Source organism: Myodes glareolus, chromosome 10 (assembly GCF_982192425.1).
Source record: "Myodes glareolus chromosome 10, mMyoGla1.1, whole genome shotgun sequence".
Classification (NCBI taxonomy): Eukaryota; Metazoa; Chordata; class Mammalia; order Rodentia; family Cricetidae; genus Myodes; species Myodes glareolus.
Window position 1 is genome coordinate 3,499,019 of NC_142035.1, and position 102,184 is coordinate 3,601,202.

General features: G+C 38.2%; 3 protein-coding genes across 4 annotated transcripts; 2 read left to right on the forward strand and 1 right to left on the reverse strand.

Annotated features, from left to right (window-relative positions):
* Positions 1-1,408: 1,408 nt before the first annotated feature.
* Positions 1,409-10,771, reverse strand: Fam217b (family with sequence similarity 217 member B). 2 transcript variants are annotated; one of them, XM_048441281.3, is made up of 4 exons: positions 10,664-10,771; positions 8,648-8,759; positions 7,859-7,944; positions 1,409-5,479 (listed from the first exon to the last, which is right to left on the reverse strand). In XM_048441281.3, exons 3-4 carry the CDS (start codon positions 7,882-7,884, stop codon positions 4,333-4,335), a joined length of 1,173 nt encoding a protein of 390 aa, XP_048297238.3. In that variant the 5' UTR covers positions 7,885-7,944; positions 8,648-8,759; positions 10,664-10,771; the 3' UTR covers positions 1,409-4,332. The 2 variants fall into 2 exon arrangements, with proteins under 2 accessions (XP_048297238.3, XP_087767043.1); XM_087910917.1 differs by having other exon boundaries at positions 10,646-10,769.
* Positions 10,772-10,846: 75 nt separating this feature from the next.
* On the forward strand, positions 10,847-14,088 carry Ppp1r3d (protein phosphatase 1 regulatory subunit 3D). Its single transcript, XM_085696924.2, has one exon. The coding sequence runs from the start codon at positions 11,152-11,154 to the stop codon at positions 11,989-11,991; it is 840 nt and encodes a 279-aa protein (XP_085553050.1). The 5' UTR covers positions 10,847-11,151; the 3' UTR covers positions 11,992-14,088.
* Positions 14,089-18,321: 4,233 nt separating this feature from the next.
* Sycp2 (synaptonemal complex protein 2) lies at positions 18,322-87,456 on the forward strand. Its single transcript, XM_085696925.2, has 44 exons — positions 18,322-18,449; positions 20,783-20,844; positions 21,614-21,757; positions 22,580-22,708; positions 23,413-23,517; positions 23,769-23,793; positions 26,512-26,597; positions 27,330-27,415; positions 27,666-27,700; positions 28,390-28,532; positions 28,615-28,667; positions 30,114-30,159; positions 30,711-30,806; positions 32,850-32,910; positions 46,747-46,895; positions 47,977-48,051; positions 48,512-48,658; positions 49,563-49,662; positions 50,375-50,529; positions 51,705-51,774; positions 52,249-52,306; positions 52,781-52,911; positions 53,015-53,433; positions 60,232-60,359; positions 61,109-61,145; positions 62,567-62,631; positions 62,717-62,774; positions 63,983-64,038; positions 64,451-64,508; positions 68,202-68,364; positions 73,820-73,857; positions 74,610-74,786; positions 77,122-77,308; positions 78,692-78,897; positions 81,111-81,284; positions 82,036-82,126; positions 82,559-82,711; positions 83,206-83,315; positions 84,582-84,676; positions 84,778-84,877; positions 85,270-85,328; positions 85,452-85,533; positions 85,641-85,697; positions 86,792-87,456. The coding sequence occupies exons 2-44, from the start codon at positions 20,821-20,823 to the stop codon at positions 86,849-86,851; spliced, it is 4,491 nt and encodes a 1,496-aa protein (XP_085553051.2). The 5' UTR covers positions 18,322-18,449; positions 20,783-20,820; the 3' UTR covers positions 86,852-87,456.
* Positions 87,457-102,184: the final 14,728 nt, after the last annotated feature.

The window sequence follows — 102,184 nt, forward strand, 5'->3', positions numbered from 1 at the left end:
ACAGTTTGGCACCCTCAGAGGCACGTTGTGGTGACATTTTGTTTGTGTTTTAACAAATAAAGCTTGCCTGAAGATCAGAGTGAAGAGCTAAGCAACTAGAGGCCAGGCAGTGGTGGCTCATGCCTTTAATACCAGCCCTCAGGAGAAAGATGCAAACGGATCTCTGTGAGTTCAAGGCCACCCTGGGATACTTGGAGATTGATCCAGCCTCCAAAGAGGAACAGAGCTCACACAAAGGTGATCTTAGCTCTTGGGATCCTACACATTTAAAGTCAGCACTGGGGAGGTGGAGACAGGAGTGATACGGCTGGGCAGATAGAGGAATACAAGGTGGGAGGAGACAGGAGCTCAGGGCAGTCTGAGGCAGCAATTGGAAGCAGTCATTCTGAGGATGTAGTCTGGGGAGGCAGTCTGAGGACAGAATTGCCCTTTGGGTCTGAGGATTTGGTATAGGTGAAAGGTCTCTCTAATGCTGGCTTCACCTCTTCTCCGATCACTCAGCTTTCACCCCCTACTATCTGACTTCAAGTTTTTATTAAGAACAATTAGAATTTGTTTTACAGAAAACACTTTACTGTCAGAAGTGAGCTTGGGAAGAGGTGCAAAGGCCTCTGGGAAGGTTTGCAGCAGGCCCTGTCCTCTCCCAGGACACCCCTCAAAGCCCCAACCACTTTCAGATGTGCCAGGTGAGGTGTGAGCTCACTGTGCCACACTGTTGCTACAATTCCTTCCTGAAGGAGACCTAAATTATATGTGTCTACCCCTCCTCCCAAAGTCCCACCGATAAACCAAGATAGGATTACCACCAGAGTTCACTCAGGGAACCAATGCGTTTATGAGGCTTCCTTATGGGGCAAGGGTGGACTGCAGGCAACGGTGTTGGTGGCCCTATAGCAGCTCCACTGGAAGATCTTCTCCATGCCATAGAAGGTGGCATAGACGGAGCCCCTTCCCTATTCCTTCTCAACCTATATCCTCTAGCTCCCCCCAAAAGCCAAGTACAATTGGGGCGGAATTGCACACACGTGGTTAGGATTGTCTAGATGCTCCAGCGAGAGACCAGTAACCTTCCTCACCCTCCTCCTAGGAGGGCAAGTTGAGCATCAACAAGCCCAGCTGTGGTGATCCTCTGCAAGTGGGCACAGCTGGATTCAGAAAGATGGCAGCAGGAGGCTCGTCCTGCACAAGACACAGAGAACCTGCAGTCCGCTCCTCACCTGCCTACCCCTCCACAATGATTCCCATCATCCCCAGCCATGCGTCTCTGATGCAGGGAGCAGTGCTCGTCACACTTACTCCTGGGCAGCGTCAGCAAGAAGGGCAAGGGAACAGAGTGCCACCCTCAGCAACTCTGGGGAAGAATCAGACAAACCAGAAAGACAACAGAAATCAAACCCAGCCAGAAAAATCCAGGTATATGTCCTGTTTAATCGGGCTGGAGGAAAACTTATACATGAGTTCTGTTTTGCCACATACAAAACCAAACAGTATTACAACAGTCAATGAACATGCTGCATATATTCAGGTCACACAATTAAACAATAAATACTGCTATTACGTTGGATGCACTACCACCAGGGTTTGGACTTCTACCTAACTCTTCAAGTATATGAATGAGAAACAAACGTGTAAGCCATGTAAGAAGCTCTTAGGTCTTTCTAGAACAGGAGCCCAAGAGGACAAAGGATCCAAACAAACTTTCCCTTTCCGTGAAGACCAAAGGTGTCGATCGTCTCTCCTGCAGTCTATAAGCTTCAAATCAGTTACGGATCTTCAGTCCGTTGGTCATCTGGGAAACAGTCCAAAGCCACGCCACCAGTGATGACCTACAGGGCTTTGTGGTCTTTCTCTACAAACAGGTGTCACTCAAGCCCCAGACACTGTTTTCCTCAAGGTCTTCTTGGGTTTGACTGGACTTGGGAGCTAAGTAAACATCTCCGAAATGAGAGGTGCTTCCGGAAGCACACCGATTTGCCCCTGTAGCAGGATACTCTGGCTTGGCCTTGAACTGAATGAGTTCACAGTCCAGTGTTCAATGCTGTCCACTTGCCTGTGTGGGATGTCTTTAGAGACCAAAGAAAAAGCTATGTCTGACCAGCTGCAGTCAATGTAACTGTAAAAAACTGCATTGTTCAGTAGCACCCTGTCCTATAACATAATACTGTTTAAAGTGGACACTCAGCTCAGGCAAAGAAGTAAACCAAGTCACCCCTTCAGGCCTCTAGGGCTGTCTAAAGAGAACATGAATTCTAGTCCCCAGCCCAGGAATCAACTTCCATTAAGTGCTGGGAACAAACACATGAGGCACCATCTCTACATTTTTTTTCCATTGTGAGTTTCAGTCCGGACATACACCCCCAGGGCCAGGGGAAAAGAAACTTGACTTTCACACGCCAGGGTCTCTAGGAACACCCACACGGTCGGTGACGGGAAAGGGAACCTGGTAGCACTACTCCAAGGAGCATCTAAGTACATGTGTGCATATAATGTCATGCTTCCGCTTACGGGACCTGCAGCTTCCTAAAGATCCACATAAAAATCTAAAGAATGAGAAAGGAGCCACTTGTGGTAAAAATCATCTGTGCTCCAAGGAGTAGGGAAGTGGACACACACAGCCTCACTCACTCACTCAGGGATGGGAAGAGGGTGAGGGGTGGCACTGTTCTCCCAAACTAAGACACACACCACGGGCAAATGTAGACAGTGCATCCGTGGGCTGCCAACAAAGTATACAGATTTTGGCCACAGAAAAAATCATGAGACAGCTGGTGGTAAATGCCTTTAATCCCAGAATGTGGGAGGCAGAGGCAGGAGATCTCTATGAGTTTGAGGCCAGCCTGGGCTACAGAGTGAGTTCCGGGACAGCCAGGGCTACACAGAGAAACCCTGTCTCAACCTTCCCCCAAACAACAACAACAAACAAACAAAAGGCATGAGAACTCCATGGAAGAACATGCTTTCTCCAGGAGAAAAGTGCAAAAAGAATCTGAAAATAAGGTCCTGGAAGAAAAAGGCTGGAGAAAAAAAAAAGTTCCTGTGTTGTTCAACATGGCTGACATCAGCCTTACGGAGAGAGCTTGAAGTCTGACTTCAGTAGCTGGTTTAAGGATAACCTTGTCTCACTCTTCAGCCTTTAGGCACCTGTGGCTGTGTGGAAGCTCCAACTGCAACAAACTACCTTTGTCCTTTTCCCCAAAGGTGAAAAACCAAACCAAAGCAAGCAAGCAAGCAAACAAACAAACAAACAAAAAAACCCGACAGAATCATGGGTGTCCAAGACAAGTCCAATAATGGTTTCACTGCCTGAGAAGCAGCAGCCAAAGAAAGGTTTGCAGAAACACAAGGATGGAAAGCTCCCGAGGAAGCAAGACTCAAAGGCAGCTGAGGGAGATGGCTGTGGGGAAGCCAGGAAGCCACAAGCAGATAAGAACACTCAGGATAGTGCACGCACACACAGAGCAAATGTGTGCTCCCTCCCCGGGCACGATTAGAAGACCCTGCTCCTGGGAACAGAAACAGACCATTGGTTTTCACCTAGAAGAGCAGGATATGGGTCCTTAGTCAGTAACCTGACAATTTACATTGGGGTATATTCCCACACACAGCGCATGGTTACCCAGAGGTCTAGGGTGCCAGGGCATTCTTTCTTGCCTCACCAGACAACAGCAGCCACAGTTGGGCCTGCTGACTTTTCTTCTGGAAAACGTACAAATGATTTTAACTTCAGGTAAGATAACTCAGACACGGGTTACAGCACTATCTCTGGACTTAAAATGCCTTTTAAAATGTACCAGAGACACACTCTAGATGCCTTTGCCTCTGGCAAGGAACTGGCTGGGAGATAAATGACACTCAAAATAGAAACTCATGTGACCCCTAACTGGAGTGGAACTAGGCTCAGAGGAGGGTGGGCAACAGATGAGAGAAAGACTCAACAAAAGAAACTCTGCTGAGGGTTTATGCAAAACCAAGAGGCAGTGATCCAGGAGGGCTTTTCTTCTGTGAGACACAGGGTTTCTCTCCTAGAAAGAACAGTACACACTGTTTCCCCGTACACCAGGGACAGGGACACTGGGCCGGCTCTACACCGGCTTCGTGGTACTGCTGTTGCAAACCTTGGTTTCATAGACACACCAGTTAATTTTTACCTATAGGTCCCTAAAGTGCTTAAGATTGTATACCAAGAGGCGAGGGCAGGGTGGGGGTGGGGTGACTGGAGAGCTAGCGGCGACTTGACTCAGTTATCACAAACGGATTTAAATCCACCATTACTTTGGGATGAACCCCCACTTTTAGGCATCTGCGGGTCTTTGCGAGTCTTTACCTCAGGGGTCACTTGAACTTATATGTGCTTTGCTTTGCTCCATTTGTTTTGAGCTTCTTCTCACTGGAAGAAGAGGCAGGACCACAGTTATTCGCACTTCCCTTCTTCTTCAGGTCCGAGTGTGCTTGTGTCCTGGAGGCCCTACAGGAGTCCGCTGGGTCCAGAAGCACTGCGGACTGCTTGGGAATTCGAATGTTACTGTTGGCCTCCATTGCAGGGCTGCCCTCCGCACAGGGTGAAGCGCGGAGGTGAAACTTGGGGCCCTTACCTGATTTCTTCTTTTTTTCCATCCTCAGTTCTGGGCCTTGTTTCTGAGAACACAGCCTGGGGCGAGCAGGCCCATCCACAGATCTAGATGAAGTCTCAAATGCGTAGTAGGACGGGTGGGCATCTTCATCCTGAAAACCTTTCTTTCGAGAAGGGCCGGGCTTTGGAATCCCTTCTGGGGACAGGAAAGGCTTGGACAGCGCACTGGTGGGGAGCTTACCCCGCCTAGGGCTTTTCAGCACCCCGGAAACCCCAGAGGACCTCGCCTTGGCAGCGCGGGCCTTCTCGGACTGCACAGTCTGCAGCTGCAGCCGCCCCAGCTGAAGAAGTCTGTCTATGTACTTCCCAAGGAAGCCCGTGGCCCGAGGTAGGGCCTCACTCCGGCTTTCTGTGTTCAGAACCACAGCCATATCCTGGAGGTCCCAGGAGCTGAAAGGGGGTGGAAGAAAGTCAGGGTAGTGTTCATGTTCTGCCTGGCTCGGGTCTGGGTGAAGACTGAAGGAAACCGGGTCGATCTCTTCCGCTCGAAGGTTGAGGTCAGGAGGCGTGAAGGGAGAAGGAGGAATGGCCACTCTTTCTGAGTCTGACAGGTCACTTGCGCTGTCCTCATCAGCGCCTTCCTTAATGATCTTCATGGACTGAAAGTCAAGGAACAGCCTGCTTCCAGAGGCCGCCTGATACCTGGAGCCAAGCGCAGTGTGCTCCTGCCTTCCCTCCGTGGAAATGGTTCCCATGAGTTTATCTGCTGCAGGCTGGGAGAGGCCAAGGAGGCTGCTCCCTCCCAGGTGGGAAGAGAGGTGGGGTCCTTGGGATCTACTCTTACTCTGCCTTCTTCCTGAAGAAGTCCTTGAATGTTGGGCTTGATTCCAAGAAGAGCCAGCATTCATACTGTTAAAAAACAAAAGCCACAACTGCAGTCTGATCATGGATGATAAGAGACACAGGAATCTCCTGTTACCAATATGAGGCCTCCGTGCGATTTATAGAAGCAGGGTTTGCAATCCAGTTTCCCCTCTGTACTCTAGCCAAAGGCCAGCAGAGAATACATGCCCCAAATGTGGACACACGTGTTCTATGTAACAACAAAGGTGAGCATTTAAAAACTTAACCGTTTCTCAATGTGCTTTGTCTTGTAATCTCAGAACAATTGTGTATACCTTCAAAAAAACCTCACTTTTAAAATATGTCACAGGACTCTTGGTCTGTTCTACCAGTGGTCAGCACTGTTTGAAAATATTCAGAAATGTAGTTGGGTTTGGAAGCACACACTGTTAATCCCCACACTACAGAGGCAGAGACAGAGACAAGCAGAACTCTGTGAATTTAAGGCCAGAGCTACTTTGTCTCAAAACAAAATAAAAGTCCTCTTGGGAAATATTGAGAAATAAACCCCTAAGCCCCCTTTTGTAGACATGTTTTAGGGGAAGTGCAGATACCATGTCAACTCAAGTTTTGCAGTTGGGATGCAGATCAGCGGTTGTCTGTCCTGCATGGGCAAAGCCCCAGGTTTAATCCCTGGCAATTAAAACACCTTGAAAGTGTCTCGCTGCTGTCTATTTTTTGTGGGTTTGTTGTTGTTGTTGTTGTTTTCTATGCATGGGTATATACATGTTTTTGTATGTGTGTGTGTTCATTGTGTGACTGTGAAGCCCAAAGCTGATATCATGAATCATTCTTGATCAATCCTCCACCTAATCATTGAGGCAGGGTCGCTCAATCAAATCCAAGATCATCTCTATGGATAGCCTTTCTTTAAATCTTTTTTTTTATTATTTTAAGCATGTGTATGGTGGGTGGGTGGTGATGTGCACAGTTTGTGACTGAAAGAGCCCGAGGAGGCCAAAGGCGTCAGATCCCTCTTAAACCAGAGTCACAGCAGATTGTGAGCTGCCTGACATAGATGTGGGGACCAAACTTACAAAATCATGCGTAATCATAACCACTGAGCCATCTCTCCAGCCAGACATGGCTAGTCCTGCCGGCCAGTTTGCTCTGGAGTTCCTGTTTCTACCTTCCAAGGCTGGAACTGTGGGCGGGCTGATACATCAACCTGGTGTTTACATGAGTTACCCAGAAAGCACTCACACCACTAAGCCCTTCCCAGCCTGGATTTCACTTAACCACCAGCTGGGAGAGACTGTGAAAGAACTACAATTTTAGTATGTAAGTTTTTCATCGTTCATGTAAACCTATACCAGGAGTCAAACATGTATTACTATCTTTTCAAGTTGGCAACACCAGGGAAAAGTTGTGTTTAAAAGGCTAGAAAGGCCGACTAGATGCCTCATCAGGTAAAACTTTGCCCCCAACCCCAGTGACCCAGGTTTGATCCCTGAGATCCACATGGTGAAGGAGAGAATCAACTCCTTTAACTTAGATTCTAAACACACATACACTGTGGTATGCATGCACAGGCACACATATATACACACAAAAGAGATAAAATGTAATAAGATTAGAAATAAAGTCATATGGTACCAAACGGACAGGATGAATGCTGTCTTGAGAAGAGCAGGCAAGAGAAGAGAACAAACACCTATTTTTGCTCTTTGGTAGTAGACCAGTGAGCTCCTAGAGTACTCTAAACTGGGGTGGGAACTCACGGGAAATGAAATACCTCCCCCACTTTCTTGATTTATTTCCCAACCACACATTATTTAACTAAAGTTAATAGCACTTCCTTATGATAGGAATTGGACGGGGCAGGAGAAGTGGGTAAATGTACTTTCTAGGAAGAGGAGAGGTCCGTCTGTGCTGTGTTCTCTAGACTTCTCAATAATTACCTGAAAAGGCATCACACGTACTTAACAAGCACAGACTATGTCAGATCAGTGCAAGCCGGCAACATAAACAAAGGAAGAGATGGCTGTCATTGGGAGTTCACAGCTGGAGAGATGGCTTGGCAGTTTAGACCACTCGCTGCTCTTGCAGAAGCCTCAGGCTCAGTCCCAGCACCCGCAGGGCAGCTCAGAGCCACTAACTCCAGTTGCAGGGGATCCAATGCCTTCTTCCGGCCTCCCAGGTACCAGGCATGGGGGTACATGTACACAAAATACTCATACACATAAATATAAACATCTTTAAAAAAAATCATTCACAACCAGCTGCCATCATACGTACCGGTTTTTAGCAGAAGGAAGCCAACTAACCATGCTTACGAGACTTGTGTACCCGTTTCTGCTACAGACAAAGCACAAATGAAGTGCAATCAGGAGAACCAAAGGATCTGCCTTTTGCAGGACGAGACAGGATCCGGAAACTAGTTACCTGCTTTTCTGACGAGAGTCACTCATCCTATTCCTTTTCGTGAACACGTCACAGGGCTGCTCATCGTCGAAAGTTTGATGGGTTGTCTAAAAAAAAAAATACAGATTTTTGATCAAAAAGTGCTGTGAATTTACATGCCTGTGCATGCATGAACATACACACGCGCACATGTGCATACGCGCACACACATACAGTAGCAGAGCCATCCTTGTGGCATGACGTGACTGCTACTCTCTTGAATCAGAACAGGAGACTTTGCAAGGTCAGGCCTGATAGTTTCCCTAGTAGAAAGAAGCACAGGACACCTTAAAAAGATAGGGACTATGGGCACTTCCTCACTAGAGGAGCTTGTCAGCCCTCACTTGAGAGCCCCTCCCCCTTGCCCAGAGCTTGCCATACCTACTTCCCTAACAGCACGTGGTCTCAGGAAGTGGCAGAGTAAGTCGGAGGTGGAAGATTAGTTGGGGTGGGGCTCCTGGGATGCTACTTGTTTGAGTTGTCCCTCATGCTGGAGTGGGGCTGTTGGTAACATGCTCTCTAAGTCACCCCTGTTCCTTTAAGTGACCCCAGAAAATTCATTGGTTCAACCAGAATGAACTTGAATGAAATTATTTATTTGGCATGTTGACGCCATCCCTAATATAATATTTATATTATACAAATAATATAAATAATGCAACAGGGCGTGCACACACACACACACACACACACACACACACACACACACGAAGCACATAACGAGAGAGCACCGAGACAAATCTAAGTACGATTTCCTCTCAGTTACATCACCTTCTCTGCAGTGCTCAGCACAGTCTTGCTCAACCTGCTGCCAGATGGTGACAGCTGGGGAGGTGGCTTCTTTATTCCCCTTATCTTTGGAAAGGGCGTCGAGCCACCGGAACTGGAAAGCACACAACAGTGACAGTAAGTACTGACTGCAATCGGCTGCCTTTCCACAGGTTTGTGATCTTTGTATTTGTACCACATCGAAACCTTGAAGCCATGACTGTGCAGTGGCTCAGAATTCTGCACTACGAGATGAGAAATGGGGGAGGATAGTGTTGTATGTTTACACTTGGATGGTTTTAATATTTATCATAAATTACATGTGTGTGGTAGGGGATGTGCATACGTCAGTGTGGACACCCTCAGAGGTTAAATGATGGCATCAGACTCCCTGGAACTAGAGTTAACAGGCAGTGTGAGTTGCCCAACATGACTGTTGGGAATGCTTACATGTTTTCCTCCACCGTGTCTGTGAAGTATAACACCACAGTATTATGAGAACTGGGAATGAATCCTGAACCCCCACCTACACACAAATGCACACACTTCTTGGAAATGGTGCCAATTAAATTCGCCAATTACCTTAAAGCCCCCATGTCCATTCATTCATCCCCTCATCCAGTAACACACGACAGTCTAAGACATGCAAAGACTGCTCAAGGCCCTCATCCCACAGAGACAAAACTTCTTCTAACTTCCCTGTCACCCCAATCCATTACAAGACAATCAGTGGGGGGCCTGGAGAGATGGCTCAAGACTCCAGAGGACCCCAGTGAAGCTTCCGGCACTATGTGGCTGGCTCACGAGGCCTGCAACTCCAGTTCCATGAGTCACCCTCCCTTGGCCTTTTCATGTATGTATACATATAAACGCAATTTTTTAAATGTAAATGATCATGAGTGTATTAACTTCCAATATGGGCTATACACTGCCTCACTATGAGGCGCAGGTCCCCACAACACACTCATAGTTCCTGGTTTTTTTTGAGGAGCCTGTTGAACAAGCAAGCCTTAGAAACTGAATATTACTCTCTCATAATACCCCAGCATCTATCAAATGGAAAAGAGGTGGACTCCTGGGAGAGATTTGGAACTACCACACTCATGTAAGACTTTTAGGTTTGGATCTGAATATCATAGCCTTTTATGGTTAATGACCCCACAATCAACAGGCTTGATTCCTTTTAAATATAGGAAATATTCATTGGCCACCCATTTTCTTTACCCTGTTCTTTATGTTGTAAAGTGGAAAAGAAACCAAGAAGGAATGTCTGACCCAGGTATCTTTAGAATGTGCAGTGACATCCTGACCCCTCATCTACCTAACAAACTCGACACATAGAAGATGTGTGTGTATGTGTGTGTGTGTGTGTGTGTGTGTGTGTGTGTACGCGCACGTGTGAAGTTCCTCAGAGAAATAATAGCTTGCGGTGAAGTCAGGATGCAGGGATGGGATGGGGGTGGACAGAAATACGGGGGGGGGGGGGAGCGGCAGAGAACGCATGTTTTCAGCTTGGATAGCAGCAAAACTAAAGCTCAAGAGATTCTGGCTACAAACATGCTCCTCAAGAGCCAGAAGCTAGATTCCTGCATCTGCACAATCCATCTTGGGCATTAGCCCCTGTTCCCAGTCTTCCTCTCTGGCTGCAAGCCCGGCAAACGGAAGCAACGTCCCCCATCTCCTCCCCAGGGAACTGTCTACCCGGCCAATAGGGAGGCACAGCATGGTGGGGAGGTGTGGGCAAGATGCTTCCCTCAGCAGCAAGCTAACCCCGGTCTGGCCACTGGTCCAGGTTGCTAGAGACAGGTGACCAGAGCTGGCTGGCTGGAAGCTCACCATAGTCCTAGGGCCAGCTCGTCTCCAGGCCAGCCCAGGTTGGGCTCTGTCCCGCCCCCACCCGGTACTCCTCCAGCCCAAGGCCCCGCAGCAAGCACCCAGCGCGTCTTCAGCTGCTGCAGAAACCATCGCTGATGGATGGGTGCAGCGAGCGGGCAAACGCACCAAGGAAGCCCAGCAGACCTGCTCTGCGGCCTGGGCGCACGTGACGAGGATCCCGGGGGGTGGCTGCGGAGCGCTGCGACAGGGCGGGTGCGGCCGGCGGGGCTGGCGCGGCCAGCGGGGTTCCGGCAGCGTGGGGCTACGCGGGGCGGCGGGGCAAGCTAGCGGGACGCGCCCGCAGGCAGGTGGCGTCACGAGGGGCGGGGCTCGGCGGGGGCGCGCCGGGAAGTTGCGCCTAGAGAAGTTGCGGGCTGCTGAGTCTCAGAGCCGCTGGGTTCCTCGGGCTTCCCGTAAGCGCCAGGAAGAGCAGGGAGAAGCAGACGCCACCCGGCAGGGCTCACTACTCCGGGCAGCAGCTCTGGAGAGTGAGGTCCGCCATAGCAGATCGCTAGCCGCTGAGACCGTAGCCAGGCCGCGAGCAGGGTGCGGCGTCTCGGGGCTCCCAAAGGCTGTGCTACTCGAACGCCCAGGGGCTAGGCTGGGACGCCCGCCCTGGCCCCGGCTGGGCCATGTCAAGAGGCCCGGGCTCTGCCTCGCTGCCCCCGGCCCCGGGGTTACGGAAACACGCTCCTCGGAGCTTCAGCTGTCTGTCGGATCTGGATCCGCGACCCTGCAGACCCCCGGGCTGCGACCCTCGGCTGCAGCCCATCATCCAGCGGCGCGCGCGCTCCCTGCCCAGCTCCCCCGAGCGACGTGCCAAGGCTGCGGGAGCTCCAGGCGCTACGTGCCGAGCCGGCTGCAACCGGCAGCTCCGTGTGCGCTTCGCTGACGCGCTGGGCCTGGAGCTGACGCAGGTCAAGGTGTTCAACGTAGGGGACGACCCGTCCGTGCCGCTGCACGTGTTGTCGCGCCTTGCCATCAACTCGGACCTGTGCTGCAGCAGCCAGGAGCTGGAGTTCAAGCTGCAGTGCCTGGTTCCCGACTTTCCCCCGCCGGTCGAAGCCCCAGGCTTTGGAGATCGCCTGGCAAGGCAGCTGGTGTGCCTAGAACGTGTCACCTGCTCGGACCTGGGCATCAGCGGCACAGTGCGCGTGCGCAACGTGGCCTTCGAGAAGCAGGTAGCAGTGCGCTACACTTACTCTGGCTGGCGCAGTGCGCATGAGGCAGTAGCTCGCTGGAGAGGGCCTGCGGGTACCGAGGGTACCGAGGACATCTTTGCCTTTGGCTTTCCCGTGCCACCCTTCCTGCTAGAGCTCGGCTCCCACGTACTCTTTGCACTGCGCTACCGTGTGGCTGGTGCTGAGTACTGGGACAACAACGATGGTCGCGACTATAGCCTTACTTGTCGCAGTCATGCCCTGCACATGCCACGCGGGGAGTGCGAAGAGAGCTGGATCCACTTCATCTGAGCTGTGAACCTGGAGCTTCTATGTCAGCAGAACTGCAGTCACTTCCTCTCGGGTACTGATCTCTGAGTGGCCACCTCTCACCCCACTCTTCCTTTCAGCAGTCTGCCAAGCTCTGTAGCGGTGGCCTGGCCTGTTTCCTAGTGAATTGTCTGGAGAGCCTGGTGGCCAGAGGACCAGGAGCCTGAGTAGGGCATTGGGGGGGGGGGTGTGGGAGGACAGACGCTTGGGGTTGTGATCCTTAATTTCAGGAGGACCCAGGTTGGTTGGTGTTTTGCAAGAAGGACCTTTTGCATGTCTCCTCTGTGTGTCTAAACACGAGTCGCTGTTATTTATTATTGTGAAATTAGCCTTGCACCCATAGTCGATGCCTTCTCAAGAATACTCCAGATTCAGTAAGCCTAAAGCAGGCCTGTTGTCTGTTTGTACCTACATAGTATGGCCTACATTGTGATCCCTCGAGGCATTTCTGCCCTGGGACGGTAAAAACCTGAGACCACGTCTGCTTGCCAGTGTCCGTAGCCTTCCAACAGTGAAAACTATTAATAGTCGAGAAACTTATAGCTCATCTGTCATCACACAGCCATTTCTGGGCTTCGAGGCCGCCCTGGTTAGGCGATTCCTGCCCCACCAGCAGCTGGGAAGGAGGGGACTGAAAGGCTTCCAGCAGTGCGGTGTGCTCCGAACAGTGCTTCATTGGGAAGGCCCGTTCATGTGCTTGTCCTCCTGTCTGGTGCTGGGTCTGCACGTTAACAGGCCATATTCTGTTTGTTTGAAACTACCTGAACCTTTGAAAAGAACTTGCCTTAAGTTACGTCCGTTTTCAAGTGGCCACAGGGATCCAGGCAGGAGTACCCTTCCCAGTGACCTTTTCCACGAAAGAGATGACTTTTTACTTCTAAGCATGGGAGGAGTCCAGCCTTATGTTTTGCAGGTCAACTTTTAAGTGAACCTGGAAGGTGTTTTCAGAAATAACCAGGGCACCGGAGGAAAAGCAATTCCCGGATTTTTATACACCTAACAGGTTTTAAATTGTGTTATACTATCGGGCTTCTCAGCCACCCACCACTTTATTCCCTGTGCCTTCAGTTAGGAAAGTTGCTAACTTTTTTATGGGCTTATTTCCCAGTTTTAAAATGTTAAATGCTTTCAAAACAACAACCAAAAACCTCCAACTTGGTTCGGACCACTCACTGTTCCTTGCAGGATATCCCTGCTGCTTCAAACCCCCATGGAGGGGCTGGCAAATCTTCTTGGTGCTGAGCTGTGGCCTCTCTGATAGCAGGTGCTAGAATTGAGGCAAACCATCTGAGGTGGGCAAGAGCTCCCCAGATGTGACTGGGGAAGCCCTGTGACGGACGCGGCGACTCCTGTCACCGGTTCGTTGTTGATGTTTGTTTAACCAGCATGGAAAAGATGCATTTTTACCCTTTAACCTGTTTGGTTTTGATACTTGAAACTTCTGCCTTTTAAAATTCCAAGAACAGTGTTGGCTTTCTCTGGTACTTTCTGGTCTCAGACGAGTTTTGAATGAAAACGCCAGTATCAACTCTGTTCTGCATTGACACTGGAGAGCAGAAGAGCCCAGAGGCTTTTCCTGCTGCTTAACGAACTGTCCAATTAGGTCAGAAAACCCCAAGGGGTCAAGGCTGCTCTGTTCTTGGCTTCTGTCCAGAATGCAAGATAATGGTCCAGGCTCTTCAGGTAAAAGTTAGAACTGTCGGCGTACTGTTGCTTCAAAGCAGTAGAGAGTTTCACAGTGCATGAGAAAGCCAATCATTTGTCCAAAGGGTCTGGTTACAGAAAAGTAAATGATATATCATCAGAGTCCAGAGAACCTCAAGGTGCCTTTTAAGACTACCAACAATTTGAAATCTAAAGCTTAAAGACAATTATGCTTGATTGAAAAATAAATAAGTAAAAGCTGTGTAAGACAATTCAGAGTGAACTTCCTGACCCTAAGACACACTTAGACTGCTGAGATGTTAAAACTGTGTGGATCGTGCACTTGTAGGGCTGTCTGCCCAAATGTATTTAACTGCCTGTCACTTAAAATTATTTTATCCAAGCCTAAATATTAAAGTATACGTGCAAAAAATGTCCCTTTGTTAAACTGGTGTGTGTCATTCCGAAGACAACATTTTGGAGCATCTTGTTGTTTGGATAATTTCACACGGACGGCTCATCCTTTCCTAGACATGGATGAGTACTGGACCATCTTGCATCCGTAACAGAGTTGTATATGTGTTGCTAAAATGCCTTCCCTGGGGAGACTTAAAATCCACCCCTCCTCCTACCTCAATAAAAAGGCAAGGTACAATTTTACCAGAGTTTATTCTGGGGAGTCAATGAGTCCACAGGGCTTATTTTGGAGCAATGGGTAAAGGCTATGGCAGGAGCAGGGTGACCTTAAAACAACCCTACTGGGACATCCAGCAGTGATGAAGATGCCCCCAAGTCTATGCAGATAGAGTGCTCTCCCATAATCCTTCCCCACCCTTACCCTCTAGCCCAGTGATTCCTAATGCTGCAACCCTTTAATAGAGTTCCTCATGTGGTAAACCCAGCCATAAAACTATCTCATTTCTACTTCGTAACTGTAATTTTGCTACTGTTATGAATCATAGTGTAAATAACTGATATGCAGGATATCCGATGTGTGACCTCTGTGGGGGTCACGACCACAGATCAAGAACTGCTTCCCTAGCCCCTGCCAGAGACACAGAGGCCATTGCAATTGGGGCAGAATTGCACACAGCTGGTTGGGAGGGCTGGCTGGCTGTATTCAGGTGAGGCTCCTATCACCCTTCCTGCCCCCCCCCCAAGAAAAGTGGTCAACAGTCAACAATCCCAGCTGTGGTCACTGTTGGCAAGCAGGCCCAGCCAACCTCGAGAATGGCAGCCATTTGGCTTGGGGGATACTTCTGCACAACAGTGTGTGTTATAAAACCAAAACCTCTTCCCCCTACTGGGCCAGAGTTCAGGGGCTGTGATAATTGTGCTTTCCTTATATTTCCCTGTGACTCCTATGGATCCTGGCCTGCACTAGGACTTACAGCTAAGTACAAAGTCTTACGTACATTAAGGAGGGGAGAAAAAACAACCTGGCATTCGGCATGCCTTGTCTCATTTTCTCGGCCAAGACGCCAGATTCTTGGTGTGTGCTTAGAATGAATCAGTCATGCTGTCTGGCTGACAGCCTCCATTTTCCTAGCTGAAAAAGAGGCTCAGAGAGGTGAATTTCAACTTTCCCACAGCCAGTCGGCCTCAGAGTCGGCAACCCATCGACTATCCAGCCCCATGCCGCTCCTGCCGGGAGAACCTCATCTGGCCCACAACTTGTTTCTGATAAGAGCTTGTTACACTTAAAAGGGCTAGGAAATGCTCTTAGCTCTGCTGACACATGAGGCCAGAGGTCTAACCTCTGGCACGGCAGAGAACATATGTGACCAGAAACCAAATTTTGATAATGATCAATAAGGTTTTCTTTCAAACATCACAGTTTAAAACCTTTCAATAAAACCCAGTTTGGGTAAGAGTAAATGAGTTGTCTTACTTTTCTATTACTGTGATAAAATGTCATGGCCAAAAGACACTCCAGGAGGACAAGGGGTATTTCCTTTTGGACTCCTGCATCTAAGTCCATCACTGAAGAAAGTCAGGACACGAAGTCAAGGCAGGAACTGAAGCAAAGGCCATGGGATGACGTGGGATTCCCCTCTGTATGCTGTGAATACCATTGGTCAATAAAGAAACTGTTTTGGGCTTGCACAGGGAATAGAGGTAGGTAGGAAAAATTAAACTGAATACTGGGAAACAGAAGGAAGAGTTAGAAGCCATGTAGCCACACCAGAGATAGATGCCAGAACTTTAGATGGTAAACCACTGCCACATGGTGATACACAAATTAATGGAGATGGGTTAAATAATATGTTAGAGTTAGCCAATAAGAAGCTAGAGCTAAGGGGCCAAGCAGTGATTTAATTAATATATTTCCTGTGTGATTATTTGGGGGCTGAGCATCCGGGTACTAACTAGCGGCCTCCTTACAACAATGGGAGAGTACTGCTTACTGGCTTGTTCCCTGTGGCTTGCTGAGCCTGCTTATATACCCCAGGACTATCTGTTCTGGGCTGGTACTACCCACAGTGACCTCCCACATCAATTGTTATTTTGGACAATAGCTCACAGACTGGCCTACAGGACAATCTTATGAAGGCATTTTCTCAACTGAGATTCCGTCTTCCCAGATGTCTAGATTTGTGATGAGTTGACGAAAACCTCGGAAGAGGAGTGATAAGCTCTGTTCCCTCATGCCACTGTTTAAAGACACACTTGTGCCTCTACTCACAAGCTGCTGGTTGGGAAACCACTAGATTGCATCATGGAAGATGGTAAGTCTATTACAAGAAAGCAGAGTGTGACGGTCATGGTGCAAGGCTCAGGTCATGAGGCTGGCACACTCCCATCTTACATTTTGTATGATATACTCTTAGTACTTACATGTGTAACTAATTCAAAAAAGCATTGGAAACTAAATGTCTAGATTTGCCCAATAAAAGCCAGCCAACTGCATATGTTGCTTTAATTTTTTTTTTAATTGGAATCTCCCTGGACCTGTACTTCCAGCCATTTGGGAAGCTGGGACATGAGGATCTCAAGTTCAAGCTGCATACCTGGGCAACTTAAAAGCTGTGTCAGAACGTACAAAGAGGGCTGGAAGTGTAAATCAATGTTAGATCACTTTTCTGGCGTGCGTGAAGCCCTGGGTTCCAGGAGGAACTTGCTCAAAATTCAATTTAACAATGCACAAAGTTGTAACAATGTCTGTGATTCTCGTTAAGCTAAAGTTAGAAACACGGCAGTTCATATTCTGTGTGATTTGCGCTGTTTCTGTCCTCAGGGGTTTAGATGTTGTTGTTGTTGTGTGTGTTTATTTTCCAAGGGCTTCCCAAAGCACACTTAAGTCAGAATCATGTGTTCCGGCCTATTGTTGTGGAAGGCTACCCTCTGAGCAACACAGCCATCACTTTCATGAGAGTAACTTTCTTGGTAAGACTCTAGAAAGATTGACCTGTTGGCTCCTGGCATTCCTTCATAGAATTGGGTACAGTGGATCACAGGGCTCCCACCTGAGATTCCAGCCATGCCCTTCTCCAGCTGTGTGCAGTTCGGCTCTAATTGCGCGTGGCTTTGTGGGCTTGGGTGGCACTAGAGTTTATAAGGGTGGGGGCTTATCGCAAGAAGTGCTTCTCTGGTGGTGCAACTATGGGGAAGTCGTCATTAATCGTCCATGCTAGGCTTAGGCTGCTTGGTGATCCTGCTGCTTCGAGATCGCTTGCATCCTGTAAGTAAGCCCAGTAAGTTCTGCTATCTAAGCTAGATGAGGGTGGAACCCAATGTTTGGTCTGTCATTGGAGCCCTATCTGGGGAGAGTAGACATGCAATCTCATCCCCCAGGACAAGTTAAGAAAACACCACTGAAACCTGGGTCTGTTGCACACTGACCACGGCTGAACTTAACCCTAGCCTAATCATCTGCTTTAAAAAAAAAAAAACAAAACAAGGGACTGGAGAGATGGCTCAGTGGTTAAGAGCATTGCCTGCTCTTCCAAAGGTACTGAGTTCAATTCCCAGCAACCACATGGTGGCTCACAGCCATCTGTAATGAGGTCTGGTGCCCTCTTCTGGCCTGCAGGCATACACGCAATCAGAATATTGAATACATAATAAATAAATATTTAAAAATAAATAAATAAATAAATAAAAACCAAAAATCAAAAAAACCAAGTATTGCTTTTTTAGATAGCAAGTCACACTGTTACTGAAAATGTCATTTTAAACTCTGATTTGGTACCATCCACTTTTAACTCTCCTTATGCGAAGCCTCTATGGCTTTAACTGGGGCACAGGCTAACCCAAGGGTTGACTAAAGCCCTTTTGTCTGTCCTGGGGATCAATGCAAAGCCAAAGCGGGCAGCGGCATGCATGCCCGTGCACCTTGTCAAAAGGACGGGGCCACCATACATTTAGAGCACAGAGAAAACGGAGGAGCCACAGCACTGCCCCTATGGTTGGAACGTAGAGGCATAAGGATGGCTTCGTGGAGGAGTGGTGGAGCCCGCATGGCTTGCAGGTCTTCTCTCCTAACGGCCTGTGTTTTCTCACCAGGCTGGACAGGCCAGCGCCCCCTGCGGGCGGGCGGCCCCGCAGCACCATCACTTCCGGGTACCTGTAGCAGCCAGGTCAGAGGTCATCTGGGATGGAAAGCACACAGCTCCTCCAGGAAACACCATGCGGATAAGGGGCGTGGCCAGGTTGGGTGGCGCTTATTGGACGAGCGGTTCCCGCTTTCCGTTGGCGCTGAGGAGGCTGAGGAGGAACGCGGCCGGTCACACTCGACGTCCGTGCATCTGTCTGGAGCCCACGGAGGAGTCTGTGGAGGCCACCGCCAGGCTGGGGTGCGCTGGGGCCCAGGGGGTCGGCGGGCGGGCGGGCGGGCGGAGCGATGGGGGCGGCGGGGGGTGGCCACGGTACACGGGGAGCCGCTGAGACGCGAGGCCCGCGCGGGCCATGACCGGGCCAGGAGTGGGAGGCCCCAGCATGCGCCATGGCGGGGCTTGGGCTGGGGCCTCTGCCGCCCCCGCGGGCCCTGGCGGGGCCTCTGGTGTGGAGGGGTCCCCGTGACTCCTGTGGGCCTTCCACGGCCTCGGCCGGCCACGCTGGGTCCTCACAGAGGGCACGGGCACCACCCGCGCGTGGCCGCCACATGCTCAAGTGCGGCCTTGTCTGTCAGGTCCGCTTGGGCCCCAGTGGAGTGCCTGCCCTGCTGGGGGACCCCACCCTCCGGGCTTACACACGGGCTCCTAAATAAACGTTTGCCGCTCTGGCAGAAAAGCTGAGTATTTTTTTAGCTTCCCTTTGACACGCAAACGGTTGGCTTGCTTGACCGTGTAACTCTGCTGCCCTCAGCATTCTTTCAATGATGCTGTGAGTGTATCTGGGTTATTTTTCCTTCTTAAAACAAAACGAAAATCCACCAATGTAGACACTAATTAAAATTTCCTTGGTTGGCTTCTTTTCAAAAACCAAGGCTAGAAAATAGAAGTCTGACTAGCATCATATGTCTTCTCGACCTAGTTCTGTGCCGTGTGTGTCCTGGCTTAGTGCGCTTTTGGGAAACCGCACTACTTCAATTGTTTGTGAGACGTGACCCGGCTGCTAACAGCTGCTGGCCCTCAGGAAGCAGAGTTCACCAGATCGCTACAATATATTTTAAATAATAGTTTTCAGTCACATTTTCAAGGTGTAAATGAAATGTTTCAGTCTTGAATTTATTTTAACAGTAAAATGGAAAGGGGGATGTAATGGTATTTTTATAACTATTGGCAAAATACCTGCTCTAACTGAATGTATTCATTATGGATATTTTATAGTGGGCTAGTGATTTTTGGATAAGTAATAAAAACTTACTTAATTTATAAATTAGTACATTTTATATATTCTCATTTTCTAACAATCACTGTCGTAACCCCTTTTTGACAATCATTAGGATTGAAACAATAGTTATGTTCAAAATACATTTAATGTTTCATAAAAACATGTATTTTAAAATATTTTCTTGTATATTGAATTTTTCTTAGAATTCACTATTGACCTTATATATTAGCCTTCAAATGTCTTAGTAACTGACATTTTTGAGTACATATTACACTTTTATAGTAATGAGAAATATTCTAGTAGTTGCTTGCTAGCTAACTGCTACCAACAAAAATTTTTGATGGAAGTAATTTAAGATAAAAGAGACTTCATTAAAAATAAAAATCTTATGATCTCGGATAAGGGAGCTTGAGAATAAAATTAATATGTCTTTTCAGGAACAAAGAGAAGAGGCTGGCTCGTCTGTCCTTCCCAAAACCCTTTTTAGTCTTTGTTTTGTTGGTTTTATCCAGATTCCTTCTTGTTTCTCACTATTGGTATAAATAGCCCACATCCATAGACCCAGCATTTGAATCCTTCCACCATTTTTATTTTTAACACATACACAGATGTTCTTCACAGAATATAGCTTGCTCTTGTGTGTAGTTTAAAATTTTCACAGACACCTCTAGAGAGATCATATATGTCTCATTTGACTTCTGTTTTTTACCCTGTTTTGAGATGGGCCTCATTCTGAGATAAGACAAGTTGTTTAAACTACACATCTAAGTGTTGAGTTGCATCCTGTGCACTTTACATTTATTTGCCCGCTTTCTCCCCACCACACCAACAAAGGCAGCGTTCCTGCTGTTAGAGGCAGTAGTGCAATAAAAATTCAGTACTGTTTAGACCTCTATGTTTCTATAAAGCCAGACATGGGACTGCACGTTATGAAACACAGACAATTTTTTTTCTGTTTGCACTTTGAGAAAAGTCGAGATATTATTGATACCCATCATTTCCTGTTTTCTACCTTATTAGGCTTTTTAGTTTTTGCCAGCCCTGCGAGTGTTGCTGTTGGTTATCTTTTAATTAGAAATTCTGTTATAGAGGTAACATCTTTTTCTTAGTCACTTGGAGTTTTGAGTTTCTCATTTTCTGAATGAACTGTTCTTAATCTTTTCTACTTTCATGTTAATTTCCTCATTGATTCATCAGTTATTCAAAATTATTTTAATCTATGTCTTAGAAATAAAACTAAACACATTTGTGCAAGATATATAATTTAAAGTCTATGACAAATATCCAGAAAGGACTTGTAAGAAACTGTTCTATGTGGTAGACAATAAGGTACATAAGATGTTCTCTTTCATAGGTGTCTGTCTTCTCCTGCTGTTCTTAAATGAAGTAAAAATGCCTGTGAGACCAGACCTCCAAGTATGTAGTCCCTAGACAACAAGCAATCACTTTAATCACTAAAATAACTTTGTGTACTTACATCTGTCTGTTGCTGTATCTTTAGTAATGACAAACTCAATGTTTTATGACATATTGAAGACTAATTTAAATATTGTATCTTTTTAAAAAATACTTTAAAGTGTAGTAATAGCATAAAATACAAAAAGTATTGATTTTTATGTACTTTCAGTATTAAAAATATCATTCACTGATTAATGTATTATAACTAGACAGATCAAAGTTTTAAATTGTGTGATTCTTACATTTATATACATGTATCTTATCAATAAGTCTGTTTAGGGAACAGAATGCAGTCTGAATGCTGGACTGTAATAGTGGGGATAGTGGGTTTGATAAAAGTTGGATTATGGTAGGTTGAATTAATGGATATAAATTTTAGAAGGGTAAATTCATCTTGATGCAGTTTTATTTTTAAATATTACAAAGTTTGTACTAAGGTATGCTAAGATGTTTCCTGTTAAGTATAGTTGCTATAGTGTTAATTTGATTTTTTGTTTGCTATTTGAGTCAGTGAAGATGTAAATATAAATTGGAAAGTTTAATATTTTCTTTCTGAAATTGTTACTAAAGAACATTTCTAATTCAGTTACTCTGAATAGTAATAGGCTTTTTTAAAAAGCTATTTTATGAGCTGATTAATTTCATTCAAAAACCATCTTTGGTGACTCAGTTGCATGAAGAGACTAAATTTGTTGGAATGTCTGTGCTGTTAACTCTTTCTCTCCAGCAGCTGGAGAAGTGTATTGATGATGCCTTGAGAAAAAATGACTTCAAACCTTTGATGTTACTTGTACAAATTGATATTTATGAAGATGTGAAGATTAAATGTAGCAAACAATTCCTCCACAAGTTGGATGACTTAATATGCAGGGTAAACACTCATTCTTGTTTAATGGCTCTTAAAATTACTACATATGATTTTAGTTTCTAGGAAGTACTTCATTTAGAAATATAGAACAGAGAAAAACCTTGGACAAGTTTGCTTACAGTTACTTAGATGTTGTTTTCTCTCACCATTTGTTTATTATTTGGGGCATATCAACATGCTGAAATTGTTTCTAAAGTAAAATTTATAAGAATCTATGTTCTATTATTAATCTGAAGGGAAAGGTTACAAAGACCTGTTGGCATATTTCTGGTGATATGCAGTGCTTGGTAATTTAAAAAATAAAGCGAACACAAAATAGTCCAAGACCTTATATTTGATTTAACATTTCTGAAATTTATTTAGATTAAGAAAAGGTAACTACAAATTGGTTCCAAGTATCTTAAGATTGGTGATGAATCATTGGTTGAATAAGAATTTCTAACCTGTTTATGGTAGCTCATGCCTGTAATCTAGCGCGTGGGATGCTGAGGCAGGAGGAATGCCACAAGTTTCAGGCCTGTCTCAGCTATAGAGTAAGACCTTGTCTCAAAGTCAGTCAGTCTTGAGTTTCATTCTTTAAAATAGGAGGGACAGGTGCTTCCACAGAGTGTTAGAGTCTGCAGAGGAGTGCTCACCTTTTGCCCTTAGTGGTGTAGTTTGGGACAAGTTGCTTTATGAAGCCAGTCTCCTCCTCATTTCTACTGTAAAGATAAGAATGGCTCCCTTTTAGAATTGAGGATTGTAAACTGATGCTATTCCAGGAACAGTGTCTGTCCCATACTACTTTGTATTTAAACTGCTGCACTTAAATACTTTTTGTTTTAGGAACTTAACAAAAAGAATATTCCAACTGTTTCAAACATCTTGGTATCTGTTGGGAGATGCAGCAAGAATATCTTTATATTGGGACAAGCTGGACTTCTAACCATGATAAAGCAAGGATTAGTACAAAAGATAAGTACATAGTCATAGAAGGAAATCTGATAATGATAAAGGTACTGTTTTTAAAAAGTAGTCCAAACTGCTGAAAGTAAAATTAGGAACTTTAAATAGAACTGTTGAGAATAAATATTTTTATGATGTGGATATATGTTATCAGGATAAAGTTCAGAACGAAACTGCACAGGTTTCTTGACACCTATGTGAATTTGATGCCAATGGACCTTTATTTGTATCATTTTCTGTTAACTAAGTCATTTAGGTTAACTGTTTGACCCCCACACTAAAATATAAGACACTAATATGTGTATTTTCACTGACATATAACAGCACATTGATTAGTACCTCTGACATGTTATGTACTCATATCTGAATCAAATAAGGTAAACTGATTTTAAAAATACACAAATAATATAAACTGTCTTGATAGTTTTAGCTGATTACAACAAGTGTATCTGTATTAAAAAGTTAAAGAGAGAAGTGTAAGGGTCGTTGTAATGGAATTAATATTAACTTCATTCCTGTTTTAAACAGAGAGGAAATAGAGTAAGTTAAAAAAAAATGCAAGACATTTTAAAATGTAAAATTTCTTTGATTCAATACTGGAGTTTTTATTTTTAATGTCATTTTATTCTTAGGTTTATCGACTAAACAAATACAAGGACATAAAATTTGTTAAAATGGAATTCAAAATAACTAATATGTGTATTCATCTTTACATGGTTTCCTGGTTTGAAAAGTCCAAGGAGGTTATTCTGAGCCAAGGACAATCAAAAGATGAAGCTGTTACGAATATGATAGAAGACTTATTTGATCTTTTGATGGTAAAAGTGACATTGATTGTTAAAGATCATGAATTTATTAGGAAGCTATTTGTTTTGATTTAAGAATCATTAGTAGATTGGCTAGTGACTTGTACTAACTAATCTGTCTAGAGTGTATAAAGCATTTAAACTGACTAGTATTAAATAATTTATTAATAAATGAAAGTTAAATAGTTATGCTGTGAATTAAAATTTTTATTTTAATAGCTTTTATAATAGTAAATTATAAATTAAATATTTACTTTTTTTAGGTTGTATATGACATCAACGATGAAGGTAAAATATCTTATTTCCATAAAAACAACTTACTGGGAACTTTTAGTATAATTATTTTAATACCCATACACTGTCCTAGGAACTTATGATCTAATTAAAGAATTGAATGTTTTCTGTAAAGGACCAGGTACTAAAATTTTAGACTTTGTAGCCAAGAGAAAAAAAGTGCAGACATTAGGTAGGTATTTCATATAAGAAAACAAATTCCAAAATTTATTTATGGATACAATTGAGAATGTTTTTGTATTATGGATTTGCTAATGAGGCAGAAAACAATATTTTGCAATTTAGGGATCAAAGATTTTGTTTTAAAAATTGATATGTCTATAATGAAATTATATATATATATATATCTTATAGAAAAGACCTGTATTTGACCTTATCTTCAAGAAAATCTATCAGTTAAGGAATATTTTAATTAAAAATCATCACATGAAGTATTAATTGAATTCTGATACTTGCTGCAGTGTCTGCTCTTTAGAATGTCTGCATTATAATAGAGTCATTACTTTCACTGAAGGTGATGTAGAATCTCCTCAGCCACAATAAATGGATTTGGAATATAGCAACTGTACTTTGTACTAAAATCAATGTCTAAAATTATTGCTGGACTGTAATTTGGAACTTGAATAAAATGCCCGCTACGTATTTGTGTAGAAATGGATATATGTATGTATGTATGTATGTACACACACACACACACACATTTTTTGAGACAGGATCTCATATAGCCCAGGTCACTCCTTATGTAGCTGAGAGATTTGAGACCCTGATCTCTTGCTGCCACCTAATGAATGCTGGGATTACAGGCATGTGCTCAAAATGTCTGACTTAGGGATTTTCATGTGTTCACTATATCAGAAACATTGACAAACATAATGTCTTTCCTATGTGTCAGATTTTATGGATAGTCATAAGTTCATTAGAGTATAAGTGAAAGAATCATACCCTTTCTTCAGTCTACCTTGGCCACTAAGTTCTCAGGCCTGGTTTTCCTGATAGGATTTTAATGCACCTATATACTTCTACAGTCTCAATTTATTTGAATAAATTTATAGAGTGCCACTCTTTATGCTTTGGGGAATAAGTTGTATGTACCTTATGGGTGTCACTGGAAGGATGGTGGTGTTTCTCTGTCCACCAGGTGTAGATTCATCCTTGACCTCAAAGTGGAATCCAGTGCTGCTAACTGCTAGTAAACCAGTCTCACAGGGCACGATATGTTGTTGAGCATGGATAACTTAGGTTATAATTGGAAGTTAAATTCATTAACCAACATTTTCAATTCTAACAAAAGTTGGTAATAAGGTTGAAGATGGCTCTTGTTGAGAATAATTTTTAGTTTGGTTTTTAGTATGAAAACGATAGTTTGCCAGTGCTGGGCCATTTATCTGCTGTGTGGTTGGCAAGTAGAAATCTCAGGTGCTATTGTGATAAAAATACTCATAACTAATAGACCAAGTTCAGAGTGAGTGAAGCTTACGTTTGGTGGCGCTGTTCCAGTCTATGGGATAGATGCAGATATTTTTCAGAGAGAACTGCTGAAAGTTAGTTCTGCCTTACAAAATAAGCAGAGTTGGATTTGTAAGCTATAGTTTGTCAGCTTTTTTTTTTTTTAACTCGGGCAACGAAAGTTATTTTAATCTTTAAAACTTTTTTAAATGTTTTTTTCATTTATTTTACATAGTTTGTCAGCTTTTGTTCTAATGAAATAAAATTTTCAGTGATAAAAGAATGAAGAATATGTTACAGCTTGCCAACTTTTATTTATAGATCATAAGTATATTGTCCTAAGTGACCAGGTCCAGGTTACTTATTATTTCTTGTCCCTGGAGACTTCCTCATGATTGGTAACTAAGGCTGGTGAATCACTTACACACATAGTTATTTATTATTCTCAGAGGCAAAATATGTTAAGCAAATTAATGGTTCAAATAATAGTTAATGCTACTTTTCCATTGATTGTGTTTTTTAATTAGCATAACAATTTAAATTATGAAAAGAATGGTCCTGAGAGTGCTAGCATTGTAAACTGAGCCCCACTCATATTGTAAAGAAAATCATATTGCTTTTCATTTGAGTTGTTTGAGTATGGTTACGTGGAAAAGCTGTAATTTTGATTTTGCGGTATTCCCATTCCTAAAACTTTTCAAATATGTTATAAAGTGGCATTAGCAAACTCCTCTGAATATGTTTAGTATTACTAACCTATTTTCAAAAAATGGTTTTAAATTGTTTAAAATTATTTTTCATATACTATATCTCAATGTTTTCCCATCCATCAACTCCTCCCAGATCCTCCCCACTTCCCTGTCCACTCAATTTTATTCATTTCTTTCTCTTTCTTTTCTCTCTTTCTCTCCATCCTTCCTCCCTCAAGAAAAAAACAAACAAAAAAATGAAAATCAAAGTAATGATAGAAAACAAAATGTGCCTCCTCAACAGAATAAAACATGAGGTCCATTTTATGTTGGACACCTACTCCTGGTCTTAGGACCTGTCAGCAAATAACTAAAAGTTGAGGGTTTAACAACAACCACAAATCCCAAACCCTCAAGTCACTTAGAGATTCTTGAGAGATAAACGTTGATTTCTTTTATAAAATGCTTGCAGTATGACTGAAAATTGAGTCAGTTTTTCATAAACACTTCAGATAGAGAGTGACTGTTAAATTGATTTAAGATTAACATCTGTCAATAATTTATCATTTTTATTCAGGTAAAAAACAAATATTGGAAAGTTTCATAGTTCGCATCTGTGCCCTTGTTATTGATTCAAGAGTGAATATTTGCGTTCAGCAGGAGGTAACTGTCCTTTAATACCTAAAAATGAGAAAGTAAATGATAAAATGAAATAGCAGCTTGGACTAAGTTTCTTAAATTTATTTCATTGGGTTTATTTCTATTGTCTGAATAATTCATTGCCTGATAATTGTATATTCTAAATATTCATTAAAAATCCATAACTGGAATTATATATGTGTATCATTAACACCTAAAGTTTAGTATGTAAATGCCAGAGTAGCATGTAGTTCTGTATGTGTGCATACATATGCATAACCATAAGAACAGCTTTTCCACATAACCATACTCAAACAACTCAAATGAAAAGCTATATGATTTTCTTTACAATATGAGTGGGACTCAGTTTACAATGTTAGCACTCTTAGGACCATTCTTTTCATAATTTAAATTGTTAATGCTAATTTAAAAAACACAATCAATGGAAAGGTAGCATTAACTATTATTTAAACCATTAATTTGCTTAACATATTTTGCCTCTGAGAATAATAAATAACTATGTGTGTAAGTGATTCACCAGCCTTAAATCTTAGAATAGTGAATGTGTTATTTCACAGTGGATGTGAAAGCTTCAGTAAGGGAGTCAGCCTGCACTAGACTAGATGTCCTTTCCTTCCCTCACCTACATGCATATTCCCTATTTAGACAATTAAAAGAAAACCTAGACTTTTGAGTACGTATACCTATTTCTCCAAATGCTTCTTGAAAAACAAAGTTACTTTTTTTCTCTTCTAGGCTTTAAAGAAAATGAATTTGATGCTTGACAGAATACCTCAAGATGCCAACAAAATACTTTCTAATCAAGAAATACTAACTCTCATGTAATAATTTTTTAATTACTTGTTTTGATCAATTGTTCAATTTAACAATTGTAAGAAACATGATAACCACGAGTTTTAATTAGATAATCAACTGACAATTTTATAATTTTTGGTTTAATATAGCACTTTAAGTTTCCTCCTAAAGTCAGTTATACTATTCTAGTCTAGATTTTAAATGTTTTTCCCCAAAACATAATAGGCTTACTATCTAATATTACTTCAGTATATAATTTCTTATTTTAATTCATAGGAGTAATATGGGAGAGAGGATTTTATATGTAGGAGGTAAGTATCTCTTTCCAAAATTTGAAATCACTTCAAATTTATGAATGTTAAATACCTTTGAAGATGTTATTAGCTTTCATGTTACTAGAATAATACACCAAAATAATTATAATCTGTTTATGTAAATCAAAGGAAAAATATTAGATTAGTAAAAATAAAGACATGTCTTGGAACAAATAATTTATCATGACAACAAAAATTAAATAAATATAATTGTGCCTAGTTTTAGTTATGACCAATTTATTAGAATTACTTGTGCTAAAAACTTTTCTAAATGACATATATTGAAATCATAATGTCCAATATTTTTGTAGTTGATAGGCAGTTTTTAAACAATATATTTACTTCAAAGAACTTAAGTTTTCATTAGGTTCCTGTGAGTAAATTTTGATTTAGTGATTAAATGTAAAGTATAGCTTTAATATGTACTCTGGGATAAGTGTAAACATAACAAGAATTTTGTATGTTGTATGAATTGTTTTTCAATTTATAATTATAATGACATGGTAGCCTTAGAAGATTTAGGGGTTTCTTTGACTTTTAAAAATTAACTTTTATTTATAAAAATGAATAATTTAATTTAGTAAATTAAATATTTTTTCTTTTGGTTTTTGTGCCTTGCGAAATCAAGTTTCATAAGCTCAACTTTCAGAGTTTTGACCTCTACATTAACTAACAACCTTTTTAAGATTATGAATTACAGGTAGGCATTGTGGAAGCTTTGTGTAGAATGACTACAGAAAAAAGGAGACAAGAACTGGCGTGTCAGTGGTTTTCAATGGATTTTATTGCTAATGCATTTAAAGGAATTAGAGACTGTGAATTCGAAACAGTAAGTAGCATAAAGTAGCAAGTTTAGTAAAGATTTGTGTAATTTTGATTTTTAAAACCATTCTTCATTTTTTGAAAACTAGGATTGCAGGATATTTCTCAACTTGGTAAATGGCATGCTTGGTGATAAAAGAAGGTAAGCTGGATGCAGCTCATAGCCATTTGTTCGTAAGGAATTAGAGCTGAGCCCAATTATGAATGTTATAAATATAATTTTTATTGCACTGTGAATATTTATTCAAGACAGTATAAAACATACAGTAAGTCAGCACACTGCTAACCTGAAATGTTCTTCTGAAGGCTTTATTTGGCTTTGTGTTTGGAAGGAAAAATACATTTTATAAATCATATTAATAACTGAGTGTCCAAATTTGGTTTACTCTACTTCAGAATTGTATGTATATTATTATTTGGTTTTTGAGGAATGATAAAAATCTGACTATACATCTACACCCTAGAGTGAAAATGTGTAGAAAACAAATCCTCGAACTGTAAAAGTAACATAAGTAGACGTTTTAGTATTTAATACCAGAAGCAAGAATGAACTGATAAAATATAAATTTTACCATTAAAATTTATTTGTATGGTTGCATGTATGTCTGTGCTCCGTGTATATACAGTCCTGAAACAGCCAGAAGAGAAAATAGGATCACCTGGAACTGGTGTTAACAGAAGGTTGTAAGAAGCCATGTGGCTGTTGGGAACTGAACTCTGGTGCCCTGGAAGGAACAGCAAGTGCTCTTAACTGCTGAGCCCTCGCTCCAGCCCAGAGCAATGCCATTGCAATACTTGGCCTGGGGATGATGTTCCTGATAAATCTTGTTTGCTTTATTTATAAGGAAGTGAGAGATAGGGTTAAATTCAATGAGTCATATCTGTATTTGAATCATAAATTCCCATCTGTTCTCTTTTTGTTCGTTATTTAACCTTACCGTCTTCATTTTCCTTAGCTACATCATAAGAATACTAGTAATACTTATTGCTTCTGTTTGTTATGGAGACTGACAGAACACACTGACATACTTAAAATAGTATTTTGCCATAAAAATGTTCTAAGGATTTGTTCTAAGGATTTAACCACTTTTATGGTCAATGACTCATATCTACCTTTTACCCGTCCAAGTCCTGTGGGATCTTGTATTAATGCCTATTGAATTTAGAAACACTTGTTCATGTTTGAAAGGATATACTTTTAAAATTGGTATAATTCCTTTAGTCAAAATGATAAGTAAATAGCATATTTAAAGTAATAATGCTTTTCTTTACCTAAACAAATTCCAATAAATATTTGCTGAAAATAGTAATGGCCTGGCTTGGTGAGTTTTCACCTCAGCTAATTGCTGCAAGTTTGCAGCAGGGGTATCAAACTTGAGGCCAGCCCAGATAACAGTGAGACCCTATCTCAAAAATTGCATTAAAGACATTATTTTATTTAAAATTTTAAAATCAATTTCTGATTTCTCTTTGATTCGAGACATCATTTTTTATGACTGAACAAGTTAGAGAAATTGTATATTTATGACTGACAAGTTATTTCTGGGAAGGTAGATATATTTTTTAACCAAAATGTTTTGTGTTTTAGGGTTTTTACATTTCCTTGCTTGTCAGCATTTCTTGATAAATATGAGGTGAGTTTTAAATTTATCCAAACTTGAGTTATTAGATAATTTTTATGTAAAAACTAAATGGATTATGGGTTATGTAATGATTTAAAACACTAAAAGTACTAGGATTTAGATGGTTTAGCAGACTGATCCTGTACATTATAGTGACACCAGGAAAAAATATGAGCCCACTCACCTGAGCCAAGAAGGAAAATAGCAGATTGTAGTTCTCCACATTTTCTCCTCTCCTTAAAGGCATTGCTGATTATCATTCATAAATATATTCAAACTATTTTCAATCTCTATTAGTACTTAAAATAATATCTGTGGAAAGTATTTAAGTAGCATTTTCTTGTGTCAAACCATCTTAAATATTAATGCATTTAGATGGGTTGCTGTCTTCATCTACTTAACACTTTATCTCTTAAAGTACTCAGGGACTATTCTACTTTATAAGTGTTGCTAGAGTCTAGAATCTAAAGAACTTCAAATAATTCAGTCATGGCTATAATCTAATGGCAATTTTCCAAGTTTTGTAAGCAGAGTATATATATTATTTTTATGTATTATATTAGCTGCAGATCCCATCAGATGAAAAACTTGAGGAATTTTGGATTGATTTTAATCTTGGAAGCCAGACTTTGTCATTCTACACTGCTGCAGATGATGATGTAAGCTCTTACTCCTTTATGTTACTCTCTATGCACGGGAAGAACATTCTTGAAATTTACTTTTCAGAATGCATGTTTGTATACAGTTTTAGCCATTTTTGATTGACATCAACATTAGCTTTTTATTATTTTAAAGTTGTATAATCTATCAAGCTATTTTAAATGAAAATTATTTGATCTTTTATGATAGCAAAATGAGAGTTAAATTTTAATATTAATTAATATTAATATTTTTAACAAAACCTTTCAGAAATGAATATTAACAATACTTAATTTTTTGGTCACATGAAAAAAATGAATCAACGTTAGAAAAGACAGCATGGAGTCTACTCAGTGATACAGTGCTTAGTAGGCAGAAAGCCTTGGGCCACTCAGACACTCCATGGGAACATTGGCAGGTGACAACAATTGGTCTTACTCAGTCTTGAAACCTCCTGGGAAGAAGTAAGGGAATTTCTATGTACAGTGGCATGTAGAAGTGAATTTTAGTTCTGGGTTGTGTCTTAGCCATGTGTAGGCTTTGGAAGTAGACTATTTCTTGTTCTGTTTGTTACCTGGGGAAAGGTATTAGAGTTATTGTTTCCTAGCTGTCACTTGGTATGTTTGGTACAGTAGCTCAAACGGTGTAGCCTCTCCCAAATTCTGACAGTTGATCAGCATAGCCTAGTCTGGTAGTGACTGCTGATATAAGGAGACTCTGAACTTTTTATTTTTATATTTCTACTTCCTTCACACAGAACATTTTTATAAGTGAATATTAGCCAGTGCTTTTACATTTTCATATACTTTTTAGAATATCTTCATAGAATGCTCATTTTCAGCAACTATTAGAGTATAGTCATTGTAGTTACTGATGTTGTCCTCATGATTCAGTTTAGCCTACTAAATGTAGGAAAAAAGATAAGCAATAATACTGTAGTATACATAATAGGGAATGTATAAGTCCATCTATAAATTGTTCAAAATACTGATTAAGATGTTTGAGACATTCTTTCCAGAATTACATTTTTAATTCTCTTTTCTCTCAGTCTCTGTAGTAGTATGTTCTTCCTGAGCTGTTACTTTCCTAAAACTGTTATCCATATAGTGACCACTTAAACCCCTTCTCTGTCTCTCTAATGCAGTGTAGAAGACTTTTACAGCTTTGGCAGCTGGATATCTCTGAGATACAGCATTCTCCTTGTTCAAACTACTGGATTTCAAACCTTACAGGCTGTTTTTACCCTAGGGAACCCTCTTGCAGGTCCTTGAAACCTAGTTTCTGTGATACTGTCAACTTGACACAGCCTAAAATTAGTTGGAAAGAGAGTTTTAATGAGAAACTATCTAGATTATGTCAGCCTGTGGTCATGTCTCAAGAGGGGAAAGTTGTTTGATTGTTAACTGATGTTGGAAGACCCACCCATCAGGCACTATTCCCTGGGCAGGGGTTAAGCAGAGTACAGTACAAACAAGAATCCAAGAGTTGATTTTCTCTGTTCTTGAATGTGGGTGTGATGCTTCAAGCTCTTGCCTTGACTTCTCACAGTTATGAACTGTAACCTAGAACTGTAAGTCAAATAAACTCTTCCTTCAAATAAACTCTTCCTTCCTTGTATTTTGTCGAGATATTTTATCACACCAACAAAATTTCTGCTAGGACAGTGCCTTCCAGTTTAGGGTTTGGTAAAAATACTGTCTGCTTAAAAATGGGTTCTCTGGTCATTAAGTATAAAGTAGCCTAGCTGTCAAGTTTTGTATCACATTATCCAATGTTTTTTCTTTATAGTAATTACTAAAATAATTCTGTTTTCCTATTTCATAAAAGATCAAGATTTGATTTTTTTTGTTTATAGCTGGTATAAGGTATAGGGCATTAGGACCTGTTAATTTTAGAATCAATAAATGAAGTATTGAAGGACCAGAAAGATGAATGTTTAGTGATAGAAGGTACAGGAGATATGAGAAGGCTAAGTCACATATAGTTTAACTTAAATTGATATTGAAAAAAAGTTTTAAATCAGGAGTAAATATATATGTAAGATTTTTTTTTCTAAATTTAAGGATCATCAATGGGAAGCAGTCACTGTGCCTGAAGAAAAAGTTCAGATGTACAACATTGAAGGTACTAAACCTGAAGCTTGTTTTTTTTTTATAATTCTCTACTTGGTTCCTATCATAAGGCATACAAACTATAAGTTAATATGGCAGATTATGAAAACTCTGTAGATACACACATCCATAAAGCCATCACATTCTTCACCCCAGTTTTTTTCATCTAAAACCACAATATTTGGTCTGACCAGTATCATGACCATGTTTTCAAGGTTCTTACATTCCTATCCCATTTGTTTTAGTAAATCCAAACACCTTGTTTCTCAATCCTGTAAGAAGAGTTAGATAGCACTGCAGAACAAATAAGTGAAATCTAGCAGACTGATAAAAGGCCGTATTAAGTTAGGGCACATATTTGTCATTTTAAATATGTATAAATATTACCATAGTATTAATTTGCATTTTTCTAATGAACAGTAATAGTGAGTACCTTTTATACATGAGCTCTCTGGCTGTTTGTGTGCTTTCCCCTGTAGAGCATCTGCTTAAACACTCTGTCTTTTGCTGAGCTGTCTGTTTATTCAATTTTGAAGTTATTGTGTATCCTAGAATACCAGTCCTTTGACAGATACATTTTGTGAACATAGTCTGTATTGTGCTTTTATTTAAGGGTAGGTTGTACAGGAAAGAAGGTTTTTAAATTTGAAATCTAGTTGATCAGGTTTGTTTTGTTTTTCCATGTATAATTGTTGCTTTCTATGACCTAAGAAATCTTTGTCTATTCCTTATTCACAGATTTTCTGTTTGACTTTGGCTTTAGCTTTTGTGTTTTAGTATGGTGAACTAAATCAAATTCATTTTTGTTTCAGTTGTCAGAAATTGTAGGTGATTTTGTGAATTTATAGCTATTCTAGGATTATTTGCTAAAATGACTTTAATTTCTTTGACTTTCTTTGTTTCCATGGTCACATGGTGTACCATTGACTATTACCCTCTGTGATTCCTCTGTTAAGTCATCTGGCTCTGTAAGAGTAGTCTTGTTTCTTGCTGATTTTGTATTTCTTAGATCTGTTTACATATTATGACCAGTACCACAGTGTTTTAAGCATTTTATGGTCATGCTTAACAGAAACAGCTAATTTATTTTCTGAAATTGAGTTTTCAGAACCATGGCTTTTGGATTATCTATATGCATTCAAAGAGGTTTTGTGAAATCATTACAGAAAACTTCCTAGAATTGTGACTGTGGATAGAGTGAAGTACTAGAACTAGAGTTCAGACCATAGAGACACAGTTCTTTATTTGGGTCCTGGACTTCTCTAAACAATGTTTGATATTTTCAATATATGCTTTATAGATATTTTGATTAATTTATTTGATGGCAGAAGATACAAAATAATCCCACACTAGTTCAGAATTGTATATAATAAATTTATTTATTTATTTATTTATTTATTTAGGGAAGACTCACAGATCACTGTCTTAGATCACAGTTCTCTGCACTAACAGGGAACAGGAAGAGTCTAGCAGCCAGAAGCAAAAGAGTGTGTTCATGCTTTACAGCTACACTTATAGTATAAGAGACCATGCCCAAGTGGGCTGGTATCGTAAAGGGTATTGGCTAAAGGGGCTCCCACAGCACCTCCCCCTTTTGTTTAAATAAGAGAGTTCCAAACCCAATAGAAAACTACGTATACTAGGAACGGATATCAAATATAAAGTTAGAATTACAACCAGCATAAATAATATTTAAGCAAGGAACATATCCTAATGTTTTAACAATCATAAACTATTCTAAATAGTCTAAGTCTTGTATTGGAAATGACTTCACTAGATCATAGGAGGACGGTAACTACGACTATCTAATCTTCAACCCCATCGAAGGCCTGAGAAGGGAGATAATATTACTTGAGTAGGCAGGAAGTACAATCAAGCAGCTTCCAAAATGTGCAGTAGATGACAGAGACAACTGGCTGCCTAAGCAATCACCCAAAGTCTCATTTGCAATGTTTAAGCAACCAACTTTGGCTAAGGTCTAGAGTAACTGACAGACCGTTTTCAGAGACAGAAATTTTTTCAAAACTATCTTACCCTGTCCTGGCAAAATTTAACAGTCTTTTTTCTTGTATCCTGCTTGGTCAGTCCAGATATCTTGCACTTTGTCAGTGGTAGAGGCATGGGCAGTTTCTTGCAGAAAGGCCAGTTGTGCCAAGAAGAAAACAAACTCCCAAATGGAGTGTCTTTGGTGCTCAACACTCTCATGGGAATAGATGGGTGCTGCTGGGAGCAGTTGTGTCTCACTTCAACAGAACCCTAAGTTCTTTAAATACCATATACTACAGATCTTTGAAGTGATTGAAGGTTACCTATGTATGCAGAATACAATCTCTGTGTATCTAAAGAACCTAATTAGTCTGACTAATAAAGTATGACAAACATGAATGACTATTGACCTATAATACTTAATACCTATATAACTTAAAGATTAAGGCTTCATATCAGAATATTAAATAATCTTTAAACAACTGTGCTGTAAAGGAGGACAATGACCTCAAAATGTAAACCATATATAAATATCTTGATCAGAAGTAGAAATATATAATGCAATATGATAAATATATCCTAAAATTGTATCAATATAAAAAATGTCTTAAACAGAATTAGAAACATGCATATACAATGTCATACAATATGACAAATAACTTTGCATAGGTGTACAAATATTATAAACAGAAATAGGAGCATATTCAATATAACAAATATAATTTGAACTTGTATCAATATACAAAAATCTATACCAGTGTAAATTATCCATAAATAATAGCTTACAAATATTCACTCTATTACTCACTATTATTATTATTGTGAGTAAGTTCACACTAAATTACCTATTATCCCATTCAGTTTTCCCTCTTTTTTTTTTTGCGATCTCTGAGCCTCCATAATTTCTACCCCAATCCCTAGCCCTATACGAGCAATAATCAACCCCTAAATGGTTTCCCTAACTGTGAGGACAAACTTTGTTGGGAGAGGGGATGTCATCTTCTAGAATTGCTTTCAGCTCTCTTGGGGGTGATGTTCTTTTTATGGGATCCTGTAAAAGTAAAATGATGATTAATTTTTAAGATTGCTGTTTTGTATAATTGTAAATGGCCTCTGAGTAGTCGATAGGTTTTTGGGTTTTTTGTTTGTTTGTTTGTTTTGGTCCTTATTTGGAGTTCTGACCAGAATGTTGTAAAAATGTGCACTATTTCCACAGCTGGTACCCAAAAACCAGTCTCATAGTAGCGCTGTCAGCATCATGACATCATATCAACCAGGTGGAAGTTGTTGTTGTAAGGCCTCATCTTCCTTGAGCTTCAAAGATTACTATGGGAAAATCTACTGTTCTTTGTTGAAAACGTAAACATCATTCCTATAGACATATATTCAACTAAAGATACAATATAGACAAAATGGGCACGGAGGAAAGTAAAATATTTCCTTAAAAATCTATCATCTTTCTAGCCCATACCTGATGGCTTCTGACATGAGACAGAAATTCTGAATTTTTTAATAACATGCTTGGATTTAGGAAGTATAGCCATTGTCCAACTCCAAAGCTAGCTCTTATTTTTAAATAGAGATGTATATGTGTCCAAATAATCAAATTTTACTATGCAGATAATACAGCATTTCCTGATTTATTTGCATCTGTATAAAATGTACGGCTCCAGTTATTGGTGAATCAAGTACAATTCAGGGAAGAATCCAAGTAGTTCTCTTTATAATGTTAATTCTGTCACTTTTGATATAATTGCCATTAATTTCTCCCCAGAAATTAGCACAAACTCTTTGCCATAGTTCATTGTCTTCCCATATTTTTTTAATTGTGTCAACAGTAAAAGGAACTATAATCTCTGCTGGGTCTATACCTGCCAGTTAACAAAGTCTCAATTTTCCTTTTATAATTAATTTAGAGACTTTTTCCACATAAGTTTTTAATTTTTTACTTGGTTTATGTGGTAAAAAGATCCATACTAAGATAGTATCTTCCCTCTGCATTAAAATTCCTGTAGGGGAAATTATGGAAAGCAATATGAGTAGAATACAATTAAGATTTGAATTCACTCTATCTCCATGTGCCTTCTGTAATTTCTTTTCAATGATCTTCAGTTCTTTTTCCACTTCAACTGTTAATTCTCTGGGACTATTCAAGTCTTTGTCACCATCAAAGGTTTTATTTAAATGAACTATTAAGTCAGGTGTTATCCCAGTAGTTGGTAGTAGATTGGAAATATCTCCTAACTATCTTTGAAAGTCATTTAGAGTTCACAATCAGTCTCTCCTGATTTGTGCCTTTTGTGTTCTGATTTTCTGTAAACCTAGTTTGTAACCTTGGTAATTGACAGAAGCTCCTCTTTGTAGTTTTTCAGGAGTAATTTGTAATCCCCATTTAGGCAAAACTTTCTTTACTTCTTCAAACATTATTCCTGCATTTGAGTTTGATAACAAATTGTTATCCATGTAATACTAAATTATAGACTTAGGAAATAGGCTTACATATTATTTCCAATGGCTGATTTACAAAGTATTGGCTCAGGAGGGAACTATTGAGCCTTCCCTGTGGGAGGACAGTCCACTGGTATCTCCTAGTAGGATGAACATTATTATAAGTAGGCACTGTGAAGGCAAATTTTTCTCTATCCTTTTCTTGTAAAGGTATAGTGAAGAAATAATCCTTTAAATCAGTAACTATAAGAGGCTATCCTTTTGGTAATAGAGAAGACAGAGGAATTCCAGATTATAGAGGGACCCATAGGTTGAATTACCTTGTTGACAACTCTTAGATCTCCATTCTCCATATTTCATATTTCTTTTTATAATATTTTATAATATCCTTCTTAGAAGATGAATTTTTGACAGTGCAGAAATGTTAACCTGGGTTTTTGATTGCTGCAATAGGTTATGGCACCATAAATTCATTCAATATCAGCTACATACAGCCTCAGCTATCCTTTCTGTCCTTCTGGCCCTGTGTATTCAGCCCACCTAGTGCTTTGTTTTACTTGAGATTGGGTTCCAGTTCCTAGGAATTGAATATCTGCCTCTTGAAGAGGCCAATCTGGATGCCAAGATTCTGGAGTAATGATATTCACATCCAAACCTGTCTAGTGATCCCTCAATTACAATTTTATTTATATGCACTCTTAACTTTGGTCTTTGATCATTTATAGAAGTCTGCCAAAATATATGTTTCCTGTTTCCTACTGGAGTTTTTTAACTCATTTTCCAGGTGTATTCCATCATCCAGAACAGTATGTTTTTTTTTTTAACAGTAGGCACTGTAATGTTTGATTTTCCTGGTGAGACATGTTCTCCACAGTGACTGGGAATGACTGGACCTTGTTTGACATCAGGTCCTGTGAGAGGCCCCTCAAGGAGTTTCCCGGTGGTATCAGCTTGCCTTGTCTCTTGTTGACCTACATTCATTAGTCCAATGTCGCCCTTTGCCACACCTCCTACATATACCAGAAGGCTGAGTCCTCTTATTCTTGCCATTTTTAGAGGAGATATTATTCCCAGGAATTCCTTGTCTACAGTTTTTTCTTAGATGTCCTATTCTTCCACAATTAAAACATTTGGCATTTTGGTGTCTCCTCATACCATTGGAAATCGCTTCTCCTACCCAAGCTTCTGTACTATAGTCAAATGTTTCAACATTCATTGTATGCAAGATCCATTCATCTATGGGTGCTGATCTAACCTTTAAAGGCCTGAGGATATGCTTGCATTCTAAGTTGGCATTTTCAAAAGACAAGCATTCAATTAATACACATCTAACTTTAGGGTCTGTCACTCCTAATTGTACAGACTTTGTTAATCTTTGTAAGGAGTCAGTAAAGGGTTCTCTCTGGACCTGTTTAACCCTAATAGTTCCTAGTTCCTGAATCCTATCCCAAGCATTTAAAGCTGCTATGCTACATAGGGACAAGATGCGTTTGTCATAGCAAGCTTGTTCCTGAGGATCAGAGTAATGACTTTTGCCAAGAATTTGATGTTGGGAAGTCTCAAATCCTTTTGCTTTCCCCTGGTGCTCTAAAAAAATCTGCCTCTTCTCTCAAATAACACTTCCAAAGCAGCTGAGGTCCTTTTTCTAGGACCACTGTGATTAATTGAAGCCAATCATGTGGGATAGCTTTAGTGCTTGAAGCCCACATTTTCACCATTTCCCTGACAAATGGTCAATGTTGCCCATAAGAAACTATTGCTTGTTTTATTTCTTTTAGATTGCTCATATGTATTGGTTTCAATGCACATTCTTTGACTACCTTAGGGTTCTTTGTGCCAGATGGTCTTTCTGAGGAAATTACTAGATATGTAGTTGAAACTCTGTGTAAGTCATCCCAGGGTCTGGCATGTACTGATGAGTCCTGTCCTTATACCTTCTGTCCCTATTTATCAATTTCAATAAATTCCTCAATCTTTTCAATTTTTTCTACTACTGCCTTTTTAAAAGTCTGAACCTCCCATCCAGTGTTCTGTCTAATGTCCTCACTGAGGATTGCAAGGTATGAAATTTGTCCAGTAAAGATAATGTCTCATCCTTGGACATATCATAACTTTTCAACAGATTCTGACAGTTAAATTCAACAGCACAAATTCTTTCAGATAATTTTTGTCAATTTTATGCTATCCCTTTCTGTAGTATTGAACCATTTTTTAATGAGATAATATTGAAAACAAAGCTAATTCCTAGAATCAACTAAAGGGATGTAGAAGTAAAATCTTGTAAGCTTTGCATAATGCTTCCATAGTATAAGAAAAATAATTAGTGAACTCCTGGATGTTATCAGTCATTTTATTTTTTTGTAGTTTTTCAGATTTTACCTGTCATAAGGCAATTACAATGAATTGGAGTAGGTGTAATAATCGTTATCGGCCAGCAGGTGTCACAGTTGCAGCCACATGGCCAAGAGACTAGCAGCATTGAACAGCATGTATTGCTTACTTGGGTACTGAAAAATATACTTTGTTTAACAAATTAAGAATAGTTATTATGGCGATCAAACAATTCCAAGTATTGGGACCCAGGATAAAGAGAAAAGCCAAAGTTCTCCATCAGTGTGAGTTATGGACTATGTGCACCACAGGTATTGCAGGCAGGAGTATGTGGGCTGACGTGTAATGCACAGAGAAGGCAGCATGTGGCTCGTGGGCCAGGGAAAGCTGAGCAGCAGCCTGCTGTATCTGAGGGCTGGTTAGAGCTGTGAGCAGGAGAGTCAGTGCCCAATGTACTACGCGGCTGGCAAACTGATGCCAAAAAGTGTGGACTAGTCCCCATGTTTGGGCACCAGTTGATAACAGAAGATACAAAATAATCCCACACTAGCTCAGAATTATGTGTAATAAAGGGTTATGTATTTAGGGGAGACTCAACAGATCACTGTCCTAGATCACAGTCCTCTACACTAACGGGGAACAGGAACAGAGTCTAGCATCTGGAACTAAGAGCTGGAAGCAAGGAAGCGAGCACACACTTTACAGCTGCATTTATAGTATAAAAGATCATGCCTAAGTGGGCTGATATCATAAAGGCTATTGGCCAAAGGAGCTTCCACAGCACAACTACTCAATTTTGCTTTTTTTGATGATAAACATAATCTTTAATTTCACCTTTGCCAGGGACCAGCCTCAAAAAAAATACCTCTCGCCAGGGTAAGGGCTGAGGATTTTGAAATATAGTAAAGATTATGAAGACATAAATGAAGTAATGAAACGGAGAAATATGTATGATAGTATCAGAGTACTGAATACTATCAGGTACATGAATAGTTTCATGGGTACTGAAAATTCGCCCAAGTTTAATTTCCAACTGCTTAAAATACCCCTACCCCAAAATATAGGAGTAAGACAAAAGACTGCATTAACATGATACAAGGAAATAAACAGACCAATTGAAAGTCACAGGCTACATTCATAGTTAAACATTCTGTTGCCAGAACAACACAAGTTCTGCTCACACCCTAGATCAAAACTTTCTGTAGGCAAACCACTCCCTGGGTGGAATCCAAAGTTATCTCCTTAAGGGAACTGGAATTTAGTTGGATTCTTAGACTAAACAATTCTGTTTTGTCATTTCAAACTTTTGTTTTGGCTACAGTGTTGTGGCAATATATCAGTAGTTTCTCTTTATTGCTGAATAGTATTCCACTGAATGACTATACCTCAATTTATTAATCCATGCCCAGTGAACTTTTGGGATTTGCAGTGTTTCAGTTTTTACCTCCTATGAATATTATTGCTGTTGAATTAGTTGCTGTGAATATTAATAATGTAATCTCTATATTTACAATTTTTTCTATTGGGCTAATTGCTAAGGAATACAGTGCTTGTATCATACCAGAGGTATATGGTTATCTATTCAAGTTTAGATACTTCCAAAGTGTTGGTTAAAGTAATCTTACCAGATTAGGTTTTTAATCCATGTGTAAGAGATTCAGTTTCTAGGCCAGCAAGATGGTTTTGTGGCTAAAGGCACTTGGCTGCCACGTTAGTTTGATTCCCCAGGACCTAACATGATGGAAAGAGAAAACAAAGGGAATTATTATTTGACGTCTGTATGCATGCTGTGCATTTGTGCCTACATAACCCACACGTATATTCACATACTTGCATGTGCCCACATACACAGACTAAAATCTAATAACTTTAAGAAAATAATACCTATTTGTCAAGTCCTTCTCTTGCCTTACTTTTGTAGCAATAAGAGCTATATCATTTTTTACATTGTTAGTAGAAATTCTGAAAATAAGCATTTTGCCTTATTTCTGGTGTTAGCAGAGTGGCAAAAGCATATTTTTTTATTTTACATGATCTTGGTCTGTTTTCTATTGCTACAACAAAATAACAATGACTGAATATAATAAATAACTTAAGAAAAGTTAATTTTGCTGATAGTAGTGGATGATGGGAATCTCATGATCAAGTGTGGCAGTACCTGTTTAATTCCTGCAAAGGACTTCATGGTGGCAAGAGTAATTTGAAAAATCTGAACTCATCCTTATATAACCACATGTAGTAACTCCATAAAAGTTGAGAAGACATTAATCTATTCATGAGCCAAAAATCTGCCACTGGGTTACTCAGACTTTTCTTTCCCATATACCAGTTCACAAGTAACCACACAGAGGTTTAATGTTAATTATTAATGTTTAGCCAACAACTCAGGCTTGTTACTAGCTAACTTTTACATTTTAAGTCAAACCCATATTTCTTGTTTACACTACCATGTTGCAATACCTTTATTAGCAGGGCATGTTCACTTCCTGCTCCCCCTGCAACTGGCATATGCTCACTCTGCTCCCCTCCTTCCCAGCATTCTCAGTTTGACTTTCCTGTGCTATGGGAGAATGCTCTCATACACTATAATGATTTGTCACTCATATTGGTTTAATAAAACACTAATTGTCCAATAGCCAGGCATGAAGTATAGGCAGAGAAACCAGATTAGGAAAATTCTGGAAAGAGGAAAGGAGGAGAGATGCAGTCATTATCCAGAAACTGAGGAAGCAAAATGAGAATACCTCACTGATAAAAGGTACCAAGCCATGTGGCTAAACATAGATAAGAATTATGGGTGAATTTAAGTTATAGTTAGTAATAAACGTGAGCAATAGGCCAAACATTTTATAATTAATATAAGCCTCTGTGTGTTTCTTTGGAATTGAATGGCTATGGGACTGGGTGGAACAAAAACTTCTGTCTAGATTCCTGCCTAGCTTTATCCTGTTCAGCTATTGGTCAATCAGCTTCTTTATTAAATCAATCGCAGTAACAAATCTTCACATTGTACTAAAGGACTATTCCACAACACACTGGGTGCCATCTGTTAGCATTGCCAGAATGAGGAATGTTTTAAATGAGTTGCTGACAGTGAATCAAATTCATACCATAGAGCATTTTGGCAGTTTTCCTTTTATATCTTAAATATTTCACAGAATTATATCCTGAAATTATCTTTTTTAACTTTAAACACCTATTAAGCTATAGTATCTTAATTATCTTTGGTCTTTTCTAAAGTTTTTGTTTCTTTAGTACCAGTAATATACTGGTACTTATTTCCTGTCAAGTCACTTTATGATTGACATTGTATTTATAACAGTAGAAAATTTTAGTTCAGCTCACCAGCCATTCAGTTCAGACTCTTTGCATATATCGTAAGTGGGGAAACTTACTATATGTATTTAAGGCTGACCTGTTTCAGGAAGAATTTTTCCATCTAAGCCAGTGAGGCAGTTAGAGAATTAACTCTATTTTTAAATAATTTAGATGATGATTAATAATTGTACATAATCAATTTCTGCATATTTCTGCATATGTGCATTTAGGAAAGTCCTAGCCAGAGAAATTGGGCACAAAATGCTTACCAGGGTTCAATAGCCACTTTTGTGTCTCCTTGTACTGCCCAGAAAATAGTCTAGTTCATTTTCAAGTCCATGTTTTTATTTCTTAACTCTGCATCTTACAGATAACTTTATTTTATGTCTTATTCTAGCAATTTCTCTTCCTAAGCCCTCAAACAGAATAACAGGATGTCTCTAGGGAACCTAGGCTGGAGACCATGTATCAGAACTCTGATACTTTTTGATATAGAGATTTAAAAATTCTTTTGATTTAGTTAGATATTTTGTCCTGAAACAAAATACTGCATCTTATCCAGAGGTGAGCATTTCTGACTTAAGACTCTGGCCTACCTGCTATAGATAATATTCTCCATGTCTGTAGCTAGAACATTGAACTTGGGGTTTGGAGCTTCTGCAGAAAGTATTTCACTGTTGGAGCTATCTCTCTAGCTGTTTATTATTCTCAGTGGTAGCTATGTTAGTCTTTATAACTGTTTTCAGGATTGTTTTTCTCTTTTATATATTATTACATAATAATTCATAAAAACAAATTTTCAGCCCAGATTGGTTGCAAATTTCAGCTTTTTACACCACCTTTATCTCCAAATATATTTTCACCATTTTCTATTTTTGGCTATGTCTCCTCTGGTATCTGGGTTCATCTTTCATGTTCTCCATAAATTACTCTATTATAAATTCATATATTCTCTTAATATCTCTTTTCTCAGATTATAAATAAGGTCATAAAATGTCAGTTTGAATTAATCCTATTGTTTTCTTCTAGTTCTTTCTCTGTTTATAGCCAATTTTGAAAAATAACTATATTTTTTCTTTCCCTTATTAATTTCTGTTCTGTTATATTCTGTTGTACATCTCTAAAGATTTTACTGTCAAGTGTGTGTGTGTGTGTGTGTGTGTGTGTGTGTGTGTGTATGTGTATACACACATGTATCCTTATATTGACTTCCCCGTATTTGACGTTGGTGATCGCAATTTATTTATGTAATTTTAAAAGTTTCTCAGCTGAGCTCCAAATGTAGTAAGCACTTGCTGTTCTCATAATCTTATCCTAAAGAGCTTCTTCTTCATTTCCTAACAAATGGTGTATGATAAAAAAACTGTTTTGTTAACCCCAAATAAAGAATCTGTTCTTTGATTTAAAACTTGGAAATCTCTTTGGGGAAATTTATTGCATGTTTAAAAGTAAGAGAAGGCCAGGAGGGGGCATGTGTCATTGTCTTGGTACACATGGAAGTCAGAGGACAACTTTTGGGAGTTGGTTCTCTTTTTCACTATGTGAGTTTCAGGGTTTGGCAGCAAGCATCTGATCTATCTTTTCAGCCCTAAAAGCCATTCACTGTTTCCTCCCCACTAACTTACCCTTTCCTCCTATTCTCAGTTCTATTACTTATGTATTTTGTATATGTCCCCTTTCTTTGTTCCTTGTTTGATTATCATGACATGGTGATTAATGAGAAAATTGAATATTAGTTTATTTAAATATGGATTTAAAAGGCATTTTAAATGATTTTGCATATAAATAACATTGTTAAATTCATAATGGAATCATCTAATAACATCTTGATATGTTACATAGACAATCGTATTGGTATTTGAGCAAGAAATTAAACAAGAAGTTTCTTTAATCTTAATAGGGTTACTAATTTTTAAAAGCAAAGTAAATTATGATGTAGTTCAAGACATCATAGCAAATGTGAGAAATCTCAACAAATTAATAAAGTAAAACAAACATAGTTGTATTACTATGTAGATGGTCACAGCTCATATAGATGAATATTTGTACAAAGAGTTATTCAAAAATACAATTATGTTTATAGTAGAGGAAAGTACTATATTTAATAGATGCTCAAAGCCCAGAGGAAAAAAGTTAAATGAAGATCAAAAGTATAAAGCAATTATTAGTAAAGCCCCAAGAAGATTATGAATGCATTGATATTTTCATCAAAACATGAAATACCTTTAGAGCCACATCACTTTTTACCTCTGAGACATGAAAATTTAAGGTTGGGCCCACATGACTTTTTAAAACTCTTAGTTTGTATTATTGTAGTAAGAAATACAGCAGGACTTTGTGTAGGGAGAGGCCTCTTATTTATTTCTGACTGCTTAGACCTGAAATAATCATTCAGAAACTATATCATTTGAATCACTGCTTGGCCAATAGCTTAAGCATATTTTTAGCTACCTCTTCTATCCTGAACTAACCCATCTCCTTTAATCTGTGTATCACTACATAGCTGTGGCTTATCAGGTAAAGTTCTGTCTAGCATCCTGTGTTGTCTCTGGTGAGGGCTACATGGTTTCTCACTGACTCTGCCTTCTTCCTCCCAGCATCCAGTTCACCTTTCCCTACCTAGCTCTATTCTGTTCCATCACAGGCCAAAGCAATTTCTTTATTCATTAACCAATAAAAGCAACACATATACAGAAGGACTTTCCACACCATTTCCCCTTTTCTGTTCTAATACAATGCCTTAATCAAGAGCAAAAATATGCATATAAAAAATTGACCTAAAATTTGCATCAATAGACCAAGATCCATACCAATGCAAAATATTCATATCTATAGCATATCCCCTTTAAATGTAAACAAACATTTATAAACAATATTTGGAATTTGGGCATAGTTTTCTCCAAACTACTTCCTGCTGTTTATTGGGTGAAGTAATTTTTGGAATGTTCACAGAGATCTTTCAGGTGATCTTGTCCCATCAAACCACATTAATCTAGAAGACATCCACAGGTTCTCATCCTCTTTGGGAACAAAAGCAGAACCTAAGAGCACAGAATCATCTACATTATTATAGAATAAGACTCATTGCTTTTAGTGGTCTCTTTTGCCAGGTGTGGAGACTTTTCAGTCAATAGTAGGAACATCACAGAGGTAAGCAGGAGCATAGTGCCTTCTATAGTGCGAATTAGTTGCTATAATTCCGTGGAGTATCAAGTGTGGACACCTCATATAACTGGGACTTAAAGTATGATGTTTTTTATTGGGTTGAAAAGTTGCTTGAGGATAAGGACTATATCCTTCTCCATAATACTAAGGAAATTTTATCAAAATGTTATTAGCAGTCAATATGTTGATTTACCAGAGATCTTTGTTTGTATATATGTGATATACTATGTGTGTGTATGTATGTATATGTATGTATGTATATGTATATACATATATGTGCTGATAGCTAGAAATAATGTAATTATGAACTCAATTTTCTTTAAGAAAGCAGCTTTTTCAGAGACATTCATGGAATATTTTAAGAATTGGTTAGGGTTTCCAAGGACCTATCTCAATGTTGAGGGCATTGTGATATAATTTATAGATGAGGACACTGAAAGTGAAATATAAGTTGACTGATTTGTTTGTGTAGTTAGAGTTGGGTAAACAATATCCAATTTAAGATGTTTGTATTTTGATTCAATTTGCTGCATATTTCATTTATAACATAGACTGGTATCATAGACATTAATATATTATCATTAATGTTTTCTATATACAGTAAGAGAATCAAAGAAGCTACTGACTATAACTCTGAAAAATATAGTAAGAATTAGTAGAAAAGAAGGGAAGGAGTTACTCTTGTATTTTGATGCATCATTAGAAATCACCAATGTGACTAAAAAGATTTTTGGTGGAAATAAGTACAAGGTAAGATTTTAAAATCTTCCTTCAACAAATAGTATTATCATGTTTTTACAGACTGTTTGGGACTGTTAAGTTACATTGCTTTTTCCATTATCAGAATCTTAAAATGGCATAGATTTTTAGCTCTTTAAAATTATACTGTGAATGGCTTGCAAGATGCCTCAGTGGATAAAGGTACTTTGCTACCAAACCTGAAGACCAAAGTCTGTTCCCCAGTTTCCATCTTTGTTGGAATGAGAGAACTGGTTTCGCAAGTTGTCCTCTGACTCCTACATGTGCACTATGGCACATGTACATGAACACACAGCAAATAACATGATTTTAAGCAGTTCTGTAGTGTGCTTATTGGCTCATTAAGTCATATCCTTGAGATGTCTTTATGAACTGTCACAGGTGACAGAATCATCTGGCAGTAGCTGGTGAGATCATTTGATGAGTCACTGCTATGTCTTTGAAGACTAAAATGAAACATTTTTAAAACATTAAACATTTTGAGAATTAGTAGAAATGATAGAACTAAACAATTGACCTATGGAAAAATTATATAAACTAGAGAATGTCCATTGAGAGTCATAGTGCAAAGCATGATTATGGAGATGGGACTTGAAATAGCCTATGGAGGAATAATAATATGAAAGACGATGTATAAGCCAGCACTCTTTAACTGAAAATATAAGGTGACAGTTTATGGGACATTTTAGGGAGATACTCTCTTAACAATTTTGATAATGTAAAAGATGTATGTTCAGGCCAGGCTTGGTGGTACACACCAGTATTCAGAAGGTAGAGGACAGTTGGGCCATTGTGTCATTGTGAGTTAAAGACCAGCCTGAACTACCTATCAAGATCCTGTCTCAAAAAAATATGTCAAAAATATATATTCATAAGGGACCCTTATATAGGCAGTAAAATAGAAAACTTAAGACTGAATAGTGCTAAGTAATGGATGTGTTCTTAAGTTAGACCATGTATGTATGTATAGTACTGATTTGGGGATAATTGGCAGTTGTGGGAGAAAATGGGTAGGAAATAAATGCATGAAATAGGAAGAAAATGGCATCACTTTGAATTCATTGAATTTTAGGAATTTACCAGAAAACAAGGTGTTTCAGTTGCCAAAACATCTATTCATATTCTTTTTGATGCAGTTGGATCACAGGTATGTCTCTGAATAACTTGATTTTTTAACAATAAATAAAATTACAGTGGTAAAGTTTATTTTAGAGGGTAATTATATGGAAAGCAAATGGTCTAAATATAAATAATTCTGTAATAAAACATTTTAGTTAGTTATAATTTCATTATAGAAGTAAAGAATTATTGAAAACTAATTTATTAATTTTAAAAATGAGAACTGTAAGTGATAGAGCTTATTTGCAAAGGTGACTGTTTTGTTGGGTCATTTTGTGAAACTTAGAAAATGCCTGGTAAGGGAAGATAGTTTGAATGTGAGAGGGAATACAGGGGACACAAGTTTCAGAGAATGCCACATAAATAAGATGGCTCAAAATACAAAAAAAAAATAATAACCTTTGCCAAAGTACAGTGGTTTTTGAGAGATGTATTTGTTTTGTAGTTTCTTTTTTAAGGTAGAATTTTCTGCATTTTCAATTCAACAGATTCTAGTGCCAGAAAGTCAACCATCTCCAGTCAAAGAAGACCTTGTTCATCTAAAAGAGAAACCTAACCTTCAGAAGAGACTAGAAAATCCTCCAAAACAGGACAACAGCGGCAAGCAGGAAGACAGAACAAGCAGCCAGGATGAGGTAAATATGGTGTTGAGTGAGTTACTTTACTAAACTCCACTGCTGAAGGATACAGAGTACCTAGAGTAGATACAGTGTTGCCTTGACTTAGCATTTCAATTTTTGTCCCATATTTTACAAATGCAAACAGAAGCAAATATTTTATTTACAAAGTCATGTTTGTTATATTGTACACTTGGACATTCTAAATTGGAGATATATAGAATAGTTACATTTTCCCCACTTATGCTTTTTTCTGTCATATCTTTGCTTTAGTTCTAACATAAAATACAACCTTAAACAGTCCTAAGGTTTGTGTTTTTTTTGTTTTATTTTGTTTTGTTTTACTTTGAGCCATCTTATTTATGTGGCAGTCTCTGAAGCTGTGTCCCCTGTATTCCCTACTTCTACTTACCAATTTCTGTTACTTTCAGTGATGTGGGGTAATTCAAACCTTTATTATAATTGGGAGCTCTGAATTCCTGTTACTTTAAATGATAGTAGATGAAGAAAAATACTGGAAAATGCTTAACATTTTGAAAGCATTCAGAGTAGTTTTAAATACCTATACGTGCAAACATTATCTTCATGAAATGTTGGAAATCACAAGTTATTCATTAATAAATATCTATAAAATATTTTTAACTTACAAAGGTACTATATTATGTAAGCCCAGTGACCTATAAATATTCTAAAACAGTATTTTTGTTCGTCATTACCAAACATGAAGCTAAAACCATTTAAGTAAGTTAGCTTAAAGCAAAGAAATTTGTGGGACATTGTAATTACTTAAAAATACTTCACATGTAGTATACTTCAAAAATGCTTTTGCATGTAGTCAAGCAAAACCCTGTGAATAAAATTGCAGGATAGTTAATGTTTAAACAGAATATATTTTTATTGTGGCTTTTTCTTATGGTTTAAGATAACTACACCTTGCAGAAAGAAAATGTCTGAAGCATCAATGATAGTTCCTGATGCAGATAGATACACAGTGAGAAGTCCAATACTTTTAATCAACACATGTAAGTGTAAAACACTCTTAAAAGATTGTAGCAAGTATTTTAGGGGAGGAATTTTTATTCAGGGAAGTTCTGGATATAAAATTGATAAAAATATAAATCACGGTATCTTAGAAGAAAAGGTATTGACTTAAACAAGTATTAATATTCTGTTAATAATTTATCATAATTTAAGCAGAAGTCATTAAAACATAGTGATTAGAACCAGTGTTGGAGTCATCAGGTTTCTTGGACGTTGTTCTTTACTACCGGCTTTGTACTTGACACACAGTATCCTCTAACTAAATTCAGAATCGATTTATTTTCCAACCCGTGGAGCCAAAATACCTCATCAGTTTGGGTACAGGATTACATAAAAACCATTCATACAACAAATAATGTTGTAAAATATTGACATAGTACCTGGCATATTCTAGTAGTAGTTGTTCTGATGACAACTTAATAATAATCTTCAAGTACAAAAAAAAAATCTTGTTGCCCTCTTAGTAACAGCCCCTGTGCATGACAGATTTCTCAGATGAGTAGTTTATGATTTGATAATTCTTTGTATCTTTCCTGATGTTTTTTTTCTCCTTGTATTAAATGGCATAGTGTCCACTTAGTTGTTTAAGCCAGAAACTTGGGAATGTCCTGAGAACTTCCATCTCTTACCTTTCTCACCTGAAAGTCACCTCTGTAACAGCAGGAAAAATAGCTATTATCTTTGTTCTTTTAGCAACACCCCAAAGAAGAAGTAGGGCACCACTGCAAGCAATAAATTCTGCCGAAAAAGCTGATGTTTCTAAAACATCAGAAAAAGAAGTGGATTGTGCTGTGTCACTCAAATCTAGACAATCTGATGGAAGAAACAGAAGGAATATTAGAGACAAAGTAAGGATACTTTGTGTTAAAATAAATTTTAACAAGTTATTTTAGAAATTTATATTGAGCTGCGTTCTTTTCCAAGTATAATATTTGGAAAATGACATGTTTTTCTAAATACCAGTAATATTTGAAAGGGTTCTTCTGGCATGTGACCCACTGTGCTTTCATTAAAATTCTGAAGTGCCTGTCTCACTGAACCTGAAACTTCACACATTACTAGGAGAAAGGAAGTTTCTGTCATTCTTTTATTATACAGACTTATGTCTGCTGTGAGAAGGCTAATACAGAATGTGAGATCATAGTGGAGTATGTCTTTAAGTGTCTGAAAGTCTAGCATGGGGTTAGATGGATTAATACGATTGCCTTACGGTTAAAGCATAAGCATCCTCAGATGCACACATAGGATGCAGTAAGAACCCAGTGAAGAAACAGGAGCATAGCTCCAAAGATGAAAGCTATTAAATTAGTGTGTGCAGAAAGATGAATGGCGTAAGAGTTGAATACATTACAAGCTATTGTCAAAGTAATGGTTTAAATAGTGTAGTATAAGTGTTTGTTAATAAAGTCACTATTTTTATAATTTTGTGGCATAGTTCTGAGTATTGTATGATGACTGGCATCCCAAAGAGGACATTTAAGGGCAAGGTAAAATATCTGTAGCTAGGCAATGTACTTTGCTAATAGTGATGGCAGGGTTTTGCTTATTGGATTGTTTTTAATCTTGATCTAGGATAAATCTGTGGCTATAGGAAGAAATATTGATTTGGGAAAAGAATTACCTGGAAAGTGCTCAAAAATTTTTAATGACTTAATACATCATAAGTTTCAACTCTTTGTACTTTAGTAAAAGAGAATAAGGTATAAAGTCAACAGCAACAAGAGAGATAAATGCGGGGTTTTCAGAAATCATCATTAGTCTTAAGTGTAGTAACTCTGAGATGAGATTAGAAAATTTGTGGGCTCTTATGTCTTTGTGTTTACAGTGAAAGTTGGGTTTTGGTACATTTCAAGATCAGGCAATGATGGTCTTAGAATGTGTGCTTAATGTTCATGAAATGTGTATACCACCTAATTTTCATACAGAGGCAACCTTACATTTTTCCAAACCTTAATGGTCTTTGAAAAGCTAATTCATATAATATCTTAATGTATATTTACGTATATGTTTCCTCTGTTGATAGCATGACAAAACTACTAAAGTTGTAGAAAACAAAGAAAATGAAGACAAGGAATCCCTGGACCAAAATTTCAGTAAGTACTTTTGTGGATTAATTTAAGATTAATTTTAGTCACTGTGAGTGCAGCTGCAAAAGTGTGTTCGTGCACATAAGTGTGTGTGTAGTATACACATGTACATGTGTAAATATGCAAGTGTGTGTGCATGCAATTGTGTATGTATACATGTGTGCATGTATGACCATGCAGATGGGTGGATGGGTAGGAGTGAAAAAGAACAAGTGAGCCCTTTTTAGTCTTCTTAGCCCCAGTGGCTTTCATTAATTTGGGAATAAGTTTATAATGACTGCTGGCATTATATAAAGAAATGTCAGTGTGATGAGAAAATAGACTATATAACCTCTGCTTCTGGGAAGTTTGAGTCGGAGAGGAAGGAGGGCATAATCAATTTATTCTTACCTCAAATATCCTCTTATATAGGATTATATTCTCACTTCATTCTTCTAACTGCATGAAAAAGTGACTATATTATGGTTTTGTTTTATTTAGATGAAATTGAGGACAATATTTCTGATGTATGTGCAATGAGAAAAGCAGATGAGTCTGCGTGAGTATGAGAGAATCTATCAGACCCCTTAGCATGTATTCATATTATTTTGGGTGAATTAAATTTAACAGATTTGAAAGAAAGGCCTTTCTATTATTAGAATGCAATGTCATAACATTTACAGTCATTTGATAGCTAAAATGGAACAATAAGAAAGAGGCTGTCTTTTTTCTTTCCATATGAAGGAGCTGTAAGATCTTTGCAGTACTAGTGTGGAAAGTTTACCTTAGTTTAAATTCACAATAAGATAGATTAGGATGTGAAAGATGTATTTAGGAATATGGCAATGTAGTGACATCATGATACTTTTCTAGTATTTTTAATCTTATCAATTATATAATTTTCACATGTTATAAAAATTTTACCACATTTAACAATGTTCTCAAAAAACATTGACTGTATATAAACATCATTTCTTAAAAAGAGTCATGGACTCGTATTTGATAATATATTGAACAAATACTATTTTTTTAGATTACCTGGTGTTATGGACATTTCTAAAAATACAGCACACTCCAAATGGGCATGTTGGACACCTGTAACAACCATCAAACTCTGCACTAACCCAAGAGCCCGTACTTTACCAGGACACACTTTTACCCAAGGTGAAAATAGTCTTATCTGTTAATGCAATAGTGTTCAGGGAAACACAATAAAGTTTAGATGTTACCAATAAACTCATTCTAAAAGACTTTCTTATTCTTCCAGTAGATACTGATGTCAACAAAAAATGCACTAAACAAAAATCAGTTGATGATGATTCTGAAGAAATACATAGGGTAAAATACAATAAAGATGTATTCAAGTGTAACAATTCAGATGAAGCAGAAGTTTGTGAAAGAAACAATCAAGAACAAAATCATTCTAAATATTCACGAAAGAAAAATACTGAAAACACTAAGCAGAGTGATTGGCATATTGAATCTGAAACTACTTATAAATCAGTACTCCTAAATAAGAAAACGGAAGAATCACTCATCTATAAGAAGACATGTGTATTGTCAAAAGATGTGGATGCTACTCTTTGTGATAAAAGCCCTTCTAGAAAAAGCATGAGGAGAAGTACAAAATCGAAGAAAGAACTGACTTCTGAACTTAACTCATGTGCACTAAAAGAAATGCCAGTGGTGAGTATTGTCTGTATTCATTTCTTACACACCCATAGAGTGCTTACTGTTAAGAGAGTCTTAACATATTGCTATAGACTTGACGTGGATAATTCAGTTCCTAGATGCTTCCTTAATCTCCTCATTTACCTCCTAACAGAGCCCCTTGGAACAAGCATGTAAGTGTGTGTGAATAAATCAACCTTTGATTTCTTTCTTCTCTATCCCTCTGAAAGTGTAAATTGAATTAGTGTTTCATAATGCTGCTTTTCTATGAATGGCTGTGATTTTCAGCCTCACCTCATGTCTAAAGTGACAAGGCCAAAGGGACTGTGAACTACAGTCTCTGAAATCATGAGGAAAAAACATAACTTTAAATTTAAGTTCTCTCAAGTATTTATCATAATGTCAAAAATGTAACATAACATCTTTTCTAAGTTAGGTTTCTTTAAATCAACTTACTATTTTTTCTCCTAATAGCGCTCTTTCCTGTGTCATTACACAGCATTTCCTGCCCTTTCTGTGGTGGATCAGTCTCCTATAGTCATCTGTCTGACTGCCTTCTGTTTATTAGATCCACACAGAACAATCACACCTCTGTAATTCAGTAAGACTCAAGGCTCTCCTGTTGTTCTGGAAGATCTGAAGTCATACACTGTTTTCCGGGAGATTCATTTTTGTCACATTTTATTAGGCTGGTAACACATTTTCTGTCAAGAAGGGATAGTGATAACTTCCTTTATTTATAAAACACAGACTTTAAAATGATTAACATACTACTTTTTGTTAGTTTTTAAATACATATACTTGAACCCAGGAAGAAATGCAAAATGAACAGACCTTAGCTATTTAAGTATTGTTAGAATTTTTAAAACTAACTTATCTTCACAACTGTTCAGTCCCATGGAGGCTCCACAGCTGCTGTTAGAGTTCATGAGTTTTCTCCATCATAATCTTGACCTCCCTTGCTCGTATTTTCCCTCTTCCCTCTCTTTGACTGGATTCCCAAAGTTTGTTCTGGTACTTGGCTGTGGATCTCAGCATCGGTTCCATCAGTTACTGGATGAAAGCTCTGTGAGGACAGTTGAGATATTCACAACTGATTGCTGGAGAAGGCCAGTTCAGGCTCACTCTCCACTATTGCTAGGAGTCTTAACTGGCATCGTCTTGTAAATTCTTGGGAATTTCCTAGCACCAGTTTTCTTCCTAACCCCATAGTGGCTCTCTATCAAGATATCTCTTTTATTGCTCTTCCACTTCATCCCTCCCCTCCTCGACTATTGCATTCACTCGTATTATCATCCCTCATTCCCTCCCCTCTACTGCCCTCCTTCACCCCCAGTTTACCCAGGAAATTTCATAAAATTCTCTTCCCAGAGTGATCCATGTGTCCCTCTTAGGGTCCTCCTTGTGACCTAGCCTTTCTGGATCTGTGGATTGTAGCCTAGTTATCCTTTCCTTTTCATCTAATACCCACTTATGAGTGAGTTCATACCATGTTTGTCTTTCTGAGTATGGGTTACACTCATTCAGGATGGTTTTTTTCTAGTTCCATTCATTTGCCTGAAAATTTCATAATGTCATTGTTTTTTACAGCTGAGTAATAACTCCATTGTGTCAATGTACCATATTTTTTTTTATCCATTCTTAAGTTGAGCGACATCCAGGTTGTTTCCAGGTGGCCCAGTCAGTAGGACCAAGCTCTATCCCTGGTGCTTGAGCTAGCTCATTGTAGCTCATTCCCTATGGTGGGATGCCTTGCTCAGCCTTAATGCAGGGGAGAGGGCCTTAGTTCTGCCCCAACTTAATGTGCCAGACTCCCCCTGGGAGCTCTTACCCTTTGGGAGGAGTGAAAGGGGAGTGGGTTGGGGGAAGCCAATGGAGGCAGGTGGAGGGATAGGAGGGAGAACTGTGGTTAGAATGTGAAATGAAATTTTTAAAAAAATAAGTTTTCTCAAATACAGTGGTGATAATTCTTTGTAGTCCTTTAATTTTTCAGCAATTTTCCTAGATACTTATTTAGGAAAAGTTTTATGGTTACAGTGAATGAGTAAGAGAGATTTCTCATAGACTCTTGTTTCCATTTCCCTTTAATAACATCTTAAATGGTGCACTTTATAGAGATGTGACATTATTAAAACATAATAATTCATGTCTGTAGTTTATATTAAGGTTTGCATTATACATTATTGTGCTTTTATACCATCAAGAGATTGAATTTTTTCCATTGTTGAAGAATTTTTGTTTTCTACCTGTTCCTGATGACTGGATCACATTGTTTGCATATTTAAAGGTTGTCAAAAAAAAGTCTTCTAAAGCAATAGTATTATTTTGCATCTGCATCAGCAATGAGAATTATGCTACATGCTTGCCAGTACTTAGTGCTGTCAGGGATTTTTGTTTTATTTTTTTTTCTTCTTCTTTTTTTTTTTTTAGTAAATTTTATTAAATTATAAAAGTTTCCATTTCTGCCCCCCCTCCCAACACCCTCCCACTCCCCCCACTCCCCCCCTCCTTCCCCACCGTCCCCCAGGGCAGTCAGGGTTTCCTGCCCTGTGGGAAGCTCCAGCTCCCTCCCCCTCCCTCCAGGTCCAGGAAGGCGAGCGTCCAAACAGACTGGATCCCCAAAATCCAGCATATGCAGAGGAAACAGGTCCCAGTGTCATAGTCAATGGCTTTTCAGAAAGACCCCGGGCCAGCCACAGTCAGAGAATCCGGCCAAATTCCGAGAATCTGGCTAGATCACGTCCTCGTTCAGTCCCAGTCCGACTGGCCCTGGTAAATTCTCATCAGATCCGTTCCCTTGTATCAGTGGGTGATAGCATCCCTCGCAGTACTGATTTCGTCTTTCATGTTCCTCCTCCTTCCGCTCCCCCTCCGGACCTCGGGGGGCTCAATCCGTTGCTCCAAAGTGGGCCTCCGACTGCATAGCCGTCCTTCGCCAGACGAAGGATCTATGGTGATAAGCAAAATATACATCAGTATGGTCATGGGCCACGGCCGATTCAGGCACCCTCTCCTCTGTCCAGAGAGCAATCTGGGGGATTTCTCCTTGGACCTGGGATCCCATATATAATCAAGTCTCCTGTAAACCCTAAAATGGCTCCCTTAGTTGAAATATATTGTTCCCTGATCCCATATTCATCCTACCTCCCTCCCCCCCCCCCATCCCCGGCCACCAAGCTTTCCCCGTTCCTCCTCTACTCCCTTCTCTCTAGCCCTCTCCCCCTCCATCGACCCTCCCACCCCCCCATGCACCCGAGGTTACCTGGGACTCTTGTCTATTTCCTACCTCCTGGTGGATAGCTAAATAATCTTCATCAGGTTCATCTTCTTATTTAGCTTCTCTAGGATCACGAATAATAGGCTCAAAGACCTTTAATTATGGTTAGAATCCACTTATGAGTGAATACATACCGTGTTCCTCTTTTTGGGTCTGGCTTACCTCACTCAGTAAAGCGTTTTCTATTTCCATCCATTTGCATGCAAAATTCAAGATGTCATTGTTTTTAACCGCCGAGTAAAACTCTAATGTATATATGTTCCACACCTTTTTTAACCATTCTTCTATTGAGGGGCACCTAGGTTGTTTCCATGTTCTGGCTATTACAAATAGTGCAGCTATGAACATAGTTGAACAAATGCTTTTGTAGTATGTTAGGGAATCTTTAGGGTATATTCCCAAGAGTGGTATTGCTGGGTCCTGAGGGAGGTTGACTCCCAGTTTCCTGAGAAATCGCCACACTGATTTCCACAGTGGCTGCACGAGTTTGCAAACCACAGAACAATAAAAGACACCATGTAAAATAATCTACATGAATTGTGTTTGGCGGTACCTCTTCATATAGAATCTTAACAACATGCCAAACACATGGAATGGCAAAAAAAACAATGAAAGCTCCTCTCAATCATGATTTTAAGAAATTGCAACTGAAAACACCACTCCATACTAAAACAAAAATCCATCACCCCTGGGTCAAGGTTTAGTATGGAGTGGTGTTTTCAGTTGCAATTTCTTAAAATCATGATTGAGAGGAGCTTTCATTGTTTTTTTGCCATTCCATGTGTTTGGCATGTTGTTAAGATTCTATATGAAAAGGTACCGCCAAACACAATTCATGTAGATTATTTTACATGGTGTCTTTTATTGTTCTGTGGTTTACAATTAGGTCTGTGATCTGTTTTAAACTGTTTGTGAAAAGCAAAGGTCTGTTTACTATATGCTTGTTCAGTGTATTCTAGCATGATATTATACAGTAAGGACAAGACTGTGACTGCTCCAAGGTATGGTTGAGGGGAAGGTTTTATTGTTGATACAAGGGAGAGTACAGCCAGAGACATCTGGAAGTCCAGAGCAGGAAGAGAAAGGGGTAGAACAAACATGGCTTTGAGAAGGGGAAGAGGGTGAGAGAAGAAGAAAAAGAGTAGACTAAAAAGAGCAAAGAGAGTGGACCAAGGGTGTATGGCCTAAAGGTCAGCAGTGTTTTAGGGTAGAGGCTTGGGTGAGAAGAGCTAAGAAAAGACACAAGTACTGACTGAATGAACCTGGAGGCCACCATGGTCTTTGGTATGATAATAGGCACCACAGTTAGCCAGTTTCTTTTGGTTCTGACACTAGTGAAAAGACTGTCTAATTTTCTGTTGAACTGGGTTTTTTTTTTTGGTCTTTTTTAACCCCCACTCTATTGGTGTGTTCAGGAGAATCTAATTATAGGTTCTTGATGCTGTGGTATTGATCTTTTGTGTGTGTTGGCATTTCAGTCCTGTCTTGACTGCAACTTTTAATAGTCTGCAAATAAAGCAGTATGGAAATAAAGAAATGTTTGTTCTTCCTGTTGCCTATTGTCTATCATTAGCTTTTAAGGTTGAGTTTATTTCTAATACAAAATAGCTTGCTGGGATTACATTAAAGCCATGAAGTTAAGTCTCAACTTTGACAATACTCTATAAAATGTATATGGAATATCTTATGGATTTTCTTGTTTTTTTTATCAGAGTCATGTAGTATTTCTCTTGTATAAGTGATTGACTTTAATTTTGCATCTTGCCACTTTACTGTTTGTTAGTTTTTATGAGTTTTATTGTATATTTTTAGGAGTTTTGTAAATATTAAGATTATCTATGAAATTTTAATTCTTTCCTTGATTCTTGTTGAGTTATCTAGGCTTCCATTATGATTTTTAAAAACAAGCGATGAAATGCAAAATCTTCTCATATTAAAAACGATCTAGCTTCTCACCATTAAGTCTGATGATAGCTATAACTTGTTTTGTAATTTTGAAGTTTTCAAAAACATGTGTTTAAGTGTTTTGCCTGCATGTATGTATATGACCACATACATGCACTGTCCTTGAAGGTCAGAAAAAGGTGTGTAATCCCTGGAACTAGGCTTATACATGGTTGTGAGGTGCCATGTGCTTGATCTGAACTGAACCCAGGTTCTCAGAAAGAGCAACTAGTGCTCTTAACTGCTGATTCATGTCTCAGCTTCCATAATTATTTTAAATAGATGTTAATTTTTCTATCATTGTGATCCAAATACCTGAGGGAAAGACTTATAGAGGCTTATCTTCCTTCATAGTTTAAAAGACTCAGTCTGTGGTCTCTTAGCAGGGAACACATGGTATTACACAGCTGTTTACCTCATCATAGTGGCCAAGAAGGAGAATGAAAAGTAGGGACAGGAGGAGGAAGAGGCTGAGGACAAGTTATACCCATCAAAGGTTTATCCCTAGGTGATTTACTTTTTACATCAAGGCATCCCCTACCTCCTAACCCATTCAACTATGAACTTATCAATAAAGTAATTTATTGATGAGGTTAACACCTCTCTCAGGAGTGTCACTAGCTGAGGCCAAGCCTTCAACACATGAGCCTTTCAGGAGGGTGTTTCATGTGTACACTACAGTATGTGTGTCTTGTCTAGATGTGCAAATCCCCTTCTGTTCTTAATTTGCTGAGGTCATTTATTTATTTATTTAAGTTTTAAATCATCCTAAGATGCTTCATGTGTATCTGTTGATAGAACTTTTCTCCCTCAGGCTATCTGAGGTGAGAGATGATAGGTACTGAGTTTTAAAAGTTGACACAGTCTTGCATACCAGGAGTAAGTACTACTTGTTTCTGGTGTGCAGTTCTTTTCTGACATTATTGAATTTGATTTGGTAGCTACTGACTAGTTTTCCTGTTTTTGTGATGTTTTGTTCTGTCCCTTCTAGGATATATTAGGGAGAAATTTATATAATTTCTTTCTTAAATGACCTCACTAGTAAACCCACCTGGGTCTGGTGCCTTTTGTTTTGTAAGGTTAACCATTGATTGGATCCATAAATATAGGTGGTTTCAAATATCCCATTTTTCTTTGCCTGAGTTTTTAAAATTTACATCATTCAAGGAACTATTCCATCTTGTTTGTTACCAGTGTTATGGACATAGAGCTCAATAATTATCTTAATGTGCTTGTGATTTAAAGTGATGGCCTCTTCATTACTGGTGTTAGCAATTTGCATCCTTTTGTTTTAATCCTTAGTTAACTTTGCTGGAAGGTTGCCAGTTTACTGATCTTTTCAAAGAACTGTCTTTTTCCCCTTAAGTATTTTATTTTCATGTAATAACTTTTAAAAATATGTAAGAAGCATTCAACATAGCTCTCTGTATGTGGAATGATTTTGTTTGCTGTATAAAGTCTAGACTTAATAATTTCTGACCACTCATTATTTTGTAGGTCTCTGTAGAATCAGATTTCCTAAACATTCTTTCAGCATTTATTTTCCCTTAAAAGTTAGATAATAGTTTTAAAGTAACTTATAATTGTTTCAGAGAGAAAAGTCAAAAGGGAAAGGATTTACTGATGCAGCAGAATCCTTGATAAGTCAAATTAATAAGAGATACAACCCAAGTGATGGCATGAAGTCTACAAGAAAATTAAAGGAGTCTCTGAATGGCAGGTATATTCATAAATTGAGACATAAGTATTTTTGGCAGATACAACTAAATTGGCTTTCAAACTATGGGAAATATTTTATGGACATGTTTGAATAATGTAACTTTCTAGTAGAAAATAATTGCTAATAGCTTTTATCAATGGTAGCTATTTAAATTATATAACATAGAGCATTCCAGTACTGTATTATACTATATAAAGTGTCATACATTATGAAACAGTACAGTGTGGCATTCAGAGAGAAATCTGCAAGATATAAACATCTTAGGATTTTTATTTATGGAACCTAGTAATGACTAAAGCTAAGTGTGCTAAAAATGCATTGCTTAATGAAGTACAGGGTGTGTTAGTGAGCTAAAATAACTGTGTTAACTAATAATTCTTGTTTGTAATGTTTTTAAAAGCTGATTCTTAAAATATCAGTTTATGAGCTGTGAAACTGTTCATTCACATTTCAATTCACTCTAATCCTATACAATAATAAAGTATTTTCCTGCATAACTGTACCTTTTACAGTGTTTAGCACTTCCTTTTATATTATTGATACAACTTAGATTTTACTGTAATAGTTACAATTTACTGTGAGATTGTAAAACTATCAGACTGATTAGAGATTTCATTTTAGTTTTGTGTTGGTAGCCATTTTTTGGCATAGTTAATTTAGTGGTCCAAATATGTTTTAGTATATATGATAGTATTTATGAAGAATATTTTGCTGTTAAGTGCTCCTTAAATACTGTATCTTTTTTATAGTGATTTTTCAAAGAAATCTGACCTACAGTTCAATAAGGTATGTGCTACTTAACCAAACTCTACATAGTCATACTTAATATTTGATTGCAAGCACTAAAATATTAATAAAAATGTTATTAGATTTAAAGTTACAGAATACTGCTAACTGGATTGTAACACCAACATATAACACTGACAAATTTAGTCACAAGTTACTTAGTTCTTTCTGTTTTTCAAAGAAAATGTTCTTTTTAAGCTGGGCCACATGGTGCACTCCTGTAATTTCAGTTACCCAGAAATCTCAGGCAGGGGGATTGCAAGTACAGAACCTGCCTAGGTGACTTTTACTGAGACCTTGTCTCAAAAGTTGGCAACTAAGGTTATCACCTCAGTAGTGGCTAGCACTTGCCTACTGTTCCTGAGACACTAGGTGCATCCCCTAAGCCATGAAAATAGTTTCAAATATGGATCTTGTACATTTGCCTTTGGGTCCATGATTTAGTTTAGTCTACATTCAGTCTATCACAGCCTCTTGTCTGTGGATGTGGTTCTGTCTTCCTAGCTGATTCTATCTGTCCTGACAAATCCTAAAATTTTGATTTTGTTAAAATATTTACTGTTTACGCAGGCTTAAAATACAAATTTCTTTGATTTACCATTCATAATTTGTTTTGGTTTGTGTTGTTTACATGTTTAATTAATTTGTCAAATATCAAGTATCTGATTTCTGATTCTTATCTTATTGTTATGCTACTCTGGTGTAATTTTTTCTGCCTTATAGGATGTTTGTGTTAATCCCTTCATTACATTTAAATACTAGCTTGTGTACTTTCCAAAATATACATGTTCTGTTCTTGTTCTAAGACCTGCTTCAGTCTCTGCTAAGTAGAGACATAAAATGACTTGCTAGTTTCTTCTAAAAAGAATTCTTTGGTGTGTAGTACTCCATTGTGTAAATGTACCACATTTTCCTTATCCATTAAGTCAGTTATCACGTATACTCACTTATAAGTGGTTTTTAAACATAAAGCAAAGAAAATAAGCCCACAAATCACAATCACAGAGAACCTAGACAACAATGAGGACCCTAAAAGAAATATACATAGATCTAATCTACATGGGAAGTAGAAAAAGACAAGATCTCCTGAGTAAATTGGGAGCATGGGGACCTTGGGAGAGGGTTGAAGGGAGAAGGGGAGAGGAAAGGCAGAGAGGGGAGCAGAGAAAAATGTAGAGCTCAATAAAAATCAATAAAAAAATAACAAAAAATTCTTTGGAAGACAGTGGTTTTCTTGAGAAATTTTTATTCAGTTGACTCATTTTTATTGAGAAAAATGTTAGAAGTGCTAGATTTATATTACTGAGAGCACAACTAGAAAATGTGTCACTATTTAAAACTTTTACGCTTGTGACCTGTCTGATGCAGTTAGTAATCTCATATCTAAATGTTTTTATGTGAACTTTTGTATTTTTGAAAAGGTTCAGAGAAAAAGTTACAGAAAACTGAAGACAACTTTTGTTAATGTTACTTCCAAATGTCCACTGTGAGTAAGTTTTCTTAAGTGTTTATTTGAAGAAACAGAATTTCTTTATGTAGTGATGCTAACAGTAGCCTTTTGTTTTCCCCAGGAATGATGTATATAATTTCAGCTTGAATGGCACTGATGAACCTGTCATAAAACTTGGCGTAAGTTAGAAATCACTGACTTAGTACTTAGTTCTTCCATAGTCACTTTACAGCTATATGCAGTTATATTTGAGATGCCGTCTTGAGATAGAGATACTTTACAATATTTAAAATATTAAATGGTTTATTGGTATAGCAAGCATAGGTATATCTAGGTAGTGTTCCCCCTGATTTTTTTTTTAAAAAACATAAAACAAATGAATAACTGAGGCATTGTACTCCTTTAGACTTGTTCTTTAAAGAAAACTGTGATCTGTTTGAATGCATTAATAAGAAACTCTAGATCACCAATAATGTGGTGTTCCATTAACAAAAAAAACCAAAGTGCTCAATTTGAGTTCTTTGCTTTGTTCTCCCTATGTATTCCGTCTCCCTCTGTCCTTTGTATGAGTATGAATCCTTTCCTGCTTGAAGGTTGTCTTGTGAATCTGTCCCTGTCTTTGTCTCTCTGTGTGTCTATGTGTCCCTAACACAAGGCTTTTGTCTGTATATATTGAATAGCACAGAAAGCTTCATATGGGGAAGGAATGAGGGATAATCTGTAAGAGAGTTTGACAAGGGGTTCAGTTACTGAATTCAACTGACCTCCAAAACATCATTGTTAACAAGATGTTATGTTCAGTGTTTGTGGTGGATATTCATTTTATGATATTGCTTTCAACCTGTATTTTTGCTGTCTTCACCAAATATTTATTAGAGTATTCATGCATTATTCTTGGTTAGGGTCATGGCAGGGTACATAAGTTAAGATTACAGCTATGCCTTAGTTAGGTTGGAGAAGTTGGTTACATGGGAAATCTAAGGCAATAAGGTTGGTTATTACATTATTCTCTTAAAGGCTGGTTAAAAAAAAACATATTGAGTAGGCTGTAGGTTAACAGTCCTGAGTGACATCAGTGTATATTAATTGTAACAGTGAGGTCTAGCAAGTGTTCTAGTTTCTTAGAATGTATGAGATTTTTACCATAATGTATTGTCACAGAAATGCACTGGTCCTCACTGTGATAATACATTCTCATTTCTTTTACTATCAGTCTGCTTTTATGTATTTGGTTTAGCTTTAATCAATACTATGGAAAGTCGATTTTAATAACAATTCTTGTTCTCTGAAGTAGGAGAAACTAGATTTTGACATGTTCATTTTTCTTTACCTTTGCCTTATTTTGACATATTATATTTCTTTCTTCTTCCTGTTTATTTCCATATAGATCCAGGAATTTCAAGCCACAGCTAGAGAAGCCAGTGTGGAGAATTCAGTAAAGTTGTACGTTTCTTTAAGACTATAAATCAGTAGGTCACATTGACATTTGCTGCCTTTAAATAAAAATCTCTCTTAATCTGAGTTTTTGATGTATAAAAGGAATGGATTAAAATTCTACAGTCATGATTACTCTAGCTGTGATTATTACTCCAGCACTTATTTATAAATTCAACATGGAAAAATCGGTAATTTGAATATTATGACTTTGATCATAGAATTGAAAAATATGTTTATTCAAACTTAATTTTTAAAAAATGGATCAGAAAGAATAATCTGGCATAATTACACAGCCAGTGATATACTTAGTAAAAGAGTTAAATTTGAAAACTTAGAAGTAATTTCCCAGTGAGCTCCGTCTAAAGAAAACAGTTGTGATACAGTTTTTAAATTAATGCATATTTTTGTTTCTCTCCAGGCTAGGTGTAAGGGATCATGATGAACATGACTCTCCTTTCAAAACAAAAAATAAAAGAGTAAGTTATATATTTGATATATGCCAATATAAACCAGTGTTTCTTGGACTAGAGAGGAAGTTCAGCTCAGTGATTAAGAGTGCTTGGCACTCTTCAGAGGACCTCAGTATGGTTCTCAGCTTTCATATTGGGAAGTTCATAAACCCTCTGTGTCTCCATTTCCATAGGGTCTGACACCCTCTTCTGGCCTCTGCAGACATCTGCCACGTGTGGCTTAACACACACATAGGTACACAGACATCACATACATAAAAATACAACTTTAAAAGAGTATTTCTTTTAATAATATTTTAATGATGGAGGTAATTGAAATAGAAAATAAAATACATGTTGGTGTTTAAAAATAATACTCAAAGGCTGGAGGGATGGCTCAAAGGTTGAGAAATGTACTGGCTATTCTTCCAGAGGACCCAAGTTTCATTCCTAGCACCTATAAAAGGAGCTTACAACTATCTGTAATTCTAGTTTCACTTACATGTGTTCAGGCAAAATAGTTCACGTTCAGAGTGAAATTTTGTTACTGTGTTTGACTCATAGATTATTTCATCTGAAGTAGGTAAGTACAGTATTACATGTACATGGAATAATGAAGAAAGCTTTGCCCTTCAATCCAAGGAACATGGCTAATTCTGGAGATAGCCATATGACAACTTTAAAACAGAAATATGGGTAGCTTTGTCAAATTGTTATGGATTAAGGATCTTTATTGTATATTATCTTGGGTGGATACAAAATAAAAACCTAAAACTGAAATAGAAGGTTTAAAGCCTAGCTATGCATCGCTGTTGTTGGAATTAGGGCTTGTTGTGAAGTGAGACAGCCTAAAACTGTTGTACAATATGACCCTGCTCCATCTGCTTAACTTTCTTATTCCACTGTCAAAAAAAGTTGTCATTGAATTTTGAGAAACAACCTGAAATTTTTGTGGACATAAAAGCATGATATGAATTATTAGCTCTTCAAATGGCTTTGATTCTAGTATTGAAAGCACTAGTGGAGGTAATTATATGAGAGGTCAACAATTGAATTAGTGTACGTGTGAGGGGAAATGATACTGAAAAATTGAGTAGAATAGTATGATACATTCAGAATATCATAAAAATTATTCCATTCAAGAAAAAGCCCAAGGAATCTATAGGAGGAAAAAGCATACCCAAAAAACTGGAGGAAATAACAGTATGAATTTGAGGCTATAAGGATTTTTCACCTTCAAATCATGAAGATGAGTGAGGAATAAATCATAACTTACCTTTAGATGTATATGTTTGAGAATTTCTTCCAGACCCTGAATCCAGAGCACAGAGGATGGCGACCATTAAAGTAATGCTGAAAGGTTTAAGGAGTCTGGAGCAGGAAACCTCTGGTCATAGCTGTTAAGATTGAGCAAGTCCAAGTGTTAATAAAATCTGTCTCACTCTCTTTACTCCACCTTCACAACCTACATGGTAGAAAAGCCAAACTGTACAAAATAAAGTCAGACTTCTTTTTCTTCTAAGTCTGCATCTGATATTGACAACTTTATGCTTTTAAAGTCAACTGCCAAGAATATTGAGCCCATTGACAAATACAGTGAAAGGATGTATCGTTCAAATTTGTCGTCACTTGTTGACAACCTGACCAAACTAGTGTGGATACGCTAAAGGGACAGATTAGAAGAGGAACCTGAAGGTAGACATGCTGTCCCAAAGAAAGGTGACATGTAATTTGCATAAAAACAAAAACGATACAAAGAAAAACAGATAAATGGAATTACTAAGAGAGTAGCAATGCCTTGATGATTTTCCAAAAGATCATTCAGTCTCCAGCCTTCCCACAAACTGATGTTTATAGTTCGCCTAATGCAGAATATAGATTATTAAGGATGTATACTGACACTTGTGCTCCCTTAGCAGGGGATGAAATGAGAAAATTTCAAGTTATTTAATAGTTACAAAAGTGTTCTAAACTATTTTGGAAAATGGCCTGATCTGTAACTTCAAGTTTAAGACCTGGGAAATAGCATTTTGAAAACCATGATTGAGAAGGATGACACAATCTTATGACAACTCTGTGTGGAGGCTTTCTGAGAGTTTTAAATTTTTTCTTATAATATTTCTCATGCAGTTTATATGAGTGTAAAGTGAAAAAGGTCATTTATGTTACTAAATATATACCCCACTAGAAAATGACTTAGAGATGGTGAAAACTAAGACTGCTTTATCGTACTGTGCTGAGCAATGTCTTTGTGTGAAAGAATGGTGGAAATGGGGACTCTGATTAATTCAGTATTGACTTTGTTCACTGCATCATTTCTCTGACTAATCAAGGACAGTATGAGAAATAAAATTGCATTTATTGACAAATCGTGGAATACTTTTTAAAAATTATATTCAAGGATTGTAGTCTGGTTATCCTTTGCTTTACATCTAGTATCCGTTTATGAGTGAATACATGCTGTGTTTATCTTTGAGTCTAGGTTAACTCGGAATAATTTTTTTTCTACTTCCATCCATTTGCCTGCATACTTAATGATATCATTCTTTTTACTGCTCAGTAATGCTCCATTGTGTAAATATACCACATTTCTTTATCCATTCTTCAGTTTAGGGGCATCCAGGTTGTTTCTGGATTCAGACTCTTACAAATAATGCTGCTATGAACATAGTTGAGCAGGTGTCCTTGTGGTATGATTTAAGCATCCTTTGGGTATATGCCCAAGAGTAGTATCACTGGGTCTTGAGGAAGATTGATTCCAAGTTTTCTGAGAAGTGCTGTACTGATTTCCAAAGTGGCTGTACAAGTTTACAGTCCCACCAGCAGTGGAGGAGTGTTCCCCTTACTCCACATTCTTTCCAGCATAAGCTGTTCTTAGTATCTTTTTGATCCTAGCCATTCTGACAGGTGGAAGATGGTATCTCAGAATCATTTTGATTTGCATTTCCCTGATGATTAAGGATGTTGAGCAGTTCCTTAAATGTCTTTCAGCCATTTGAGATTCTTCTGTTGAGAATTCTCTGTTTAGATCTGTACCCCATTCTCTTGGAATCCAGTCAGAGAGAGGGAGGAGGGATTATATGTCCTAGGGAGATCAAGATCATGACAGGGAAAAATCTACAGAGACGACTGAACCAGACTCCTCGTGGGAACTCATGAACTTTAGACTGGACAGCTGTAGAGCCACATGGAACAGAACCTAGGGCCTTTGTATGTAGGAGACAGTTGTATAGCTTGGTCTATCTGAAAGGCCCCTGTCAGTGGGACCAGGATCTATTCCTGGTACATGAGCTAGCTTGTTGAATCTATTCCCTATGGTGGGATGCCATGCTCAACCTTGAGGTAGGGGAGAGGGGCTTGGCCCTGCCTCAATTTAATGTGCCAGGCTTTGTTGACTTCCCATGGGAGGCCTTACTCTTTGGGAGGAATGGATAGGGGTTGTTTTGTGGGGTGATAGGCAAGGGCAGCAGGAGGAGGGGTGGGAAGGAGAACTGTGGTTGGAATGTAAAAGGAATAAAAAAATATGTCCAAGGATGTACCAAATGATACAACTTTTACCTGGCATATGAAACACCCTAAGTTTGAACCCTTACCAGTGCTAAAAAAGCAAACTATAGAAAAATTGGCAAAGCCACCAGCATTTAGTTTATTGTTTGGATATTTGTGTATTACGTTACTGTTTAACATGTACTAAGGCATGTTTGTTGGTTTTCTCTCTAGATATCAGCAAGTCATGAGAAAACATTCTTTAGTGACACTGAAACAGAATGTGGGTGTGATGACAGCAAGACTGACATTAGCTGGCTAAGAGAACCAAAATCAAAAAGACTAATGGATTACAGTAGAAATAAAAATGCGAAGAAATACAAAAGTAGAAAATCAAGTAAGAAATTAATTTTTAGAGAAATATTGTAAAAATTATATTCAGTTATATAAAATATTCTTGAAATGCATGATAACTTGATAATCCTAAGTCTATTGATATTCATAGTAACTTGATAATCATAAGTTTCTTGCAGATTCTTGCTTGTTTATTCCTTTTTTATCATTTATACTTTTATTATTAACAGGCTCTTATAAGTAGGACAAAAATATACTAATTGTTTCATTGTTTTGCTAATATGATTATATTTGTATGGGTGAGCAAGAGAGAAAGAAGGTAGGATGGAGGAAAGGCACAGGAAGAACTGCCAGAGGTTGATGCTAGCTGTCTTCTTTGATTGCTCTCTACCTTATGTTTTGAGATAGGGTTTCCCAGTTTGAAGCTTGGCAGGCAGTTCAGCTGAAATGACTGACAGGCCAGCAAGACCCAGTGATCTTCCTGTGTTTGGTTTGCCTGTGCTGTGATTATAATTGTAAACTGCCTTGCCTGCCTTTTACATTGGTTGTTAGAGATCCAAACTCAGGTCTTTGTGTTTAAGTGAAAATCACTTTACCAACAGATATCTCCCAAGCCTCTTAAAATTTCATTTAAATAAGATTCTACATACATACAAATGTGACTTACCGTAATTCTTCATTCATACATATTATCATTGCTTATTTTATTCATGGATCACTATTACTCAGTTATTTAGCTAACAGTTATTTAAATAAACTACTAAATGTTCATGAATAATATTCTTAAATAGAATCAAAGATTGGTCACTGACACATCTAATTACTGCTATTTATGCTCTGTGTGTTTCTGTATCTTCATTTCTCTGCCTTATCCAACATATACACTGGTGTGGGAGGTCCTTCTGTCTATGTGTTGCTTTTATTGTTTAATGAATAAAGAAACTGCCTTGGCCTGATAGGGTAGAATTTAGGTAGGCAGGGAAAACTAAGTAGAATGCTGGGAAGAAGAGTCAGGGAGAGATGCCATGAAGCCGCCAGAGTCAGACATGCCCAACCTTTGTTTGTAAGCCACTGCCACGTGGTGATATACAGATTAATAGAAATGGGTTAAATTAATATATGAGTTAGCCAATAAGAAGATAGAACTAATGGGCCAAACAGTGTTTTAATTAATACAATTTCTGTATAATTCTTTTGGGACTAAGATAGCTGGGCGGCTGGGAAGAACAAGCATGCCCTCTGTAGAACAATACATTTTTAAGAATTCATTTAGATACAGGAATAAGTGTATAGAAAGGAAATAGTGTCTTCTGGTAGAGGTTACCTTATTTGAGTCATCCATGAAGTATTTTCTTGATAATAAATTTCTCAATATACTTAAGAATTTTGCATACATTTTTAACTAAAGAAAATTACTGTTTTCATGACTGATCCTTTATGATAAGGATTTTGTTAGCGGACTTTATCCCACTTTTAAAGAAAGACAAAATATCTCTGGACTTGTCAATTAAACTTATGTGTATTTCAGGGCAATCAACTTTTATGCCAAGATAAAAATGACCAGTCTGTGAGAGCAGGTTGGCTTAGAAAGAAGTTAAAATAGATGTGAATTTTGGTGTGTGTTTATAAATATTAAGTGAGTGTTGCAATAAGGTGGGAGTCAAACAAGATGCATGAAAAAACAGAATTATGTGTAAGATAAGTACGAAACAGTAGAGTATAGTCAGGTACTGCAGAATTGTGTTAGTAAGAATGTATTTATCACAAAATAGATCTCATCGAAGTTTGGACTTTGAAGTAATGGGTGTAAAAGAAACTAAGGATAAATGGATAATACAAATACTTTCTTAGAGGCTACCATAAAAGATGTGTATTTTAAACATGAAGATTAAGAATCTCAATGTGGTGATAGTGGTCTAAAATTCTATAATCAATAAAAATACAAAACTAAATTTTATGACAATTATTTTGTTGAAATGATTAGATGGTAAGTTAACACGCATTGTAGGACTCTTCTTGTAAATAAGTTTTGCTTCACTAGTTTCACTTGTTTTTAGGCTCCTGAAGAAATATAAAAAGATGGCAGACATTATGCTTGAAATGAAAGAAGCAACTGGGCCTAAAGCTATTAGTAATGTGGCTGAAGTCCTAGGAAAGTGATGTTGGACAAAGTAAAGCGAATCATAGGTTGTCACACAGGATATTCTATGTTATGAAACTCAGTGTCTAATAAGAACACATACCCGGTGTTGTTTTTAAAAAAAAAAGAAACAAAACAAAACCAAAAACAAAAAACAGTGAATGAGAACAGATTTTCGGGATTATCATAGGAATTTTGAGGACAATAAAAGAGAACATGTAGATTCAGCATTACTCTGAGGCTCTTAGAATTGAAGGTAGATTCATGGATGGATAATATATTTTAAAAGTTGGATAATATATAAACTGGGGGCACGCATTTCACACCATAACAAATACTGGATAAGAAATTACCAGTTACAACGTTTAAGTTTTTGGATAAGTCTATATATTTCCCATCACAATGTAGTATAGTCTGTCAACTACAAAGTATGGGGAAAGGAAATGCTCCCAAAGTAGCCCAGCAGTCCTGAAGCACACATTCTCCAGTAGAAAAGCTGAAATTAAGGGTCCCTGTGTCATAGAGGCTTCAAGTCACATGTAAGGGAAGAATTATTAAATGTATTTAATAGTGTTGAGGGTGATGTTATAAGGAAGGCCGCTTGTTTGTTTCCTGGCTGCCTAGCAGCTTATCCCCAAAATAATCACACAGAAACTATATTATTTAAAACACTGCTTGGTCCATTAGATCTAGCTTCTTTTTGGCTAACTCTTACATCTTAATTTAGCCCATCTCCATTAATCTATGCATCACCATATGGCAGTGGCTTACCAGCAGAGTTTCAGCATGTCTGTCTCTGGCAGCAACTCCATTACTTCTCTGACTCCGCCCTTCTTTCTCCCAGTATTCAGCTTAGTTTTTCCTGCCTACATGTAAGTTCTGCCCTATCAGCAGGCCAAGGCAGTTTCTTTATTCATTAATTGTAATCACAGCATGCAGAGGGCAATCCCACATCACCTCCCCTTTTCTACTTAAATAAAAAGGAAAGTTTTAACTGTAACATAGTAAAATTACATATAACAAAACAGGTATGAAGCAATAATTACAGTGATAATATTTATATCTACTTTATCTTTTATTGTAACTAAGGAAAACTATAACAATCTATTCTTCAACTCCATCAAAGACTCCAGAAGGATATAATATTACCTAAGTAAACAGGAAGTACATTGTAAGAAACTTCCAAAACTCTAGAATTGACAGAGACAACTCACTTGCCTGGACAGTCACTGAAAGTTCTTCTGTATCATTGGGGCGTCCATCTTTAATTTACAGGCCCATAGTATCCAGCAGGCTTCTCTATGAAGCAGGAAATTTCAAAGACAGTTCAGCCTATATTGGCAGTTTGTCAGTCACTTCTATGTCCTATAGAATGTCTGGAAGTCTCTTTCATGAAGCTGGAACCCCAAAGGATGTCTCACCTTCTTTAGGCAACTTTAGCAGTCATTTTTTTATGGGTCCTACATGTTCAGTTCATCAAGCAGTCCAGGCAAGAGCTGTCCTCCTGTCCAAATGCTGAACAAACTCCATAACAAGTATCTTTGATGCCCATTATCCTCTTGAAGTAGTTGGTGCTTCCAGGAGCAGATGTGTCTTATTGTCATGAAAAGACCTAAGTTCTTAAACATTTTAAATGCCATATTCTATAGTCTTTGAAAGATTTGAAGACTACCTGTCTAACAGAAATAGGCTAGAAAACCTAACATGACTAGAAACTTGACTATTATAGATGATTATCTATTAATCTCTATTTCTTAATTATACATTACATTTTATATGGGCTGCACAAACACAATACCTTAATCAAGAACAGAAATATACCTATAATAAAATTGACTTTAAATCTGTATCAATAAACCAAGATCCATGCCAATGCAAATCTCTATAGCATATCTCCAATAAATGTAAACAAACGTTTATAGACAATATTTGGGAATATGGACGTAGTTCTCTCCATACTGCTTCCTGGTTTTTGTTGAGTGAAATAATTTTGGGGGATGTTCATAGTGACCTTTCAGGGGATCTTGGTGTATCAAACTACATTAGTCTGGAAAAATTTTCATAGGTTCTTATCCTCTGTGGAAACAAAAGAAGAACCTCTTTTCCAAAGCAACAAATCCTTAGACCCAAATTTTGAAGACAAGATACCTTTAAATTATGTAATTTGATTACTTAGCTCCTTCACAGTTAAAATAAAATTAAAGTAAACACAATAATTACACAGTTCAGACTATCTGTGTATAGTCCAATTTTACATGACCCACTTACTTTTACTCTACTACTTTTTAATGTTTATTTTATTATACTTTGTCTCTTTTTATGACTCTCTGTACTCCTTTTTTCCTCTTTCCCAAACCTATGTACCTTTTAAAACACTCTGTGTATCATTTAGAGGTCTTTTTCATCTGAATTTGTCTTTATTGCATATCTGTAATTATTTTCTGACCAGAAGCACTTCTTAAGAATCTGAGCTGTGGCGTTGCTAGGGTATATATGGCCCTGCCTGCTTGCTTCACAAAGTCCAGCATGGTGGAGGAGGGCCATTCACTGCCTCTGAGCCGCACACACGGTCCCAGTTCCAAGTACACAGTGGGTCTATGTTGAGCCATTTAAACAGTTTGTAACATGCTGCTTATTTAAATGCTTGGCCTCCTGAAAGAGCCAGAGGTCATGCTGGCAGCATTGCTCAGAAAGCCAGTATTTTTTTTTCTGCTGCTGCTGAATCAGGAAAACCTCTCTTAAAGGAACCATGCCTCAGCTTGCTTCTAGCAAACAGAACCTATCCAAGAAAATGCCACAACCAAACCATGCTTAACTCTATTCTTTTGTGTCTAGGATTCATTTTCAAGCTTTCTCAGGTTTTACGTGGATTTAGTCCATCCACCATGTTTGCATGCCAATTTGTTATTGGAGACTGCTTGTTGGTTCCCAGCTGCTCAGCCCTGAAATAATTACATAGAAACTATATTATTTAAAATACTGCTTGGTCCATTAGCTCTAGCTTCTTATTGAATAATACTTATATCTTAATTTAACACATTTCTAGTAATCTGTGTATCGCCACATGACAGTGGCTTACCCGGTAAAGTTCTGGCATCTCTTTCCAGTGGCTACATGGCTTCTCTCTAACTCCTCCTTCTTTCTCCCAGCATTCACTTTAGTTTTCCCCATCTTCCTCTATTTCCTGTGCAGTCCCAAGGCAGTTTCTTTATTAACCAATGGTATTAACAGCATACAGAGGAAAATCCCACATCAGGGTGAGGGGCTTCTTATTTTATGATTTTAAATTTATTCTTGCAGAAATGTTATGACTATTTTTCAATTGAAAATTTTAATCTTATTTTCCTGAATTTTGCAGGGTCATCCTTGGAAAGGGGGCAGCCAAGATCCATAATGGTAATCAAGAGATAAAATACCCTTTAGAGTCCATTATTGCAATAACACATGCCTTCATTTTTTTTTACCTGTTTCCATAGCAGGTCCTTGACCTTGCCTTTACATTATTTTATCATGCATTCTATTTTTAATAGTGTCTTTGAGTATGCGTGTATGTGTATGTGTATATGTGTTCTGTATGCATGCACCTGTGTGTGGATACACTACTTGTGCCAGTATATGTGGAGGCTAACGGTTAACAATATTGGGATGCTGTCTTTGATCACTTCTCCACATCTTACTAAGCCTAGAGTTCACCATTTTGATTAAAATGTCTAATCAATGAACTCATGAAATCTGCCTGTCTATATGTCCTAGCTGGCTAGTGACCACAGGGATCCACCTGTCTGCATCCCCAGTACTGGGCTTATAAGAACTGACCCTTGTGCTTGGCTTGTTTATATTTGTTCTGAATATTTGAACTCAGGTCTCTGTGTTTATGCAGCAAGTACTTTACTGAGTATGCTCTCTCGCCTGTGTGTGTGTGTGTGCGTGTGTGTGTTTAACTTTGGAAAGTATTTCTCTTAGAGATTGCATGATAGAAATAAAACAGTGATAGATGACAAGAATGGTAGTTTTTTCAATCAAGAATCATTTCATTCCTACATATATTTTGTATGTAGCTGTCAATGTTGTATTTTTATCACAAATAGCTTATATTTCTGTTACCTCTATTACTGATATTATAATAATCAAGAAATTTTCTCCTAAAGGCACACAATAAAAACAGTACCAAAAAGGATGATGAAATAGTTGTAGATCAGAGAACCAGACTTCCACGAAGAGCAACAAAAACAAAAAAAAATTATAAAGATCTCTCAACTTCAGAATCAGAATCAGAGAGTGAAAAAGAATTTTCATATATACTTAAAGATAAACTGCTGACAAAGGTAAATCACTATAATTAAAATTGATAATCTTTAAGTTTAGTTTTCTTAAACTACTAAAGTTTTTATGTGTGCATATAGTACTAATTATGCCATATTGCTAATCTTACAAATTTATCTTAAAATCTAATATTGTAACAGGAAGAGGGCCCGCTTGTTTGTCCCGGCCATCCGGCTAGCTTAGCTCGGAAATAACGACACAGAAACTGTATTAATTAAATCTCTGCTTGGTCCATTAGCACCAGTTTCTTTTTGGCTAATTCTAACATCTTAATTTAACCTATTTCTATTAATCTGTATATCACCACATGGCAGTGGCTTACCGGGGAAAATGTCTCCCCACGGATTCATGCCATCTTTTTCATGACTGCCTTTCTTCCTCCCAGCATTCAGTTCTATCTTCCCTGCCTACCTAAGTTCTGCCCTATCAGTTAGGCCATGGCAGTTTCTTTTTTCATTAACCAATGCAAGCAACACAGAAACAGAAGGAACTCCTACATCATATGTAAGTGGTGGTTCATTACTGTGAATATTATCATCCTAGAGAAATTCATGTTAGGAAGTGGCAGAGACAAAATTTGAACCCAGAGAACTTGTTGGTAAAGATAGGTCTTTGACTAACTACTACACTGTGTTGATTAGTTTGTTTGCTTTGGTTTTGGTTTTTTGTTTTTGGGACACAGTTTCTATGTGTAACAGCCTTAACTGTCCTGGAGCTCAGTAGAACTCACTATTTAGTCCAGGCTGACTTTGAACTCATAGAGATCACGCAGCTTCTGCCTCTTGAGTGCTTGGATTATGGGATTAAAGGTTTGTGCACCACCATGGGACTCACTTTGTTTGATCTTTAAACCACCATTTCCTTTTGTTTGTGTTCCTGTTCTCTCCTGTCTGAAACACTTTAAAGACCTTGTAACATAATTGTATAAACTGACATGACTGTTCCAAAGTTTGGTTAAGTGGAAGGTTTTTATTGTAGCTGTGAGGGAAAAGTATAGCCAGAGGCATCTGGAAGCGTCCAGAGCAGGAAGAGAAAGACTTAGGTTGAACATGGGCAACAGAATGGACTTGGCCTTGAGAGGAGGTAGGGGGTGATGAAGACAAAGAGAAGTGTGAGGGCAAAGGAGACCAAAAGAGGAACAGAAGAGGGACTAAGAGAGGAGGGAGGGAGGGAGAGAGAGCAAGAGACCTTGAGTAAGCACACACACACACACACACACACACACACACACACACACACACAGCTGGATGGGGGAGGGGAGGTTCTGAGCTGGAGAAGTTTAGGACTAAGGGGTGGGATGAGAGGATTCAGAATGCCAACATGGACACTGAAATAACAGATACTTGTAATACTGAGGGAGACTGGAGGCCAGCATGTACTTTGGTATGCTAATAGGTACCATGGATAGCCATTTGTGTCTCTGCCCCAAGTGATATAAACAGGCTCCTTTGGTAGAGCTGAAATGGCTTTCTGAGGAATGCTGGCTTTTTCTACCCCCCAAAATTTGGAGATATATAGTTCCTTTGGATCAGATAACAATCACCATTTTTTGTCTTATTTCTTGCTTTAATGTTAACATACCCACCATCAAATATGCCTTTCTAAGGAATTCATCTTATCTATCCTTAAAAATAAAAAACAATGACAAAAATCCTTAATTTTCAAGGAGTTAAGGAGATGCCTTGTAGCCACTGGAGAGAGATGCCTACAGCAGCCTAAGGAGAAAGATGCTAGAACAGAGGTTATGCCATGATCATGTAGTGATACACAGATCAGTAGAAATGAGTTAATTTAAATAAGAGAGAGCCAATAAAAAGCCTAAGCCATTGGCCAAATAATTGTAACTGATAATAAGCCTCAGAGTGGTTATTTCATAAGCAGCTGCAGGGACCAGGTAGGTAGAGAGAAACTGGTTCAGTGAGACGGTGCAAGATAGAAAGAGCCCTCTGCTTACACAGAGCTATAAACAAATTCTCTGTTGTTACTGAGTGATGACCTGAGTTTCTCGAGTACCTTTGGTCTGATCCGCAGTTTATTTCATGTATGTCTCCCCTTCACCATCTTGGTACACGGACTTCTCAGTGCCTCACACACAATGAAATCTAGGAGTTTTGTTTTCTCTATCCTGGATACAGGAACCTGCACAGCATTCTATTATTCTATACATAGTCTGTGCAGTCAGTATATTATCCTAGTGCCCTAGAACATATTTTTGCCAATAACATCTAAGCTCTTGTTATGCCCTTTATAGTAATAAGTCAGTCAGTGTTGTAGTGTAACATATATCCAGTTGTATAAATGTATGTGACCATAATTTGAGGTTACTGGTGCATTTAGGAGGAGACTGTCCATTCCAGAGCCCACACCGAGAAACTGCCAAAGAAACCACAGGAAGTTGTCACTACAGAAACAGCAAAAGAAAAGCAAAAAATTTCATCTGAGCTAAGAGATGAGAGAGAAGACAGTTTTTGCCTATCTTCTGCATCTGTGTCTGGGAGCCCATCTTCTGTAGAAGTGACGAGATGTCAGTATTACTTCATTTTCCTTGCATTTTACTGGAATAGTTAGCAATTTTCTTTTTGCAACTCTATGAAAATCTAAGATTAGTTTTGTGAAATTTATTTGAGATAGGAAGTTTCAAAGTTCATTTTAAATAAGCTAATGCTAATAATTGGTTTTTTTGCCAACTTAACGTAATAAAATATCCAACGTTTTCATGTTAGGATGTTAAATATCAAATGATTCAATGTGAAAATATTTAATATTCTTAAGCTATAAAAGCAAAAATGTAACATTATAATTCTAATACTTTAAGATGAAGTATTTAATAGCAGGAACTGTATGGAATCCTTTATACAATTCTTTTATAAAAGTGTAAGAAATGCTGTGATTCTGTGAACTCACAGTAGATTATCTTCAGAAACAATAGTGTTGCTTTTATTTAAAAATAATTGGTAATGAAAATAAATACATAGTCTTTAGAGTGTTGGCTTACATATGTCTTTCAATTACAAAATCTCAGGCTATTTTAAAACAGTTCCAAATGTGAATCATTTCAGTTAAATCCAAAAGATAAATGTTAATGTGTATGTTTCCCTAAAGCACACAAAATCCTTTTATTTTCACAGTGCTCAGAATTATTGTTGCATTAGATAAGCTAAGACAAATGCACATATCTTGATTTGAACTAAAAAACTGAGAATTGATTTCATTAAAACTTACATCCTTGCTTTTTTATTTAGGTGCTTATATGCATGTGCAATGTTGTTTCTAAGGAGCCATCTTCCCACAGAACTTTTAGTTAAGTGGGTCCAATTGATACCTGGGCTCACCAAATAGAATAAATTGGCTAGCTGACTGACTGAACTCCAGAGATCCAACTCCCAAGCTCTAGAATTACAGGCATATTTCACCATGCCTGGTTTTTTTTTTTTTTAATGTGGGTTCAGGAGTTGAAGTCAGGTCCTTGTGGTTATGCAGCAAGCACTTTCTGATTGAGCTGTCTCCCCAGTCTTACTGTCCTGGTATTTTAGTGAGCAGTTTAGACCAACTGGTTTTGTAAAACTTTAACAGTTAGTTACTATAATATTAAAATATTTAAAGTAGCAGTTAAGTCATCTCATACAGTGTGAGTGTGTGTGTGTGTGTGTGTGTGTGTGTGTGTGTGTGTGTGTGTAGTTTAAATTTTTTGAAGGTCCTTAAATTTTCAACTGGGAATTGTTCAAAGTCTTAGTATTTCAAACATAGTTGGTCTTAAATTATTGAAAGTGTATCTTTTTAAAATACACCCAATCTTTGAACATTTGATAAATTATTAATTTCTATCATGCCCTTTCCTAGAGCAAGAATGAAATAATGCTCTATTTTTAACAATAATACTGTATGTTTGTGTTTTGGGGGAATCTAGGTATAGAGAAAATAACAGAAAGGGATCTTACTGAAGATTATGATTACATCACAAAATCTTTTTCACCTTATCCAAAAACTGCATCCTCTGAATCCTTAAACGTTAACAATAAAGTTGGAAGTCAGGGAAAATCGCCCAGAACCAGTGAGACCAGTACACTGTGTGTGAGAAAGAGTAGCTCACCTGTTCCAGGACTGCCTTCTCTGGTAAGAATATAATTTTCTTTTATCATATGCATCTGAAAATGGTTAGCCATTTGCCTATAATATTCATCAAATATGTATTTTATGTTTGTTCAGTGTTTTAACCTTTAATAAGTTTTTGTTATTGGAATCACAAATTGACAAAACTGAAAAGAATGCAGTTGAAAATCATATTGCTTAAGTGCTTAGTTATATAAGGAATTTAAAACTCATAGGTACTAACCATTGTTTATAATAAAATGGTGTTAATGACTATTTAGGGCTTGGAGGTGTCACTGAGAGCACTTGTCTAGATGCATGGGGACTTAGATACAGTACCAGCATTTTAAAAAGTACAGTGGTTACTAACATACCTGTGTCAGATATCCAAAATTGCTGGTGTATTGAGCCATCTGGCCTATCACTTTTAGCCAATTTTTTTTATTTCTACTTTAAGCCAGTAGTCTTTAAATGGGGGGGCGCGTATTTTTCAAACAAAATCTTAGTTTAAACTGTCAGTATGTCAAACAGTTCAGAGTAGTGCTATGGTTTTAAACAGATGTAGGAGGTTTAGACTCTAACTCACCTCATTAGCCCTCCAAGCCCCTTTGCAAGTCTCATTTTTCTACAGATAGCAACATACCAACTTAGTGCCCTATTAGATTCTGTCATCTGTCTTTTTTCATTCTTTAAACCCTTCACTTGTCATTTTCCAAGTGTCTGTCTACATCTAGGTAATTCTAACTACTTTTATTACCTTCTGTGATGTTTTCTATGCTCTATGGAATTTTCGTTAGCTACATACTAACTTGCTGGGAACTGAGGCAGTAACTGCCCCTTTTCCATAGTTTGTGCTGAGTTCTACCTCAGGTTTCTGCTTTTACTCGCCTGGTGCATGTGAAGTTCAGTATATCTTTGGAGTTTTATGGTCGATTGCATTAATGAGGACTTTCTTTTTAGCATTCTATGAATTCATTGTTGGTTTTTTGTGTTAGTAGGGGTTGAATCCAGTACTTTATACGTACTAGAGTCCCATTTATGTTTTCTAATTTGTAAAATAGAAGTGTTGATTTATCTTAAAGTTTACAGGAAGTTTTTTTTGGGGGGTGGGTAGAGTTTGAGAGAGGATCCTGCTATGTAGCTTTGAAAGTCACTATGTAGACCAGGCTGGCCTCAAACTTAGAGATTCACCTCCCTCTGCCTCCCAAATTCTGGGATTAAAGTCTGCATCACCAAACGCAGCCTTCACAGGAGTTCTTACTGTAGGCTTTAATGTCACTTATATATCTGTTAATGGCATTGTACCTTTCACTTGCTAGAATCCAGAATTCTAATCTGGCAAACTATGAAATAAAATTTCTGATCTTTCAGAATGTGTAAGACTCAAGCAGGAATGTCTGATACATACCTGCAGTTCCATGTTTAACACAGATCTGTAGTCCTAGCTCTCAAGGGGTGAAGACGGAAAGATTGAAATATCAAGACCAACCTGGGTTGTATTAGTAAGATCTAATACTTCCTTAAATATTATTCTTAAAGTATTTTCCTTTATTGTAAAAATGTTACTTTTTGATTTAAACTTTTAAGTTTCAGTCTCTCTAGGATTTCCTATGAACAATGGAAGTTTTTCACATCTAATGTTTACATTAACTCAGCCTTAGTCTTCTTGGTCACATGAGTCTGGCTATTAGTCACTGTCTTTGTACTAATACTATACTGCTTAGTTTTACATTTGCCTGGGTGTTTCACGCACAAACCTACACTTTACATTTCTGGAGTTTTAAAGGTTTTTGATTTGTATTTATCTTAACAGAAAAGCCAATAAGTAATAGATTTTTGCTCTTGTATAAAATAATGATTTTTTTAAATATTTAGTGATCTTGCTGAATGCTATAATTTCCCCGGTTGTCATTGATTTTCTTTATAGATGATTATATGGGAAGTATTATAACTTTTATATTTGATGACCAATTCTTGTGCTTTCATGTTCCTTTTCTTGTTAAAATGACTTGACTTGTGAAGTATAGAGCCATACATCAGGCATCTTTGCTTACTGGACTTGCTAGATACTTGTCGTTGAGCTAATTAATGTTCTATTTAAGTGGATGCTGAATTTTAGCATTGAGTTAATTCTCTAAAATTTTAAATTGTTTCTTACTATTTAATTCGGCTTTTTTTCTGTTTTTAAGTAGCTATCTAATTATCTTTGGGTTTCTTTTTGTGTTATTCATTCATAGCCCAGAAACGCAACTACCAAGAATAATTCTGTTTTGAATAGAAAAAATACAAATTCAGTGATAGATAATCAAAGAACCCTACATTATAACAGCTATTCAGATGTAAGCAGTAATAACTCAGAGAAACATTTTATGGAAACTGAATCTCCAGAGAGATTACAAAGCAAGAGAGAGGTAATATGCTAATTCAGATTGCTAGTATTCAGTGGGAATCATGCTACCAAGTATTTTTCTCTCTGTGATAGAATGATTTAGTCATGTAAAAAGTTTAAAAGGAAAGTCTTAAAATAATAAGGATATAGGGGCTAAATCTCTGAATTTACATGTTTATAAAATTTCTGCCTTCATAATTATATAGAAATTTGGTTTTCTGAACTTCTTGTAAGAAACTCAATTGGTTGATAAGTAAAAATATTTAACAACTGTATAATATAGAAGATGAAAATAAAGTGTTGTATTTTGGGGTGGGGCTAGGATTTGAGCTACCCTTAAGTGCCTAGAAGAGTACATACATGTATTAAAGAAAGAATGGTAATCTAAGTAAAATTGCTTTTGTTAAAAAAAAAAAAAACCGTGTTCAAATAGTAAAACACAAGTTTAAAGGTGAAAAAGTCACTTTATAAAAAAATTTTTCTGTAGCTCCCTATTTTCTAACTCAAATAAAGACAACAACATGGTGAAATTGAAAATAAGAAATTTGCCAATTTATCAGTTAAAAACTATATTAGCATAAAATTGATGCTAATCTAATATCTAGATTCATTTGCAGCAGTCTTAAAGATGACTTAAAGACTATGAGATGAGAAAGAATTGGACAGCATTTGAAATCTATTGACTTGGGAGTTTGTTAAAGATGATAAAGAATAGTCAAAGATAAATATAAGTGTTTTACTACTTTTCTTCTAATTTCTAATATTTATTTTAGGAAAGTCTTGCCGCATCTCCATTATCATGTTCTAGTGAAAGAGTAGAGAAAATATGGTGGGATATGCCCAGTGACAATACTCATGTATCAGGTTTGTAGGCATAGTCTTGCTTTTTAAAGATTTGCTTTAAAATTTTTATGTTGCCTGCATGTACATATATGCTCCATGTGCATACAGTGTTTGTGGAGGCCAGGTGTCAAGTATGCTGGAGCTGGAGTTAAAGTCAGTTTCGAGCAACTGCATGGATGCTGGGAACTGAGCCTGGGTCCTTGCGAGGGCAGCAAGTGCTTCCACTGTTTAGCCATCTTTCTAATCACAGCCTTGCCTTCAAAGTCATTACTAATTAGTTTGGATTTATACCTAAATGAGTTCTACATTTCAAGTCACATCATTGTTGTCAGAAATAAAAAGTATAAAGTATACTTTAACATGGTTGTTTAAAAGCTTTTTAATTTAAAGCAGTAAAGTGGTAGATTTATTGAATCAGAATTATAGCACTATTATTTTGAATGGTTTCTTGAGGTCCCAGTCAACGAAGTCGCAAACGGCGAATGTTCCTAGAAGATGATCTAAGTAATTCCAATGAAGCAGAAGTGGAAGAGGCAGAAGAGAAAGAACAATTACTCTCCAAAAGACTGTGTCAAAGGGAAGATTCAGATCATCACATTTACAAAAGTAAGTAAACCAAACCCTGTCAAAACTTTTGGACAGCTTCCTAGAGTTTGACTTAAACACAACTCTTTGTACAAACAACTTTGTATGAGTCCAAGATGGATATGGACTTTTATCACAAAACTGACTTTATATTAAAGGTGTAGCGTGATCTTCAAACAGATTTCCCCATCATTGTATCATGTCTTAAATTTTCATTTCACTGAAATCTGAGTTACTTGATGTGTGTCACTAAAATACTTTGTGGGTGCTTCTTTCTTATTAATGGATCAGATTTAAAAGTAAAATATATTGTACCATAATTGCTTTTTGTGCCTCAGTAACCCTATAAAAGGATTCTGTGACAAGAATTTCATTTTTTAATAATAAAAAACCCTCAATTTTGGATTTAAACACAGAACTTTTTTGTTCTCAGTCTGAGGACAATGATAAATTTTGTGGTAATACATATTTTAATATTAACTCATTGTTTTTATTTTTAATGTCTGAAATTACAGCTTCATTATCGACACCAGATTTTTCTATTCCTGAGGACTGGCAACAGGAGTTGCCAGGTGCTGGAATGTTTTATGATAACATCAGCTCAGACCATAAGAGGAAAACTGATGTGAGTTACCTCATAAGTTATACACAATACCATGATAATGCACTCCAAGTTTCTGGTAGATGATGGATGGCTTGTCTGATCCTTAGTCAACAAAACACCCATTTATGAATCTGACTTTGCATATAATTTGGATTATCAGATAAAAGTCACCTCTCATTCCTTCTAACATCTTTCCATCATATATATATTTCTAATTCATCTGTTCAATTTTTCTTTGCATTTTTACATTTTGTTCTGTATGTGTGTAAGGTGTACACGCACACACATGTGCTTGTGGAGGTTAGAGGTCTTTCTTAGGTGTCTGCGGTTGTTCTCCACAGTCTTTTTGTGAGAAATTATCTTTCAATGAGGATACAGTTTATTTATTAAGCTATATTTTACTGACTGGCCAGCAAGCCCCAGATAGCCTGTTTCCACCTCCCCAGAGTTGGCTTTACAGGTATGTGCCCTTGCACCTGGCTTTTTATGTTGATGCTGGGGATCTGAACTAGGGTCTTTATGCTTGCATGGTAAGCCCTTGGCAGGTAGTTATCTCCTCATCCCTGTCTTTAGACATTTTAATTTCACAGAGGCTATTATTGGTGGAGAGTAGCACATAATATAGTGTCTTATACTCCAGCTTTCTTCCACCATTGTCTCTACTGTCTCCTTAGTTTCTGAGAATTCAGTGGATGTCTATACACAGAGTACATCCTAAAAACACTGTTTACTATTGCTAATAGGTAGAAAATCACATTCTCTTATGTCTTTATTTGGATTGATAATTAGTTCATTCCCTCCTTTGAACAGTAAATATAGTTAGTATGACACAAACCTCATCTCTTGATCGCCTTTCCTTTTATCCAAAGATAAGATCTGAAATTTCTTAAAATCTTCATATTTTCAAAAGTCAAGAGAATCTCTAATTTTACAGACTGTTATATGACTCCAGTAGGTGAAAATGTGTTTTGTGAAAAATGGTAAATTCTATTAAGCTATGCTCTTGAAGAAAACTATAATTAGTTCCAGTTTTTATAAACACTATAAATATGTAGTAATATATAAATAGTATTCCTAAAAACAATAGGAAATTGAACTCTATTCAAATCCTGACCAACACAAGTAAACACTGCTCTGACTGAGTTCATTATAAAAAAGTTGATTTAAATAATTGCATTTTTAATTTTCTAAGTTTTTCTTATGTGTTATGGAAAGACTTTTTCATAACACAGTCTTGGTTAGCTTGTTATTTCTACAAAGACATTTTAAGTTAAAAGTATCTTTCAGACCCAACATAGAATCATGGATGACTTTACTACAAAGACATTAAAATTGACTCAACAACATCTAATGACAGTGACCTCTCAAGCTCGGGGACACAGGTCTGTATCACACATCTGTCTGGTGAGCCATACATACTGTGTGCTTATGAGCTGTGGGCCCTGTGGTTCTGCAACAATCTCATTTTGTTCCTTTTTAATAGGAATGAAAATTTTGAGAAATTCAAAGTCATTCTCATAAATGAAATGGAGAAAGTTGGAAAAGACTCAGAGACTTTACGAGACTTGGAGAAGGAACTTGTGGTTTGTGTTTCTTAAAATTAAACATTTCTCAAAATGTTTAAATATGAAATATAGCTCTTTAAAATTGTTTGCTCTCCAGTTTGAGAGACTGTTGCAGGTTATTGTTATTTAAAGCATAACTCTATCTTCTATCAGCTGCATCTGAACTCAGAAATTTCCATCTAGTTTATAATGATGATTTTTGATAATGTGGGAGACATCTGAGAGATTTTATTTCTAATACTTGTAATCTGAAAAGGTGTATGCTCAATACAGTATTCTAAATACAGTATTCTAAATACAGTATTCTTAGCCTATAACCAGTTTTTGCTTAAATTTAGAGTAGTAGAAATACATTAATTATAATTCAGGTTTTAATCAATACAAGAGATTTATTGTACCCTAAAACTTAGGACGTCGAGGAAAAATTAGTTCAGAAGATGAAGACATATCTCCGAAGTGAGAAGGAGAGGTTAGTATACTTTTCTTAATAAATATAATCTGTAAGATTGTAGGTGAGATACAACATACACTGCACTATAGCAGTGGACTGTGAACTGATATGTAAAAAGTTAATTCTCATTTTATTTTTTAGGCTTCGTGTTTTGAAAACTTCACTGGATAATAGTTTCCTTGTCTCTAACTCTGTTCATGAAAAGAATATTTTTATATCTGAGGTATAAATTTATGTACTTAATATGTAACCTTGATGTTGGATAATCTGACTTGTCTTTTTGTTGTGAAAATCTGATAAATTTCATGAGGGAAATAATGTTGTTTTTAGATGCGTTTGATGAAGGCAAACATGAAAATTCTGCAAGATAAGCTACTTAAGAAAATGGTAAGTGGGTTGAGTGTATGCTCTTGTGCAATTACCAGGCTTTTGTGTGCTTCTCTGTCTGTTTTATAAAACAGGTTTTTGCTTTTGAGTCCAGACTGGACTTAAATTTGTGATCCTCCCCACCTAAAACTCCAGATTATAGCCATGGACTACCACACTTGTTTACTTTTTATCTTTTTGTGGGTGTTTGGAGAAGGCAGGTTTAAGCTGGTGACTTTTAGTTTGTTTTTTTTTTTTTTAATTATGGGAACCTTGTTAAAGTAGATGAGGGATGGATGAGGAAAGAGACAATGATTTGCAAATGTAAAGCTAGGTGAAGAAATGACTTGTTTGTACTGCTATAACTCTGTGTGCTTTAACCAAGACCAAGCACCCAGACGGCTGAGTGGAAGAATTGTCACCTGCACAACTAGGCAATGGCACTTCATTGACTTGTTTAAATGTACTTGACTTTCTAAGTCAAGTAGACTAGCAGCCACATTCTGGGATGAAGTACACCCCACAGAGACTCGTGTCATTGCTTTACATGGACAAATTTAAGGGTTTTCTCAAAGTTTAAGTGTGTAATAATAGTGACCTTTATAAAGTATTAAATTACTTGAGATTTTAATGGCCTGCAGTACAGGGACTCTGACACTTTAACCAGGCTCATACAACTTGAGCAAACAAGCTGCCAAGTTGATCCTCATTGAAAAGTCTTTAGAGGGTTTTTGTTTGTTGGGTTTTATTTTTTGTTTTTTGTTTTGTTTTGTTTATTTTTTCCAAACAGGGTTTCTCTATGTAGTAGCCGGGCTGTCCTGAAACTTGCTCTGTAGACCAAGCTGGCCTTGTACTCAAGGAAATCCACCTGCCTCTGACTCCCAAGTACTGGGATTAAAGGTGTGCACCATCACTGCCCATCTAGATTTTTTTTTTACTCTTCCTTTACTTTTTTAGGTGAAGTTTTGAAAGATTGCAAGTCTTTTCTCCATTATCTTGAATATTGCTAGTGATGGGAGGATCCTCTAGGTACCTCCATGTACACCCGAAGGGACTGGGTGGAATGAACACTGATGTGTCTTTATGCAAATAGTTGTTTTTCCCTTTGGTCACAGCATGAAGAGGAACTTCTCAACATACGCAGAGGACTATTGTCGTTTTTCAAGGAAAAATGAAGGAAATGATATGTGAAATCTGGCTGCTGTCAACATATTTTATCTAATTATTAGTTTTTGTATATAAGTGGAAAAAAGTAACTAAGTAGCCTTGCAAATGTGTGCCATCTAAGCAGCTGTATGTTTATGGGCAGAAACCTTCAGACTAAAACATTTTCTTAGAGATAAGAATGTGACTCCAGTGCAACTTGTGTGTACTATGGACAAACAGTGAAAGGACTGGCTTTGGGTCATATTTACATTACTTTTATCTCTAAAACTATTGTCTTTATTAAAGTATTAAATAAAGTATATTTTAATTAATACAGTTTTGGAATAGATATAATGAAATTTGCATGATGGTTTGAAATATACAAGTAATAAAATATTAGCCACCCTTTGAAAGGGAGGGGAGTTTCTGCTTTAAAATGTGTACTTGTTAGTACATCTATACTTTGAGATACTTATGGTTCCAGTGTACTAAAAATGTACTAAAGACCTAAAATTGTAGCTATTTCATAAATATTTTAACTCCAAAGCATGATGCTTTGCCAGTGCGTTCTAAACTCCTACTATTCATTTAATGTTGTTAGATTATTTTTGAAATAAATACTTACTTCACTTGAGTCAGTGTAATTACTTTATGATCACTATTCTATTTTATGAACCATAAGTTACAAGTCACCTTTAGTCAAACAGTTGAAGGATAATACTAAGTAGCTTTGTTCTCTTTTGTCTATTTCAAGGTGGTATAGAGTATTTGAACAATACCATTATTCAATGTTATAATAGTAAAGTGGCTTTTTAGTTAAGTACAAAATACACTCAGTGTTTTCAGTTGACATCTGCTAAGATTTTAAGATTTATGAAGAAAGTGATGGAGTTTCTATTTCAAGAACAAGAAATATTTACATTTCATTAGCTCCTTGCTTAGATAGTTGTTTGTATAGCAAAGACTTGCTAAGGTTAATATTTTGTTGCTCTTGTTTTATTTTTGAGGGTATGTGTAGACCAGGCTAACTTCAAATTCAGTTCTGCCTGCCCCCAGAGGCATGTGCCCCAATATCTAGCCTTAATTAAGATGGTATATTTGTAATGGTTAGTTTTAGTATTTTTCAAATTGTTGTGCATTTTTAAGCACATTAAGTAAAAGTTATCTTTTAGATTATTCTAAAATAATTTTTAGAAGAAAATAATTCACTTTTTTATGAACCAGAAGTTTTGAGTGCGATCAATGGTTATATCTCCTGCTTTGAACTTTAATATATACTATGACACCAAAAAGTTATATTAAAAAGGAATTTAGTAAAGTAGGCTGTCACACTAATGGAACACTTTTTAACATCAATAGTCTCTGTTATTTACCCAACTTTGCTCATGTTTCATAAACTAGGAAAGTTATTTGATGACTTAGCTATGAGTCATTCTGTCATTCATTTTTAGTATTTATAACCTATTCATTTATTTTTAAATTTAGATCAGGAATTAGAAACTTGGTATTGAAGGTTCACGTGATAATGTGCTTTTTAGGATTTGTGGGATAAGAAACAGTTTGGAAGCAGAATGCATTTCATTTAGAAGTACAAGCACAGGACAGAGAAATAAGCAGGCTAACTGCATATCCTCTCTTCCAAATCCAGTTCCCTAGTCTCATCCACCAATGTACTAAACCATCTGCTGCTGCCTCCCCCCTTCTTTTCTGCCATCTCCAGCAGATCGTGCAGATCTTCTGCTCCATCTTTCCCTGAGTCTCATCCCCTTTATCCCAAACCCCACCCTCAACTCCCACAAGCATTCCTTGGAAACCTGTAGTTCATACTAGCCAAGGAAGCAGATAGAGGTAACTACAGATCTTCACAGATCTTTCCCTCCTCTCCAAATCCAATTAACAAGCCTCACACTCAGCTCTACAGCAGATCATCTGTGTGTCCTCTTCTTGTTCTCTGCCATTCCTAGATGACTAAGCAGATCCTGGTAGAATTCTCTATCTTCCTCCTGTGGAACCCCCCTCATTGCTCCATCTGTCTTCATCCCAATTCCTAAGATTCTGCATCCAGTACCTAGAAGCACATTCTACACAGAACCTTCATTGGGCACCCACACCTGTCAGGATCCCAGAAGAATTCCTTACCAGGCAACACAGGGCCATCATATCCTCCTAAGAATCAGAGAGGGTAACAGAATGCAAGGAACAAAACACCCAACCATCAAAGACAAGACCAGGTTCAGTGACTAGAATTACAGTCATCCCAAACCCAGGTACCTAGACAGCAGCATAACAACACAGTGACAGCCAGGACAATATGTCTCTACTAGAATCCAGCAACCCTACTACAGTAAGCCTTGAGAAGTTCAACATAGCTGAAGCATGTTGACTTTAACATTGTCTTGACATTTAAAGACAAGACTTTAAAATGGCTTTTATGACAATAATAGAGGTCCTTAATGAAAAAATGAATAAATAAATCCCTTAAAGAAATCTGTTGGAACCTAATGGAGTCCTGGCCTTCCTACTCACCTCCCCTATTGGTGACCTTTCTTGCCCTTGTTGTTCTGGGTTTCTGAGAAACTTGCAAGTTCCGTGCTCTCAGAGTTGTTTACCAACTCTGCTTCCTGAGTACGCATTGCCTTGGCCCTAACCCGAGGATCTGGCGATGAGGTCTCCATCCTGTTGGCCCACCGGTATGGGTTAGGTATAAACCCCCTTGGTGATGTACAATAAAGGCTTCTCGTTCTGAAACATCTAGAGTGCGTGTTCCGTTAATTCTGATGTCCTTCACTCGACTTGGCTCTAGCAGAACCATAGAAGCCTTTATTAAAACCATAGAGCAGACTGGTCCCTGGTTTATTACGGGAGGCATTCTGAATGGTCATCTTCCAGATTGGGAAGAGGTGCACAGAGACCTACAAAAGAAACTACAATGAGAGGGCCCTGACAGTTTTCCCACCGTGACCTTTTCATTGTGGCGGTTAAAGATGCTCTGTTAATGGACAGGGTGAAAGTTAAACAGGAGGAAGAAGCAGCTAAGGAAGTTTTACAAGAAATTCAGGAATAAGAGACCCGCTGTTCTGTGTTCTATAGAGGATCAGGAAGGAGAAAAGGGGGCATTTGGTGGTGGTAATGGGAACAATGTTGGGAGAGAATCATTAGAGAAAATCTGTTCTGCCTGGCTCTGAAAACAGTCAATTGCTAGACAGGACTCTAATGATTTCAAGTTTTAAGAGGATAGTGAGGAGTCATCGGAAGATGAGGAAGAAATAATACACAGGGAGATAAGAAATCTCTGTAGAAAACTGAGAAAATGTAAAGCAGAAGAAGATTCACCCCCAACTCCTTCGGCCCCACCGGCTTATAATGATGAAGGGTGGTGGTCTTATTCAAACAAGGATGAAAATAGAGGGTATGTTTCCACTCTGCACACATGGTGACACCTGTAGTGGAAGTACCGGACCCTAATAATCCTGGGCAGGTGATGCACCAACATTACAGTTTAAGGAGATGAAGCAATTAAAGGAAGCTGTTGCTACATAAGGGGCCCAAGCACTATTCACATTGGCCATGGTGGAGTCTTTCTCCACTCTGAATTTAACACCTAGTGATTGGCAGCAATTATACCACGTTGTTTTATCTGGGAGATCTTTGGCAGGGAGAATACCAGGAAAACTGTAGATGGCGCGATTAAATGCTGAAGCCCGACAAGCTCAGCATAATTTAGACACGTTAACTGGGGCAGGGGCTTAATGCCGATTTGCAGCAACAAATTTTGTGCGATCCGGCAGTATTTGCACAAATAGCGGCCACTGCTACTAAAGCTTGGAAGACCCTACCCAACAAGGTGGCAGGAGATCAGCTGTCTAAAGTTTTACAAGGGTCTTCAGAACCACTTGAGGACTATGTGGATAGGCTATTACAGTTAGCAGGGAAATTGTTTGGTGATGCCACAGCAGTCATGCCCATAGTAAAACAATTTGCATTTGAAAATGCTAACAAATATTGTAAGAAAGCCTTACACCCTCACAAAGCAAAGAGTTTAAATGAATATATCAGGATATGCAGAGATATAGATGGGAATTTCATTCAAAGCCAGGCTATAGTAGCGGCTATTCAGCCTCAGGGAAACATGTAAGGACAGGGACTGGGGGCCAGAGGCTGTAATTGTTTTAACTGTGGAGCTCCTAGCCATTTTCGGAAGGAGTGCCCACAGCTGATGATGGGAGGAGGGAAAAAACCCAGCATGTTGCCTAGATGCAGAAAGGGAGCACATTGGGCTAATGATTGCTCTCCAAGACAGACATAGATGAGAAGTCCCTGTCACCTACCATTAATCAACAACAGGGAAACTGGTGGAGGGCCCTGGGAACCTCAGTGTATGGAGCAATGACCACGGGGCTGCAGAGGCAATACCCCGGCAGTGGTTGTATCCAATTCCTTCCACAAAGCAATCCTTTTGCATTGCAGACCTTATCAGAGCTGCCCCAGGAATTGCAGGATTGGACTTCTGCACCTCCGCCCCAGCAGTCTTAATGCTCCAAATGGGGGTGCAGGCTCTTCCTATGAATGTATATAGTCCTTTACCATTGGGGTCTATGGGACTGATTCTGAGAAGGAGCAGTACTATTTTAAGAGGAATTCAGATACACCCAGGTATGAATTCTGACTATCAAGGGGAAATCAAGATTATGACATCTGTCTGACAAGGGGTTGTGGCCATTCCTCAAGGTGAGCATATAGCTCAACTAGTACTAATACCTTATCTGAAATCCAAGAATGCAATTAGCAGACAAGAGTCGTGGCAACCTGGGATTTGGATCCTCGGGGCCAGCTGCCTTTTGGATTGCTCAGTTGAGTAAGCGACCCTAGCTAAAAATAAATACAGAAGGAAAAACTTTTGAGGGTATTTTTGATTCTGGAGTGGGTATATCAGTGCTATTTATGAAATTTTGGCCTAAGGCTTGGCCCCTGGATGACAGTGCTGCACGATTACAAGGAATAAGTCAAGCAACTCCTCAAAAAAGCTCGAAAATATTGAAATGGCATGATGGAGAAGAACATGAGGGTTTTTTCCAGCCATATGTTCTTCCCGGCCTGCCTGTCAGTCTATGGGGGCATGATGCCTTAGCAGAGATGAGAGCTGTCTTAACAACACAACCTACAAAGGTGTTCTCGGGAAAAGCCACCTCTCTGATGAAAGCTATAGGATGGCGACCTGGCCAGGGCCTAGGCGCTTTGCATTAGGGCCGACATCACCTTTAATGCCTGATGACCAGGTTATTCGCCTTCCAGGGGACCATACTGGGCTGAGACATTTTTAGTGTGGGTCACTGTCTTACCGCCTGCACCCATACCTAACATGGTTGTCAGATGACCCCGTATGGGTGGAACAGTAGCCCCTAACTGAAGAAAAATTGCAGGCAGCCCATGCTCTAGTACAAGAATAATTACTTGCTGGGAATATAGTGCTATCCATGTCTTCTTGGAATACTCCTATTCTTGTAGTAAAGAAAGAATCTGGTAAATGGAGGTTGCTTCAGGAACCTTTCATCCAGTAAATAGAACCATGCAAATTATGGAGCTGCTGCAGCAAGGGCTCCCCTCTCCCGTAGCTATTCCCAAAGATTGGCATCTTATTGTAGCTGATCTAAAGGATTGCTTCTTTACCATTCCTTTGCATCCTGATGATTGCTTTCGATTTGTGTCAGCCGACCCTCTTTTAATTTTAAAGAACCTGCATTACGCTTCCATTGGGTCACATTACCCCAGGGCATGTCAAATGGCCCCACTATATGCCAATTTTATGTGGTAGAAGCACTATATCCCATGAGACAGAAGTATTCCAGTCTTTATATGATTCATTATATGAATACTATTTTATTGGCCGCTAAATGTTTAGAAGATGTGCATGATGCATTCGCTGATATGCAACAAGCCCTAACAGCTGCTGGATTGATTATCGCATCAGAAAAGGTTCAAGCCATGCCCCCATATTCTTTCCTTGGACACATTTTGCAAAAAGGAGGAATTAAACCACAGACGTTGCAGTTTGATTGTGCTCATCTTAAGACCTTACATGATTGGCAACGCTTTTTGGGTGATGTGCAATGGATATGCCCTTCACTATCTATTAAGTCTGGAGATCTTAAGCTGTTATATGATATTTTACCTGGGGATACTGACCCCTCATACCCCCAAATGCTTACTCCTGAAGCCAAAGGAGCTCTAAAATTGCTTATGCAAAGTATAGAACAAGGACATTTACAAAGGGTACATTATGATAAGCCCATACAATTATTAGTGTTAACCTCTCATTTTGCACCAACTGGTGTTTTTTTTTTGGCAAACTGGACCTATTATGTGGGTACATATGCCTGCTTCTCCTTCCTGTGTTATTACATATTATGATTTAGTTCTGCAGTTGTTCTGGAAAGCTAGGAGGATAAGTATACAAACCTTTGGCAAATTTCCAGACAAAATTGTACTTCCCTATGATAAAGATCAATTGCTGCACTTACAGCAATAAAATGATGATTGGATTTTATATTTATTAACAACTGATGCAATGATTGATAATCATTATCCCCAACATTTATTGTTAAATTCCTTTAAGAATCATCCTGTTATTTTTCCACAGATACTAAAACCCAGGCCCCTGGCAGGAGCTCAAACAGTTTTTATGAACGGGTCGCCAAAAAGAAATGTTGTGGTAGTTTCTCAAGATCTGATATCTTAAACACCTGTTGACAGTGTCTGCTCAGGCAGCTGAAATAATAGCCTGTATTCTAGCATTGCAAATGTTTTCTGATGAGCCAATTAATTTATATACTGATAGTATTTACTTGTCTCAGATTATTGCTGCCTTGGAGACTGCTCCTTATATTTCCCCTGTGTCCCATATAAAACAACAATTGTGCTGTTTGCAGCATTTATTGTGGTCCAGATGGGATCCTCTTTTTCTGAGCCATATTAGAGGTCATACTCAATTAGCTGGAACCCTGGCTGAGGATAATCAGCTCGCAGATGCACATACCTGAATATTACTTGCCAGCCCTGAAGAAAAGGCTGCTAAACTCCAAAAGAAGTATCACCTTAATGCCCGGTCCCTGCAGCACCATACTGGTTACGCTAAAGCCACTGCCTTACAAATTACCACCCAATGTTCTGCTTGTGTCCCTTTTCATAATGCACCCATTGCAGGAGTTAACCTCCACGGACTTAAACCGAATGACATTTGGCAGATGGATGTAACCCACCTACCTTCGGCTGGAAAACTGAAATACATGCATGTTTCGGTAGATACTTGCTCTAAAGTAGTTTTTGCTTTGTTGCATAGTGGGGAGAAAGTTAAGGATGTGATAGCTCATTGCCTGCTGGCTTTTGGTTATATGGGCTTACCTAATGTTATTGAAACAGATAATGGTCCTGCATATACTAGTGGAAAATTTCGAACATTTTGTGTAGATAAATGGTATTAAACATATTACAGGTATTTCATACAATCCCATTGAACAAGCTATAGTATAAAGAATGCATATGGTTCTAAAACAATATTTCATGAAGATAAACAGTGGGGAGTATATTCCCTCTCCCAGTACACAATTGGCTTCTATTTTATTTATTTTAACTTTTTAAACTGTGGGTCGTGAGGGCCACTCGGCCATAGAAAGACATTGGAATAAAAGTTCTCAGTCCTTGGGATGGGTACGATGGAAAGATCTTACTACAGGACAGTGGAAGGAGTCCACACCCCTGGTTGGCAAGGGTGAGGGGGGCTGTATGTGTTTTTCCCCCTGGTGAGGACAAACCTATTTGGATTAGACCGGTGGATAGCACCTTCAAAGGAAACAATAATGAAGCTATGGATGGGAATGATCATGGTCAACACCTTGTTCAACCTAGATGTAGTAGGGAGGGACTTGGTTGTTCCCATGCTCATTCATTCCCAGTCCAGTTGGAGTTGGTGAGCTACCATTAGCTCAGGCAAACTGTCTCAGTGGAATTCATGGTCTTGAATTCCTTGCTCATACTCTCACGCCTTCCACTCTTCAAATGGATCTTGGGAGCTCAGTCCAGTGCTCCGATGTGGGTCATTGCCTCTGTTCCCATCTGTTGTTGGATGAAGATTCTATGGTGACATTTAGGATATTCATCAGTCTGACTACAGGGTAAGGTAAGTTCAGACACCGTCTCCTCTTTTGGCTGGGGTCATCCCTGTGGGTTCTTGGGCATTTTTCTAGAGCCAGGTTTCTTGCTAACTCCACAATGACTCCCTCAATCAAGATATCTCTTTCCTTGCTAGCATCTCTGTCCTTCCTCCATCTCGACAATTGAAAAGTGGTGTACTGAACTAAACAGAGAATTCTCATCAGAAAAATTTCAAATGACCAAAAGATACTTAAGGACACGTTCTTCTTCCTTAGCTATCAGGGAAATGCAAATCAAAACAGCTTTGAGATACCATCTTACCTGTCAGAATGACTAAGATAAAAAAAACACTAATGATAGCTTATGCTGGAGAGGTTGTGGAGTAAGTGGAACACTCATCCATTGCTGGTGGGAATGCAAACTTGTGCAACCACTTTAGAAATCAGTGTGGCAGTTTCTCAGAAAACTGGGAATCAACCTACCTCAGGATCCAGCAATTTCACTCTTGGGAATATATCCAAAAGATGCTCAATCCTACTACAAGAGCATTTCTTCAACTATGTTCATAGCAGCATTATTTTTAATAGCCAGAACCTGGAAACAACCTAGCTGCCCCTCATCTGAAGAATGGATAAAGAAAGTGTGGCACATCTACACATTAGAGTACTACTCAGCAGTAAAAAACAATGACATCTTGAATTTTGCATGCAAATGGACGGAATTAAAAAACATTATCCTGAGTGAGGTAACCCAGATTCCCCCCCCCCAAAAAAAAACTGAATATGGTATGCACTCATTAGTGGATTCTAGTCAATAACAAAGGGCAATGAACCTATAGTTCAGGATCCTAGAGAAACTATGTAATAAGGTGAACCCAAAGAAAAACATATATAGACCCACTTGGAAATTAGAATCAGACAAAATTTGGGAGCAGGAAGGCGGGGGTAGAAGGAGGGGAGAAGGGGAGATTGAAGAGAACTTGAGGGAATGGAATAGTTGAGATGGAGGACGGACTAGTTCTTTATTTTTTTTATTTATTATTTGTTTATTATGTATACAGTATTCTGTCTGCAGGCCAGAAGAGGGCACCAGGCCTCATTACAGATGGTTGTGAGCCACCATGTGGTTGCTGGGAATTGAACTAAGGACCTTTGGAAGAGCAGGCAATGCTCTTAACCACTGAGCCATCTCTCCAGCCCCCGGACTAGTTCTTTATATCCATCTTTTCATTCCACCAATTGTTAGAACAAGCTCCTATTAATGCCACTTTCTCTCTTCAGGATACATTATGTCTTGTTAAGGTACAGAATCACTCTTAAAATCCTTCATTTTTACATCACTGTGTAATACTCAGTAATGCTTCCATGGCTGATTTTCCTCCAAATGCTATATCTAGCGGGTTGTGGGAAAGGAGGATTTAAAAAGTACTGTAACACATGATCATGGACCTACCCCAGCTCCCCATTGCTGGCCTACAGTAGCCAGCTTTGATCTGCAAGGAGCTTTGCTTTGGGGAGAGTGTATCAGCCAAAGTCCAGATTTGTTAAGAGGTAGTATTAACATGTGGTGGTAGGGCCATGGGCCTGCTGACTTCGGAATAGTACTTTTGGGGAGGGAGATGTTGTTCTTGATTGTTCTTCCAGACACTGCAGCCTGAGCAGTTGCTGGGATGGAAGCTCCTCGGCTGCCCTGTTGGTTTGTGTGCCAGTGATCATTCCTTTGCCGGTCCGAGAGAAGGCCATTCCAGCAGACGTGACTGTGTAGCAAGAAAAATGTGATATCGGAATAATAGCTGCTGTGGTTGCAGTCATTGCGGTCTCTGCTGCTGCTGTGACAGTTGCTGGACTGTCAATGGCCCAAACGTCTCTTGTGGCAGACACTGTAGATGGATTGGCAGGACAAGTTAGCGAAGTCCTTCAAACGCAAAAGGCCTTGAATTCTCACATCAGATTTGGCCTTTTAAATTTAAATCAGCAAACTACCTTATTGGGAGAGCAGGTGAACTCATTATGGGTAATTCAACAAATGTCTTGCTCACATTTTTATCATACGACTTGTGGTTGCACCCTCTGTTGTGACCAATGCTTCTGAAATTATAAAACAAATTAATGCATACTTGCAGAGTCCCTGGAACTCTACTTTCCCTAATTTTACTTTGCAATTGTCACATCAAATCTTTGAAATAATACTCGGGTGCCCCCTGTTTCAGCTAAGGGGTGGTAGAATGCTATGGCCCAGTTGGGAGGCTGGGTCCAGCAGTGGTCGGGGACTCCCTCGCTGGCTATTCTGGGTTTTGTAGCCATGGGTATTTGTCTCTAGATTCTGTGTAAATTTATGCAATCCTTGAGATCACAAAACATGGTCACTCAGCAAATTCTTTTAAGTCTGTCGTCTGGGAATCCAGATGTGCCACAAGTCTGGCTACGAATGCAGAAATGTTGAGGATACCTCCATAGACAGGCAGCTTCTACAGGGGAAGACCCGCCTAAGACAGGAAAGAGGCCTCCCAAGGACGGGTAAGGGACTGCTCTCCTGAGATGACCTAAGACAGGAGGATCTTCCTTTTATAAAATAATTAGGGGGGAGATGTTGGGACTTAATGGAGTCCTGGCCTTCCTACTCACCTCCCCTATTGGTGACCTTTCTTGCCCTTGTTGTTCTGGGTTTCTGAGAAACTTGCAAGTTCAGGGCTCTCAGAGTTGTTTACCAGCCCTGCTTCCTGAGTACACATTGCCTTGTCCCTAACCCGAGGATACGGCGATGAGGTCTCCATCCTGTTGGCCCACCTGTCTGAGTTAGGTATAAGCCTCCTTGGTGATGTACAATAAAGGCTTCTGGTTCTGCAACATCCAAAGTGCGTGTTCCATTAATCCCGATGTCCTTTGCTCGGACTTGGCTCTAGATGCGCTGGCGCGGCGGAAATCTATGTACACACAAGCAGTGGAAGGAAATGAGTAAAACTATTCAGGACCTGAAAGTAAAAATAGAATCAATAAAGAAAACCCAAACTGAGGGAAATCTGGAAATGAAAAAATTGGGAACTTTAACAGGAACCTCAGAGGCAAACCTCACCTTCCATGCAAGAGATGGAAGGAAGAATATCAGGCCTTGAAGACAAGATAGAAGAACCAATATATTGGTCAAAGAAAATGTTAAATCTAAAATACTCTAGGCACAACACAGCCAGGAAATCTGATGCCGTGAAAAAGTATCAAATCTACAAATGATGGGAATAGAAGAGGGAGAAGGATCCTAGTCAAAGCCACAGAAATTATTTGCAACAAAAGAATAAGCAACCTAACCTAAAGAGAATGTCTGTCAAGGTCTAAGTATACAGAACACCAAATAGACTGGACCAGAGGAAAAATTCCTCTCAGCACATGTGGTTTGAATGAAATGGCCCACATAGACTCATAAGGAGTAACATTATATGAAAGGAGTAGAATATGTGGCCTTGTTGGTAGAAGTGTGTCACCGTGGGTGGGATTTTGAGGATTCAGAAGCTCAAACCAGGCACGTTGGCTAAGTGTCTTTCTGCTGCCAGTCAGTTCAGATGTAGAACTCTCAGCTTCTTCTCCAGCACTATGTCTGCCTACGTGCTGCCATGCTTCCTGCCATGATGAAAATGGACTAACCCCCTGAACTGTAAGCAAGCCCCAGTTAGTTTTCCTTTAGAAGGGTTGCCATGGTCAACTCTTCACAGCATCTTTTCACAGCAACAGAAACCTCAACTAAGAAAGGATTTGGTACCAGGAGTGGGGTATTAGTGTTATAGGCTTTACTGTGCTTTTGTTTGAAGGAATGTGGACTTTGGATTTAGAAAACCAATAGAATACTTTAAGTGGGGCTTAAAAGTTCACAAAGTAGGAGCATAAAAGACAGTGGTTTTGAGGGTGATGTGAAGTGTGGGGGTTTGGCTCCAGAGGTTTTGGAAGAGAAGAATATTAGTATGTGACCTAAAGACTATTTTTGTGATGTTTTGGTGAAGAATGTGGCTACTTTCTGTTCTTGTCTAAAAAATCTGCTTATGGCGAAATTGAAAAGTTATGTAGTAACATCTTTAGCAGAGGAGATTTCTGAACAGCCTGGCATTGACTGTTGCTTTGTTATTAGTGGTTATGCTTATGCAGATCAGTAATAAAAATGAGCAAGCTAAGCAAGGAAAAATCTAAAGTATACAGTTGTGGGGGGCAAGGGACACTAGGAATTGTAAACAGAGTTTTAAAAAGCCTGAAGCTCAATGGAATAAAGGGAGTGGTGACCTCAGTGTAAGACCCCACCCAGCCAAGCTTCTAATTTATGAAAAAGAAAGAAAAGCTTAGGACCAAGTGTGGTGTGACACACCTTTAATCCCCACACTAGGAAGGCAGACACTGGCAGATCTCTAAGTTTAAGGCCAGCCTGGTCTATAGAGCTAGTTCCAGGACAGTCAAGCTTAGGCAGTAAAGATAATCATTGAAAACAGAGAACTGGTGAAATGTATCTGAATGAGGGAGCCATGTTCCAGCCCAGCAAGCAGCAGAACTTGGCAGTTTAAGCCACTTGGTTCTGGCTTTGGAGTCAAGGATACAAACTAAGGGATCATGGAATCTCGCTCAGCAACTAAGAAAAGCAGCTGAGGCTGGGCATGTGTGGGGATTAAACCAACAGAGAGACCATCGTGTGAGGCTGTGAAACTGAAACCTAGATTTCTTGGAGATTGGCGATGTTGGAGATGTCGGCTGTAGGATACCTCCGAAAAGGGCTGTAGGTGAGGTGTGGATCCAGCCTAAGAGAAGGAAGCACGTTGCAGTCAACAAAGCGGAAGGAGTTAGAGATCTGAAGAGCACTTTTACAACAGACATGAAAATGCAGAGTTCGGTGTTTTCCAAGCTTATTTTCATCTTGTTTTGGTCCAGTAATTCCTCACTATTTCTTTTCCTCCCTATTGGAATGGTAATATATGTCTTGGGTCATTATATGTTAGAAAGTTTGCAATCTACTTTTTAATTGCAATTTTACAGAGGGATATAGTTACTAGGTTTCTGTGAGCCTCCAAAGAGACTAAGCTTTGGACTTTTAAACAGTTGAGACTGTTGGAGACTATGGATATAGACTTTTGAAGTTACACTAAATGCATATTTGTATTATGATATGTCTATAAACCTATGGGGGGCAGAGAGTAGAGATTAGTGTTTGGTCAAAAGTGAGACCTCAGTCCTCTAACACCCCTATATCCAAAGTGGCTGGAATGTAATATTAGTGTTACTCTCAGCCTGTCAAGCACTTTGCACTTGAACGCCAACTCCCAGCCTGCCAAGCGCTGACCACTCCCACAACGTATTTAGGGTCACTCCGGAACAAGAACATGTGGTTTTGTATGTGTGCTCCCTCTGCCTTTCCCTCACCATGCTTTCCTGGCCACCAAGGAGTGTGCCATCTATTAAATATGGGCACTTAATTTGGCTTAATTTTGTTTGATTGGAGTTCTTTGTGCTTGTGGAGAGGTTTTTCTTAACAATTAGCATTCTTTGGAAGGATTTAAATGTGTGGCTTTGTTGGAGTATATATAGCCTTGTTGATGGAAGTGTTGCTGCAGGTGGGCTTTGAGGTTTCAGAAGCTCAAGTTGGGCCCAGTGGCTCACTGTTTCTTTCTGTTACTATATAGACCTAACAGACATAGAGTATCTCACCCACACACTGGAACTTTGTCTAAAATTGAGCATATACTCTGACACAAAACAAGAGTTGACAAATACAAGAAAATTGATCACAACTGAATAAAATTGGATATCAGAAACCATAGAAAGCTTACACTCATGGAAACTGAACAACTCACTACTGAATGGAAAGTGGGTCAAGACAGAAATTAAGTAAGAAATGAATGATTTTCTAGAATTGAATGAAAATGAAAAGACAACATATCCAAACTAATGGAGCAGAATGAAGGCAGTTGTAAGAGGCAATTACTTAGAGCACTAAATGTCTATATTTAAAAAAAAAAATGAAGAGATCTCATACTAGTGATTTAAAACCCGTGGAAGATGTAGAGTGAAAAATAAATCACACCCAAAAAGAGTAGATGACAAGAAATAATCAAATTTAGGATTGAAATCAGTAAAATTGAAACAACAACAAAATACAAATAATCAATGGAAAGAGGTTTTTTTTTTGAGAAAACCAGTAAGATTGGCAAACCCTTTGCCAAATTCCAAGGTAGAGAGATAAGATCCAAATTAACATGGTTAGAAATGAAAACGGAGACCTAACCAACACTGAGTAAATTCAGAGAATCATAAAGACATGCTTTAAAACCTGTACTTCATCAGTTTGGAAAATACAAAAGAAATAGGTAGTTTTTTCATTGCATACCACCTACCAAAGTTAAATCAAGATTGGGTAAGCAATTTAAATTGAACTATAACCCCTAGTAAAATAGAAGCAGTACTTAAAAGTCTAACAACAACAAAAAGCTTAGGGCCAATTTGTGCCAGACTTTCAAAGAAGAGTTAATGCCAGTGCCCCTCAAATTATTCCACAAAATAGAAACAGAAAGAACATTGTACAATTCTTTTTATGAGTTCACAGTAACCCTGATAACCTAAATTACACAAAGACAGAACAAAGAGAGTTACAGACCAATTTCCCTTATGAATCTAGATGCAAAAATTCTCAGTAAAACACTTGCAAACTGAATCCAAGAAATCTCAAAAAGAGCATCCACTGTGATCAAATGGTTTCCTCCTAGAGATGCAGGGGATGTTCAACATATACAAACCAATGAATGTAATCCACCATATAAACCAACTTAAAGACAAAAACCATGTGATCATCTCATTAACTGCAGAAAAGGCCTTTGACAAAATCTTATACCTCTTCATGATAAAAGTCCTGGGAAAGATTAGAGATACAAGGGACATACCTCAATATAATAAAAACAACTCATAGCAAGCCCATAGACAACATTTTAAATGGAGAGAAATTAAAAGCAATTTAACTAAAATCAGGAACAAGACAAGGTTGTCTACTTTCTCCATACCTATTCAATATGAAATAGTACATGAAGTCTTTTCTAGAACAGTAAGATAGCTTAAGGAGATAAAAGGAATACAAATTGAAATTGAAGTATCTTTATATACTTCATGTAGTATATATAAGTGACCTTAAAAACTACTGAAAACTCCTACACTGATAAACACTTTTGGAAAAGTAGCAGGATACAAAATTACTCTAAA

What these genes read in the sequence shown, in the direction of transcription:
- Fam217b (XM_048441281.3), bottom strand. Translation starts at nt 7,884, where the DNA reads ATGAGTGACTCTCGTCAGAAAAGCAG. An exon ending in GACTCTCGTCAGAAAAGCAG is followed by an intron (nt 5,480 to 7,858) that starts GTAACTAGTTTC and finishes GTTTTTTAACAG; the next exon opens with TATGAATGCTGGCTCTTCTT.
- Sycp2 (XM_085696925.2), top strand. Translation starts at nt 20,821, where the DNA reads ATGCCTGTGAGACCAGACCTCCAA. An exon ending in ACCATAAGAGGAAAACTGAT is followed by an intron (nt 83,316 to 84,581) that starts GTGAGTTACCTC and finishes AGTATCTTTCAG; the next exon opens with ACCCAACATAGAATCATGGA. An exon ending in AGAATATTTTTATATCTGAG is followed by an intron (nt 85,534 to 85,640) that starts GTATAAATTTAT and finishes TGTTGTTTTTAG; the next exon opens with ATGCGTTTGATGAAGGCAAA.
- Ppp1r3d (XM_085696924.2), top strand. Translation starts at nt 11,152, where the DNA reads ATGTCAAGAGGCCCGGGCTCTGCCTCGCTGCCCCCGGCCCCGGGGTTA.